Source organism: Oncorhynchus mykiss, chromosome 4, assembly GCF_013265735.2.
Source record: "Oncorhynchus mykiss isolate Arlee chromosome 4, USDA_OmykA_1.1, whole genome shotgun sequence".
Lineage (NCBI taxonomy): Eukaryota > Metazoa > Chordata > Actinopteri > Salmoniformes > Salmonidae > Oncorhynchus > Oncorhynchus mykiss.
In genome coordinates, this window is record NC_048568.1 from 12,297,764 (window position 1) to 12,422,500 (window position 124,737).

General features: G+C 41.6%; 4 protein-coding genes across 19 annotated transcripts in view; 2 read left to right on the top strand and 2 right to left on the bottom strand.

The window, feature by feature from the left end:
* The first annotated feature begins 50,873 nt into the window (after positions 1–50,873).
* Positions 50,874–70,743, top strand: LOC110522099 (5'-nucleotidase). The gene is made up of 9 exons (XM_021600219.2): positions 50,874–55,154; positions 62,969–63,191; positions 63,671–63,859; positions 64,966–65,163; positions 68,452–68,606; positions 68,695–68,803; positions 68,982–69,131; positions 69,344–69,544; positions 69,941–70,743. Exons 1-9 carry the CDS (start codon positions 54,711–54,713, stop codon positions 70,105–70,107), a joined length of 1,836 nt encoding a protein of 611 aa, XP_021455894.1. The 5' UTR covers positions 50,874–54,710; the 3' UTR covers positions 70,108–70,743.
* Positions 70,744–71,375: 632 nt separating this feature from the next.
* snx14 (sorting nexin 14) lies at positions 71,376–100,668 on the bottom strand. 5 transcript variants are annotated; one of them, XM_036975650.1, is made up of 29 exons: positions 100,438–100,603; positions 100,141–100,290; positions 99,783–99,903; positions 99,536–99,612; positions 91,032–91,110; positions 90,903–90,946; positions 90,714–90,801; positions 90,433–90,517; positions 90,144–90,300; positions 89,833–89,908; positions 89,639–89,683; positions 89,470–89,550; positions 89,100–89,214; positions 85,325–85,480; positions 85,023–85,147; positions 84,830–84,888; positions 84,395–84,421; positions 81,418–81,547; positions 80,949–81,123; positions 76,652–76,747; positions 76,390–76,490; positions 76,047–76,158; positions 75,716–75,756; positions 75,389–75,508; positions 73,890–74,013; positions 73,031–73,195; positions 72,678–72,773; positions 71,819–71,910; positions 71,376–71,726 (listed from the first exon to the last, which is right to left on the bottom strand). In XM_036975650.1, the coding sequence occupies exons 2-29, from the start codon at positions 100,275–100,277 to the stop codon at positions 71,658–71,660; spliced, it is 2,793 nt and encodes a 930-aa protein (XP_036831545.1). In that variant the 5' UTR covers positions 100,278–100,290; positions 100,438–100,603; the 3' UTR covers positions 71,376–71,657. The 5 variants fall into 5 exon arrangements, with proteins under 5 accessions (XP_036831545.1, XP_036831544.1, XP_021455877.2 ...); XM_036975649.1 differs by having other exon boundaries at positions 100,141–100,668; XM_021600202.2 differs by having other exon boundaries at positions 76,652–76,735; positions 100,141–100,439.
* LOC110522097 (heterogeneous nuclear ribonucleoprotein Q) lies at positions 99,557–120,129 on the bottom strand. Of its 12 annotated transcripts, none has more exons than XR_005051464.1 (15): positions 118,796–118,939; positions 112,766–112,943; positions 111,863–111,981; positions 111,672–111,779; positions 111,277–111,390; positions 110,825–111,001; positions 110,544–110,679; positions 110,203–110,408; positions 107,091–107,240; positions 106,867–106,988; positions 105,299–105,659; positions 100,438–103,682; positions 100,141–100,290; positions 99,783–99,903; positions 99,557–99,612 (listed from the first exon to the last, which is right to left on the bottom strand). XR_005051464.1 is itself a non-coding variant. In XM_021600212.2 (11 exons), exons 2-11 carry the CDS (start codon positions 112,941–112,943, stop codon positions 105,074–105,076), a joined length of 1,896 nt encoding a protein of 631 aa, XP_021455887.1. In that variant the 5' UTR covers positions 120,067–120,129; the 3' UTR covers positions 104,530–105,073. The 12 variants fall into 12 exon arrangements, 8 of the variants coding, with proteins under 8 accessions (XP_021455887.1, XP_021455890.1, XP_021455885.1 ...); XR_005051462.1 differs by having other exon boundaries at positions 100,438–103,685; XR_005051465.1 differs by lacking the exons at positions 99,557–99,612; positions 99,783–99,903 and having other exon boundaries at positions 100,165–100,290; positions 103,593–103,682.
* A 4,447-nt stretch (positions 120,130–124,576) lies between these two features.
* LOC110522100 (mitotic checkpoint serine/threonine-protein kinase BUB1) overlaps positions 124,577–124,737 on the top strand; it is an 11,441-nt gene continuing 11,280 nt past the window's right edge. Inside the window, exon 1 of the mRNA XM_021600220.2 lies at positions 124,577–124,737. This exon is cut by the window's right edge and continues 91 nt beyond it. The gene's annotated coding sequence lies outside the window, so the exon portion shown is untranslated.

The following is a 124,737-nucleotide window of genomic DNA, read 5'->3' on the forward strand; positions in this document are numbered from 1 at the left end:
ACATACTTGTTGTGCTGTTTCGTTGTTCATTTGTTCAGTTGTTTCATTCTTAACCAGGACTTCCTCACACATGTCAAGCAGTGAAGTTTCAGCTCTGTCTGTTCGTTTCCATCTTGTCCAGCTGGGTGTGTAGCATTTCACGTAAACTCTGTTTCTTGTCTGCATCGAAGTAGCGGTCCTTGTACCTACAGTAGCATCGAGCATGGTGGCGACACAGTAAAGAGACTCAGAGAGAATACCACCGAATCGCTTGTTCATAGCCTCGAGTCATTTGTAAGTTTTATCCCCACGGTCTGTGTCGGCAGTTTTGTTGAGCAGGCGTTTCAATGCCATGACAGAGGGTATCACATCTGCTGCAGATATAGTTGATTAGCTTATTTCTCGAGTCAGTAGTTCGAATGGCGCTAGGAGTGTGTTCATGTTTCCAAAATTTCAAACATATTTTCAAATGCCATTGAAATGGCAGCAACAGTATGAGAACCAGTACATTCTTGAGCATGCAAGATGGTTTTCCTGCATGCAATATGACCCACTGTGCTGTCAGACTCAGCATGCTCATGGGGCTGACATCTCTGGTCCAAATATCAGTCGTGACGCCCATAGCAAGTAGCATACTGAATTAATGGATTTCGGCCTTTGAGATGTCTCGCTGAAATGTTACTTTTTCAAATGACTGCTCAACTTGAACTTGTTTAGTTGTTGGAAGTGTGCGCTTAGTGTTTTTTTCTGCTTTTGTTCTGTGTAGCACTGTATTTTTCGTGGTATCAATACGTAATCTACCAACGTTATATACGTAAGCTTTGACATCGGTTTTGCACATTGGCGTTAAACTAGACATCGCATTTTTAGCTAATATCGTCCGATTCCGGCCTCCCGGGTGGCGCAGTGGTTAAGGGCGCTGTACTGCAGCGCCAGCTGTGCCATCAGAGTCCCTGGGTTCGCGCCCAGGCTCTGTCGTAACCGGCCGCGACCGGGAGGTCCGTGGGGCGACGCACAATTGGCCTAGCGTCGCCCGGGTTAGGGAGGGCTTGGTCGGTAGGGGTGTCCTTGTCTCATCGCGCACCAGCGACTCCTGTGGCGGGCTGGGCGCAGTGTGCGCTAACCAAGGTGGCCAGGTGCACGGTGTTTCCTCCGGCGCATTGGTGCGGCTGGCTTCCGGGTTGGATGCGTGCTGTGTTAAGAAGCAGTGCGGCTTGGTTGGGTTGTGTATCGGAGGACGAATGACTTTCAACCTTCGTCTCTCCCGAGCCCGTACGGGAGTTGTAGCGATGAGACAAGATAGTAGCTACTACAACAATTGGATACCACGAAATTGGGGAGAAAAAGGGGTAAAATTCAAAAAAATAAAAAATACAAAATAAATATCGTCCGATTCCGATATGCTCACCAATATATTGTGCTTCCTTATTTATATGTATAAACTCCAGTCATACTTTATCAAAGGCCTTTTCAAAGTCAGCTATGAATACCAGGCCTGGTTTCCCAGATTTATCATAGTGTTCTATTGTTTCCAGTACTTGTTTATATTATCTCCAATGTATCGTCCATTTAAAAAAAAACTGATTAGAATGAACAATATCCGGCAATACCTTTTTTAAATTCTATGCGCTAAGCATTTAGCTAGAATTTCTGCATTACAACACTGAAGTGTAAGAGGCCTCCAATTTTTTTAATGGACAGGATCTTTATAATCACCACTTGGATCCTGTTTCAGTAATAATGAAATCAGACCTTGTTGAGTGTCCGATAATCTACCATTTATATAGGAGTGCTTAAAACATGCTAATGCAAAAAGGTTTGGTATACCTCCACTGGTATGTCATCCAGCCCTGGAGTTTTCCCGGACTTAAAGGCTTTAATTTAATAGCATCAAGAAGTTCCTCCTCTGTAATGTGGCCTTCACATTAGTATCTGTACAGATGTTAATTTTACATTATTAATAGGAAATAAATCCATACAATTAGCTTCGGTTAGTGGAGATTGAGGTGACTGAAATGAAAACATATGCTTAAAGTACTTTACTTCCTCTTTAAAAATATTGTTTGGTGAATCATGGGTGTCTCCATCATTTGTAACAAGTTTCAGTAAATTATTTTTGGTAGCATTTCTATGTTGAAGATAATCATTTGGTGCATTTTCCCCAATATTCTATCCAGCTTTCTTTGTTTTTGTAACGGTTTTCTTTAGGTGAAGGAGAGTCGGACCAAAATGCAGCGTGGTGGTTATTCATGGTTTTTAATGAAGAAAAACTATACATGAATAAACTAACAAAACAATAAATGTGCGAAAACCTAAACAGCCTATCTGGTGACAACAAACACAAAGACAGAAACAATCACCCACGAAACACTCAAAGAATATGACTGCCTAAATATGGTTCCCAATCAGAGACGACAACGGCAAGCAATTATTATTTTAGCAAACAATGATTGTGATTCTTCTTACATTGTCCCTAACATCTTAACTCCCTAGCAACAGTTGTGGGCTACATACACACACACACACACAAACATTCATACACACTCAACCCCTTTCCCCCACAAACAACCATAAACTCAGATGTTCAACAGTTGTTTCCTCCGAGCCCAACTCAAGAAAGGCCTTGATTTAGTAATGCATATACAGTTGAAGCTGTATGAGAAGGCATGTCAAATCTAGTAAAAATGTGCAAAAATTGGGAGATTTGATAAACCATTGTCAAGTCCTAGGTGATGGAGATCAGATGTACCCCCATCCTCTGAAACACCCACACGCGGTCCCCCGTTGTGACCATATTCCCGAGCATCTCTGTGCAGTCAAACCTTTGATAATTTTGTGCCACCAGAGCCACAATAATATGCCCCCTCTCTGAATGTTCAAGTGTGACCCCCTCCCCATGGGTTACTGCAGCTAGTGTTGCCAGCACTGCCACTGCCTGGGTGGTGGCACCCCACCGAAATCCCCATCGGCTAGGTTCAAGGTCATCAAGGTTCTCATTAGGAGCTTTGACAATTTCCTGTAAGACCAACCCTGCCAAGCAGGCTCAGAATCTTGAGGGAATGCTTTAGTAGGTCTCTGACCACATACTGTACATCTTTCTGATTTTGGCTGCGTATAGGCTACTTAAGGTAGCTGTGGTGACCTGTGGTTAAAAAATAAAAAAAATCCACCCTGGTCATAGGCCTAAGCCGTGTCAAATTACGTATTATTGCAGAAAATTAGCTTTAAAACAGTCAAACGTTTCAGTCCCCCGTCTAGGGGTTGTGCCAGGGGGCAAGGAAATTCAAATAGCAAATCTCACTCCAAGCCTTGAAAAGTTGGCAGCCCTGTTCCTGTTCTATGCTCCAGTCTGGCTACAGTATGCCACCACATACCCGCGGTGGCTCCTCAGTCCACACTCAACTAATTGAGGACATAGTAGAGCGGGGTGATATGGACAAAAATCTATATTAAGATAAATTGACTGAATTATCACGATAATTATATATTTAATGAAAAGTTTATTAATGTTATTAATAACATTACCACTGTTCTTTTTTTATATTAACCTTAAAACTACTACTACTACTACTTTAAATGTTGTAGCTATCAATTGTCCCATCAACAATCACCCATATTAGCAAACTTTATTCATTTATACATCACATTTCTCTAGTAGGGCCCGATAGGTTATTTATCACAATGAACAATATCAGCTAAATGTCCACGATAAGTGGTAAGTTTGGTCGGTGTCAATTAATTTTGGTTCATCGTCCCAGCTCTAGGAGAGAGCACTAACAATGTACGCAGATATATAAATTAGACTGCTCATGAACACAACGGCAGGGGAACGGTGGAGACTAGTAAAGACAGAGGCCGCATTCCAAATAGCACCCTATTTTAGCGTCAAAGTAGTGCACTATATATGGAATAGGGTGCCATTTAGGACACAAACAGAGCACTCAAACTGAATGGGGATGTGCCTGTAGCCCTTTCCTGCAGTTAAATTACCTAGTGGCCTCATGGGTGGAATGTTATTCATATTTTTCATAATTAATTGTATTTATTTATTTATTTTTTTTTTTTATCTGTTATTTTACCAGGTAAGTTGACTGAGAACACATTCTCATTTGCAGCAACGACCTGAGGAATAGTTACAGGGGAGAGGAGGGGGATGAATGAGCCAATTGTAATCAACGTTCTTTTTTTTTACACAGGAAATCTGGTGTTTCTATGGCAAACAATTTTGTTATATTTCAGTCTTCTGTGATGTAAAATTGGGATGCAAACTAAAAATTCAATACATTTCAACTCTATCTATTTTTTAAACCCATATCCATATGTGTGTGTATTATTTTGTTTCAAAGTAGATTTGTTTAAGACTACCAAGAAACACTCTGTGTGACCCTGATTTAGCCCACTGCAGTATGGTTAAGGGTTAAGGGGTCAGAAGTGTACTAATTGAGGTTTATGGTTGGTGGGGGCATCCATGTCAACTTATGGATGTGTTTCACTTAGAGGTATTTACAGGTTGAAATGTTTATGAATCAAACGGATACCCTACTGTTTGATCTCTACAGTCAACCGCACAAACAAAAACATGGTATGGTTATTCAAAAAAAGATATTACATCATACATGATAAGTTCCTTATGAATAACTGTATTATAGGTTGTATGTTGTCAAACCTGTGCACAGCCGCGGGAAGATGTTTTGAGTGCTAACCCCCCTCAATTTCGATCCGACCTCTCCCGTACACACACGCGTGCTGATCACCCAACCTTCCATTAGACCTGCAGATATTACTGCCTATAAAAACGAATCTAACTGATGGGATACACAAACAAGACAAGCTACACTCCTTGCCAAATCACGACACTTTTATCAAACATTCTAAATGGACTGGATGATTAAAGTAGGGAAATATGTGTTCCAACCACGAGCTGCAGTTTTGGAGTAATAGCTGCATCTCGTCTCTTTTAGGCTTTTTGGCAAACACACGCCAAACACACGCCAAATGCGGGTATCTAATGGTTAAAAAGGGATGCATTTTTGCTTTTTAATGCTTTTAACTATGTCTCGACTACAAATATTAAGAAAATGACACCCTCTTAAATATCAAGTACATTTTCCCTCAACAAAGTTGACTTGATAGTTATTTAAGATACTCTTCAAAGAGCTAGGGTTTCGGAGGTTTTCGAAAGATAGGCATGGACTCCAATCTCCTGAGGACCAAGAGACTAGAGGTGGGGGGAACGGAACGGTCGGGTTGGGATGTAGGGTTTGAGCATAGCCTGAAGACGCAGGCTCTGCATGGTATAGAATGCCAAATCATTTAGCCACACGGGTCCTCAGGCTTTCATTGATTGACACATCATATCTCAGCTTGCTAGATATCATCTAATTGAGATAACTTGTACAACAATGCATCTTGGAAATGTGCCCTTTGCTTGGCCCCTGCCTGGCAGACTGAGGCAGTGCTTGAGGGGTGAACAGGCAGGCTCAGGATGGGTGGGGTTTTCTCTCACCTTCTCACCTCGCTCTTTCTCGCTCTCAATTCAATTCTAAGGGATTTATTGGCATGGGAAACATATGTTTACATTGCCAAAGCAAATGGAATAGACGATAAAGAAAATGGAAATAAACAAGGGAAATAAAAAAAATCAGTAAACATTAAAAGAATCTAGACATTTCAAATGTTATATTATTGGCTGTTGTAACCATGTGCAAATAGGTCAAGTATGAAAGGAAGAATAAATAAACAGATAAATATAGGTAGTATATACAATAATGTGTGTGCTTCACTAGTTGCCCTTTTCTCATGGCAACAGAACACAAATCTTGCTGCTGTGATGGCACACGTCGGTATTTCGCCTGACAGATATGGGAGTTTGTCAATGTTTGATTTGTTTTCAAATTCTTTGCGGGTCTGTGGGATCTGTGGGAAATATGTGTCTTTAATGTGGTCATACATCTCTCTCTCTCTCTCGATCACTGAGCTCCATATAAGATCCACAGCTCAGCAGCATCAGATCCACAGCTCAGCAGCATCAGATCCACAGCTCAGCAGCATCAGATCCACAGCTCAGCAGCATCAGATCCACAGCTCAGCAGCATCAGATCCACAGCTCAGCAGCATCAGATCCACAGCTCAGCAGCATCAGATCCACTCATCTCATAAAAATATTTGCTTCTCCAGCACCTAATAAATTCTTTGTCTCATTAGCCCCTCTTTTTATTTACAAGGGGCAGTCCTCTTTGTTCCCCCAGACACCTCCAGCACCACAAATGAGCCCAGGCTGCTGTTAAATTATCACAATCTTTCATGAGCCATTCTGAGCCAACAATGACAAGAACCACTTCAACTCATGTGTGTTCTTCTTTCATTCTGGCTGGCTGTCCTCTTAAAACCATGGTAATGTGGGGATATTTCTACAACAAAGTGCATTGTTATTGCGTTGGAGTGACACAAGAAGGAGTGAGCCACACCAGAGATCAGTCTCTTAAAGGCAGAAGCTTACAGGAAACAAACCCATCAAGCTTACTCCGTCATGACTTATATCCCAAATAGCGCCCTATTTGCTTTATAGTGTACTTCTTTTGAAGGGTCCGTAGGGAATTGGAGGCCATTTACTTGGGGTTCCACAACTCTTCTAATTAACTCTCTGGTGAGAGATAAAAGATGGAACGTAATTTACAACTACTCTGATGTTGGCACTATCCCTTCATAATGACTGGCTGTGGAAAATAACCAACTTCTTGGAATACATAAATGAATCATCAGTCTTTCTATCCAAGGCGTTCTCTGTGTGGGTGGAGTATCTGTCCACCTATACAGAGAAACAGAGATTTACAGTTAATTTCCCTCAATCAAAAGTAGCTGCAACTGCAAACTAGTCATTGTGGAGCTGCTTATGCATTTCTTTATGGAGGACAGATGATATATTATCCCAATTGTAACTGAGCTGATTCATAATTGCCATTTGAATCTGAGTTTGTGCTGGCTGAGGAGGACTTCTTCATGCATACAATGGGCCCATCCCAAATGGTACCCTATTCAGTTTATAGTACACTGCTTTTGACCAGGCTCATAGGGCTCTGGTCAAAACTAGTGCACCACATAGGGAATAGTGTGCCATTTAGGATGCATCCCATGTGTCTCTCTGTAAAGTGACTGATGAGGAAAATCTCACTCTGCCTGTGGATACAGTTCCTTCCACAGCACGACAAAATGTCATAAGGGCAGCATGTACCCCAGGCTGTTGGGGAGAGCCCATCACTCAAAAGAGTCTCATATGCACGTAAACACACTTCAAAACAACACGGGCTGTTGCCACTGCATGTGTCTGTCCTATAGTCAGACTTCAGTGTCTCTATCACATTCTGTCATGCAGCTCCCCAGAGTCCCTCCCTTTGGCCTACTCTCCTCACTGACAAGCAACATACTTCTTTGGCTCTAGGGAAGAGTGGGGTAAGTCGATCCATTTTTTACATTCAGTATCTCTCCGTCAAGGGAAATATATAACTATTATTTCTAATAAAGATATCTACATATAATTCAGAATATTGTGTATTCCTGTAAAAATCTGAATTCATGTAAACATTACAGTTTTGAAAACATAGCTTGTTTCTTTGCACAACTTATGTGTATGTGGTGTAGTTTGAGACATGGGGACAGGGTAAGTTAAGCCCCTTACACATTTCTATACCGAATGAAATATTAAAACGACTTTTCTTAAAAACCATGTCTATCTTTATTTCCCAAACACAATTCAACACAATCACAATCGCTTTTAATAATTTTAAGCATATTTTAACACCACACAAACACTTTGTACTTTGCCCTGTTATTACCTCATATTCCAGCGATAATGCCTAGCATTATACCTAGGGAAAAAAACACTTAAATTTGCTTACCTTGCCATTGGCTCAACCATTGGCCCGACTTGTGCACTGTCATAGTGGACCTCATGTTGACGCTTATAAAGACCAGAGTTGATGTACAGAACAATCTTAAAATATCTACTTTGGTGTAGATACCAACATCATGAAACCTCAACACAATCAATACATTTTGACTTGGTGAAAAGTGGTAACTTGCTTAGCACTTTTTCCATGTGGTTTCTTCCTTCACAGACTCATGATGACCTCTTCTAAATATTGGGTCAAACTATACATTTTGTGTGTGGTTTCCTAGAAACAAGGTTGACTCACCTTACCCCACTCTACCCTCCAACATAATCAAATCCTGTAGTTTGGTGTGTGTGCGTAGGTGTGTGTGTGTTTCGGATGTATCCATCTCTTGTCTTCTAAACTTCACAAATGAATCAATCTCCTTGTGAACTTTAGAAGTTGGCTTTTGTCCAAATAAAAGAGTCGCGTATGTCCCAGTGGAGGCCATTGTGATTGAAAGAGTAAAAGTCACATAAATAAGAGCTCCCTGCAGCTTTATCAAATGGTTTTAAGTCCATTTGAAATTGTGCTCATTTTCTATCTAGTGATTGGTCATGCTGTGGCGGCTCTAAGTAACAGCATCATGAAATTCTTTGAGAGTTAGCCTGAGGGGATATGCCCATATTTCCCCTCCTCCTCAAGCAGTGACTAAATTGAAACCATTTTTCTCAGGTTTTCCTAGAGGGCCACAAACATACTGACATCTCAAAAAGCTTTGCCTCCAAGTGATGGCTAAATCACAGAGCTGAAGACGCAGTGTTGTTGCTCTCCATTGAGAACATAAGGTGGGCGGTAGCTGTCTGCTGGTTTGCCGCCCATTTCCCTCGGGCAGTGGTCACCAACCTTTCTGAGTCGAGATCACTTTCACAGTCAAAAACAAGCAGAGATCTACCGCTCAGATTTGTTTCAAATATGACAGAATTGAAAAAAACATTAACCTAATAAAAACAGTTATGTAGGAAAGAGGTTTGGGCAGTAGGCCTAAAACATTATCACAGCATATTGGCTATATGCCTAGCCTGCCAATATTGTTATTCTCACATCATATTATAGGCTATTTCAAAGCTCAAGCTTTGATAACAAAATAGATCGGTTGGTGTGGGGCTTGAGAGGCTCTGCAGAGCATAATTTGAAATAATTAGCTTATTTATTTTACCGTACTGATGGTACCTGCATCTGATGGTCATGGTGCTTTCAAGACAACTGGGAACTCTGGGGGGGACGAGGTCAAATCATGACCAGTGATCTTCCGGTTGTAAAGTCGGTGCTCTAGAAAGATGCCTGAGTTTCCGACTTGGAATTCCAAATTTCCCAGTCGGATCTTTTTCTTTTTTTTTTTTTGAGTTCTCAGTTGTCTTGAACACACTGAAGTCGGAGATTTCCGAGCTCCCAGTTGTTTTGAACAAGCCATTAGTCTCAGTGGAGGGCGGGAAAGAGCAACAGAGGGTCCACCTGCTATCTGCTATCTCCTTCCTGTCCTCCGGTGAGAATGACCAGGTCTGACTATTGCTGCTTTCATGACAACTGTGAACTCGAAAAAATACAAGGTCCAATCACGCCAGCGTTTCCGACTTAGTTGGATGACCGTTCAAAACTATTTTTCCCAGTTGGAGCTCTTTTTTTCCCCTGAATTCCCAGTTGCCTTGAACGCACTGAAGTCGGAAGTCAGAGATTTCCGAGTTCAAAGTTGCTTTGAGCGCAGCAACTGTCTTCCACTTGATGGCGAAACTCGAGTCGCACCACATCTGCCTCATGCACAAATTCATGTTGTTCCTATGATCAGAAAAAGTGAAATATTCCTTTCATATTATTATAGACACGACAAGCTAACAATAATACAAATGCAGGGCTATCGATACACTTGGCTACTCAAGCAGGTTTTATATTTTGTAATAGTGTTGAATCAAAACTGTTGACAGTGTTGAATAAAAACTTAAACGTGAATTCACTCATGAAAACAGCAGCTCTTAGCTGATCAGTATCATGGTTTTAAAAGTTGTTAAATCATACGCTAGTCACTTTAGTTATGCCACTTTAAGATTTTTTGCATATCTCACATTACTCATCTCATATGTATATACTATATCCGTCACTATCTATTCTTTACTATGCATTGCATCTCAGCCGCTCTGTCACTGCTCATCCATATATTTTATACTTCTATATTCGTATCCCATTCATTACTAGATTGTGTGTATTATGTTTTGTTGTGGAATATGTTAGATATTATGTTTTGTTTTGGAATTTGTTAGATATTACCTGTTAGATACTGCTGCACTGCCGGATCTAGAAGCATAAGCATTTCGCTACACTCACCATAACATCTGCTAACCATGTGTATGTATGTGACCCAAATTTTTTTATTCGATTTTTACATAGGCTAGTAGTAATCTTTGCTTTGGCCTGGGTCGTGGAAGCTCGGTAGGCACGGTGATTTGAGCTATCTGATTGGCCAGCACAGTAGGGGCAATCAATTTATTCACAGATCTCCTGGTTCGCCGGGTAGGCAGAGTCATCAAATCTAATTTATTTATGAAGCCCTTTTTACATCAGCAGATGTCACACATTGCCTATACAGAAACCAAGCCTAAAACCCCAAACAGCAAGCAATGCAGATGTAGAAGCATGGTGGCTAGGAAAAACTCTTGAGAGCCACCAGTCTCTGAGGGGTGGCCAGGCCTCTTCTGGCTGTGCCGGGTGTAGATTACAAGAGTACATGGCCATGAAAGCCAGATCATTCTTCAAGATGTTCAACTGTTCATAGATGACCAGCAGGGTCAAATAGCAGGGTGCAACAGGTCAGCACCTCAGGAGCAAATGTCAGTTGGCTTTCCATAGCTGAGCATTCAGAGGTCGACACAGCTGGTGTGCGAGAGAGAATGAGAGGGTCAAAAACAGCAGGTCCGGGACAAGGTAGCATGTCCGGAGAACAGGTCAGGGTTCTATAGCCGGCAGGTGGAACAGTTGAAACTGGAGCAACAGCACGACAAGGTAGCACGTCTGGTGAACAGGTCACGGTTCCATAGCCACAGGCAAAACAGCAGAAACTGGATCGGCAGCATGACCAGGTGGACTGGGGGCAGGGACAGCCAGGAGACATCAGGCCAGGTAGTCCTGAGGCGTGGTCATAGGGCTCAGGTCCTCCGAGAGAGATATATGGAAGAAACAGAGGGAGCATACAAGACTCCAGATAAGACAGGATAATTTCCCCAGATAGGAAAAACTGACCCTTAGCCCCCTGACACAGACTATTGCAGCAAGATCTCCACCGGACGAGCCCTAGGGGTCGCAAGACCGGACAGGAAGATCACATCAGTGACTCAACCCACTCAAATTGAGTATAGTGAAAAAAGTATGTCACAACGTGAAGTAACCCCCTTTTTAAAATGTTCACCTAAAATGACATACCCAAATCTAACTGCCTGTAGCTCAGGACCTGATGCAAGGATATGCATATTCTTGATACCATTTGAAAGGAAACACTGAAGTTTGTGGAAATGTGAAATTAGTGTTGGAGAATATAACACATTAGATAAAACTAAAATTCCATCATCTTTGAAATGCAAGAGAAATGGCATAATATAATATTGCAATTTTAGGCACAATTTAGATTATGGCTTCAAGATGGCAGCAGTGTGTATGCAAATGTTCATATTGATCCAGTGAAGCGTTGCAATAATGCACAGTATTTTGTATCAAGTCTGCCCAAATGTGCCGAATTGGTCAATTAATACGTTAACTATACATAACTATAGAGAACATACAAAAATGATATGGTAATACAAAATGTAAGTTAACACATTCCCAGGAATGTCATACATGATGGATCATTATCACCTTATACACTAACTTTCACACATCTAGATGGCCGGACGGGGTGGGTGTAGAACCAAAGTCAGCAGGGGTTCAAACTGTTGAACCCAGTTCCTACATTTGAATATAAAAATGAATTATATCAAACAAAACCATGCTACATTTTATCTCTGGGACCCTCATGACAAATCAGAGCAAGATTACTGAATGTAAGTACATTATTTACCTTCAGAGTTGAATGTATCAAACCAGTTGCTGTCATAAAAGTTGTTGTGCACTCAAACAATAGCATGGTATTTTTTTACTGTAATGGTTACTGTAAATTGGACACTTCAGTTACATTCTTAATCTAAGCTTTCTGCCCATATAAGACATGTCTGTGTCCTGGAAAGTTTGTTATTTAAATCATTCTAGTCACATTAGTGCACGTTAGCATCAACCGTCCCGGTATAGGGACACCGATCCCGTTGAGGATAACAGGGTCAGAGAATCGCAGTGGAGAGAGGGGAACCAGGCAGAGACGGCAAGGACAGTTCGTCACCTTGCCGTTCACCGTTGCACCCCTGGGCCAGACTACACTCAATCATAGGACCAACTGAAGAGATGAGTATACAGTGAAGACTTAAAAGGTTGAGATCAAGTCTGCATCTCTCACATGGATAGACAGACCATTTCATAAAAATGGAGCTCTATAAGAAAAAGCCCTGCCTCCAGATGTTTGCTTAGAAATTCTAAGGACAATAAGGAAGCCTGCATCTGTGTATCCGTAACGCACGTGTAGGTATGTACGGAAGGACTAAATCGGAGATATACACTACATGGTGAAAAGTATGTGGACACCCCTTCAAATTAGTGGATGTGCTATTTCAGCCATACCTGTTGCTGAAAGATGTATCAAATTGACAAAAGTCACCTTGTCCGAGAGAGATCTACAAAGGTATCAAAACGTCACACCAGGGTAAGCCTACATGAAACACCGTCCTTATTTTAAACGTTTTTCTAAAATCCCCTATGGGGAAAAAGTAATGGTGGAAAAACCATTGGAACCATTTCCCTGTTTGACCACTAGGTTTTATGGGTATTATGACTCATACTGTGGTAGTTGATGCAACTGACTACACAACACCTTAGTAGAAATATACATGTTTTATTACAATTGTGACATCTACACGCTAGAAAGGTCCTGTCCTGGCCCATTAAAGGGAAGCCGTGGATACAGATAAAGAACAAGGAGAGTTGATTAAAGCTTAGAGTATTAGGTTTACTTCAAAATAACACATTAACAAGAGTACACCAAAACAACTTAGATCTTACTTCCACTAGATAGCTTTCTGAAACAGTGCTTTCAGAGATTCAGCTGACCAAGTTCACAAGATGACCAAAAATAGTGAGACAAACAATACTGTACCTTTGATAGTAGAAATGAAACAGTGAACTGCATTAACATTGAGAACATAATTCTCTTAACACAAGCAAGCTCCTGTTAAGAAATGAACTGTGAAAACTGTTACAGCTCTCTGAATTGATGATGAATTGAACAATTGTGGTTCAAAGAAAGTATGCAAAAGAGGTGGCAAACAAGTCAGGCTGCTCAGCTGATTGGTTGACATAGTGTAAATTGAGACATTTCATGACTAAACTTAACAAAAACAATAAGAAATCATAAACCCAATTAATCTACATTGTTCATTGAAGTTGATGGTTCATTTGTAACAAATTGTTTTGATATTACCAATCATTTCAATAACTATTTCACGAGTAAAGTGGAAAAGCTCGGAAGTGATATTGTAACATTGAACCATCATATTTGTGTATAAGATATCTAATGATGAAAGATATAGAAATTTGGTCAAGTTTGTGTGGGAGAGGTGGAAAAGCTATTGTTATACATAAATAATTCTAAGATGCTAGGTACTGTATAGACAACCATGATGGGAAACTATTGAGAATGGTAGCAGACTGTATTGCCACTAGTGCTGTTGCGGTGACCATATTACCACCACACCGGCAGTCATGAGTTGTGACCTCAGTAAAATTCCATGTGACCATTGAGTCATCATAATTTCTTCTTATGCCCTCTGGTCTTGCATTGGTAGTACCAGCCGCTAACGGCCTGGTACTCAGGGCTCTATTGTCCCTCCATCAGGTCCTAATGGCCTGGTACTCAGGGCTCCATTGTCCATCTAACCAGTCTGACATCAATGCAAATGAATGTAAAAAATCACCTAAAAAAATTCATCAAAACAGGGCCTCCCGGGTGGCGCAGTGGTCTAAGGCACTGCATCGCAGTACTAGCTGTGCCACAAGAGACTCTGTTTTCGAGCCCAGGCTCTGTCGCAGCCGGACGCTACTGGGAGGTCCATGGGGCAACGCACAATTGGCCTAGCGTTAGGGAGGGTTTGGCCGGTAGGGACATCCTTGTTTCAAAACCTGAATTAAAATAATGATTGTGTACAATAGCCTACAGCATAGCATGGCAGAAAAACATAAAACAAAACTGATATAAGATCTCATAATTCGTCTAGCCTATACTCCAAAAGCTACAAAAGTAAGTAAATAGCCATATTAGACTGAAATATGTAAAGGTAATTTCGTCAAATTTGTGAGGCTCTCAACGCTCATTAGTTGCTCATTCAACATATTTGCTGCTACTTCACTCAATCCTGTTTTAAATGTCTCTCATCCTAACTGTTTTATATTCCCTGAGACCAACCAGAAGTGTTTCCTTGGCCATATATTTCCAGATTTTCATAAAAACAGCCACACTTGTGGTCTCTCCTTTCGAGGTCACCAAATTACACTAGAGTAAAAATAATAGGCTAGGTGATGCTGGTGCGCTTAAATTAGCTTGTTCAATGCAGGGTTGCTAGAGCGCACCTGAGTGTCACTCCGCCACTTTTCACTCATCTAATAGCCCAAAGTTAGCTAAATCAATTCATTAGTATTCTATATAACATAAACAAATATAATAGCAAAGTATAGTGTTACTGTTACACCAAAAACACTACCTAATTTCTTATGAGATTTAGGATGGTTAAATGAATAGTCCAACAACAACAAAATCTCATGCGGCGAAAACTCAACCGCGCCCAAATGTAGGCTACTAGGCAGAATGTGCTTTGAATGAAACAAAATACAGAAAGGCTAAATAGTTTCTTAACACCATCTGCCCTAATTTGCTCACAAAACAGTTATTCAATTGCAAGAAGTTCTAAATGCATATTCTGTGTTTGCTGCCCCAGAAAAATTCATGTAGGCTGCACAGTCCCGCAAAATCATCCTGTTGTCCCACATTTTGGTATTTTAAATGTGGTCAACCTACCTGCGGGAAAGTGGCCAACATGATGACATGTCTTTTTTTCCCCCCTGCCCTGGTTCCTGCCCATTTGATAATGGGCCATTCTGAATGAAAACTATTTTTCAGACATTAGTAAAGACAAGCTTAAATTATGTGAAAATATGATCACTTCACGAGAGAGAGAAAAAAACTGTGTGTGCAGCCTGAGGTAAGGAACAGAGCGCAAGCTATTTTTGCGGCTTTCTCAAATCATCAATAGCCTAAAGTCGCATCATGAAGCCCATATATCTTTTGATTTCTAAGGCATTCTAAGGTTTGCATTATTCACAACTAAAGTTGCCAAACAACTCTAAATCTAGTTTAGGACTAGATTCAAATGACCACTTTTATGCTCAACATAGCCACTTCATACGCGTGACCTTGCACTGGAATGCAAAAAAATTATCCTTTCTATTTCATAAATCTCAGTTAAATTACATTCTCACTACCAAATCATGTAATATAAAATAACGGCACAAATATACACATATCTTGTCTGCTAAATTAACAAGCCTACAGCCTATGGCATGGCGCATAGCCAGAAAACATACAGTAGGCCAACTCATATTCTGTTCTTCTGAAATACATTTCCTTCATATCATATTGTTTCTTTAGACCTGCCTAAAATAAATAATGGATTTATTGTGATGGTGTACATTATTTGATTTATATGACTTTTTTTTTTAAATGTAGGATGTTCCAAAGGCGTGCATCAGCAGCTTGTATGCATGGAGGCCTGGAGATGCTAAACGTGTTTACGTGAATTACAATTACTGTGAGACTTTCAGCACGTACATAGAGAAGGGCACTCAACTTGTACTACACTGACTCCGATGACAGATGATTGGTTAAAATAAATGGATAACAAGATGATAGTTGGAGCTGTATTGCTGGATTTCAGTGCAGCCTTTGATGTTACTGATCATAAATTGTTATTGAAGAAACTCACTTGCTATGGCTTTACATGACCTGCCATCACATGGTTGGAGAGTTACTTGTCCAATAGAACCCAGAGAGTGTTCTTCAATGCAAGCTTCTTTAATATCAGATATGTACAGTGCGGTGTCGCTTAGGGCAGTTGCCTTGGGCCATTACTCTTCTCTATTTTTACAAGTGATTCGCCACTGGTCTTACACAAAGCTAGAATGACTATGTATGCGGATGATTCCACACTCTACATGTCAGCACCCAAAGCCAGTGAGCTCACCGCTATTCACAATCAGGAGTTACAGACAGTATCAGAAGGGGTGATTTAATAATAAACTGGTCTAAAATACATCCACAACTAAAACCATTGTATTTGGTTTAAAACGTTCTCTAAGACCTAATTCTCAACTGGAGTGTATAAAGGATGTGACCATTGAGCAAGTTGACGAAGCTAAACTCCTAGGTATAACATTGGATGGACAATTATAATGGTCAAGTCATATTAACAAAGTTGTTGTGAAGATGGGGGAGGGGTATGTTCTGCACACAAAAATCAACTGTACTAGTTGTTCAGGCTCTGGTCTTGTCCCATCTTGATTACTGTCTGGTAATATGGCCAAGTGCAGCAAAGAAATACCTAGCAAAACTGCAGCTGGCTCAGAACAGAGCAGGACACCTTGCCCTTAACTGCACATACAGAACTAACAACATGCATACCAGTCTTTCCTGGTTGAGGGTTGATGAGAGATGAACTGCTTATTTTCTAGTTTTATAAGAAGTACAGACACCCATACATACCCCACAAGACATGCCACCAGGGGTCTCTTCACAGTCCACAAGTCCAAAATAATTCACGGCAACGCACAGTATTATACAGAGCTCACTTCTACCTCCAATTACTCAAGCAAACAGCAAAATTACCTTTAAAAAAAGATTAAACAACATCTCACGGCAGGGACTGCGAGGGAACACATGTAAACACACGCACACAGAGACACACTCTAATACACATATTATATATATATATATATATACACACACACACACAGTTGAAGTCAGAAGTTTACATACACTTAGGTTGGAGTCATTAAAACTAATTTTTCAACCACTCCACAAATTCCTTGTTATTAACAAACTATAGTTTTGGCAAGTCGGTTAGGACATCAACTTTGTGCATGACACAAGTCATTTCTCCAACAATTGTTAAAAGACAGATTATTTCACTTATAATTCACTGTATCACAATTCCAGTGGGTCAGAAGTTTACATACACTAAATTGACTGTGCCTTTAATCAGCTTGGAAAATTCCAGAAAATTATGTCATGGCTTTAGGAAGTTCTGATAGGCTAATTTACATAATTTGAGTCAATTGGAGGTGTACCTGTGGATGTATTTCAAGGCCTACCTTCAAACTCAGTGCCTCTTTTCTTGACATCATGGGAAAATCTAAATAAATCAGCCAAAACCTGGACCTCCACAAGTCTGGTTCATCCTTGGGAGCAATTTCCAAACGCCTGAAGGTACCACGTTCATCTGTACAAACAATGGTACGCAAGTATAAACACCATGGGACCACGCAGCCGTCATACCGCTCAGGAAGGAGACGCGTTCTGTCTCCTAGAAAGGAACGTAATTTGGTGCAAAAAGTGCAAATCAATCGCAGAACAACAGCCAAGGACCCTGTGAAGATGCTGGAGGAAACAGGTACAAAAGTATCTATATCCACGGTAAAACAAATCCTATATCGACATAACCTGAAAGGCCGCTCAGCAAGGAAGAAGCCACTGCTCCAAAACCGCCATAAAAAAGCCAGACTACGATTTGCAACTGCACATGGGGACAAATATCTTGGAGAAATTCAAATTTTTTGAGAAATTAAACAAAAATAGAACTGTTTGGCCATAATGACCATTGTTTTGTTTGGAGGAAAAAGGGGGAGGCTTGCATGCCAAAGAACACCATCCCAACCGTGAAGCACGATGGTGGCAGCATCATTTTGTGGGGGTGCTTTGCTGCAGGAGGGACTGGTGCACTTCACAAAATAGATGACATCATGAGGTAGGAAAATTATGTGGATATATTGAAGCAACATCTCAAGACATCAGTTAAAGCATGGTCGCAAATGGGTCTTCCAAATGGACAATGACCCCAAGCATACATCCAAAGTTGTGGCAAAATGGCTTAAGGACAACAAAGTCAAGGTATTGGAGTGGACATCACAAAGCCCTGACCTCAATCCCATAGAAAATTTGTAGGCAGAACATAAAAAAGTGTGTGCGAGCAAGGAGGCCTACAAACCTGACTCAGTCACACCAGCTCTGTCAGGAGGAATGGGTCAAAATTCACCAGACTTATTGTGGGAAGCTTGTGGAAGGCTACCAGAAACGTTTGACCCAAGTTAAACAATTGAAAGGCCATGCCAACAAATACTAATTGAGTGTATGTAAACTTCTGACCCACTGGGAATGTGATGAAATAAATAAAAGCTGAAATAAATCACTCTCTACTATTATTCTGACATTTCACATTCTTAAAATAAAGTGGTGATCCTACCTGACCCAAGACAGGGAATTTTTTACTAGGATTAAATGTCAGGAATTGTGAAAAACTGAGTTTAAATGTATTTGACTAAGGTGTATGTTTTTTATTTATTTTATTTCACCTTTATTTAACCAGGTAAGCTGGTTGAGAACAAGTTCTCATTTGCAACTGCGACCTGGCCAAGATAAAGCATAGCAGCTCGACACATACAACAACACAGAGTTACACATGGAATGAACAAAACATACAGTCAATAATACAGTAGAAAAAAAAGTATATACACAGTGAGTGCAAATAAGGTCAAATAAGGGAGTTAAGGCAATAAATAGGCCATGGTGGCGAAGTAATTACAATATGGCAATTAAACACTGAAATGGTAGATGTACAAAAGATGGATGTGCAAGTAGAGATACTGTGGTGCAAAAGGAGCAAAATGAATAAATACAGTATGGGAATGAGGTAGATAGATGGGCTGTATACAGATGGGCTATGAACAGGTGCAGTGATCTGTGAGCTGCTTTGACAGCTGGTTCTTAAAGCTAGTGAGGGAGATGGGAATCTCCAGCTTCAGTGATTTTTGTAGTTCGTTCCAGTCAGTGACAGCAGAGAACTGGAAGGAAAGGCGACCAAAGGAGGAATTGGGTTTGGGGGTGACCAGTGAGATATACCTGCTGGAGCGTGTGCTAGCTGAGATAGGGCGGGGCTTTACCTAGCAGAGACTTGTAGATAACCTGTAGCCAGTGGGTTTGGCGACTAGTATGACGCGAGGGCCAGCCAACGAGAGCGTACAGGTCGCAGTGGTGGGTAGTATATGGGGCTTTGGTGACAAAACGGAGGGCACTGTGATAGACTACATCCAGTTTGCTGAGTAGAGTGTTGGAGGCTATTTTATAGATGACTTCGCCGAAGTCAAGGATCGGTAGGATGGTCAGTTTTACAAGGGTATGTTTGGCAGCATGAGTGAAGGAAGCTTTGTTGCAAAATAGGAAGCCGATTCTAGATTTAATTTTTGATTAGAGATGCTTAATGTGAGTCTGGAAGGAGAGTTTACAGTCTAGCCAGACACCTAGGTATTTGTAGTTATCCACGTATTCTAAGTCAGAGCCATCCAGAGTAGTGATGCTGGATGGGCGGGCAGGTACGGGCAACGATCGGTTGAATAGCATGCATTTAGTTTTACTTGCATTTAAGAGCAGTTGGAGGCCATGGAAGGAGAGTTGTATGGCATTGAAGCTCATCTGGAGGTTAGTTAACACAGTGTCCAAAGAAGGGCCAGAAGTATACAGAATGGTGTCGTCTGCGTAGAGGTGGATTAGAGAATCACCAGCAGCAAGAGCGACATCATTGATGTATACAGAGAAGAGAGTCGGCCCGAGAATTTAACCCTGTGGCACCTCCATAGAGACTGCCAGAGGTCCGAGCAACAGGCCCTCCGATTTGACACACTGAGCTCTATCAGAGAAGTAGTTGGTGAACCAGGCGAGGCAATCATTTGAGAAACCAAGTCTGTTGAGTCTGCCAATAAGAATGTGGTGATTGACAGAGTCAAAAGCCTTGGCCAGGTCGATGAATACATCTGCACAGTAATGTCTCTTATCGATGGCGGTTATGATATCGTTAAGGACCTTGAGCGTGGCTGAGGTGCACCCATGACCAGCTCGGAAACCAGATTGCATAGCGGAGAAGGTACAATGTGATTCAAAATGGTCAGTAATCTGTTTGTTAACTTGGCTTTCGAAGACCTTAGAGATGCAGGGTAGGATAGATATAGGTCTGTAGCAGTTTGGGTCTAGAGTGTCTCCCCCTTTGAAGAGGGGGATGACCGCGGCAGCTTTCCAATCTTTGGGAATCTCAGACGATACGAAAGAGAGGTTGAACAGGTTAGTAATAGGGGTTGCAACAATTTCGGCAGATAATTTAAGAAAGAGAGGGTCCAGATTGTCTTGCCCGGCTGATTTGTAGGGGTCCAGATTTTGCAGCTTTTTCAAAACATCAGCTATCTGGATATGGGTGAAGGAGAAACGGTGGGGGCTTGGGCGGGTTGCTGTGGAGGGTGCCGGGCAGTTGACCGGGGTGGCCAGGTGGAAAGCATGGCCAGCCATAGAGAAACTTCCGACTTCAACTGTATATATACAGTGCCTTGCGAAAGTATTCGGCCCCCTTGAACTTTGCGACCTTTTGCCACATTTCAGGCTTCAAACATAAAGATATAAAACTGTATTTTTTTGTGAAGAATCAACAACAAGTGGGACACAATCATGAAGTGGAACGACATTTATTGGATATTTCAAACTTTTTTTAACAAATCAAAAACTGAAAAATTGGGCGTGCAAAATTATTCAGCCCCCTTAAGTTAATACTTTGTAGCGCCACCTTTTGCTGCGATTACAGCTGTAAGTCGCTTGGGGTATGTCTCTATCAGTTTTGCACATCGAGAGACTGACATTTTTTCCCATTCCTCCTTGCAAAACAGCTCGAGCTCAGTGAGGTTGGATGGAGAGCATTTGTGAACAGCAGTTTTCAGTTCTTTCCACAGATTCTCGATTGGATTCAGGCCTGGACTTTGACTTGGCCATTCTAACACCTGGATATGTTTATTTTTGAACCATTCCATTGTAGATTTTGCTTTATGTTTTGGATCATTGTCTTGTTGGAAGACAAATCTCCGTCCCAGTCTCAGGTCTTTTGCAGACTCCATCAGGTTTTCTTCCAGAATGGTCCTGTTTTTGGCTCCATCCATCTTCCCATCAATTTTAACCATCTTCCCTGTCCCTGCTGAAGAAAAGCAGGCCCAAACCATGATGCTGCCACCACCATGTTTGACAGTGGGGATGGTGTGTTCAGGGTGATGAGCTGTGTTGCGTTTTGCATTGTTGCCAAAAAGTTCAATTTTGGTTTCATCTGACCAGAGCACCTTCTTCCACATGTTTGGTGTGTCTCCCAGGTGGCTTGTGGCAAACTTTAAACAACACTTTTTATGGATATCTTTATGAAATGGCTTTCTTCTTGCCACTCTTCCATAAAGGCCAGATTTGTGCAATATACGACTGATTGTTGTCCTATGGACAGAGTCTCCCACCTCAGCTGTAGATCTCTGCAGTTCATCCAGAGTGATCATGGGCCTCTTGGCTGCATCTCTGATCAGTCTTCTCCTTGTATGAGCTGAAAGTTTAGAGGGACGGCCAGGTCTTGGTAGATTTGCAGTGGTCTGATACTCCTTCCATTTCAATATTATCGCTTGCACAGTGCTCCTTGGGATGTTTAAAGCTTGGGAAATCTTTTTGTATCCAAATCCGGCTTTAAACTTCTTCACAACAGTATCTCGGACCTGCCTGGTGTGTTCCTTGTTCTTCATGATGCTCTCTGCGCTTTTAACGGACCTCTGAGACTATCACAGTGCAGGTGCATTTATACGGAGACTTGATTACACACAGGTGGATTGTATTTATCATCATTAGTCATTTAGGTCAACATTGGATCAATCAGAGATCCTCACTGAACTTCTGGAGAGAGTTTGCTGCGCTGAAAGTAAAGGAGCTGAATAATTTTGCACGCCCAATTTTTCAGTTTTTGATTTGTTAAAAAAGTTTGAAATATCCAATAAATGTCGTTCCACTTCATGATTGTGTCCCACTTGTTGTTGATTCTTCACGAAAAAATACAGTTTTATATCTTTATGTTTGAAGCCTGAAATGTGGCAAAAGGTCGCAAAGTTCAAGAGGGCCGAATACTTTCGCAAGGCACTGTATTTTGCATTGTTGTTTTTTAAGTTTGTGTTTGTGCTTGTCTATCTGTCACGCCCTGACCTTAGTTATCTTTGTTTTCTTTATTATTTTGGTTAGGTCAGAGTGTGACGAGGGTGATATGTGTTTTTGTCCTGTCTGTGGTTTTTGTGTGTTTATGGGGGTTTTCCAGTCTAGGTGTTTTTATGTCTATGGTTGCCTAGATTGGTTCTCAGAGGCAGCTGTTTATCGTTGTCTCTGATTGGGGACCATATTTAGGTAGCCATATGCCTTGGATAGTTTGTGGGTTATTGTCTATGTGTAGTTGCCTGTCAGTACTCGTGTCTCATAGCTTCACATTCGTTTTGTATAGTTTTGTTCAGTGTTTATTTTTCATTAAAAGAAGTATGTATTCTAATCACGCTGCGCTTTGGTCTCCTCTATACGACGAACGTGACACTATCAGTACATCAGTGTTTTGTTACTTAAAAACTTTTAGTTTTTTGTGGACCCCAGGGAGTATAGCTGCTGCCTCTGCAAAATCTAATGGGGATACAAATAAATTAACAAATAAATATGCTCTGGGTGAGGTGTTCCCTTCATTAAACAGTAACTAGCATAGTCTGGTAGTTGTGCCATTTTAGCTAACCCTAGTCGGCAGGTGTTACTACAATATACAGTCATGTACACGAAAACACTACAGTGAATACTACATTATACTACAGTAATGTCCACAAACACTACATTGAATACTATAGTATTCTACAGTCATGTCTGCAAAACACTACAGTGAAAATGACAGTAAAGTCAGAAAAAACACTACAATGAATACTATAGTATACTACAGTCATGTCCGCAAAAACACTACAATGAATACTATAGTATACTACAGTCATGTCCGCAAAAACACTACAATGAATACTATAGTATACTACAGTCATGTCCGCAAAAACACTACAATGAATACTATAGTATACTACAGTCATGTCCGCAAAAACACTACAATGAATATTACAGTCATACTGAATACTACAGTCGACTGTATACTACAGTCATGTCCGCAAAAACGCTACAGTAAAGTCCACAAAAACACTACAGTGAACACTATAGTACACTAAAGTAATGTCCGCAAAAACCCTACAGTGAATACTATAGTATATAAATATAGTAATACTACAGTATTTAGACCATAGTATGCCATAGTATTTTTTCATGTGTTGTTTGATGTGGTACTGTTTTCAATCAGATAAGGGCTAATATCATTTGGAAGTGGATGATTCCTTCAAAGTCTTCATTCCATTCCATTCTCTCTATGGAACCTCTCGATGTGTGCTTGGAGAAAGTAGTGCCAAAAGTAGTGAAGTAGTGCCAATACATCTTGGACTCCACACATACCAATGGCAAAATAACCGCAGAACAACAGTTAGAGCATGATACAGAGATGTAGTTTTATTGATTGTTTTTTCCCTTTGAAAATATGCATGCGGTCCTTTGGCCCAGGGAGATTTTTTTCAAAGCAGGTGTGACACAGAGTGGAAAGAATTTAGAGCGTTCCAAACTCTGTTGTCGTCATGCGGCAAACTTTTTTTTTTATGACAAGGCATTTTTTATCAACCATTTTCTCGCAAAAGCCTGCGGTCACATGGCTGGAGAAGTACATTTATGCTGACTGATATTCCGAGTCATGGAAGTAAACATGTTTCAATTTCATGACAGTTTGAGATCTGAGCAGCTCTTATATCAACGGTCCGCCATAAAAACCAAGGTCAAACCATTCTATTTATTTTGTTGCTGAACCATATATCTTTTGAAAGTTATTTTGACATCAGCAGATCTTTCATCTTACAGTTAAGTCGACATAAGTTTACTACCATACTATTCTATATGCATATTAAGAACGCAGTGTGTGTGAGGTGTTGTCACTCATCCACTCTAGCCAACATCCAACAGAAGAAGAATGACATCCTTGATTAATCAGTGCAATTGCTGCCGTGGGGAGATTGATGTGTCTTGTTTAGAATTTACCTTGGCTATAGCAGCACTTCAAAGATTCATGAGGGAAGAAGGGAGACGGGATCAGAGGGGCAATCAAGATGCTGGGGTCCGTCTCTATTGAAATAGACTCTTAGTATTCCAGCCACATCCAGACAGAGGAGAGAAGGCAGCGCCAGTGTCTGCACCCACCCATATGAGGGCAGCAAGCTCCTCTGATGAGCTCAGCCCTCGTCTGAACTCAAATCTGGGCTAAATCTCCTGGCCTCCACACAGGTCAGTCGATGACCAGGGGATGGGATGGTTGCAGTGACAACGAGTGTGAGGGAAACACTTTTTGAAGCCCACCGACCGTTTGCTCTGAAATAGAAACGATTAGGATGATGCTTTCAGCAGGTGAGAGTAAAAAATGTGATGGTTTGAGACAGGTCTTTGTGTTTCTCCAGAACTACAGTGCCTTTATGAAGTATTCATACCCCTTGATTTATTCCACAGTTTGTTGTGTTAAAGCCTGCTATCAAAATTGATTCAATATTTTAAAAACTCTCACCCATCTACACACAATACCCCATAACAACAAAGTGAAAATATATTTTTAGAAATAAAATACAGAAATATCTCATTTATGTAAATATTCACACCCCTGAGTCAAAACTTTGTGACCTTTGTAAGTGATTACAGCTGTGAGTCGTTATGGGTAAGTCTCTAAGAGCTTTCGACACCTGGATTGTGCGACAATTGTCCATAATTCTTTTCAGAATTCTTCAAGCTCTGTAAAATTGGTTTTTGATCATTGCTAGACAATCATTTTCAGGTCTTGCCATACATTTTCAAGTAGACTTAAGTCAAACTGTAACTCAGCCACTCAGGAACATTCACTGTCTTCTTGGTAAGCAACTCCAGTGTAGATTTGGCCTTGTGTTTTAGGTTATTGTCCTGCTGAAAGGGGAATTGATCTGCCAGTGTCTGGTGAGGAGCAGACTGAACCAGGTTATCCTCTAGGATTTTGTCTGTGGTTAGCTCTAATCCATTTCTTTTTTATCCTGAAAAACTCCCAGTAGTTAATGATTACATGCATCCCCAGAACATGATGCAGCCACCACTATGCTTGAAAATTTGGAGAGTGGTACTCAGTAATGTGTTGAATTAGATTTGCACCAAGCATAACACTGTATTCAGGACAAAAAGTGAATTGCTTTGCCACATTTTTTGCAGTATTACTTTAGTGCCTTGTTGCAAACAGGATGCATATTTTGGAATATTTGTATTATGTACAGGCTTCCTTCTTTTCATTCGGTCAACTAGGTTCGTACAATATTGTTGATCCATCCTCAGTTTTCTGCTATCACAGCCATTAAACTCTGTAACTGTTTAAAATCACCACTGGCCCCATGGTGAAATCCCTGAGTGGTTTCCTTTCTCTTTGGCAACTGAGTTAGGAAGGACGCCTGTATCTTTGTAGTGACTGGGTGTATTGATACACCACCCAAAGTGTAATTAATAACTTCACCATGCTCAAAGGGATATTCAATGTCTGCATTTTTTTTTACCCATCTACCTATTGGTGCCTTTCTTCCCTGGTCTTTGTGGTTGAATCTGTGTTTGAAATTCACTGCACAACTGAGGAACCTTATAATAATTGTATGTGTGGGGTACAGAGGTGAGGTAGTCATTCTAAAATCATGTTAAGCACTATTATTGCACACAGAGCTGGGCTGGCCACTCATCAGGCAGGATTGGCGGCAGATTGACGAGGGCTGCATTTTCTGAGCTAAACTGACCAAGACGCACCTCCGACAACACATAAAAGTTCACAGAATCCTGCCCAAAAACAACGACAATTTCTCTCAACCAGTGGCACATGGGCTTTTTATATGAGTTCTGATGCCGCCCTGGGATAAGCAGTGCCCACTTATTTATCTTGTGCATTCCCAGCGCGCCTCTCCAAGGCGCTGTTGGAGAGACGCATCGCTGCGGTGCTCCACCAACATTCCGTCAAAAAAATGATCTAACATGAAGCAGATATAGCATATGGTAGAAATAATATGTGGCCTTTTCTGTAGCCTACAGGCTGGAGATAAGATGTATGACAATATAATAAGGCGAAAACTTTTTTACATCCAATCAAATAGCCCAACCTAAATGGCATCCAATCAAATACAAAATGGACTGACATGGTCACAAACAACATATCCTAAAAACAGGACATGTCAAAGTAAAATGGACAGTATGAAATTGACAATCAGGCTACTCACAACTGAAGTCCAGGAGTTTCATGCCGTGGGCTAAGTTGTCACGATGAATGGTTTGAAAATGTTTCTGTACATTTTTTAAATGTTGATCATAGCGAAAAATAAAATACTTCTGCACTTCCCGCTGTGTAAACACATCGCTACTCCTGATAAAGTTGGATAGCTGATATTCAGAGCTTAAATAGCTAAATTGATTAGTCACAGGAATCAGGACTAATAAAGCCAATGCAATGGCTTATTTTACAGACGGTGGCCCTACTACATGGATGGGAATTCATAAAATTCCATTACGGCCGACATGGTAGTCTACACCCCTGTAAGCACGGACCAAATGTGAACCAGTGATAGACGTCTATGTTTAGTTCAGATTTTGTTCGGTCTGGACCAGCCTTGATTTGGCCCAAACATAGACGTCTATAAATGACGTCTTTTTAATTTACAGTCCTGAAAATAAGTATTTCCAATGTTCGGAAAATACGTATGTTCAACTTTCATTCAGAACCAAACATGTACCTGATTTCATCATCTGGAAAATACATATTTTCACCTTTCATTCAGTATCTAAATGAAACCTAACTTCATCATCATTTTGCTTACTGGGACTATTCTAGTAGTTGCTCAATTTTTGGGTCTCTCTAGAGTGGCAGAATGGGCAGGACCATGCAACTTATGGGTTTCACATTTTTACTCCTGAACTTATTTAGGCTTGACATAACAAAGGGGTTGAATACTTATTGACTCAAGGCATTTCATCTTATTGTTTTTTATTCGTTTGAAAAACATAATTCCACTTTGACATTATGTGGTATTGTGCGTTGGCCTGTTCCAAAAAAAAAATCGAAATGTAATTCATTTTAAATTCAGGCTGTAACATAACAAAATGTGGAAAAAGTCTAGAGGTGTGAATACTTTCTGTAAGTCTTCCTTCTGACCTCGACTTTGAGGAGTTCTGTAATGTTCCACTTTTCTTAGGATCCTTCTTTTGTTATGCACAGTGTCATCCTGGAAATCTTTAAAGGGACATTATGTTCCAACTGTGGTAATAGGCACATTTAAAAAAAATAATAATAATTTTTCCTTATAATCCCATGTACTGTTTGTTATTGTATTTATTTTCTGTTTATCAGTTGCAATTATGTACTCTTAATGCTTCCAGCCAAATAAATAACGTATTATACCTCAGGGGGATGATCGAAGCAGCAGTGTTTGAGAAACATTAAGAAACATTTGCACAAAGTCTCTTTGTTTGATGAAGTGTTGATGTACACCCACTTCTCCAGTGAGAAACAACAAACAATCCTTCTGCTGTGCATCCCTGTTTATAATTGAATGGGCGACCCATAGCCAACATTAGAGCAAATAATAGGCAGTGCCTTGGTGAATTATGCCGTGGTGGTCTGAGAGGAACGGCTATCTGGACAGCTCAGGCCTGGCTGGAACAGACGGGGAGTTGTTTGATTGCCATGCTCTGTCCACAACAGTTGTCTTAATAATAATCAGTAGGGGAGCAAGAGCAGCAGTCGGAGAAGAGGCTCTTCCATCACTCAGGACTGGGAGGGGAAGGGGGAGGGGTTGATAAGGACATCATGTTTGTGTGGCTTGTACGGGTTCTGAATACATACCAGGCACCCAAGGAGTTACAATCAAGTGTTGGTGTTTTTCCTCATACCGAGAGTATCTAGTCGCCGGTTCATGCTTTAAAGCTAAAATTGGGTTGCTAAATCGATTTTCGGACTTACACTGAGTGTACAAAACATTAGGAACACCTTCCTAATATTGAATTGCAACCCTTTTTGCCCTCAGAACAGCCTCAATTTGTTGGGGCATGGACTCTGCAAGGTGTTGAAAGTGTTCCACAGGAATTCTGGCCAATGTTGACTCCAATGCAAAGGTGTGTCAAATTGGCTGGATGTCCTTTGGGTGGTGGACCATTCTTGATACACACAGGAAACTATAGAAAAACCCAGCTGCGTTGCAGTTCTTGACACGGTCGAACCGGTGAGCCTGGCACCTACCATCATACCCCGTTCAAAGGCACTTAAATATTTGTATTGCCTATTCACTCTCTGAATGGCACACATACATAATCCATGTCTCAATTGTCTCAAGGCTTAAAAATCATTCTTTAACCTGTCTCCTCCTCTTCATCTACACTGATTGAAGTGGATTTAACAGGTGACATTAATATGAGATCATAGAATGACCAGGTGAATCCAGGTGAAAGCTATGTCATGGAAAGAGCAGATGTTCCTAATGTGTTGTACACTGAGTGTAGATTTGTGTTGACCATGATTAGGGCACAGGAATAGAATATGGTCTACTAAGCTAAATTAACAAACTAGGCATGCATAGCTCATCACGTGATCCTCAAACCAAAGACTGGCTAAACTCACGTTTCTAAAAGTAAATTCACTAACCTAAATTACTATATAAATCAAGTACATAATTGTCTTAAGCTAACAAGGGTTAGCCCTATGCTTTTAGCCATTTTCCTGAACAAAAGCCAAGACCCTCACATACCCCCTCAATTCGAGCCCTGGTTTTAACTTAACACATAAACCAAGCCCTTCACTCACACTGAGATATTAAAGGAGTGCATGGAGACTGAAGGAATAGTATAGATTATTGTGAGGTCAAAAGCTCTGATAAATGCAGTGCCTTCAGAAAGTATTCACACCGCTTGACTTTTTACACATTTTGTTGTGTTACGGTCTTAAATTAAAATGTATTAAAATGAGATTTTGTGTCACTGGCCAATGGACAGTACCCATATTGTCAAAGTGGAATTATGTTTTTAGATTATTTTTTAATTATTTTTTTACAAATGAATGAAAAATGAAAAGCTGAAATGTCTTGAGTCAATAAGTATTCAACCCCTTTGTTATGGCAAGCCTAAATAAGTTCAGGAGCAAAAATGTGCTTAATAAGTTATAAATTACATTTTTTAAGGTGTATCAATATGATGGGGGTCACCTTGGGGTCATGATAGGGGCTGCACCAAATTGTTGTATTAATAGAAGGGGAAGGGCTATAAGACCCTCCCCCACTACATTTATAGGATCCTGGACCACAGATTAGCAATATATGCATCATAAGGTTTAATACTGTTCCACAGTTCTTTTCTAGTCTCTGTGTCACGGCCGTTGAAAGAAGAGGACCATGGCGCAGCGTGGTGAGCATACATTCTCTTTTTATTAAAAAAAGACTCACAAAAAAAAAAGACTCACTCAGAACAAAACAAAACAATAAACACTACCAAACAAACCGTGAAGCTAAAGGCTATGTGCCATAAACAAAGTCAACTTCCCAAAAAGACAGGTGGGAAAAAGTATGGTTCTCAATCAGAGACAACGATAGACAGCTGTCCCTGATTGAGAGCCCTACCCGGCCAAACATACAAATAATAGAACATAGAATACCCACCCCAAATCACACCCTGACCAAATCAAATAGAGACATAAAAAGGATCTCTAAGGTCAGGGCGTGACAGTACCCCCCCCCCCCCCCCCCCCCCCCCCCCCCCCCCCACACACACACACACACACACCCCAAAAGGTGCGGACTCTGGCCGCAAAGCCTGAACCTATAGGGGAGGGTCTGGGTGGGCATCTATTGTTGGTGGCGGCTCAGGTGCGGGACGCAGACCCCGCTCCACCACTGGCTCACCCCACTTTGGTGGCACCTCTGGTGCGGGGACCCTTGTCGCCGACCCCGGACTGGGCACCCTTGTTGCAGGCCCTGGACTGGGAACCCTCATTGCGGGCCCCGGACTGGGAACCCTCATTGCGGGCCCCGGACTGGGAACCCTCGTTGCAGGCCCCGGACTGGAGACCGTCGCTGGAGGCTCCGGTCTAGAGGCCGTCGTTGTAGGCTTCTTGCCATGGATCATCACTGGAGTGGAGAGACACACAGGAGGCCTGGCTCTGGGAGCAGGCACAGGACTCACCAGGCTAGGGAGACATACAGGAGGCTTTGTCCTTGGCAGAGGCACCGGATGCACTGGCAGTCTCGAGCGCAGAGCTGGCACAACCCGTTCTGGCTGGATGCCCACTTCCAGTTGGCTCAAGTCTGAATCCTGACTCTGCCACACTCCCCGTGTTAGCCTCCTCATAGCACCGCCGCTCAGCTTTAGCTGCTTCCAGTTCCTCTTTCGGACGGTCGATATTCCCCAGCCTGCCTCCAGGGTCCTTTCCCGTCCAGGATTTCCTCCCAAGTCCATGAATCCTGAACACGCTGCTCCTCCTTACCACGCTGCTTGGTCCGTTTGTGGTGGGAAGTTCTGTCACGGCCGTTGAAAGAAGAAGACCAAGGCGCAGAGTGGTGAGCGTACATTCTCTTTTTATTTGAAAAAGACGCAGAACAAAACAATAAACAGTACCAACAAATACACCCAGTCACTACAAAGATACAGGCATCCTTACTATAACTCAGTTGCTGGGGAGAAAGGAAAATTCTCAGTGATTTCCCCATGAGGCCTGTAGTGACTTTAAAACAGTTACAGAATTTAATGGATGTGATAGGTGACCTACATTATAGTTACTCCACAACACTGACCTAAATGACAGATTGAAAAGAAGGAAGGCTGTAAAGAATAAAACATATTCTAAAAGATGCACTGAAGTAATATTGCAAAAGAAATGTGCAAAGAAATTAACTTTATGTCCTGAATACAAAGCGTTATGGTTGGGGCAAATCCAACACATCACTAAGTACACTCTTCATATTTTCAAGCATGGTGGTAGCTGCATCATGTTATCGGTAAGCTTGTCATTTGCAAGCGAGTTTTTTGGGATAAAAATAAACAAAATAGAGCTAAAGCACAAGCAAAATCCTAGAGGGAAACCTGGTTAAGTCTGCTTTCAAACAGACATAGGGAGACAAATTCACCTTTCAGCAGGTCAATAACCTAAAACACAAGGCCAAATATACACTGGAGAACACAGGAGGCTGCTGAGGGGAGAACGGCTCATAATAATGTCCGGAACGAGGCACATGGAGTGGCATCAAGCACCTGGACACCACGTTTGATGTATTTGATACCATTCCACTCCAGTCATTAACATGAGCCCATTCTCCTAAATTAAGGTGCCACCAAGCTCCTGTGCTGGATTTGCTTACCAAGACGACATTGAATGTTCCCAAGTGGCCTGGTTACAGTTTTGACTTAAATCGGCTTGAAAATCTATGGCAAGACTTGAAAATGGCTGTCTAGCAATGATCAACAACCAACTTGACAGAACTTGAAGGAAAGAAAAATATTGTATGTATGAGTGTGCAAAGCTCTTACATGCTGACCAGACCAGACACGTCGTGTGCGTGAGCATCGCAAAATACATTTAGAAATCCATGTTATTCAATTATTGCACCAACACTGCTCACGCGCGCCAAATTACAAGCTTGGCACACCTGTATTTGCAGAGTTTCTCCCATTCTTCTCTGCAAATCCCCTCAAGCTCTGTCAGGTTGGATGGGAAGTGTCGCTGCACAGCTATTTTCAGGTCTCTCCAGAGATGTTCGATCGGGTTCAAGTCCAGGCTCCGGCTGGGCCACTCAAGGACATTCAGAGACTTGTCCCAAAGCCACTCCTGCATTGTCTTGGCTGTGTGCTTAGGGTTGTTGTCCTGTTGGATGGTGAACCTTCGCCACAATCTGAGGTCCTGAGTGCTCTGGAGCAGGTTTTCATCAAGGATCTCTCTGTACTTTGCTCCGTTCATCTTTCCCTCGATCCAGACTAGTCTTCCAGTCCCAGGCTGCTGAAAAACATCCCCACGGTATGATGCTGCCACCACCATGCTTAACAGTCGGGATGGTGCCTGGTTTCCTCCAGACATGAAGCTTGGCTTTCAGATAAAATAGTTTAATCTTGGTCTGAGAGTCCTTTAGGTGTCTTTTGGCTAACTACAAGCAGACTGTCATGTGCCTTATACTGAGGAGTGGCTTCTGTCTGGTCACTCTACCATAAAGGCCTGATTGGTGGAGTTCTGCAGAGATGGTTATCCTTCTGGAAGATTCTCCCATCTCCACAGAGGAACTCTGGAGCTCTGTCAGAGTGATCATTGGGTTCTTGTTCACCTCCCTGCCGGGCAGCCAGATCTAGGAAGAGTCTTGGTGGTTCCAAATGTCTCCCATTTAAGAATGATGGAGGCCACTGTGTTATTGAGGACCTTCAACGCTGCCAACATTTTTTGGTAACTTTCCCCAGATCTGTGCCTCGACACAATCCTGTTTATTTTTTATAAATAAGCAAAAATGTCTAAAAATCAGTTTTCGCTTTGTCAAGCTTACCTCCGGTCCGCCTTCTCATCTTCGCACTCTCTCGCTCTCTCAAACTGAACAGGACATCAGTAGGCCTAGTCTGTGCGCACAGATATATATTTTTTTTCTACAAATAAAAACATATTTTGAGAAGAAGCCTTTGATTCGCCTCCTGAAGTGCCACCGTACACGGAACAGCCATTAGTTAGGTAGCACAAAAGGGTTTACATCAGCAAGAGTAGGGCAGGCCAGGGCTCATGTTTGGGATAGCCTATCCATTGCAGCGTGTAATTCTCTGTAGCCTAGTATTAAATACACCATCCCAAACTCGGGAAGGAAGTACATTTTATTAGAAATATAACTTTGCCCTGTGCTACTCTTCTCTGAGCATGCTATTTGATTGAGACCACTTGATATTGTGCACCCAGTAGAGAATCAGGAATGAGGAGCAGCATCGAGCACACATCAAGATATAATAAGCAACTAACTGTCAAACACTGAGCAATATGGCATTTAATTTATTTTAAATTACATGACCCTCCCCTGGACTAAAAAATATATATATACTAAACGCTAATTGAAATTGAATAAGAATGACCCCCATTTTCCTCCGGGAAACAATTGTTCACGTTTCGACCGCTCTCTTACTGTTCCCAATTAAAATATATAAGTATTCTGGCTTTCTGTAGTTTCACTAGCCACATTGTCTTCAGTGAAGAGGCACTGTCACAGTGCATTTCCACATAACACAATAATTTGGAAAGCCACGCTAATTTCGGCCCTCATGTGGGTGCTAGCAAGCAGGCTAGGTAGTGCTTAGTACTGTATCATCAGCCAATACAGTAGATGCTGGAAGCTATAGTAAGCTTTAGTGGGGTGCGGGTCAGCGGTTTGTCACCCGCGCCTGCCCGCAGTTTCTAATAACCCATGCACAACAGCCCAACTATATGCTCTAAAGTGAAAATCTGAGGCCCACACCCAACCCTAACCCGCAAATATAGAACATTTTATAAAGTTATAGAAAGTTTCTGACAGGGGGTGCAGGATTTTTTCTTTTTCCTGATTTAATTTCTGACATTTTAGTTGTCCATTTGTTAGTCAACTTGTCTATAATAGATACATGTAGCTTCTCTTTTGTCATTATACACTGCTCAAAAAAATAAAGGGAACACTTAAACAACACAATGTAACTCCAAGTCAATCACACTTCTGTGAAATCAAACTGTCCACTTAGGAAGCAACACTGACAATACATTTCACATGCTGTTGTGCAAATGGAATAGACAACAGGTGGAAATTATAGGCAATTAGCAAGACACCCCCAATAAAGGAGTGGTTCTGCAGGGGGTGACCACAGACCACTTCTCAGTTCCTATGCTTCCTGGCTGATGTTTTGGTCACTTTTGAATGCTGGCGGTGCTTTCACTCTAGTGGTAGCATGAGACGGAGTCTACAACCCACACAAGTGGCTCAGGTAGTGCAGCTCATCCAGGATGGCACATCAATGCGAGCTGTGGCAAGAAGGTTTGCTGTGTCTGTCAGCGTAGTGTCCAGAGCATGGAGGCGCTACCAGGAGACAGGCCAGTACATCAGGAGACGTGGAGGAGGCCGTAGGAGGGCAACAACCCAGCAGCAGGACCACTACCGCCACCTTTGTGCAAGGAGGAGCAGGAGGAGCACTGCCAGAGCCCTGCAAAATGACCTCCAGCAGGCCACAAATGTGCATGTGTCTGCTCAAATGGTCAGAAACCGTGCCTGTATGACCTCCCTACAACGCCTGGGCATGCTCCTGATGAGGTGACGGATGGTCTCCTGAGGGATCTCCTCCCAGTCCTGGACTAAAGCATCCACCAACTCCTGGACAGTCTATGGTGCAACGTGGCGTTGGTGGATGAAGCGAGACATGATGTCCCAGATGTGCTCAATTGGATTCAGGTCTGGGGAACGGACGGGCCAGTCCATAGCATCAATGAGGGTGGTATGAGGGCCCGACGTCCACAGGTGGGGGTTGTGCTTACAGCCCAACACCGTGCAGGACGTTTGGCATTCGCCAGAGAACACCAAGATTGGCAAATTCGCCACTGGTGCCCTGTGCTCTTCACAGATGAAAGCAGGTTCACACTGAGCACATGTGACAGATGTGACAGAGTCTGGAGTCGCCGTGGAGAACGTTCTGCTGCCTGCAACATCCTCCAGCATGACCGGTTTGGTGGTGGGTAAGTCATGGTGTGGGGTGGCATTTCTTTGGGGGGCCGCACAGCCCTCCATGTGCTCGCCAGAGGTAGCCTGACTGCCATTAGGTACCAAGATGAGATCCTCAGACCCCTTGTGAAACCATATGCTCGTGCGGTTGGCACTGGGTTCCTCCTAATGCAAGACAATGCTAGACCTCATGTGGCTGGAGTGTGTCAGCAGTTCCTGCAAGAGGAAGGCATTGATGCTATGGACTGGCCCGTCCGTTCCCCAGACCTGAATCCAATTGAGCACATCTGGGACATCATGTCTCGCTCCATCCACCAACGCCACGTTGCACCATAGACTGTCCAGGAGTTGGTGGATGCTTTAGTCCAGGACTGGGAGGAGATCCCTCAGGAGACCATCCGTCACCTCATCAGGAGCATGCCCAGGCGTTGTAGGGAGGTCATACAGGCACGTGGAGGCCACACACACTACTGAGCCTCATTTTGACTTGTTTTAAGGACATTGCATCAAAGTTGGATCAGCCTGTAGTGTGGTTTTCCACTTTATAATTTTGAGTGGGACTCCAAATCCAGACCTCCATGGGTTGATAAAAATTATCAATGGAATTTTGTTGTCAGCACATTCAACTATGTAAAGAAAAAAGTATTTAATAAGAATATTTTATTCATTCAGATCTAGGATGTGTTATTTTAGTGTTCCCTTTATTTTATAGAGCAGTGTATGTTGCCCTAGAAGACTAAATTAACCCATACTCAACGGGAATGTAATTGATCGATTGAATGAATGCTTCAATCTAGTTGACATCGGTGAAGTTTTCTCTGTCATCTTTCACGAAGCAAAGATGTTTAGGGACAGGGGAGAAAATACAATAAAGCAACAAAAAAAACAGGAAAGATTTTCTGTGCAAAATATCCAAATTACATCAGTTTTACAGGTTGTAAAGAAAAGGTAAGCTGTGAAAACGACCCAAAGTGTTTCTGATAAAATATTAATCGAAGCCAAACTGAAATCTTATGTGTTTGAAATACTATTAGCTTTTATGATGCTTTTATGATGAAGACAGCACCTCTACAGATGGTATCTAACTGAGCATTGCATTCTATCAAGATGCAGGGGAAATCCCATCTTGTGACTGTCAAATATTAATTGAGCCTCATAATCATCACACATAACATCGCTGGCACTGCTATCATCCTCTTTTACCACTTCACCAAATCTTTCCCAAACATTACTTTTCTGGTCCTCCCTTCTCTTTATTTTCAACTGTCCTTTCACAGCTTTTATCTTATTGAATTAAACTTCAACCATGTCCTTTTTGCCTCTGTGGATTGACGTGAACCTTTTCTGCTCTTCCCAAAAGCCTTATTTGGCCATTGGCTGTGTAGGCTACTTGGCAAGCTACAGTTAAACCCTAAAGTTTAGGCTTATGCAGTAATACCAGATAGCCTGAAATAATGACAATGTAGCCTATATAAATTGCACAATAATTATACATTTATGGATTTTTTTAGAGGTATTGTTTCTCTTTATTCAACCCACCTACCCTTCAGCCACACACTATTTAATGACCCTAAACACGTCCGCCCGCAGATATAACCGCGGGACTGTGGGTTATGAGTCAACCTGCGCATCACTAGTGAGCTTTAATTGGTCAATAGTGTCGCAATATCGCAGAGTATTTGCATAAAGTTGAGCTTTCTCCAACTTTGGTCCCACCTTGTTCACGCTCTCTCGCTCTCTTGTTATGTGGAAATGCACTGTCAGGAAAGATCTGCGTTCTACCCTAAATCAATTTTCTCATGTATTTCTAGTCAATCCACCATGCATACAGTCTTGATCCACAGTAAACGCAGCGGTACAGATTGAATCGAGCCCTTAAGCTCTCACGGTGAGCGACATAGAGGTCAGAAAAAAACAAAAGACACCACCATCACCATGGTAAATAGGTGGATAGAACCACATAACTGGAATTAATATACTGTAATTTACAACTCCCAACCCCAATGAAGAGATGCATAGAGCAAGAGAGAAATTCTCTTTCAGGATATAAAGGTACGGCTATTTATCAGATGCTATTTCAGTCAGCATGAAAATAAATAATACCCTCCTGCGTTCAAATTAACTTTTTGACTAGATGAGAAAAGATACCAATATCATACTCTATTTTACGTTTGCTTAGAAATGAATTTGAATCAACACATTCATATGACTTTGTCTCAATCCTCATGTGTAAGGATTTATGCTTAGAATTGTTTTAAGTTTTTATGACAATGTCTCGCATTTAATTCAGATTGCAATAAAAATATGAGAGGGAGTAACAGGATGCTGTTCCACTAGAGTTCTGAATCCTTTTCAATCACAGATCTTTAATTTTTAGGTTTCTGATAGCATTTTACTCTGGTTCCTTGAAAGTTATCCTGGGAGGTTTTATTAATGCTTTGAGAACAGAAATGATAGGTTATTTGGATAACTTCCTTAAAGTGTTCACTGAATGTCTCAATAAGACTTTTAATAACATTGCTAGCTTTATGGGTTAACTTGTTTGACCCCCAAGCACACATGGAAATGAATTTCCTTAGGCATTAATCATGCAAACACATTTATTTTTTATTGTGACACAGCATCAGTGAGGCTTGAACCTATAATCTTTGTTCACTAGTCATGGAATTAGTCCACTGCACCACCAGGATGGAGATAGCATTCTAGGTTTTCTTACGAATGGGCACAAACCCACCGTCGCTGGACAAGACAGGACTGGCAAAAAGTGCTCTTCACTGACGAGTTGCGGTTTTGTCTCACCAGGGGTGATGGTCGGATTCGCGTTTATTGTCGAAGGAATGAGCGTTACCTGTACTATGGAGCGGGATAGATCTCACAGCAAGAACGGGCAAATCTGGTGCAGTCCATAAGGAGGAGATGCACTGCAGTACTTAATGCAGTTGGTGGCAACACCAGATACTGACTGGTACTTGATTTTGACCCCCCCTTTGTTCAGGGACACATTATTCAATTTCTGTTAGACACATGTCTGTGGAACTTGTACAGTTTGTCTCAGTTGTTGAATCTGGTTATGTTCATACTGTCAAGTGTCAGTGTGCAGCAGTGAGGACGGAGTCAGGCGCAGGACACAGAACTGAGTTAAAGAATGAACTTTACTTAAAAAGAAACAACCATAAATTCCACGCAGGGAGAGCACACCAAACCACAGCAGTCTAACACTCAACATGGAACAAACACACACAAAACATATTGGGAACCAGAGGGTAAATAGGGAAAATAATATTAACGTAATGGGAACCAGGTGTGTACAATCAAGTCAAAACAACATAGAAAAAGAAACGTAGATCGGTGGCAGCTAGAAAGCCGGTGACAACGAAGTCGTGACAGCACCCACCTCCTGACGCACGGCTCCAGCAGCGTGCTGACGCCGGCCTCGGGGACGACCCGGAGGACGAGGCGCAGGGCGATTTGGGTGGAGACGGTGAAATTCCTGCAGTAAGGAAGGGTCCAGGATGTCCTCCACCGGCACCCAGCATCTCTCCTCTGGACCGTACCGCTCCCACTCCACGAGGTACTGAAGGCCCCTCGCCCGACGCCATGAGTCCATGATGGCTCGCACAGTATAGGTCGGGGCCCCCTCGATGTCCAAAGGGGGCGGAGGAACCTCCCGCACCTCAGACTGCTGGAGCGGACCAGCAACCACCGGCCTGAGGAGAGACATGGAACGAGGGGTTAATACGATAATCAGGGGGAAGCTGTAACCTATAACATACCTTGTTCAATATCCTCAGGACTTTAAACCGCAGACCCAGCTTCCGGCAGGGCAGGCGAAGGGGCAGGTTTCGGTTCGAGAGCCAGACCCGGTCTCCCGGTGCATACACCGGAGCCTCACTGAGGCGGCGGTCGGTGCTCGCCTTCTGTCGCCTGATGGCCCGTTGCAGGCGCACATGGGCAGTGTCCCAGGTCTCCTCCGAGCGCTGAAACCATTCATCCATCGCAGGTACCTCAATCTGGCTCTGATGCCACGGTGCCAGGACCGGCTGATAACCTAGTACACACTGAAACGGAGACAGGTTAGTGGAGTGGCGGAGGGAGTTTTGGGCCATCTCTGCCCGGGGGATGAAAGCTGTCCACTCCCCCGGCCGGTCCTGGCAATAAGACCGCAGAAACCTACACACATCCTGGTTAACTCTCTCCACCTGCCCATTACTTTCGGGGTGAAACCCTGAGGTCAGGCTGGCAGAGAAGCAGCTGAACTGGTTCCCCCTAACCCTCCTAGGCTGATCCTGGTGGTGGCTGCTGTACATACCAAGCTGGTGGTGCAGGTTGTAGAAATGCTATAGCCTGATCTGTTTATTATGTCTTGCTAACTCCTTATGTATGATAGTTGTCATGCCATGTTACCATAGCAGTTGGCTTGGCTATACATACAGTGCATTCAGAAAGTATTCAGACCCCTTCACCCTTTTCCATATGTTGTTACGTTACACAGCCTTATTCTAAAATTTATAAAATAAAAATCACTCAATCTACACACAATACCCCATAATGATAAAGCAACATTTATAAAAAATAAAAAACAGAAATACCTTATTTACATAAGTATTCAGACTCTTTGCCATGAGCTCAGGTGCATGCTGTTTCCATTGATCATCCTTGAGATGTTTCTACAACTTGATTGGAGTCCACCTGTGGTAAATTCAATTGATTGGACATAACTTGGAAAAGGCATTCATACACCTGTCTATATAAGGTCCCACAGTTGACAGTGCATGTCAGAGAAAAAACCAAGCCATGAGGTCGAAGGAATTGTCCGTATAGCTCCGAGACAGGACTGTGTCGAGGCACAGATCTGGGGAAGGGTACCAACATTTTTTTGCCAGCATTGAAGGTCCCCAAGAACACAATGTCCTCCATCATTCTTAAATGGAAGAAGTTCGGAACCACCAAGACTCTTCCTAGAGCTGGCTGCCCGGCCAAACTGAGCCACCGGGGGAGAAGGTTCTTGGTCAGGGAGGTGACTAAGAACCCGATGGTCACTCTGGCAGAGCTCCAGAGTTCCTCTGTGGAGATGGGAGAATCTTCCAGGAGGACAACCTGGCAGAGATTGAGAGGATCTGCAGAGAAGAATGGGAGAAACTCCCCAAATACAGCTAGCGTCATACCCAAGAAGACTCGAGGCTCTAATCGCTGTCTATGTAAATATCTAATTTCATATTCAATTTTGTTTCCTAATGCCCACACGATCAGACTGAGCATTTCAGTGGCCCAATGAGGCTCAGGGAAATAAATTATTAAACATATATTTAGAAGTTATATATAAAAAAAATAAACACACACAGTGATCTATTAGTTATCTCTGAACTATTTGAGAACATTTGCAATGTCAAACCAGTTGGAGAAGGTTCCTAGAACATAACCAAAATAAATGTAAATTAAATGTAATCCTGTTTGAGTTTAGGAAAACATTCTGTTAAAGTAATGAAATAACAAGAAAATAAAGTTTTGTTTTTTTTCCTTAAATGTGCTGAGAATGTTCCAAAGCCAAGCAACTATTCTGCACCATTCCCAGAAAGTTATGGTAAGGTTGTATGCAAAATAACCAGAGGACAACCATGCTCTCACCAAGCTCAAAGAAACATATCCCACTGGGCAGTGTGATTTCCACATAATTTCAACCCAAAATATCTTTGTGATGACGTTGAATCAACGTGGGAAGGGCATTTGTCTTTTTTTTTTACCCAACTTTTAACCTAAATCCAATGACATGGTGAAATTATTTGTTGATTTCACGTTAAATTCATATTAGTTGACCACACCAATGTAAATCAAAACGTAGACGTTGAACTGACATCTGTGCCCAGTGGGATGGTTTTCATAACATTATGTACAAGCTTAGATCTGTGTACCAGAGTCTCACTGATCCATGCTGCTACCCACAAGGGCGCTTGTGGCTATACACTTGGCAGGAGGATCGGGCAAGGCAAGATGATGATGCCAAAGTCACTGCTTACTTTCTCAACCTTCAGTCAAACACTAAAAACCTCAACTCAGTAATGATTTGAGCGGTCCAAAATCATGCAACGCTTATGGATTTGCTAATACTGTATACAATCACACCACCCATACGGTTGTGACCATTTCAAATTAAAACAGGAACTGTTATCACATAACTTCTCCACACTGCAAAAAAACAAGCCTACCTACTTGTTGTGTTCATTAACTCACAAGGAATCAAACAAAACTTAAGTTCGTCCAATGGAAAGCTGTAATGAAGTGTCATGAAGTCACAGTTGGCATGTTGAAAACATATTTTCAAATGCTTTCTTGAAGAATAGGCACTAAATTCCCTCCATTTCAATCCATCTCGAGAATAAAATCAGTATAGAAAAGGTTGCCATCTGGCATGTTTACACTTAATTGAGAGGTAAATATAATATTTTGATAAAGCTATTGTGCCAAAGGTTTGCAAAGAATTCTCAGTCTTTATGGGGAAAAAAAACACAAAAAGGCAACACAAATGACTTCTCTTTTGGAATTATGAATGTGCCCCTCAGAACAAATTGTATAATAATAGATTTGTGTTTTCCCTTTGACGGCATCATGTTCCTTTTCAACTCCTCCTGTCTCAATCTCACACCTCGGTCCCCTCCAGCTATCATTTCTGACAGTCTCAGAACCTCATCATTCTATCAATTCCTCCAACCCCCTTTACTTTTAGGTCTGGATGGAGGACAAGAACACGCAGTACTGGCACAGTAGGTAATTTTATCACTCTATTTCGACCCACAGTTCCCTAGAAGCCCAGGGAAAATGTAATTTCCCACCCAGAGCTCCTCATCCTTTGGCCTCATCAATCCCCATTCATTTCGAGCAGGTCCACTTCCTCACCTATTCAAAACAAGGTGTTATTCAGAGAGCATCTATGATTGAGCCTCTTCATGTCAATGGGTCCATGGGCTGCGTTCCAATTAACATCCTATTCCCTATATAGTGCACTTCTTCTAAATAGAGCCCTATGGGTCCTGGTCAAAAGTAGTACTCTATATAGGGAATAGAGTGTCATTTGAGATGTACCCCATGTCAACTACATGGGTCTCATCCGTGACTGAGGACATGCAACGGGCATGCGAGGATGAGAAGCCAGCTCTTGTCTGATAAGCCCAGTCATGAGTGGCTACAGGGTCCTTGCACAAAAGGCCATGACCAGACATGTCTCTCAGATTGGATCCTTCAGACCCTTATCACCAACACTATCATCATAGGTATCATCATATTAAGCCTGGTGTATGAGAAGGTTGGCCAATGGCCATCAGACATGAAATAGAAGAGAGTTGCTTCTAATGGAAGGCCTCCCTCTCCACATGTAGTGCCTCCACTCTCTCTTTCAGCCTAAAATGAAACTCACTCATGCAGGTCTACGGTATGTTGCGGACATTTGTCATTGGGTGTTGAACGTGAAGTGGAAAGGTGAGAGAGATTCAAGCCCACAAACACAGAGATCCGCATTCATTTTGTGAGCAGCTGTAATTTAAAAACAGAGGACTTCTCTTGAGAAGCTCTCAGACGTTCTGCGAAAAGTTACATCCATTTCATTTTTCATCCAACCTCAGGCGTGGCTTTTATTTCAAATAATCAATGAAGTAGTAGTTCCTATTATTTCAACTGTTACCATGTCTTATGGTTGGAGAGGTGCTGATACAACGCACGTATTGCTAGAACTGAGTATTATTTCACTACAAAATACTGCCACATGCAGCTTGCCTACCTCCTCTCTGGGTATGGCTACATGTCGCCATTATTTAATGTGTACTGCCACCTTGTGCATCTAAGGTGTCCCTGCAGCATGTCTAACTAATGAGAACTTTTCACTCCAATTTTTTTAAGCATTGAAACATACCAAATAAAGGCTTAGTAAATGTGTAATGAACAACCAAGGAAGAGGTAAAATACATGTATCACTGCACAGAGTTCATGGGAATTCAGTGGACTTTGTGGAAGGATAAAAATAATATTTAAAAACACAGGATTGTTATGGGAGCAATAATATCAATTGACAGTTAATTCATGGGAAATTCTCCTTCATATTACATGATTATGAGTACAATGTTTAATTTGTTCAGCATTTCATCACCACACACTTTAATGGACCCTAGGGGTCAGATCCTGGGACAGAGATTAGGCTTAGTTCTAGTCTAATAAGAATGTCCAATGGAGAATCTCCATTGAAATTGTGAAGGAAACTGGCCATAAATGTCTACCACATCGGGCCCTGAGGACAAATCTTCCCTGCAAAAATGAGCCTTTCCACGGAAACTTCTAAATGTCTTGCTGTTCTCAGTTGTTCTAGAAAACTTGCACGGTACCTAGAAAAGAATGGATGACGACACCCACTTACATCGAGCTTTTAATGTGACGCTACAAATACTCCCAAATGGTCACAGACATATACTGTGCAAGCATTCTGTAGACAGCTTTGCTGTTATCGCCTCTAGCCCATTACTGGGCGTTCTGGCCCCTGTATAGTGTACACACTGCCAGCAGACATGAGTGAAATTGTTTCATAACTGTAGTCTTTATCTCTTACGTTGTGGAACAGGCTAACGACAGAATATACAGTGCATTCGGAAAGTATTTAGACCCCTTCCCCTTTTTGTTACATTACAGCCTTGTTCTACAATTGATTAAATTCACTTTTTACTCAATCTACTCTACACATACACCCCATAATGACGAAGCGAAACAGGCTTTCGGAAATTTTTGCAAACGTATTAAAAATAAACAGAAACACATTTACATAAGTATTCAGACCCTTTGCTATGAGACTCGAAATTGAGCTCAGGTAAGTCCCGTTTCCATTGATCATCCTTGAAATTTTTCTACAACTTGATTGGAGTCCACCTGTGGTAAATTTAAATTTAAAATTGAAATTGATTGGACATGATTTGGAAAGGTGCACACACCTGTCTATATAAGACACCACAGTTGACAGTGCATGTCGGAGCAAAAACCATGCTATGAGGTCGAAGGGATTGTCCATAGAGCTCCGACACAGGATTGTGTCGAGGCACAGATCTGGGGAAGGGTACCAAAATATTCTGCAGCTTTGAAGGTCCCCAAGAACACAGTGGCCTTCATCATTCTTCAATGCAAGAAGTTTGGAACCACTAAGACACTTCCTAGAACTGGCCTCCTGGCCAAACTAAGCAAGCTGGGGAGAAGGGCCTTGGTCAGGGAGGTGAACAAGAACACTATGGTCATTCTGACAGATCTCCAGAGCTCTGTGGAGATTGGCGAGCCTTCCAGAAGGACAAAATCTCTGCAGCACTCCACCAATCTGGCCTTTATGGTAGAGTGGCCAGAGGGAAGGCATTCCTCAGTAAAAGGCACACGACAGGCCGCTTGGAGTTTGCCAAAAAGGCAGCTAGAGGAATCTCAGACCATGAGAAACATTCTCTGGTCTGATAAAAGCAATATTGAACTCTTTGGCCTGAATGCCAAGCATCACATCTGGAGGAAGCATGTTTTTCAGTGGCAGGGACTGTGAGACTAGTCAGGATCGAGGGAAAGATGAACAAGCTTGAGAGGATGAAAGAGCTTGAAAGGTTCTGCAGCGAGGAATGAGAGAAACTCCAAATACAGGTGTACCAAGCTTGTAGCGTCATACGCAAGTCTCGAGGCTGTAATCGCTGCCAAAGTTGCTTCAGAGTAAATGGTCAGAATATTTACATAAATGTGATATTTCAGTTGTAAAAATGTTATACATCTGCAAAAAAAAAAAAAAAAAAAAAACTGTTTTTGCTTTGTCATTATGGAGAGTATTGTGTGTAGATTGGGGGAACAATGTAACACATTTTAGAATAAGGCTGTAATGTAACACAATGTGGAAAAAGTCAAAATGGTCTGAATACTCTGTGAGCAGTGATTATAGCCTCCTCCCTTTGCGGTGATGATTTGGCAGACTTTGTAGTTGTTTTCTCACAGTGTAAGTCAGGGGAAAACCTCCCTTTACCTTCAAATTATTGTCAAACTATCTTTTGGTTCAAAACAGATGTCAAAATAGTCAGACCATTTTAACACAGCAGACACGGCACAGCGTATTTTGTGTTTGTGTGAAACAGAAATATTTATTGGGAGATGTAAATAAATATATAAAACAAAGTGAAAGCTCTCTTATTCTCCCTGTACAACATGTTCCAAACGGTCATCTATCATTCGAAATGAGGATACCAGTAGCAGCCCACACAGATACAGATGGGTTAGGGGAGGGAGAGAGTGGATTGACAAATTCCTCTCAGTGTACTTTGCTATCATCCAGTGGGTGTTGACTAAATTCAGCAATAGGGAGAAATGTTCTCGATCTTCATGAAGTATAATCATCTCTCTGTCTCTCAGCTAGCACATTATATGTTTCTTAGAGCTTGGTGAGAGCGTGGTTGTCCTGTGGTTATTTTGCAGACAATTTTCTGAAAATGGTGCAGGATAGTCTATATAAGGCACTGGATGAAAAGGCACACCTGTCTATATAAGGTCCCACAGTTGACAGTGTATTTCAGAGCAAAAACCAAGCCATGCGGTCGAAGGAATTGTCCATAGAGCTCCGAGACAGGAACCTTCCAGAAGGATAACCATCTCTGCAGCACTCCACCCATCAGGCCTTTATGGTAGAGTGGCCAGAAGCCACGCCTCAATGAAAGGCACATGACAGCCCACTTCGCCAAACATAAAGACTCTCAGACCATGAGAAACAAGATTCTCTGGTCTGATGAAACCAAGATTGAACTCTTTAGCCTGAATGCCAAGCTTCACGTCTGTGCCAAGCTTGTAGCATCATACCCAATAAGAATCGATGCTGTAATCGCTGCCAAAGATGCTTCAACAAAGTACTGAGTAAAGGGCCTGAATCCTAACGTAAATGTGATATTTCTGTATTTTTTTTACCAAACATTTCTAAAAACTTGTTTTTGATTTGTCATTATGGGGTATTGAGTGTAGATTGATGAGGGGAAAAAAAGATTGAATACATTTTAGAATAAGGCTGTAATGTAACAAAATGTGAGAGAAAAGAAGTCAAGGGGTCTGAATACTTTCCGAAGGCACTGTACACTTCTTGAAGGATGACAATTAATTTAAGTAGAGCAGGAGAAAGCGGGTAATAGCATCTGCATTTAGGCTAAGCAGGACCTGAAACTAAAGTAACCCCCATGGAGGCTAACTCTGGGCCAAGCTGGATGATTTGTGCGAGTCTTTTAAACTCATTAATCTTTGAATTTCAAATGTGGTGCTTACCTGCCTATATGGGTTAAAGGGGCTGAGGGGTATACCTCATATGGAGGAATATGAACGAGCCTATTCAAAGATCCACAAAAGTGTTTTCAAAAGAATCAAGCACAGTACTGACAGGAAGTCATCCAGCTTGGCCCAGGGCGAACCTCCATTTGGGGTGCTATAGTGTTGAGAGATGAGGGGTCTCAACACTATATCAGGGGTCTCAACACTACATTACCCACAAACACCTACCCAAAGGTCATTATGATCAAGCAGTGATGGAAAAAGTACTCAATTGTCATCTTGAGTAAAAGTATAGATAGCTTAATAGAAAGTTACAAGTAAAAGTGAAAGTATTTGGGTTTTAAATGTACTTAAGTATCAAAAGTAAATGTAATTGCTAAAATATACTTACAGTGGGGCAAAAACGTATTTAGTCAGCCACCAATTGTGCAAGTTCTCCCACATAAAAATATGAGAGGCCTGTAATTTTCATCATAGGTACACTTCAACTATGACAGACAAAATGAGAAGAAAAAAATCCAGAAAATCACATTGTAGGATTTTTAATGAATTTATTTGCAAAATATGGTGGAAAATAAGTATTTGGTCACCTACAAACAAGCAAGATTTCTGGCTCTCACAGACCTGTAACTTCTTCTTTAAGAGGCTCCTCTGTCCTCCACTCGTTACCTGTATTAATGGCACCTGTTTGAACTTGTTATCAGTATAAAAGACACCTGCCCACAACCTCAAACAGTCACACTCCAAACTCCACTATGGCCAAGACCAAAGAGCTGTCAAAGGACACCAGAAACAAAATTGTAGACCTGCACCAGGCTGGGAAGACTGAATCTGCAATAGGTAAGCAGCTTGGTTTGAAGAAATCAACTGTGGGAGCAATTATTAGGAAATGGAAGACATACAAGACCACTGATAATCTCCCTCGATCTGGGGCTCCACGCAAGATTTCACCCCGTGGGGTCAAAATGATCACAAGAACGGTGAGCAAAAATCCCAGAACCACACGGGGGGATCTAGTGAATGACCTGCAGAGAGCAGGGACCAAAGTAACAAAGCCTACCATCAGTAACACACTACGCCACCAGGGACTCAAATCCTGCAGTGCCAGACGTGTCCCCCTGCTTAAGCCAGTACATGTCCAGGCCCGTCTGAAGTTTGCTAGAGAGCATTTGGATGATCCAGAAGAAGATTGGGAGAATGTCATATGGTCAGATGAAACCAAAATATAACTTTTTGGTAAAAACTCAACTCGTCATGTTTGGAGGACAAAGAATGCTGAGTTGCATCCAAAGAACACCATACCTACTGTGAAGCATGGGGGTGGAAACATCATGCTTTGGGGCTGTTTTTCTGCAAAGGGACCAGGACGACTGATCCGTGTAAAGGAAAGAATGAATGGGGCCATGTATCGTGAGATTTTGAGTGAAAACCTCCTTCCATCAGCAAGGGCATTGAAGATGAAACGTGGCTGGGTCTTTCAGCATGACAATGATCCCAAACACACCGCCCGGGCAACGAAAGAGTGGCTTCGTAAGAAGCATTTCAAGGTCCTGGAGTGGCCTAGCCAGTCACCAGATCTCAACCCCATAGAAAATCTTTGAAGGGAGTTGAAAGTCCGTGTTGCCCAGCAACAGCCCCAAAACATCACTGCTCTAGAGGAGATCTGCATGGAGGAATGAGCCAAAATACCAGCAACAGTGTGTGAAAACCTTGTGAAGACTTACAGAAAACGTTTGACCTCTGTCATTGCCAACAAAGGGTATATAACAAAGTATTGAGATAAGCTTTTGTTATTGACCAAATACTTATTTTCCACCATAAGTTGCAAATAAATTAATTAAAAATCCTACAATGTGATTTTCTGGATTTTTTTTCTCATTTTGTCTGTCATAGTTGAAGTGTAACTATGATAAATTACAGGCCTCTCATCTTTTTAAGTGGGAGAACTTGCACAATTGGTGGCTGACTAAATACTTTTTTGCCCCACTGTAAGTATCAAAAGTAAATTCCTTATATTAAGCAAACCAGAGAGCACCATTTTCTTTTTTATGTATGGATAGCCAGGGGCACACTCCAACACTATTTACAAAATATGCATTTGTGTTTAGTGAGTCCACAAGGCCAGAGGCAGTAGGAATGAATTTGACAATTTTCCTGTCCTGCTAAGCATTTAAATATAACAAGTACTTTTGGTTGTCAAGGAAAATGTATGGAGTAAAAAGTACAATGTTTTCTTTAGGAATGTAGTGAAGTAAAAGTAGTCAAAAATATAAATAGTAAAGTACAGATACCTGTTAAGGGATTTTTATGAATAATGACTAAATTATGTATACATTTAAATTAGAACTATAACTTAACAGAATACTACTCTGTTACTGTATGGATGTATGAATCTTATTATAATCATAATACTGAATGTAATGTGTGTAGTTTTCGTCAAGAATTAGAACAAGGACTTTCTGTTCCTTGATAGAAACGAATTGAGCTATCGTCAGACCGGCTGGAATGATGTGTTCCTTACAGGACATTCTGTCTCTACCCAGGGAGGGGAGAGGCCTTGGGCTAGTAGTAGATTGTTTAACAGGTGGCAGACAATGTGGGAAGGCTTGTGAACTATACTGCCATTGTATCTGAGAGGAGGAGAGACATTTATGATGAAATATGGGGTATATAAACTAATGTTCATGTTATTATGGGTAGAGCTCTCGAAAATAAACGCTACTGACTAATTATGAGACTGGTCTCTGCCCATTTTATGCAAATAAGTACAGTGCCTTGCGAAAGTATTCGGCCCCCTTGAACTTTGCGACCTTTTGCCACATTTCAGGCTTCAAACATAAAGATATAAAACTGTATTTTTTTGTGAAGAATCAACAACAAGTGGGACACAATCATGAAGTGGAACGACATTTCTTGGATATTTCAAACTTTTTTAACAAATCAAAAACTGAAAAATTGGGCGTGCAAAATTGTTCAGCCCCTTTACTTTCAGTGCAGCAAACTCTCTTCAGAAGTTCAGTGAGGATCTCTGAATGATCCAATGTTGACCTAAATGACTAATGATGATAAATACAATCCACCTGTGTGTAATCAAGTCTCCGTATAAATGCACCTGCACTGTGATAGTCTCAGAGGTCCGTTAAAAGCGCAGAGAGCATCATGAAGAACAAGGAACACACCAGGCAGGTCCGAGATACTGTTGTGAAGAAGTTTAAAGCCGGATTTGGATACAAAAATATTTCCCAAGCTTTAAACATCACAAGGAGCACTGTGCAAGCGATAATATTGAAATGGAAGGAGTATCAGACCACTGCAAATCTACCAAGACCTGGCTGTCCCTCTAAACTTTCAGCTCATACAAGGAGAAGACTGATCAGAGATGCAGCCAAGAGGCCCATGATCACTCTGGATGAACTGCAGAGATCTACAGCTGAGGTGGGAGACTCTGTCCATAAGACAACAATCAGTCGTATATTGCACAAATCTGGCCTTTATGGAAGAGTGGCAAGAAGAAAGCCATTTCTTAAAGATATCCATAAAAAGTGTCGTTTAAAGTTTGCCACAAGCCACCTGGGAGACACACCTCTGCTCTGGTCAGATGAAACCAAAATTGAACTTTTTGGCAACAATGCAAAACGTTATGTTTGGCGTAAAAGCAACACAGCTCGTCACCCTGAACACACCATCCCCACTGTCAAACATGGTGGTGGCAGCATCATGGTTTGGAAAGTTTGAAATATCCAATAAATGTCGTTCCACTTCATGATTGTGTCCCACTTGTTGATTCTTCACAAAAAAATAGTTTTATATCTTTATGTTTGAAGCCTGAAATGTGGCAAAAGGTCGCAAAGTTCAAGGGGGCCGAATACTTTCGCAAGGCACTGTATCTTACAAATTCTTAGAAATGGACAGAGTGTTTTAATTGAACATAGAGGAAAGAAATTCCTCTAACAATACCCCCCAAAAATACTTAAGTTATACTTCAAAGTATTTTTACTTAAGTACTTTACACCACTGCAAGCAAACTACAAGTTTAGCATGTGATACTATCAGTGCACAGAGCTACAGGCATATGAATTCAAGTGGGAAATTGAATTTTGGATAAAACCTGTATCAAACTCATGAATACTGTCATTTTCAGTTAAATTGTCAATGCAGTTCTGATGAGGCAATTAGTGTTACAACAAATTACTGGGGGCTATAACAGCCACTCTAGACCAGGTGGGTGGAATTCAATATCTGTTTTCATTTTCTAACTTGAAAAATGTAATATATAACTTGAAGCATGCAATATATAACTTGAAACATGTAATAGGGCCATGTACGCACTTTGTATTCCAAGGACAGGGTAATAAACCTAGTGTTAAACAGAAACTACTTTTACCTGTTCTCTACTCTGGCGACCCTTCTTTGCATGGTTCTCCAAGATTGTGTCCCGTGTTCTCTTGTAAACCTGTTAGTTACGCCCACCTCACGTTCTCACAATAGGTGGCACAATAACCTGCATATAAGCATAAGGTTAATATTATAGTGTTTTGGTGGCCAGGCCACCGGTGCAGAGCCTTGCTATCATATGTAAAAAAAAAAATAAAAAAAAAGAGCATTAAGCATACCTTGAGAGAATCACTCTTTTTCTAGTGTTTGAATGAGAAAATTGAGTACAACATTAACATCCGGTGACGTGTTCGTGCTCTTTGACAATGCACAGACACATTGTGCTGGCATGTAAATGGGTGTCGGAGAGAACGCAAAAGTGTTACATTTGTGTAAATGTTATAACTCAATTCAACAATCGCTAGAATAATCTACTTGTCGAGCTAATTGCCTTTACTGAATGTATGTCTTACTAGGTGTGTATGTATGACGCAACAGGGTTTGAACCGATGTCGATGCCAGATCTGACTGCTAACGTCTGACTGACGTCTCAAAACAAATGTGGATGTTGATTTGCTGCTTCTGTACCACAACTCTGCCGCATAGTTACGATTGTTGAATTGCGTGTGGGCATTCCTTGTCAAGTTACATCTTTTTGGCGACGAGAATAAAACTGGATCAGCATGTACAGGGCGATGTGCTAGCTAGCTAAGAAACAATGGAGGTAGTCAGTTAGCTAGCTAGCTTAATGAGCGACGGTGAGCAGCCGCCACTGGAGGGCAACGCCGACAACCAGCAGCACATGGAAATCGCTAATGATGATCATAGACAAGTTGGCGTAATAATGGCAACATTGGGACTATCACTGAGTTTGTGAACGACAACGAGGACTTGACGGAATATGTGGAAAGGTTGGGACACTTTCTTGGCACTTTTTCTTTGGGGCTATGTTAGAGGACATGCTCCGTGACAGATTAGTCTGTGGCATTATTGAGGACAGCATATAGTGCCGCTTGCTGGGGGAAGTCACACTGACTTTCAAGAGAGCATTGGAACTATCTCAAGGGATGGAGATGGCCACTAGTCATGTAAAAAATATTCAAAAGGCCAACAGTGTAAGTTGTGCAGTGCATCAGGTGACAAAAGAGATGGCAGGAAAAAGAGGAAAAGCAGTGGAATGTTTCAGATGTGGGGGAACACATTATGCAAACAAATTTAAGTTCAAGCATACTGTCTGTCACAATTGCAACAAAAAGGGACATTAAGCAAAAAAAAAATGCAGGGGTCCTAGGAGCAAGCCAGAAGGTGGGCAGGCTGGGCAAGGCAAGTTCACAGCAATGAAGCCACAGTCAACACGCACAAAGGCTTGTTCAGGTACAACCGCGTGGTTTTCGGATTGGCATCCAGACCAGCCATTTTCCAGAGGACAATGGACAATCTGCTGCAGGGGATCCCTCATGTACCAGTGTACCTGGACAACATCCTGGTTACAGAGGAGGAGCACCTCCACCATCTGTGTTAGAGAGATTCTCCAGTCAGGGCTGCACCTGAAGCGTAGCAAGTGCACATTCCAAGCACAGAGTGTGACATACCTAGGTCACACTATCACAGTGCAGGGTCTGTGTCCTGTGGAGGACAAAGTCAGGGCAATCAAGGATGCTCCAAATCCCAAGAACGTGTCTGAGCTCAGGTCGTTCCTGGGCATGTTGAACTACTATGGTAAGTTCCTCCCGGAGCTGTCAGTGTTGACTCCACTTTATCAGCTGCTCCACAAAGACTGTAAATGGAAGTGGGGGCCAGCTCAAGAGAAAGCTTGCAAGGAAGTGAAAGCACTACTACAATCAGCACAACTGAGAAACCCATTTGATTCGCCACGCACGCTGACGAGTGCTGAGAAGGGTTATTCACAGTTAGACAAGGAAGGTCTGGCCATAGTTTGCTGTGAAACGCTTCCATCAGTACCTCTGCCGTCGTCATTTCACCATATGCACTGACCACCAACCACTGATGAGCCTTTTCAGTGAATCAAGATGCATTCCTCCCATGGCTTCAGCAAGGATACAGCGCTGGGCCATCACACTGTCAGCTTACCAGTACACTGTCGTGTACAGAGTGAGGAAGGACAATGCAAACGCAGATGCGTTCAGACACCCGCTACCAGAGATGCCCACCACAACTGTGGTGCCTTCCGAGACAATTTTCCTAATGGAGAGATTGTCAAACTCACCTGTAAATTCCAAACAGATCAAACAATGGACAGACCGGGATCCTATCCTGGCACAAGTGCAAAGATTCCTTATGCAAGGCTGGCCTCCTGTAATATAGGATGATGGACTGAGACCTTATGCCAAGTGCAAAACTGAGCTGAGTGTGCAGGATGACTGCATACACTGGGGGTACAGAGTGGTTGTTCCACCCCCTGGCCGTTCACAAGTCATGGATGAGGTCCATGAGGCTCACCCGGGTGCCTCCCGGATGAAAGGTTTAGCCAGATCTTACATTTGGTGGCCTAACATGGATTAGGAAATAGAAAAAAAAGTAAAATCATGTTCTGAGTGCCAGATCAACCCTTTAGATGGCGCCACTACATCTGTGTGAGTGGCCTGATTGCCCATGGTCCAGGCTGAAAATAGACTTTGCAGGCACTTTTGTGGGCCACATGTTCCTTGTCATGGTAGACGCGCATTCCAAGTGGCTGGAGGCTCACATCATGAGCAACATCACAGCGACCACAACCATCGAAAAGCTTCGGCAGGCGTTTGTAACCTATGGTCTGCTTGACTCTCGTGTCCGACAACGCCACCTTTACCTGTGATTTGTTCCAAGAATTCATGCGGAAAAACAGGAGTCGCCATGTCCGAGTGCGCCGTTTCATCCGGCCTCAAGCAGCTTAGAGGAGAGGAGCAGGCTGTGCAGACACTGAAAGAGGGGCTCAAAAAGATGACTGGGGGAACCATTACAACTAAGCTCTCTCCGTTCCAGTACCACATCATACCACAAACAACAACAGGACAGGCTCCAGCTGAGATATTGATGGGCAGAAAGCCAAAAGCTCACCTGGATGTACTATGTCCGGAGATCAAAGCACGAGTGGAATGGAAGCAGGAGAAACAAAAAGAAAGACATGACCACCTCGTGAGGGAGAGACAGTTAAAACCCAATGACACAGTCTACATCCACAACTTCACAAGCAGCCAACATTGGTTGCCAAGTACCATTCTGAGTCAGAGTGGCCCAGTCTCCTTTGTGGTCAAACTGACTGATGGTCGATTCATGCGCAGACACCAGGATCACGTTCACCTGCGCTATGACAAAGAAAATGCCATGTTTTCAGACGGAACAGCTACAGGTGGTAGTATACAAGTGGAAACCCCACAGGAAACAGTTCATGAGGAACAGGGGCATTCAGTGGTTCTTGCAGAGGGTAATGGACTTCCTCTTACAAACACCTAACCAGCTCCCGTGGCCTCAGACCCAGCTCCACTGGGACACGGCTTACCCGTGTGTTGTTGCACACCAGGAGTACAGCGCAGATCACAGCGTAGTCACGAGCCTCATGAAAGACTAACTCTGTAGTTGAGACGAAGAGGCTTGTGGTGTTAGTGTTTGTTTGGAACAGCAGACTTAGTGGAAAATAAATAAGGACTGTCATTTTTTGTTTGTTTACATTTACAGTAACACTAGCAGACGTTCTAAAATGTTGAAAAGAAAACACTGATGTGGTTTACTTGTTAATCATATGTTATTTTCTCACAGGGGGATTGAAATTAAGGTGGGAGAAGTGTTATAGTGTGGACATTATATAAATAATTACATTGAATATGTTATTGTACTTACCTGCAATATAGTATGATTACTATTCATGTGTTCATGGTTATTATTGGCATTGGCCTTGACATCATCAAATGGGAAACGTCATCACCCAGAGTTGTACCTGTTCAATGCGATGGTTGAGTGGGCTGTATCACTTTGCTGTGTTTGTGCATGGCTGTACACCTTTAATTAGGTTGAAAGTAATATTGAATTGCGTGTGGGCATTCCTTATCAAGTTACTGCACACTGTAAACACATAAACCAACTCAAGCTATGTAAATGGTATGCTACGATTGGAGAAGAACACCCCTTCTTGTGTCCACGCCTTCTGGTGCAGTCAATGTACGGGTGAACTTCTGTGTTCTAATACAGTGCGCTGTCAACGACAAGATGGCAGTGAGTGAGTCTATGAAGGGTCTTCTACTCTACCTCTGCATCTGTAGTCATGTTTCTACTGTGGAAGCGTGGGAACTCACCTTGCTTCACACCAACGACGTCCACGCAAGGGTTGAGGAGACGAGCAACAGTTACGGCAAATGCACCAAGCCTCCGTGTTTTGCCGGTGTGGCAAGGAGGTTTACGAAAATACAGGAGATCCGGAGCCGGGAGAAGAACGTGATGCTGCTGGACGCAGGCGACCAATTTCAGGGAACCGTTTGGTTTAATGTATATAAGGGAGCCGAGGCTGCCTATTTTATGAATAAACTTGGCTACGATGCGATGGTAAGCAGTTCACATCATTCCAGTAGAATATTAATGTGGGCGACTGTATAATTTCATAATGGAGGATGCTCTCTGGGTGACCACATTTAAAATACCCATATGCGGGACAACAGAATGATTTGGCACGACATTCTCCGGACACTATCACTATTTCAAAATAGGCCATTATCACTGTCAATCGTGAATGATAATTCTTCACGTTTAACGGTGAAAGGTCCAAACTGCATCTGCATGCCAGTTTCATGGGAATATCTGCATTTAGAATTTGTGAGCAAATTAGAGCAGATGGTTTTAACCTTCCAGTATTTTGTTTCAATAAAAGCACATTGTTATTATATATATATATATATATATATATATTTACTATTCAGCTATCTAGCTAACCATCCTAAAATCTCATAACAACTGAGGTGGTGTTTTTGGTGTAACAGTAACGTTATACTATGCTGTTAAGTTTGTATCCGATATGTTGAATACTAATGAATCATTATGATCTTCCAAGACATTGATTCAGCTTTGATCAAACTTTACTAAAGGACCACAATTGTGAGAAGTGGCGGTGCGACGCAACCCCTGCTCAGCTGTATTGAACGAGCTAATTGAAGCGCACCAAGACTAGCCTACTCATTTATTTGCCTCGGGCAAAACTTAGTGACGCAGAATCTTGACCCCATGTGTGGCTGTTTTATGAAAATCTGGAAACATGTGTCCAAGGAAACATTTTCTGGTTAGTGTTAGGAAATGATCCTTTTTTAAAACGGGATTGAGTGAAGTAGCGGAAAATGATGATTGATCAACTAATTAGCTACCCTCACAAATTTGAAGAAATTACCTTATATACACCATCTTTCAGTTACTTACTTAGGTAGCTCTTCGTCACAAGCACGCGTTTTGTAAGTATTATTGTTAGGCCGAACTGTCCTCTCCATGCGTAGCTGGAATTTACCCCGAAAGGATTTAAGAAATGTGATTGGTTGATATTGTCTGGCCTACCTCTCCTCTTGCACTTTGCAGGATATCAGATCTCAACAATGATTGGAAAAGTCTCTAACACAGCCTTTCTTAAAGTATGGGTCGCGACGTGTCATAGTACATGTATAATTAGTTAGTGAATTGATTTGGCCAAGTGCAACTGCGGTCTCTGTTCAGTGCGCTCACTGCTTAGTAGCGGTCTCTGCTCAGTATGGCAGCTGCCGGTGTGCTTCGCGGTTTACCAGATCTTTCTTTTCTTGAGTGTTCTTGACGTTCACTCGGTGACAAGCTGCAGCGCTGTCGTTTAACAGCAGATGCGCTGTCAGCCACTGACTTGTCATTGCCACTCCCCAAATTGACTCATGCTAGCAACAAGTTCTGACTGAGCTCAATCGTCACGAAAAGGCAATAAATACACCGATGAGTTTCTCTTTCATACAAACTTTGAGAATTAACGAGGAGATCCCTCAATGTGATTTGTGGGGGGGAAGTGCTTAGTAACTTAATGAGACAATGAAAACGAAAAAAAATCCTATAACTATAACGACACGTCCTGACTAAATATCCACAGCATGGCTGTATACCTAGGGAATTCTTTCAGAACAGGGCAGAATGCGTCAGGAAACAGTGTTTCGACAGTGGAAAGTAGGTAAACTAGCAAGGCATTGTCATTTTAGAAAAAGGTGATAAGCAGAACTAAGGGAGTACTGTCTCAGTAGTTTATGCGAGTTTCTCTTTCAAACAGTCCCCTGGCCTTGTACACAGCTAATAGCTAACGTTAGGCAACGCGAGTTAGGGTTGAGCTATCAGTAGCTAGCTAAGTAACTACAACTGAAGATGAAAAATGATCAAGCCTACTGTACATCTTACTGTAGAAATAGTTGGAAACAAGTCTAGGTTGGAACCGTTGCTGTCAAAATACAAGTCATTTTTATTCTGAACTGGAATAAACTGATTGAAGCAAGATACTTTGAAGCAAACACACAGTTCTGGGTTGTTCATCTACAGCAGGAAGCTGTCTCCTGCCTAACTGAGAAAGCACAAGATGTTCTGGTCCTGTTTGGCTCCACATACCTATGTCAGTCAGGGTTCTCAACATTACCAGTACCACATTCTTATGATACACTGCTCAAAAAAATAAAGGGAACACTAAAATAACACATCCTAGATCTGAATGAATGAAATATTCTTATTAAATACTTTTTTCTTTACATAGTTGAATGTGCTGACAAAAATCACACAAATTATCAATGGAAATCAAATTTATCAACCCATGGAGGTCTGGATTTGGAGTCACACAAAATTAAAGTTTGATGTAATGTCCTTAAAACAAGTCAAAATGAGGCTCAGTAGTGTGTGTGGCCTCCACGTGCCTGTATGACCTCCCTACAACGCCTGGGCATGCTCCTGATGATGGTCTCCTGAAGGATCTCCTCCCAGACCTGGACTAAAGCATCCGCCAACTCCTGGACAGTCTGTGGTGCAACGTGGCGTTGGTGGATGGAGCAAGACATGTCCCAGATGTGCTCAATTGGATTCAGGTCTGGGGAACGGGCGGGCCAGTCCATAGAATCAATGCCTTCCTGCCACAGCTCGCATTGATGTGCCATCCTGGATGAGCTGCACTACCTGAACCGCTTGTGTGGGTTGTAGACTCCGTCTCATGCTACCAATAGAGTGAAAGCACCGCCAGCATTCAAAAGTGACCAAAACATCAGCCAGGAAGCATAGGAACTGAGAAGTGGTCTGTGGTCCCCACCTGCAGAACCACTCCTTTATTGGGGGTGTCTTGCTAATTGCCTATAATTTCCACCTGTTGTCTATTCCATTTGCACAACAGCATGTGAAATTTGTCAATCAGTGTTGCTTCCTAAGTGGACAGTTTGATTTCACAGAAGTGTGATTGACTTGGAGTTACATTGTGTTGTTTAAGTGTTCCCTTTATTTTTTTGAGCAGTGTATATTTAAGCAATATATGGCCAATATGTGGTATATGGCCAATATACCATGGATAAGGGCTGTTCTCAAACACAACAGTGCCTGGATACAGCCCATAGCCATATGCCACAAACCCCTGAGGTGCCTTATTGCTATTATAAACTGGTTACCGATGTAATTAGAGCAGTAAAAATACATGTTTTGTCATACCCGTGGTATATGGTCTGTTATACCACAGCTGTCAGCCAATCAGCATTCAGCGCTCGAACCACCCAATTTATAAATATTTTTAAATTAAGTGGACACTTCTGATGACGTTTACACTGCTCGCAAGTATACACTGCTTGCAAGGGGCGAGGTAGGAAGGAAGGAAGGATTTATTTTTAAATGAACCACCCTTGGCCGGAAATTCACCACTCGTTCATCCCTCTGATTGCGGTTTCAGTCACTGGTAACTTGCGCTACAGTCAATTATGAGTGCATGTCTACTTATATTAAATATATAATTATTAATATACGTATAACTAGAAAATAAATTAGCTAACTGACGTTAGCCTGCCCAGCTGGAACTTCTGAAGGAAAATGTTTTATTTCTACACTTTCCAAAAGATAACCAAACAAAAACAAACTTTTTACATAGTAGCAACATTTCTAACTTATTGGCATTCGTTTTTACTTACTTGCATGTTGACTTCTCCATTGATGTTTAAGTTTTCGCAGACTTTTCTTAGCGGAGGTACCATTGTCGCCGATTGAATTATGGGGCGTTTCAGGCCCGGAGTGAACATAATTGTACACTCAAAGCCGACTGAAAACGAGGACTGAGGGGCTTACTTTGCAAACTTCCCTTGCTTGGCTAATCATTTGGACCACCCTCCAAGATGGCGATGGAGATTCCCCCAAGGGCATAAGGCGAGGGTAAGTGGGTGTGTCTTAAGTGTTTGGACCACAGCCCTATAGAACGTTAGTTTTCCAGGAACAGGGTTGGAGAGCCCTCATTTTGAACTTCTAACGCAGATGGGTGTTGCTTTGACTTTAATGCAGGCAAACTTAAATCAGTTTTACCAGCATGTCACATGTGCAACCAGAGGGGGAAAAAAAAAAACTAGACCTTTACTCCACACAGATGCATACAAAGCTCTCCCCCGCCCTCCATTTGGAAAATCTGACCATGATTCTATCCTGATTCCTGTTTACAAGCAGAAACTAAGGCAGGAAGTACCAGTGACTCACTCAATACGGAAGTGGTCAAATGATGGATGCTACACGACAGGACTGTTTTGCATAAATTTTACGCATGGTTGTCCCGGGAAGCAACAATTGCGTCGTCCCCACAGTGACTAAGTAACATATCCCAACCAGAAGCCATGGATTACAGGAAACATCCGCATAGAGCTAAAGGCTATAGCTGCCACTTTCAAGGAGCGGGACACTAATCCGGACGCTTATAAGAAATCCCACTACGCCCTCAGATGAACCATCAAACAGGCAAAGTGTCAACACAGGATTAAGATTGAATTTTACTACACCGGCTCTGACGCTTGTCGGATGTGGCAGGGCTTGAAAACTATTAAGGACTACAAAGGGAAATCCAGATATGTTCGCGTCACTGGGCAGCTTCAATCAGACCAGCTAAATGACTTTTATGCTCGCTTCGAGGCAAGCAACACTGAAGCATGCATGAGAGTACCAGCTGTTCCGGACGACTGTGTGATAAGACTCTCGGTAGCCGATGTGAGCAAGACCTTCTGTTACGCACGCCTCTGAGGGAACGCAACACCCTGCTACAACGCAACTCTCCGTGAAGTGAAAGAGGTATGGACTGTAGGTGTGAGTAAGGATGACAAAAGGCAGAGAATTTACCGTTTACTAGGAATTTATTCCTTCACACGGTAATATGGGGAAAAAGGGCTGGACGGAACCAAAGCAAAGAAAGTAAATCTCAAAGCCCCCTCTCCTACCTTACCTGCCTACCCACCTAATTTGGCACCACCTGTTGCCCTACCAAAATATAGGGGGTGGTCCACCCAGGTCTTACCTAGTGTGCCAAGACGGTGAATATACTACGAGTATATGTATGCCCGCGGGCCTCTTGCCTAAGCACTCCCTAGGTGCCTTCCCCTTCCCCCTGGGAACAAATGAAACAGAATATTAAACAATCCACTTCACAACAAAACTGAGAAGAAAAAAATAACTCAGGCCATTAAAGAAGCTCTGACAAAGCAAAAACACACCAAAGCTGCTACCACCACCAACAACAACTAACATAGTACATACCAACGACCAACATGCTATAACCCGCAGTCATCAACCTTCTCTCTCAGCAATGATCTATATCACAATCAATCGCTCCCCTGAACTACAGAACACTGGCTTTTATAGCTTCAGAAGGCATTGGAAATTGGAGACAGCTGCATCCTGACGAGGGGGCGGGGTCAGCTCTCCAAATAATCGTGGACTCGACCAATCAGCTGCTGGGGGATTGCAGGAAGCCGTCTCCTGAAACACACTCAAATACACAAACTACAACACAGAAACTGGGGAACGTAACACCTTCAAACAGGTCAACATTCACAAAGCTGCAGGGCCAGAAGCATTAACAGGACGTGTACTCAAAGTATGCGCCGACCAACTGGCAAGTGTCTTTATTGACATTTTCAACCTCTCCCTGACCAAGTCTGTAATACCTACATGTTTCAAGCAGACAACCATAGTCCCTGTACCCAAGGAAGTGAAGGTAACCTTCCTAAATTATTACCACCCCGTAGCACTCATGTCGGTAGCCTTGAAGTACTTTGAAAGGTTGGTCATGGCTCACATCAACAGCATCCTCCCGGATACCCTAGATCCACTCCAATTCGCATACCGCCCCAACAGATCCACAGATGACACAATCTCAATCGCACTCCACACTTTCCCACCTGGACAATAGGAACACCTATGTGAGAATGCTGTTCATTGACTACAGCTCAGCGGTCAACACCATAGTGGCCACAAAGCTCATCACTAAGCAAGGACCCTGGGACTAAGCACCTCCCTCTTCAACTGGATCCCAGACTTTCTGACGGGCCGCCCACAGGTGATAAGGTTAGGCAACAACACGTCTGCCACGCTGCTCCTCAGTACTGGGGCCCCTTCTGTACTCCCTGTTCACCCGCGACTGCATGGCCAAGCACGACTCCAACACCATCATTAAGTTTGCTGACGACACAACAGTGGTAGGCCTGATCAATGATAACAATGAGACAGCCTATAGGGAGGAGATCAGAGACCTGGCAGTGTGGTGCCAGGACAACAACCTCTTCCTCAATGTGAGCAAGACAAAGGAGCTGATCGTGGGTTACAGGAAAAAGCGGGCCGAACAGCCCCCATTCTCATTGACGGGGCTGTAGTGGAGCAGGTTGAAAGCTTCCTTGGTGTCCACATCACCAACTAACTATCATGGTCCAAACATAACAAGACAGTTGTGAGGAGGGCCCACCAAAACCTTTTCCACCTCAGGAGACTGAAAAGACTTGGCATGGGACCCAGATCCTCAAAACGTTCTACAGCTGCACCATCGAGAGCATCCTGACCGGTTGCATCACCGCCTGGAATGACAACTGTTCGGCATCTGACCGTGAAGCGCTACAGAGGGTAGTGCGTACGGCCCAGTACATCACTGGGGCCAAGCTTCCTGCCACCCAGGACCTATATAATAGGCAGTGTCAGAGGAAAGCCCATAAAATTATCAGAGACTCCAGTCACCCACATAGACTGTTTTCTCTGATACCGCACGTCAAGTGGTATCGGAGCGGCAAGTCTAGGACCAAAAGGCTCCTTAACAGCTTCACTGGGGCCAAGCTTCCTGCCACCCAGGACCTATATAATAGGCAGTGTCAGAGGAAAGCCCATAAAATTATCAGAGACTCCAGTCACCCACGTCATAGACTGTTTTCTCTGATACCGCACGTCAAGTGTTACCGGAGCGCCAAGTCTAGGACCAAAAGGCTCCTTAACAGCTTCTAACCCCAAGCCATAAGACTGCTGAACAATTTATCAAATGGCCACCAGACTATTTACATTGACCCCCCATTTGTTTTGTACACTGCTGCTACTCAAAGTTTATTATCTATGCACAGTCACTTCACCCCTACCTAAATGTACAAATTACTTTATCAACTAACCTGTAACCCCGCACACTGACTTGGTTACAGCACCCCCTATATATAGCCTCGTTATTGTTATTTTATTGTTACTTATTTTATTTTTTACTTTAGTTTATTTGGTCAATATTTTCTTGTTGTATTCGGCGCATGTGACAGTTTGATTAGATTTAATTATCAGGTAGAACAGAAAACCAGCAGGCTCCAGACCTCCATAGGGTAAGAGATGAGTACCCTGCCCTATACAGTGCACTACGTTTGACCAGGGGCCTTTTTGTTAAAAGTAGTACACTATAAAAGGGTGCCATTTGGGATGCACACTGGTGTGTAGAGATATATTTTCCGTAGGGTCTTTAGGGATCGGGTACTCCGCGGTGTATTCATCTGTGACGTACAAGGGACAAGTAGCCTGGAGCAAGGTGTCAATGTGGTGGACAAGACAAGTCCAGACAAAGGTCTTCAATTCTCAGTGTGACATTGTCTGGGAAAAATTGAAGCCATATTCATAATATGGTCAGGAAGCCTACCCCAGGAGGATGCTAATTAGTTATGTATAAAACAAATAATATATATTTTTTCTTTCCATCAGTTGTTAGGGGACATGCACTTACGTAGCAATTAGATGAAGAAAAACATTAGATAAACTCATCTAAAATGGACTTGGCAGCACAATAACACCAGAACAGTATGGTTGGTTGAACATTGTTGTTAATCGGGAAATATTGTGGTTGACCTTTGCCTTTGTTTGTAACTTTATAGGCTCTGGGGAATCATGAGTTTGACAATAACGTGGAGGGACTTATCAAGCCATTTCTCCAGGAGGTGAAGTGCACAGTCCTCAGTGCTAACATCAAAGCAGATGACACACTTGCCCCACACATCAGCGGGCTTTATTTCCCATATAAGATATTTGATGTTGGCTCTCAGAAAGTGGGCGTGGTTGGATACACTTCAAAGGAAACACCTGCCCTGTCACAAACGGGTACAATTATGTTTTGACTTGATTAAGGTTTTGATTGAAGTTTTAGCTCCCCCTCTTAATGTATCTTCCTTCCTTCTCTCCTCAATCCTTTTATTCTCCCTCTATTCAGTTTCATATACATGCATTCGCTCCTCTCCTACTCTCGTCACAATAATCCATATTGATTGCTCTGTCCAGGTTGCTTCATGTTTGCTTCCATTATTTACACTATGATTTTAATAATGTCTTCCTCTAGATCAGGGTTTCTCAAACTCGGCCGTCGGGACCGCAAGGGGTGCACGTTTTGTTTTTCGCCGTCGCACTACACAGCTGATTCAAATAATGAACTAATCACCAAGCTTTGATCATTTGAATCAGCTGTGTAGTGTTAGGGCAAAAAACAAAATGTGCACCACTTGGGGTCATAAGGACTAAGTTTGGGAAACATTTAAATAATTTCCCTGATATAAAATGTATTTTTGTTCCTCATTCTGTTGCAGGACCTAACTTAGTGTTTGAGGATGAGATTGATGCCCTTCAGCCCCAGGTTGACAAACTCATCACCCTGGGGGTCAACAAGATCATCGCCCTTGGTCACTCTGGCTTCGTTACGGACAAAGAAATAGCCAGAAGGGTGAAGGGCGTGGATGTGGTCATTGGAGGACACAGCAACACATTTCTGTACAACGGTACGGTATGCATTGTTTACCACAGACTACTTTTGTTTAATATTTACAATCATAGTAGTTTCATCTGCCAGCCAGGGCTCTCTCTCTGAGCTTGGGGACGAGGTTACAATCTCTATGATTTGTATTTCATCCGAACACCATCATTTTTAACTGTCATAAGTTTTTGTAATGAATTGTGGAACCTACAGTTGATTCCCGAACTGAACATGCATGTGTCCCTGGCTGTCTTCAGTTTTCCTTCCTTACAAGCGATCCAACCATGACATCATGTAATGGAAAAACAGACTGGAAATATAATTGGAAGCATCAGTGGTCTCACTCACAGCACCATAGAAACTCCAAAACAACAAGCACATAAATTCTGCCTTCAGTCCTGAAGGAAGAAGGCTTACTAAAAACTCAACCAACAACCACACCTTGCTGTTTTTACCACACAGGCAGTATATTACTTTATGCCTCAGCAGCTCTTGGTCTGTGATTTGAGGGATCCACATCCTTAATGAGTGCAATATCAAAAAGCTGGAACAATGAGTATCTGCCACCTGTCTTACCTGATGCCGATCCTTGCCTTTTGTTTTTGCGTGCGTCCCAAATGGCACTCCCTACAAAGAGATTAGGGTGCCATTTGGGATGTAGCCACAGTTAGCTTGTGCCGTGCTGAGCTTTTTCCACAACAGCAGCCATGCTTCATATTGGTTAGAATCAGTGCACTGGCTGGTTCCCATGCTTGCAAGTTCAGTACCTATGCTATGCTGCTTTTTCTTTTTTTAAAGAGCGAGGACTCTGTGATGGCTATAAGGATTCCCTTTGATGTGAGGCCTACACTTTAGAACAGTTCACTAAACCACAAACAGTAAGCCCTTTGTTCAGTAATTCTGCCTGGAAAGTCAGTGTAGTTCAGGCTGATGTGGTGGGAAAGTATGGCCTGGATCCATTCTGTTATACAGCAGCTAATTGAAACCCAGTTTATATCTTAATGCATTCATAGTTATTTAGGTGTTGTTTAATTGCTAGGCTGTTTTCTTAAGCATGATTACAATGCAACTGATGCTTGATATGTAAAAACATTCAATTCATTCCATTGTTTACATTCACTGTTTCGATAGGAGAGAAACCTTCCTCTGAGGTTCCGGCAGGTCCTTACCCCGTCATGGTGAAATCAGAGGATGGGCGGGACGTCCCTGTGGTGCAGGCCTTTGCTTTTGGGAAATATCTGGGTTACCTCAAGGTGACATTTGATGAGGCTGGCAATGTGGTCCAGTCCACAGGCAACCCCATCCTGCTGGACAGCTCTGTACCAGAGGGTGAGTACAGTACTACTGAGTAAAATGAGATGAAGTTGCCAGTAAGTGTGTCTTAAATGGCACCCTATTCTCTACAGTATATAGTCCACTACTTTTGAACAGAGCCCTATTGGCCCTTATCAAAAGTAGTATAGGAAATAGGGTGCCATTTCGGACCTACACTGTGAAATGGACATCTGTTTGCATCAGCAGTGCTACTGTTTATTTTATCACTTGTGAAGTAAGTGTGAAAATAGCACGTTTTGGTTTTCTTGACTCTGTGTAGCATGGTGATACTGTCCTATGTTTTGTAATCATTTGAATGTCTGGTGGAGAACACTACTGAACATTACTGTGGACACATACCATTGACCTTCTACTTCAAGCTTTTATTTCATATTTACTAATTCAATGAGAATGTGTTTCGCTTAAGCATGAGTTCACTGTTACAATCTGCTATTTATTAGAATTTTAACGTGAAGACTACGTCAGTTTCAGTACCACTATCAGTATAATTTTTATTAATATATAAAAGTATTCAACTTTATATAGTAGGGTTGTTCCACAAATGTAGTGCCTTTTTGCGTCCCTTTAATATTATGTCTATCTCTGATAAGTTACCCAGGAAACGGCTGAAAATAGCCCGTATTGATATGTAGCCATATAAGGTCCATGAAATCAACTTGGTATCATCAGATAACAGTCATGTATTAGCCATCGCTTAGATAATTAATTTGATGCATCAGTAGCAATACAAGGATATAACATTTATAGAAGAGACAGAAATGCTTATGGGGGAGGAGTTGCTGTATATATTCAGAGCCATATCCCTGTAATGCTTAGAGAAGATCTTATCTTATCTTACACTTGACGTGTTATTGAAGTGTTGTGGTTGCAGGTTCACTTGGCACATCTAAAGCCTTTTCTTTTGGGGTGTTGCTATAGGCTATCTAAATAATATGTGAAATGCTTGATAATGTATGTAAACCGAGAAGTCTACTTTCCTGGGGACCTGACTATTGACTGGTTTTCATCAAGCTGTCCGCTCAAGAGGAAGCTTCTCACTGTAACCAGTGTCTAATCTGGTTCAGGTTATTAATCAACCACTACAGGAACAAGATCATCCACATGTATCGATCACATTTTTACTAATACTGTAGAACTTTGTTCTAAAGCTGTATCCGTACCCATTGGATGCATTGATCACAATATAGTGGCTATATCCAGGAAAGAAACATTCATGTTGAAATTCCCAAATTGTTTGCCTAGTCAACTTACACACAACTCTGACGCACACTTATCCCACCAGACATGCCACAAGGGGTCTTTTCTTAGTCCCCAAATCCAGAACAAATTCAAGAAAACGTACAGTATTATTATTGCATGGAACTTCCTTCCATCTCATATTGCTCAAATAAACAGCAAACCTGTTTTTTTTTTTTTTTTTAAGATAAAGCAACACTTCGTGGCCCAATGCCTCTCCCCTATTTGACCTAGATAGTTTGTGTGTATGCATTGATATTTAGGCTACATGTGCCTGTAAAAAAAATAATTTGTTCTGTCCATGAGCTGTTCTTGTATAATGATCTGTATTATGTTTTGTGTGGAACCCCAGGAAGAGTAGCTGCTGCTTTTGCAACAGCTAATGTGGATCCTAATAAAATACCTTTGATATTGAATTTTAAAAGCCTGTTCTGCTAAATGAAGTGCACTTTAATATAGTCACATGGAGAATTCAATAAATACTTTTAATATGAATAAAGGCTTGCTAAAGTGCCAAAATTCAGCATCAGTCAAACCTGTCACTTCCAAGTTTCACCACCATTGTAAAGCCCTAGTTGTTTGTTTTCTTCGACAGTCACTTCTGAAGACTACTATTTCATGTGAGTAGTGATTCATTTACATCTGACCCTTATTTTAAGGTGAACTGAACTCTCGTTTTAAAAAGGTGAAACTATTCCATTGAACATCTAATAGTCAAATCACAGAGTAAAAGCAGGTGAGCAAGTTCTACTCTTTCTTTTTTTGGCCATTTTCTTGTGGAAAACTGAGCGGGCCAAGCATAACATGTCAACCTAGTTACCCAGTTAGCACAGTGGATCTGGGCCAATTCCGGCTGATAGTCAGACTCTGCCGACGTCATGTGGCCTAAGTCTGGGCCGCCTTCGGCAGTATTGCTTATGGTTAGGATGCAGGGATTTGAACTCCGGCCGATTCCGGTGTGAGTTATCTGGCCCAAATGTATTACTTGGGGCTCGGGCCTACTCTCTGGCAGATGATTACACGGGCTGCTTTATATAAATAATATTTCAATAGAAAAATACATTCTCAATGTTTGATCAAAAAATACAATTCATTTTAAAAATGAATTTCTTTAAGAGTCCTGTTTAAGTAGTATTTTGATGCTTTGTGCAAGGCAATTGATACGCATTAACTTTGTGGCTGGAGCCTCCCGAGTGGGGGAGCGGTCTAAGACCATGCATCGCAGTGCAAACTGCTTGCCAAAGATGCTAGTTCTATACTCGTGCCGGCCACGACCAGGAGACCCATGAGGCAACGCACAATTGGCCCGGAGTCGTCCGAGTTCGGGGAGGGTTTGGCCGGCCGGGATGTCCTTGTGCTGTAGCGACTCCTGTGGCGGGCCAGGCGCATGCACGCTGACATGGTCACCAGGTGTACGGTGTTTCCTCCGACATACTTTTGTGTGGATGGGTATAATTTGTATGCATAAAATGTATAATAGTAATTTAAATTACTTATTTGGGTAATTTTGTATACATTTAAATTTGCATCGGGACGCTTCTGGGGCAATCCTGGTAAAATGCCGGCTAAGTTGACAATTTCCAGTAGATGGAAATGGGCCGATTCTGGGGAGTCATTCATTTTGATTCTGGGCCGACTGAAGGGAATTTTTATCAATGATGACTAATTATGTATACATTAATCAGGACTGACTAATCCAAATAATATTATGTTGCTGTAAATGTATGAGTTTTCTTTCTTGATCCCAGTACTGAATGTGTGTGTGAATGTGGTCAAGAGTTAGAACAATGACTGTCTGTTCCTTGGTACAAATGAATCAGACTGGCTAGAATGCTTATCTACACGAGAAAACCTTGACTCGTAAATTATATTAAATTGGTAGGGAGACGGATGTGGGAAGGCTTGAGATACAGCCTTTGTACTGGAACGGAGATGGCACGGGTTGGTGTTGGAACTAATGACGTCATTTTTGGTTTATAACCTGTGGTAACCTGTATCGTGTGGAGTACTCTCGTGAATAAACTGCATATGATTTCTTCTTGTCAGACCCCAGTATTCTTGCTGATGTAAACAAGTGGAAAAAGGCCCTGGCAAATTACTCCTCCCAGTATGTGGGGGAGACCCTGGTGTATCTCAATGGAACGTTTGAAGAGTGCAGGTTCCGAGAGTGCAACCTGGGAAACCTAATCTGCGACGCTATGGTGAGTTAGTATCCAGGACAGCTACCCAAACCTGGTACCTTTCGGTCAGTCTGTAGCCTACTGATGAAATCCTGTTATTTTGCTGTAGGTACACCACAACATTAAATATGCAGATGAGCTTCAGTGGAACCATGTCAGCTCCTGCATCGTCCAAGGGGGATCAATACGGTCATCCATAGATGAACGCAGCCGAAATGGTGCGTTTGCCTTTTATGGGGCTGTTTCCTGGACAACAGCAGAAAATTGGAGATTCTGCATTGAGCTTGTTTTTTGTTGTTGTCCAGGACTTAATCTGTGTCCAGGAAACCAGCCTTGTTTGCCATTTCTGGGGTTTTCTCCCTCAATGTGGAAACTGATTTAAATGTATTTTGTTAGGTTCCATCACGATGGAAGACCTGATTGCTGTGTTGCCGTTTGGAGGCACCTATGATCTGGTGCAGCTGAAGGGCTCCACTCTGAGGAAAGCTTTTGAGCACTCTGTCAGGAGATATGGAGGGAACACAGGGGAATTCCTTCAAGTATCAGGTATCAGTCTCCATTTCATTGGTAAAGAGGGTCATAATGTCAACTGGTTTAGGTTACATCAGGCACTTGTCTCCAGCTATCTATCCCCAAGAACCTGTGCACCTAAATTGAATTTACTATCGTTTAGCTTTTCCCTCTTAGTCAAACTACATGGAGAGGAATGAGGACAAGTGTTTTGGACTGACTTTATTTCACTCCTATAATCTCAATAGGATTCCATGTAGAGTATGATATGTCAAGGCCCCCAGGGGAGCGTGCCAGGAGTATCAGTGTGCTCTGTACAAACTGCCGGGTGCCCGTCTATGAGCCACTGGACAACAGCAGACTATACAAGGTGGTCCTGCCCTCCTACTTGGTGGAAGGAGGAGACGGATTCTCCATGATCAAAGAGGAGAAGCTGAAACACGACAGTGGTGAGCTCACAGAATTGAATAGATTAGAACACTAAGGGTGCCATTGGAGACTACCAATTCCCTGTATAGTGCACCAGGATTGGGGTCAATTCAGAAAGTAAACCAAATTCTACATTTTCCTCAAAGCATTAAGAGAATTGAAGTTGGAATTTCAGTGTACTTCCTGAATTGTCCGCAATGTAATTGACCCCAACCCCGTAGTCCACTAAATAAGGAATAGGCCAGGGTGCCTTTTGGGACACTGATAATATCTCTAGGGATGAGCTCCTTTCTGCAGACTCATAACTTATTTTATGAACAGGAACCCCTTGAGCATTTTCTGTTGCACAACTATTATTTACCAGATAAGGTGTTGGTTAACTGGTTCATGGGGGTTGAAAATAGTTTATCTTACAGGTGACATGGACATTTCGGTGGTGGCCAGCTACATTACTGAGAGGAAGAAGGTGCACCCAGCTGTAGAAGGACGTATCAAGATTTCCAACTCAAATTCAGGAGGATCTGGACACACAATTCTGTTAATCCTCATAGGGCTGGTGATGGCTCTGTCTAGGAGCCTATGAGATCCCTGCCTGCAACGCTAGCTCGCCATTGGACGTGTTCTGCTCAGCATCCAAGGGAAGAGCTCAACTCTAGTTAGTCTAGTGAGAGTACAAATTAAGGACATTGGTGAAATATCCATTAACAAGGCGCTTAGATATTTCTATATAAATACTGCAGCTTGATATGCACTGTCAATGACACACTGGACTTCTCTAGACAGGTTTTGCTTTGTCAAGTCTCATGTACAGTAACTGCTGTCAAGCTCTTGCTCAGAAATTCTGTTTATATAATAGTACCAACATAAGAAAACTTCAACAGAGCTGGAAACAGATGCCCACTGGCTGTTTTAATGTGTGCAAAGTATGCTTGCTTAACCAGCATTAGTTTATGGGAGAAGATATACAATGAGCTCTGTTTTTTAAGCTCTTTGGGACCAGAGAGGTATCTAGAAAGGAGATAAATTAGTTGGTCAACCATTTGTAAATATTTATAGAATTCTTTATTATGGTCATGAACGCTATACTGTTTTTTTTATAGGATGGTATAAATTCTGATTAGGACTTTCCTAAAGTTGGTTAGCTTGTTTCAAATCCCTGTTAATTCTAAAGAAATACATTGAACCAGAGGTCATAAATTGAGTTTCTCAGTTTTAATTTGTAAATAGCCAATGTGAAATGTTTTATGTGGCTTAGTTGTGATATTGAAATAAGCTTGGTAGTAGTACATTTAGATGTCAATGTTGGTCTAGCTGATATTGAACTGGCTCTCATGCAACAACAAAAAAATGAAAGTACAATGCCTCATTCCATCTAATGTAGGGTTTCAAAAAGGAAACAATGGTGTGAGTGGCGTGGCTTTGCTGCTCTCACCATTGATCAGGAGTATTCTGAGGAAAAGGAACACTCAACCTCCCAAAGGCTTTATTCTTTACAGGGGCCAGCCATTCATCTCCACCCACCGCTGGCAACAGTGGACTGGGAATGCACGTGGTATTACCAATGAAAGTATCTCCTTTCCACAGTGGGAGAAACAAGATTCCAAGGGAGGGCAGATGGAAATCGTATTAGGTCATATGCAGGACACAACAATTTAGAAAACTGAGAAGCTGACTTTAAACATGCGCCTAACCACAGGTCTCAGCTCATTGCTTCAGCCTGCATCTCTATTTTTACAGCACACAAATTAAACCATAATTACCACGACAAACACATACGGTCGGGGAAGACCTCTTACATTGACACATCAAGAAGGACCTCGGTGCAGCAGCCAGCTATGACATTTGACCAAGTAAAATCATTAAATATTTTATTGTACATTGGAATGTTGATTTGATCCCAGAGACATTGGAATTTTCACTGCACTTTCGCTCCAGGGAAGGGAAGCGTGCTGTTATCTACATCCACTGGCTACTATCGGCCGATGGCTCTCTGTCCCTGCTGAATAGACATTATCACGGTATCCGCAGGAAGGTACACAAACTACATCCTGGTACCTTCCTACTTTATAAATAAGCGTGTCTTAAACATCTAAATAGTTTGGAAAAGACATGGTTGGCCTGTGTATCCGATTCTTAGGAATTGACCTTGCCAAGCTCTGGAAACAGTTCTTCGACAGCAATATCCATCAGAACGTAAGTCATCTGAGGGGCAGAGGACAGAAACAAGAGAGAAAACAGATAATGCACCATGAGACCTTGGCTGCAGAGAGAATTGTCTCCTTGTTTAGCTTTACCTGCTTGTTAAGAAGAGGCTGCTGAAAACCGTCAAAGAGAAGCCTGATGCCCTCGTATTTGGCCTCCTGTCCGATGCACTTTTCCACAAAGTCTATGAGGTGAAAAGACAAAGACATCAATACAGTACAACGGAGGCCCACTTAATCCATAAAAACTCAAACTATACCTTTGGCAGGTGATTCCATCAAATTATTATGACTATTTCCATGGATGATGCCATTGCACTTGTTCAACATGCAGCGTTTCTGCCAGGACATGCTTTCAAAAGTAGGACCAGGCTTCCAGAGATTAGAATGAAACCGATAAATCAGGGAGTGTTCACCAGACACAGGTTGTGTCCCAAAATGGCATCCAATTCCCTTTATAGTGCACTACTTTTGACCAGGGCCCATAGGGGCATATGCACAGGCAATGGGACTTATTGATATGATGAAATGGAAAATATCTGGGCTTGGTGAAAATGATTCTCTGCGTCTGGATGTCATTTGTTAATACAATGTAACAAAACGGAACTTGCTCGGTGGCTAATGAACTGTGATTAAGACATGAATCCATCATGCTGATAGCTAGATATCTTGTGTACAGAGTGCATACTGGATCTGTGCAGCACATGAATACAGCAAAAGAATACTAGAGAACATGTCAGGCAATGCTTGGTAGCCTGAGTTCCAGTCTGTTTGTATAATAACAATTTGGTGGGTGCTTATATTTTCTTATTTCACGCATGTGTGTTTAGAAATGTTTTTTTGCATTTCCCAACTCACCGTCGGCGAGTGCCAGTCTGTTTCTGCTATCATAGCAACTCCTTGTCATATCATGTTTGTCATGCCATGATCAGGCTAAAAGCTTGGGTCTAACCTGGCAAATAATTCATCATCTCTTCAAATGCCTTCTTGGCTCTTCTCTGCTTGTCTCCTGTAGTGAGTTCCTCACTGGTCTCACAGAACACAGCATCTAAGATAGGGCAGAAAACATCATCATGAGTCTGGGAGAAGTGGATCAAGGCAAGGCAATTCCAGAACTTAATGGACAGTAATTCACAACAGTGAGATTGGATAAGCACTGAAGTGGAACAGCAACATCTACAGTGATTGTGTGTATTGCCCTAAAACCCTTTGGTGGAGCCTTAGGAAGGAAATAGGAGGGGTCGGGGAAGAAAAACAGTCAAAGGTTTATAAAGGGGGAAACATTACTGAAGCAATTCACTGTACCTCTGAGCATGGTGACGAGAGAGACGACGTGATGCTCCTGCAGGATCACGTCCAGTTTGTGCTGGATGTAGTTATCCATGTAGGCCTCCAGCGTGTTCTTGAACAAGATCCGTCCCCCTGACAGGATGTGGTGCAACCAGTCTGGCATGTGGAACACCACTCGACCTGTCGGGTCAAACAATCATTTCATCAAATTTATTTTGTTACATGAGCAGTTGTCACAAACACAGTCTCGCAACACAGCACCAAACACAATGAGAATAATCATGGCTGGGTAATAGGTGTGGGTCTGACAGTCCTGACCTTCCTACAACTAGCACTGTGACGGTCACAATTCCGTTTGTACACTTGCTTGCATGAATATTGTTCTTAATAAAAGCTATTTTAAAAAGCCATTACACTTTGTTATTATCATCATGCCATTTCATTTTAATTATTATTTCAGGTTACTTATAAATATGAATCAACAAATTAAGAAATGCCAGGTTGGCGAGTGTCATATTTTCGTATTGACATCGCTAATGGAGTCAAAATAAATATGCCTACTTTGTCCTTGTTTTACTTTCATGTTGGACTTCATTCATTACCATCAGTTACTAGGTTATTCAATTACAGTCACAGGCCTACCTACAACCTTCATATACAACTACACACACACACACACACACACACACACACACACACGTACTGTAGTGGCCATCACTGGCAATACTAAAACCCTCCATATTCTTTCACTAGATTCACTTCTAATGACAGCCATATTATGCTCAAGATGTTTGTGTTATTTGTGTGACTACCATATTTCAAATCATGGTTCAGTCACAGGGGACTACTTCTTCCCTGGTGCCTGGTCACTTACCCATGAACATCATGTAGTCATACATCCCTTCCACTGAGATCACCTCCATAAAGCAGTTCCGGTTGTGTTTCTTCTCCAGGCCCTCGGGCAGGTTAGCGTTGTTTTTGTACAGGTCAGTGAATAGCTAGGGAGATAGAAATCTTTTATATTGACGAGAAATGGACTACAAAACGCACAACTCAGCCTTTCAAGGAAGTTCAGAGTGAGTCAAACCACACAGTTAACACAGTCTGCCACACTTACTTAATCGTTTAAATCTGAGATTATACATGCAACATTTCCATGGAATATGTTTTTTCAAAAGTGCTAAACTCTGGAATGACCGGAACATTCTCTCATTACGGTTAGTTGAAGGAACATGCAAATATTTATCATTGTGACTGAAATGAGCACATCCTGTCAAAGAGCAGGGCTAAGGAGTATTTGACACTGACAAAAACACTTTTTTTTTTTTTAAACGGAAGATAGTCAAATATTTGGTTCCAGCATTCATCGTGGGGTCATTTGTAAAAACACCTGAGAGTTACGAGGAATGGTTTTAATTTATTAGTCAAGGCCAATGCTCCTTCAAATGTTTTGTGTCACTGAACAAGTTTCAGGTCTGCTGAGCGCAAGCTTCTACGTTGTGAAAATGCAGTGCAACTTCCAGCGGTCGTTTACTGTGAACACAGGCTGTACCCACTTTAGGTTAGTTTCAGACAGAGGTCAAGTAGGCTACTGTGGCTATTTGATCATAATGTAGACCTACCAGAAGGGCCTACCATCAAAAACAACAGAAAATGCATCCCATAACATTTTAACACAGAAATAGCTGTTCTATCATTCAGCCTACAGTAGCAGGCAATGTTTGGTGTTCAATGTAGGCCCACATTCCAGGAGCCTCTTGGGGAAAAAAAACCTGTAGGGCTTGATATAAACCTGTTTATGCAGTTGTCCTTTAGACAAGGAAGGTGACTGAAAATTAAACCACTTTACAAAATAAAATGTATTCTTGTTCCCATAATTATAGAGAATCAGAAATATTATGCTACCCTCTGCCTATTGGCTACTTAGCCTGTCTCAAAATACAACACTGCCCCTTTAAAACAAGAAAAAGCTCTTTACCCTACTCACTTTTCAAAGATGCTCTTGTAGGAAGCAATCACTCCCCCATTGCTGACTACAAATTATCTAGGCTAATAACTCCCTAACTAGCAAAGGATATGAACAAATGGGCACGTGGCTACATACAGAGCTCGCTTCGTTCTCAAAACCAGACTTAGAGGGAACATTGGTCAAGGTTGTCCACTGAAGCAGGACACATGCCTAGATATATCTGAGATTGATGGGAGGGATGTATACAACCAGTGTTCACTGTGAAGTGTGTACGTGGTCCCAGGGCAAATGGGGAGCTTTGCACAGTAAGTGTAAAGGTAAAACTAGGGAATTTGGGGAAAATGTGACTCTATTATAGGCTTTTTTTAAGGTTACTTTGGGGAATTGTGCAACCCTAGCCTCACCTTCTTGTTCTTCTCAGCAGTAGGGCTGAGCATGGTCATCTCTGGTCTGCTAGGTTTGGCTTTGGGAGATTCACAGGAGTTGAAGAAGGACTGGATGAAGGGCTCCAGGTTCTGTCCTTTCTGGCAGGCAGAGATGCAGAGGAAAACAAAGACAGAACATTGTGAATAATATCAGTCGACTGAGCCGGAATATTGTCTGATCATATCTACTTCCTTTTCCAGTTAAATTGAGTCTCAGAGATGAACTATGACATTGATATATTGGTATTGGCCAGAACCCCAAGAGATATGCTACTATTAAAAGCACATTGGAAAATTGCCTCTTACCTCTTTAATAATTTTTCCAGGGACAGACCTGAATATTTTACCTGAGAAGGAATAAAATCAATCAACACAGATCCACATGGCGCTACATAGCTAATCAATTATGAACTTCTCATGTATTTTACCATGGCATTTTTAGTCCTATAAATTCTGTATGAACGCATGGTCAAAAGTAGTGCACTATATAGAGGATAGGGTGGCATTTGGGACACAGAACATGTACTTCTCCAGGGTATCTTTAGCCCTCCTCGTGTTATAATATATATGAATGTTAGAAAATGTTCCATAGATGTTAATGATGTACTGTATGAATGTGTTAGAAAATGCTCCATACCGAGGTTGACATCAGGCAACATCTTGTCCATGAACTGAGACTCCATGCTGTGAGGCGATAGGAAGTCTGCCAACAACTGACTGTTACTTAGCTCTGGGTGCTGCATCAGTCTCTGTTCCCAACACACGCACATAAAGGCATGGATGCAGGCACGGATGCACGCATAGATGCACACACACACACACACACAATACAAATATGCATATGCACACACGCACAGGACTCACCAAAAGCGAGAGATGACGATATATTAGAGTAATTTGATTGTTTGTTGTTTTTTTAAGCCTTGAATGCACTACAGTTACTTCACACTATGCAGAGGAACAGGCCTATGAATCATTACCTGCAAATATTCCTCAAATTCTTCCCTTTTGGATGACAAGAACTCATAGTTCTTTGGTCCAATAATTCTTTTGGAGGGAAGCTGTGCATCTGCAAATGAGCCTGTGCAAAAGTGAACAAGGTCAATTTACTAGTGAGATTTACAGTGTCAAAGAAGGAAACAAAAGTTCTGTCTGAATCCACCAGCCACAGGACTGAAATAAAGCCAAAAGGGTATAACTTCCTCTGTTAAAATGTGTGAGAAAGTATAAATGACATCTTACCATGGAACTCTGTGAGTTTATTTTCTAGAACGTAGAATTCCATGTATCTTCTGAAGATGGACCAGTTCTCCGTTTCTTGCCCCACTGAGAAAACCGCTCAAGAATCAACAGAATTGAAAACCAACATCAATATTGCAGTTTTATATTTCCCAATCCCCACTGTCATAATTCATCAAATGTATGGCTGCTTCCCAAATGGCACTTCATTCCCTACATAGTAGGTAGGCCGATATATAGAATTCATTAGATTGATTTGAATTTGTGTTTTAGCGCGATGTTCCAAATGCTTGTATCACAACAATCAAAAGTACATTTTTCCCCTGTTTTTATGAGCGTTTATGTATTTTTGGTCTCATCTCTTTCGCTCCTTCTGTGCACCTTCTCACTCGCACACAGACAAAGTCCCTCCCCATGCCACACACAACAATGACAAACGATAACTTCTTGCTCTCTAACAAGCAGTCTAAACTTACTATTTGCATTTGAGGTTTGGGTGAACAGAATCGGTCATATGGACACCGAAATACTTAAGACATTTTTCTGTAATAGAGGAGAACGATACTCTTTTTTATGTCTCAACTCCCAACATTCATAACAAAGCAGATCCTACTAAAACGGGAGTATCAATAAACATGACCGTGGAAAATTCATGCTCAGTTTCTGACACGCTACTGCTAGCAGCATTTTAGCCACAGACTTACATACTAGCTGTCTTGTCTGTTTTTTTTAATAAATGTGCAATGAGCATAAAAATATTCATTTAGATAAGGAATTGGCAACTCATTGTCATTCTGAGAAATAAGCACCTTCTTATCCAGGTAAGCCACTTGATTTCAACAACGAAACAAAGTGAACAGGCTATGCTGTTCAAACAGTTGAGATGGACAGGAGGGTGTATTCATAATAGTTCAACTGTTCTACCTTATTAGCAAGCAAATAGAAAGCTTATTATGGTAGAAGGCTTATATTTTAGCCTAGGTATAATTTTATACGCCCTGAATTAATTTGATTATTGCTGACTGTTTGAAATGCAGTGTATTTGACCTTTAATTGTGCAACAAAACTTATTTAAATGTAAAAAAAGAATCAAGATATTTATCGTAGGTGTGGACGATATGAACAAAAATTCATATCACAATATTTTCCACTGTCCGGACGATAACGATATACTTTAAACAAAAAACATTTCATGAGCCCTTCAAAGTTAATAAATTACAAAATATTGCTTTTGAACCTTATAAAAACATAAAGGGGGCATTGCACATTTTTGTATGTATGTACAGTGCCTTGCGAAAGTAGTCGGCCCCCTTGAACTTTGCGACCTTTTGCCACATTTCAGACTTCAAACATAAAGATATAAAACTGTATTTTTTTGTGAAGAATCAACAACAAGTGGGACACAATCATGAAGTGGAACGACATTTATTGGATATTTCAAACTTTTTTAACAGTTCTTTCCACAGATTCTCGATTGGATTCAGGTCTGGACTTTGACTTGGCCATTCTAATACCTGGATATGTTTATTTTTGAACCATTCCATTGTAGATTTTGCGTTATGTTTTGGATCATTGTCTTGTTGGAAGACAAATCTCCGTCCCAGTCTCAGGTCTTTTGCAGACTCCATCAGGTTTTCTTCCAGAATGGTCCTGTATTTGGCTCCATCCATCTTCCCATCAATTTTAACCATCTTCCTTGTCCCTGCTGAAGAAAAGCAGGCCCAAACCATGATGCTGCCACCACCATGTTTGACAGTGGGGATGGTGTGTTCAGGGTGATGAGCTGTGTTGCTTTTACGCCAAACATAACGTTTTGCATTGTTGCCAAAAAGTTCAATTTTGGTTTCATCTGACCAGAGCACCTTCTTCCACATGTTTGGTGTGTCTCCCAGGTGGCTTGTGGCAAACTTTAAATGACACTTTTTATGGATATCTTTAAGAAATTACTTTCTTCTTGCCACTCTTCCATAAAGGCCAGATTTGTGCAATATACGACTGATTGTTGTCCTATGGACAGAGTCTCCCACCTCAGCTGTAGATCTCTGCAGTTCATCCAGAGTGATCATGGGCCTCTTGGCTGCATCTCTGATCAGTCTTCTCCTTGTATGAGCTGAAAGTTGAGGGACGGCCAGGTCTTGGTAGATTTGCAGTGGTCTGATACTCCTTCCATTTCAATATTATCGCTTGCACAGTGCTCCTTGGGATGTTTAAAGCTTGGGAAATCTTTTTGTATCCAAATCCGGCTTTAAACTTCTTCACAACAGTATCTCGGACCTGCCTGTTGTGTTCCTTGTTCTTCATGATGCTCTCTGCGCTTTTGACGGACCTCTGAGACTATCACAGTGCAGGTGCATTTATACGGAGACTTGATTACACACAGGTGGATTGTATTTATCATCATTAGTCATTTAGGTCAACATTGGATCATTCAGAGATCCTCACTGAACTTCTGGAGAGAGTTTGCTGCACTGAAAGTAAAGGGGCTGAATAATTTTGCACGCCCAATTTTTCAGTTTTTGATTTGTTAAAAAAGTTTGAAATATCCAATAAATGTCGTTCCACTTCATGATTGTGTCCCACTTGTTGTTGATTCTTCACAAAAAAATACAGTTTTATATCTTTATGTTTGAAGCCTGAAATGTGGCAAAAGGTCGCAAAGTTCAAGGGGGCCGAATACTTTCGCAAGGCACTGTATGTGTATATATATATATTTTTTATTTTTTTACTTCTGTGGTAAACCTGTGCAAACATGAAACAAAAAGGTATGAGTTAAATAAAATACAAATATTTAATGCACTCAGGATGTAAAGAAAATGTCAACTTTTTTTTGTTTTGTTTTACTTGTTCCTGCCAAATACAAGTAGTACAGTCTTTTTCCCGCAAAACACCGGTTACATTGCCATCAATTGATTTCAGAACCTCCGTCTTGAACAAATGGAGGACCAGCTTCAGATTCGACACACTCACGTATGTCTCTCCTGACGGCATTTGCTCCCGAGTGGCACAGCAGTCTAAGGCACTGCATCTCAGGGCTAGAGGCGTCACTACAGACCTTGGTTCGATCCCGTGCGGGATCGGGAGTCCCATGGCGGCACAAAATTGGCCCAGCGTTGTCCGGGTTATGGGGGGGTTTGGCCGGGTAGGCCGTCATTGTAAGATAAGAATTTGTTCTTAACTGACTTACCTAGTTAAATAAAGGTTAAATAAATTAAACATTTTAAAAATACAGTGAAATCCTGGAGGTGCTACCGTGATGGATTCAAAGACCTCACTGTCTTGCCAGGAGGGTGCAGGGTGTTCTAGAGTTCTGGTAGACATGTTTTGCTGAAGTATTTACGGCTCAGGATCTCGTATCTTGGGTATAGAGTTCGAATCAATTTTCTGAAACAATCTTTCTCCACAGTTTGATTTGTTTCCATGTCTTTCGCTATGTGATACGTAATTGCATTCGTTATTTCATTCCACTTCTTGTCATACGGATTACCACTAATGATTGGTGCGTTGAGTGATAGCTGAGTGCGGGTCTGGCTTGAAGATGTCTTGAGACTTGTTCTGCTGCTCCGGGGGTTTGTTGCACGCATTCTGGTAGATTCTTCATATTCGCGCACATTTCAGATGGTGAAAAAGATTGCTGGTATTTCCACCTTTGGCAAGCACAATGAGTCTACACAACTTACACAATACTATTTGTTGGTTGAGGTCCGATATCTGAAAGCCAAACCAGTTCCAGTCGTCCTGCAAATCAACCTCAATAGTGTTATTTTCCTCGTCTTCAGTCATCCTCAATTCTTGCTTATACTTTTGCGCTTGTGTTTCAGACACTGTTGCTAACGAAAGGAGTTTACTTCACTAAATGTTTGTTTGCATGTGTCTTTTGTTGACTTTGATTGATAGGCAGATTGCGTGTAACGTCCATGCTCCTACTTTTTTTCTTTGCTAAAACAAAATAAAAAGCTATGTAAAAGATAAAACAATTTGAACTAGCCCACTAAGCTGTATCACTCGACTGAAATTTTGAACAAAACAAAAACACCTTATTTCATACATTTATTAATTTACCATGATATGGCAAAATCCACATCATGGCACAACATCATACCAGTATTCACATTCATACCAGCACACCACGCAACCCCAATATATCTTGAATCACTCATAAGTATCTTTAGGCCATATCCCCCAGCCCTACTACATAGTGCCCTACTTTTGACCAGGACTCTCTGATCAAAAGTAGTGCATTATGTTGGTAATAGGGTGCCATTTGGGACTAACTCATAAACACCTCTGGTTGTGCCCTCACCTTCCTTCCTGTCGTTGCGTTCCACTTGGATACAGAACACAGGGACTCTCTCCCTATTGACCTCATCAACGTAGGGGATGGTGATGCTCCAGGCTGACAGGTTCCTCAGGACTCCTGGAGTACTGCAAGCCTCCACTGGGGTGTTATCCTCCACCACCACTGTGGCCTCCTCAATCTGCAACACATGGGAGGTGTGGAACGACAGTTGAGGCACTTATAAGTTATATTCTTTTAGAATCAAATAATTTACATAAAAGTTACAAAATATATATGCACCAATAGCAGAACGTCCCTTTAAATTGTACTAAGCCTAAAAAATAAAACCTTTGGTGATAATAAACATGAAAACCACCTATTCATATACAGATAGTGGAGGATGGGGAAGTGATATTGGTATCTCTTTGGGTGTCCGTTTTAAATTATTGCACTATATCGGGAATAGAGTGCCATTTGGAGGGGAAGCGCTCACCGCTTCATCTTCAGCATTGACCATGGCGTACGGCAGCATAGTCCCCTCCATGGTAGTGCTTTTGAAGACACCTTTGATTTTGCTGCCGATCCTGCTTATCCCGAAGGACTCCCCTCGTTTTGAGATATTCCTTCACAGGCACAAACAAAAACAGAGTTGGAAAGGGAGCTGTGAGCGACTGCACGTGTTCCTGTCAAGAGTTGAGGCCACTTATGCAAACGTCTGATGTTAATGCAGCCTTGCCTCATGTCAAAATGCCATGCTGATTTCCAAATCCGAACAACACACAACGAGAGCACACATTATGAAACGCTGCACATTCAACTAACGAACAGACGAAAACAGATGAGGTACTTTGAAGTTGTGTATTACACAAAGTACATGCTTACAGACTAAGGCTCAAAGCTAGCCACACACAAAGCATCCTCCATTCAAGCACTCGCATCTTTGTATTAGAGGTCGAGCGATTAATCGGAATGACCGATTAATTAGGGCCAATTTCAAGTTTTCATAACAATCGGAAATCGGTATTGTTGGACAAAGATTTTGCCGAATTTACACCTTAATTTAATCTTTATTTAACTAGGCAAGTCAGTTAAGAACACATTCTTATTTTCAATGACGGCCTAGGAACGGTAGGTTAACTGCCTCATTCAGGGGAAGAACGACAGATTTTCACCTTGTCAACTTGGGGGATTCAATCTTGCAACCTTACAGTTAACTAGTCCAATGCTCTAACCACCTGCCTCTCATTGCACTCCACAGGAATATTTAGACTAATGGATGCAACCCCTTAGATAAAATACGGAACGGTTCCGTATTTCACTGAAAGAATAAACGTCTTGTTTTCGAGATGATAGTTTCCAGATTCGACCATATTAATGACCTAATGCTCGTATTTCTTTGTGTTATCATGTTATAACTAAGTCTATGATTTGATAGAGCAGTCTGACTGAGCGGTGATAGGCAGCAGCAGGCTCGTAAGCATTCATTCAAACAGCACTTTCGTGCTTTTGCCAGCAGCTCTTCGTTGTGCTTCAAGCATTGCGCTGTTTATGACTTCAAGCCTATCAACTCCTGAGATTAGGCTGGTGTAGCCGATGTGAAATGGCTAGCTAGTTAGAGGGGTGCGCGCTAATAGCGTTTCAAACGTCACTCGCTCTGAGACTTGAAGTGGTTGTTCCCCTTGCTCTGCATGGGTAACGCTGCTTCGAGTGTGGCTGTTGTCGATGTGTTCCTGGTTCGAGCCCAGGTAGGGGCGAGGAGAGGGACGGAAGCTATAACGTTACTGTTACACTGGCAATACTAAAGTGCCTATAAGAACATCCAATAGTCAAAGGCTAATGAAATACAAATGGTATAGAGAGAAATAGTCCTATAATTTCTATAATAACTACAACCTAAAACTTCTTACCTGGGAATATTGAAGAGTCATGGTAAAAGGAACCACCAGCTTTCAAATGTTCTCATGTTCTGAGCAAGGAACTTAAACGTTAGCTTTCTTACATGGCACATATTGCACTTTTACTTTCTTCTCCAAAACTATGTTTTTGCATTATTTAAACCAAATTGAACATGTTTCATTATTTATTTGAGGCTAAATGGATTTTATTGATGTATTATGTTAAGTTAAAATAAGTGTTCATTCAGTATTGTTGTAATTGTCATTATTACAAATACATTAAAAAAAAAATATATATATATATATATATATATATATATATATATATATATATATATGCAGTCTATCACAGTGCAATCCGTTTTGTCACCAAAGCCCCATATACTACCCACCATTGCGACCTGTACGCTCTCGTTGGCTGGCCCTCGCTTCATACTCGTCGCCAAACCCACTGGCTCCATGTCATCTACAAGACCCTGCTAGGTAAAGTCCCCCCTTATCTCAGCTCGCTGGTCACCATAGCATCTCCCACCTGTAGCACACGCTCCAGCAGGTATATCTCTCTAGTCACCCCCAAAACCAATTCTTTCTTTGGCCGCCTCTCTTTCCAGTTATTACTGGAATTATTACTATTACTTATATTATAATTATTAATTATAATTATAATTATATAATTATAATTATAATTATTACTATTACTTATATTATTATTACTTATCTCCCTCACTAGCTTTAAGCACCAACTGTCAGAGCAGCTCACAGATTACTGCACCTGTACATAGCCCACCTATAATTTAGCCCAAACTACCTCTTTCCCAACTGTATTTAATTTATTTATTTATTTTGCTCCTTTGCACCCCATTATTTTTATTTCTACTTTGCACATTCTTCCATTGCAAAACTACCATTCCAGTGTTTTACTTGCTATATTGTATTTACCTTGCCACCATGGCCTTTTTTGCCTTTACCTCCCTTCTCACCTCATTTGCTCACATTGTATATAGACTTGTTTATACTGTATTATTGACTGTATGTTTGTTTTACGCCATGTGTAACTCTGTGTCGTTGTATCTGTCGAACTGCTTTGCTTTATCTTGGCCAGGTCGCAATTGTAAATGAGAACTTGTTCTCAACTTGCCTACCTGGTTAAATAAAGGTAAAATAAATAAAAAAATCGGCTTTTTTTGGGGGTCCTCCAATAATCGGTATCGTATCGGCGTTGAAAAATGATAATCGGTCGACCTATACTTTGTTTATTCAAAAGGTGCACCTAAAATAAAGACCAATACATCTATCCAAAATGTAACATAGGCCAATAACCCCAGACCTTTTTCACTTAGCACAATTCAACACGGTAAAGCTAAGTCAATACAAAAACACATACAAACACTAGATTGCAAAAGCCTACTGAAGACAAGTGCTTATTGCCCCACAATGCTTTTGTTCTCAGGCAAATTTTGGTTCCATTCACTTCATTCTGGGCATATTAAGTAGCATATCTTGCAAGCAGCTAAATCAACGGCAGCCAGCCGAGGGACATTAGCTTGGCCTGCATCATTCAAAACACATACTCACCTCATATCATCCAAACTCAGACTATTCCTGGAATAATAGGCACAATGAATCACAGGCTGCCAGGATAAACAGGAGCAGCCCACAAATAGTACAAATTAACCACAGTGCCCTTTGTGGGGATGTGGTGGGCGTCAACAGGTCTGTTACTGGGGCCAAAAATAATACACCACCCTAATGTAGTGTTGATGTGAACTTGATTTAGACTTGGAGGCATTCTGTGTATTACATGAATGACATAATGAAACTAGTCTTAACACTTCTGTTTGGAAGAATATTAAAGCTCTCCAATTAAGTCTCTATTTAGATGTAAAGGGAACATTTGTGGACTATATTATGACAACAAAAAACCTATAAAACGAACTACACTAAACCACTTAAGCTTAGAGTAATATTAGACATCTTTCCAATGTAGTCATTGCCATCAGGAGCACAAACCTGTTCATTCTGGAGTCCATTTTTGGAGACTCCACCCCCCTCAGAAGGTGTCTGAAATACTGCAGAGAGAAAGAGAGCTAATTTGTCAACTTGCTTTTGTATTTCTTTTGACTCTGTCATAGTATGTTTGGCCTATGTGCAATTTAGAACACAGACGATAGTATAGTAGTGTAGGTGCTGTACTTGGGCTCACCTCATCGCTGTGGCAGAACATTGGGGTGAAGACGCTCTCAAGCAGGGACAGCACATGCTCATAGGCCTCAAACAGGCAGTGCATGGTCTGCAGCTTCACCACACCCTCGTACGGCCCCTGTGCAACTAGTGCCAATTATGACAGAGTACAGTAAAATAAATAAAATATATTAAAAAGAGCAAGTCATATATTTTCAAGGTTTGTGGACTTTGAGAAAATAGCACATATCTGAACAAAAAAAGGCTGCGTACGTCACACTATGTTGAACAATGATTGTGTACCGAGAATCTAGCAGAGCTTACTGTTTCGTATTTCCTCGATGATGAAGGGGTCAAAGCTGATCTTGTCGATGCTTTCTTCCAGGCAGTAGGTCTCATAGAGGTGCTGCACCTCTCCATGCAGGCGCTGCAGCTCAGAGTCACTCAGCTCCGGACACAGGATCTTATCATTGAACTCCTCTGGAATGACATGAAGGAGAACTAGATGAATGCTGTTACAGTGTTACTTGATTGATCAATGTTTTATAAAACTTCCAAATTCACAGTAGAGGTGTGCGGGTAAAATCACTGGGGAAGCCAAGCCAGGGGGGGAAAAAAAGCCATATTACGACCTACGTGTTGTGATACTTGCGTTGTTTCTTCTATACCCTGTTAGTTCATATGCCTTGCGACCCTGATATAAAGGTTGGGACAATAAGGCACAGTGGCAGAACAAATTCAACCACACCTTTGTTTCAACACAAAACCAGAGAGTGAAGTCCACAAAACATATTGCATGTAACAAACAGTCACGACCTACAGCATGGTTAAGCAAGTTAATGTTTCCGACATTTTCAGACTACTAAACAACTATTGATTTAGAAAACCGTAGGGTTAACACAAGTCGCAAAGAAAACAGGGAGCTGCCTCCACTATTCCAGCACCATTTCAACATCATCAAATCACCTATGCTCAGTCTAATATAGTGACAACTAAAAGATTTCAAAAACAATTTAGTCCAATCAACATAAGCTAGATATGTGGCTGTCCATGGTACTGATTGATGCGTGTGTGTAAGTAAGTTTAAAAAAAACATGTTGACTCACCCTACGTGTAGAAAAATGCCAATGCACTCTTTCATGTTGCAGAAACGGTCTATGATTTTCATACAGTACACACTTAGTTTTTGTTGTCCTCGGCTACCTGGCTAAAATGCTGGCTGGCTAGTCTGACTTCACGGGCAACGATTAGCCTGCTAGTTAACATTAGCCTACTACATCTAGCTATATATTGAACTTCCATCCTCTCAGGCCTGAGGCACAATGTATGAATTTATGGTTAGATCAGAATCACCGTTATAATCACTGGCCAGTACAGAGAAGTAAGTAAAGCCACAAGTTGAAATTCCTACCTCCGTCCATGGCTAATTTAGGAAAGGGCCCATTTCAGCTAGCTAGCCACCGGAGGACAACAACACAACGAGATGCAACAATTCAAGTTGTTTTCTGTCAATTAAGTTTGGCTTGATGTGCTTGGTGTGAAGCCAAATCCAAACTGGCTTCCCTTGATAGGTCTATTCACAGCTGAGCTCACTCAGTTTAGCTCAAAGCGGATTGCGCCCATTATTGTAAAATTGTTTATCAAGGGAGGACAAATGCTACGGGCAGCAACAGAGCGGTAACGAAATTTAGTCAGCCTGCGATTGTCAAGCAAATAACTGTCGGGCTCACATTTAGCATCTCCTGGCTTCCACACATGGATTTATTAGACTTTATAAGGCTACGTAATATAGGTCAAAAGAAGCATTATATGAAGAAGAATCTATTTCAGAAGAACAGAATAGCATACTCTTGAGTTGTCCTTATGTTTGGTCCTGAACTGGCTATGCCAAATGGCTGTGGGCTACACTAGTTCATTTAGTAAACAAAACTTACTTAGAATTCCATGGCATTATTTTATAGTATGAAGAATAAAATTGAACAAAGCTAAACAAAATCCCAATATTTTTTTTCCAAACGATTTGAAGGTGTGCGCACATGCGGCTATTCTGTGTTGAGCGGTTAACATAAATGAGGTACTCCTATACGTTTCATTTGGAGTAATTAATGTAACTTAAGTTGTTCTACAAACGTTGGGCTATATTTTTTGATTTTTAATACATTGTAAGGCTGCATGATGCAACTAATGATTTGAAAAAAGTTGCTTGAAAGGCATGAGCTCTGCTTTGTTTTTTTGCGCAAGCTGCACACTTCATTTGTCTCTCATTCTCTCACAATTAGACAAGCACTTGATAATGCCTCGAATTTAATCCGGCATCCCCTTTGTGTTCGTAATGCCCCCTAAAAAAAATACATGCCTTTTGCGGCCAGTGACCATTGTGCTACATTGTACCCTTCACCCTGAGTGCTGTACGCTCCAAAGCACCGCTCACTCACACGGCTCTCCATCACGTGATTGAGTCTCTCACAGGCTACAAGTGAAGACCGACACATCCGGGACGCAACTGCGCAGGTCCTTATCCAATTTCGAGGCGCATATTGAAGATATTGGAAGAAATGTCCACATTTACTTTTTGTCAGCCAACAAGATGAATAGGCCTAACGAACAGCAAAAGCACTAACCTGTGTCAATCTACTATCCCACATAGTACAAAAGTCAACATATTCTATAAATAAATATTCCAAACATAGTCTGGGACAGTTCTGGTATGCAATAGAAGTGATAATATATAGGTTCATATTGCCACTCATCAGACTATTCTTGACTTAATCTTGTCTTTACGTATACTAAATAATATATGTGTAAAATGTGTTTTGATTTAGAATGGCCCATTATCATGCACCTGTCTCGAAACAGGGGAAGTGGTAAAAATTACATGTCATCTATGAACTTCAGTAGCGAATGGAGGGCGCTTTTCCCATGGTTCATTTTAAATGCCAGCCAGGTAGGCTATACTCCTGTTGTAAAGATAAACAATGTGCTTAATATTAGGAAAGTTGAGAAATAAATATAGCAGGCCTAGCCTATAGAAAGATGGGATCCTCTTTTTAAAATAGAGGCCATCACTCTGTTCTCTCATGCAATTGCATAGCCAATAGAAATGTTGTGTAACAGGAGCTCATTGGCTCTCATGAAGTGTTTGATTAGATTTTCAAACACATTTGCATTGATGTTAGAGTGATTAGAGGGACAATAGAGTGCTGAGTACCAGGCAGTTAGCAAGTTTGGTAGGCTACTAATGACCATCAGCAGCATTAGAATTTGGAGAAGCCTAATTACCGTGACTAAACGGTCACGTGGAATTTGACTGCCTTTTGACTTGTGACCGCTGGTGTGGCGGCAATACAGTCATCGCAACAGCCCGAGGTGGCAACAATATCAAACTATTTTTGACCAGACATCATCAGATAGATGGGCTACACATACAGAGGGGCGCATTTTGAATTGCTACCTCTGTATTCCTATGGGTCTCATTCAAACTCATGATTATTTATACACATTTGAAACGGTTATAGTTCAAAGGTTTTTGACAAGCAATCTAAGTAGGGTCAGTCTGAACATCTCAATGTTGGTTTGGAGTTGATAGCTTAAACAGTAAAATGGTTGATAGGTCTAGATTATTATTTTAAAAATTACAATTTTAGTCTATGGGAGCTCATTTAAATATTGCAGTAATAAAAAAAAAAGTAGAAATGCTATCAAAAATATTTTCTCAAACAATCTAAACTGGGGCAATCTGGTTTCGTGTTAATAGCTAACATATTTTAAGCTCTAGAGTGGGCCTGAAGAAGTCGAATAAGAAATAGTGTCTTGCCTTCAGCAAGCACACTAATAAAGAAAGAGAAGTGGGGTTGAGTGTTGTGACTCTAGACATCACTGACTATGGTTACTCTGTGTCATCATGGACTTATGGTCTTCAATATGACATGCCTCTCAATATGGGAGTAGCAAGCAGGAAAGATGGCAATGCAAATGTATTTCTGTCATGACAAACAACTCCATTCAAAAAATATTTTATGGGGTGAGAATGTGGTAGGAGGCAAACAAAAGGCCTTTTATAGCCTTGTATGAGGATCTCTGAAAGTAGTGCTGTCCTTACCCACAGTGAGGCAGAACTGAAGAACCTGCACGGCCCCCTCCTGCTTCAGGAAGTTCATGAAGCGGAAGAGCAGGTCCTGTTGCTCCCGGATCTCCTTCAGCTCCAGCTTCAGCACCTGGGAAACCACAGGCGGGAGGGCAGCCAGTTCAGAAACTGTGCTTGTCCATGCAAAACTCTAAACCAATACTTTAACTATTGCCTTCATTTTTATTATTTTGTCATGTCTTCTGTTTTAGTTCACTGACTACCTTTCTATTTGTGCTTGTTAGAACTAGGAGGGTACAGTAGTACAGCTATTAATTGTCAGTGGAATGGATACATAACTAACAAGGGCTTTCTGTTCCAAATGCTGAAGGGACTAAGTACTTACAGATGTCTTCTTGGTACGAGGGTCAGCGTATTTCTGCAGGAATGGAACCAGGGCAGATGGTGGATCCATGGCCAGCTCAGGCTGGGCAAACAATTTGAGGAATAAATCACAAATGCATTACAGCATGATGCTTCCACATGAGGTTTGGTAAAACGCCCAAATTACTTACTGGAGAGTCATCAACAAATATTAGAACCATGTGGTTCACAGTATCCTGAAAAGCAACAGGAGGAATGCATCAATAAGATGGAATGTCAACCACCGCTCAGTTAAATTGCTACCATTCCAGAAGTACATGTTCTGCTCATTTATATCCATTTGTATTCATATCCTATATCACTAAGCACACAACATTCTACTTACAGGATCAGCCATGAAGTCCAAGGTGGGGAGGAACACAGACCCTACCATGACCTCTCGCATCAGCAGAGCTAAAGATCTGACAATCAGGAAGACATAGGATTCAGATAAAGTGCCTGATTTCAAATGTATTTAACAGTAGTGTTCTCAGTTTTTCCTTGAGGAAGATCTGACAGAAAAAATGTTCACTCAGTATATTTAGTGGTTAAGATCAATAATAAAGAGTTAAATGTCAATCATTTTGATAACAAGATAGTGATAAGAATAATAAAATATATACAATTGTGACTGACTGCCTGGTTGGGTGGGCCTACCTGCAGTCAGTAGCTTTGGGTGGCATGAGATAGGAAAAGAGCATCTCCGTCACCTTCCTGAGATAAAGCAGCTCCTCTCTGCGACTGCGCAGGGCAACATGCAGGTCAGGGCCATACTCATCTAGAGCAGCCTGCTGCAAACCTTCAGTGTTCTTCACTAGAACACACACAGAGTATTAACCCTTGCACAGCCAGTACACATTTTGTTTTCTTTATTGACCAACATCTTGCAGTGCAGAATACTACTGTGAGAATGAAAATGTGCAAATACACAAAACAAATTGTAAACCTTTTTGTTTGGCCTTTGCAATGATTTCAACGTGCTTCATGGCAGCTTTCATCATTTTGCCAGAAATAAGTGAGGGGACATCAACCTGTGTGAAGCAATTACACAGTTAGCGTAGAGTCTGAAAAATAGCCACAGCACATTAACACGGTATTAACCATTAGCAATATGTGGATTCAAATGACATACAAAATTCTAATATATGCTAAGGTGTCTTGACAAAGGTTACTATTCGGAGAACAGAATATGGGTGAAAGAGATTAATAGACAGAACTATATATCACCTTCTGAGCGCGTCGAACTAACACAGATGCAAAGAAACGAAAAGTCATTCTCAGTTCATCTACGCATGCCTCATCATCGGTGATGTCCCTATAAAGTAAAGTAATAAAAAGCATAATGAAATACGCATTCCAAAATCCAGACAGAAAACCCAAGTCAAATTGTTCAAAACTGTGGTAGAAACTACTCACCTGTACCAGGGATATACAAAATTCTCCAGAACCAACTCGAGCAACTAAGGGCCAAATATCAATAATTATTAATTGCATTTGTGATTTTCAAAATGTAAATTATATCTTTGAAATGACCCATTACTGTACCTCTGACATAGAAGCATCCACTTTTGAGTAGACTTTCAAGTCCAACCATGGCTGATAGTTTTCTAGGAGTAATGTTGGTCTGTGAAGGACACCATATTTCAAGTTTAATTTAAATTTTTACATTTCAAATCACAATTCAGTCATATTTATCACAATAATTTGCATAGTGATGTGTGAATGTGTCAGTCGGTCCTGTGCAGCACATACTCAGAGTAAGTTTACACGCAAAGTAATAATTCAATAATAAACTGATTATGGCAGTAGGCAGATGACGCAAGTCAAGTAAACGCCTTACTCTGCTAATCTTAAAATCGGCGTACAGTCAAAATCAAAGTAAGCATACGACAATTAAATCACCTGGTTTTCTGAGCAATCTTTCAAATTATTAGGACATGTAAACACCTTAGAAATCGGCGTTCCAGCAGTGTATTTGATCTGCGCATGTGCTAACACAAACTTCCTCTAGCGTGAGTGAAGTGAGTTCGGAACAACTGAATGTATGCGTCTTAGAAGTAGTTTTCACAAACAAACTTTATATGTCCGAACTCAATATGAAACGCGTCCCAAAAATAACATGGTCATAGTGGGAGAACTTTTATTTTGATTGCCGATTTTCTGCCATCAGGTAGCCTGATTTCAGATGTGTCCATGTAAACAGGATTATTTATGAAATCGTTCTTGCAAAGCACGTAAAGGTTATATTCAAACTATTACGTTATATTCATCTGACAATTCACAATCGCATAGTGTTAATGTAACCGTAATCTTGTGTCCACTAGATGGCAGATTAACTCCAGATGCACCTCCAACCAATGGGGCCAAAATCCTTCTTGGCATGTTACTCATCAATGCCACTGCTGTTCATTACTCAACACAATATTTATTCTTAAGCATTCACAATGTAAACGTGAGTGGTGAGCTGTAGTGATGCGCGTGTCAGCCATTTGCTCACCCCACCTGCACACAATTGCTAATAACCCATCTGCAACTGCCAGACTGACTGACTATGTGATGAAGTGAAAAGTGACAGGGTTGTGGGATTATCTTTTTTTTTTAACCAATTTAGATGTACTGTAAGTCTAAGTCAAAAGTTTGGACACACCTACTCATTCAAGGGTTTTTCTTTATTTTTTACCTTATAGAAAACTAGTGAAAATATCAAAACTATGAAATAACACATACAGAATCATGTAGTAACCAAACAAGTGTTAAAACAAATCAAAATATATTTTATATCTGAGAGTCTTCAAAGTAGCTACCCTTTGCCTGGATGACAGCTTTGCACACCCTTGGCATTCTCTCAACCAGCTTCACAGGGAATGCTTTTCCAACAGTCTTGAAGGAGTTCCCACATATGCTGAGCACTTATTGGCTGCTTTTCCTTCACTCTGTGGTCCAACTCATCCCAAACCATCCCAATTGGGTTGAGGTCGGGGGATTGTGGAGGCCAGGTCATCTGATACAGCACTCCATCACTCTCCGTCTTGGTCAAATAGCCCTTACACAGCCTGGAGGTGTGTTGGGTCATTGTCCTGTTGAAAAACAAATGATAAGCCTCCCGGGTGGCGCAGTGGTTAAGGGCGCTGTACTGCAGCGCCAGCTGTGCCATCAGAGTCCCTGGGTTCGTGCCCAGGCTCTGTCGTAACCGGCCGCGACCGGGAGGTCCGTGGGGCGACGCACAATTGGCCTAGCGTCGTCCGAGCCCGTACGGGAGTTGTAGCGATGAGACAAGATAGTAGCTACTACAACAATTGGATACCACGAAATTGGGGAGAAAAAGGGGTAAAATTAAAAAATTAAATTAAAAAAAAATGATAGTCCCACTAAGTTCAAACCAGATGGGATGACGTATCGCTGCAGAATGCTGTAGTAGCCACGCTGGTTAAGTGTGCCTTGAATTCTAAATAAATCACCAACAATGTCATCAGCAAAGCACCCCCACACCACGCCCTCCGTGCTTCATTGTGGGAACCACACATGCGGAGATCATCCGTTCACCTACTCCGCGTCTCGCAAAGACACGGCGGTTGGAACTATAAATCTCAAAATTTGGACTCAGACCAAAGGACAGATTTCCACCAGTCGAATGTCCGTTGCTTTTATTTCTTGGCCCTAGCAGTGTCTTTAGTAGTGGTTTCTTTGCAGCATTTCGACCTTGAAGGCCTGATTCACGCAGGCTCCTCTGGACAGTTGATTTTGAGATGCGTCTGTTACTTGAACTCTTGTGAAGCATTTATTTGGGCTGCACTTTCTGAGGCTGGCAACTCTAATGAACTTATCCTCTGCAGCAGAGGTAACTCTGGGTCTTCCTTTCCTGTGGCGGTCTTCATGAGAGCCAGATTCATCATTAGCGCTTGGTTTTTACAACTGCAATTGAAGTTCTTGAAATGTTTCCGCATTGACTGACCTTCATGTCTTAAACTAATGATGGACTGTCGTTTCTCTTTGCTTATTTTAGCTGTTCTTGCCATTATATGGACTTGGTCTTTTACCAAATAGGGCTATCTTCTGTATACCACCCCTACCTTGTCACAACACAACTGATTGGCTCAACTGCATTGAAGAAATTCCACAAATTAACTTTTAACAAGGCACAACTTTTAATTGAAATGCATTCCAGGTGACTACATCATGAAGCTGGTTGAGAGAATGCCAAGAGTATGCCAAGTTTGCAAAGCTGTCATCAAGTCAAAGGGTGGCTACTTTGATGAATCTCAAATTTAAAATACACTTTTTTGGTTACTACATGATTCCATATGTGTTATTTAATAGTTTTGATGTCTTCACTATTATTCTACAATGTAGAAAATAATACAAATAAAGAAAAACCCTGGAATGAGTAGGTGTCCAAACTTTTGACTGGTACTGTATATGTGCGCATGATCACGCAGCATCCAGCCAGAGTTGTTCAAATTTACTTGGTGGGTTTGCAGTTGTTCTGAAGTTTACACAGTGTTGTGAATGTATTTGCAGATCCAAAGAGTTCAAATTTGATGGAGAATAAACCGAGAAAGAGAAGAGCACTGTGCCCTTTGTCAATGACCCATACAAGAGCCGTTACACTGGTGCCGTGACCCGGATGATCCTCATGATCAGCCTGACGCAGATCACCGGCGGAAGTGAAGATCAAGTGTGCTCTTCTGGTCAGATGTTTGGTTTCATGCCATCGGGCTGCTGTTTTGTCATTTCAGTGTTGTGATTTTCCAGTTTTTAGTTTCTGTCAATTTTTCTTTAACTTTTTCTTTGACATTTAATTTGTTTTATCTAAGGGCGGTGTCAGGGATCACAAATCTTCAACTGATAGTGAAATAGTTGACTATTTTATTACTCCTACTATTGCCAAGGGGAGGGGTGTTTGGTTTGGCAAATGCAATGCAATGCAATGCAATGTCCAGATTCATGGTGGGATTCATGGTCGGGGAGTGGGGATATATCAGTCATTAGCTGATCATGTTAGGAGTGCGGGTACACAGTTCAGGAGTGGGTTGATATGACAGACTATTTGAAAAAGCAAAGATGTGAGGTGCCTGATCAAGCAGCAGAGATCATGAGCAGGTTAATGGGAAAAGCCAGGAATGTTGTGAAGAGTCGTTGGACGTCAAACAGAACCTGGATCTAATCTACCCCATCCTCCTGCAATACTTCCATAACTCCTGCCTTGGTTCAATGCACAGCAGCAGCCAGATGAGATGGACATGTTGGAACTAATGATGGAGAAAGTGCAGTGACAACACAGTGGTTCCCGTGAACACAACCCCCCTGCACGCAACCCAAGGTCTCAACAATCGTACCAGTGACCAGGCCTGCAGGGTCTGTAATGATACTAGGCACTCAACAGTCTCATTGCATGGGAGAGCGTATGTGCTTCCTCCATTTCACTCCTGGTCACACGAGAGATGCATTCCCCAGGCTTTTGTCACAGTCCAGTCCGGCTGAGGAAAACTAGCCAGTCTGTGTTGAGGGAGGCAGTACAGGTAAAGATACTCCCAATGCCGAAGCTCTATACATGTCAGCCAAAGACTAATGACATGACTGGATATGTTGTGTACCAGAACACACATATAGTAGGAAGAAGCAACAGCCTGTTTTACACACCTGTTGGTAACAAAGTGACTCTCGGCACTAAGCTTGACAGTGGGTCAATGGCGTGTACAATTAGTGAGATGGCTGAGCTGAAGTTAATAGATGCTGGGGTAGTTGGTGTGAAAAGCCAGTTTAACTCAGATGTCGTACTTGTTGGCTGTGGAGGACGCCTTGTGAGGCCAAAGTCTGCATTCAACATAAACATTGAAGTCTATGGATGCAAGATGGTTGTTCCAACCTCGGGAGTAGAAGGTCAACATGATGAACTAATACTGGAAACCAAAGTGATCAAGCACATCCTCCGTGTATCAAAACAATGTGACAATTATTGGAAAGCAGTCTCGGCTCCCTGCATTACAGATGACACGGAATCTGAGCAGTTTCTCAACATGTTAGCTGGAATCAACCACTGGAGAGGCGACAACATTTCTAACAAGATAGGAAGAGTGAGATGTAACTCAGCCATTTGCCTTGACCGTGGTCACGAGTATCTAGTTCGGGGAAAGCTAAACAAAAACTAGTGTTGAATCTCCTGGCAGCTCAGTGATGACAGAACCCACTACGTCTCGCTCAGCACTATGGGGGATCATGTTGGCAAGGATTGTTATGCCTGTGTGGGGAGACAGATGGGTCCCACTGAAGCTGATCAACACGTCTGGCCGTCCAGTGTGGCTGAAGTACAATGTAAAGCTTGCAGACGTCTTCCCATGTGTAGCAATGGAGGACATACAAGACACCGAACCAGAACAGTGTAGTCCACCTGGTCAGCTGTCCTCAAGCCACGTCTGAGGCCGATCTGACGGGCCACAAGAGACACGTTCTACGGAAGAGAAGCTAAGATTGCTGGAGTTGAGTGCTTTGGACCTCAGCCCCTGTGATGTGAATGAGAAGTGCAAGAGTCAGCGGGCTGACCTAGTAGTGCGCTATGAGGATATCTTTTCACGTCACCATCTTGATTGTAGAGAAGATAAAGGATTTGTTCACAGAATCCGCATGACTGACAATAGACACTTCCGTTCCAAAGAGTGCCTCCAAGTCAGCGCCAGGTCTTGAGTGAGAAGGGGGGGCAAGCAAGTAAGCATCTCCCCTGGTGCTAGTCTAGAAGAAAAATTGAGACCTTTGTATCTGTACAGACCTCCGCTGGTTGAACAAGAGGACCCTGAAAGATGCACATCCTCTCCCGCACTAGATGGACTGCTTGGCTGCGCTCAGCGGCAACGCTCTCTCTCTTCAGCACACTGGTTCTCACCTCTGGGTTCTATAACATGCCACTGCACGAAGATGACAGGAAGTATTCAGCCTTCACAGCACCTATGGGGCTCTTTGAATATAACCGTCTACGTCAGGGTCTCTAACATCCCTGGAAGCTTCATGCGCATGATGGACAGTATCTTCGGAGATCAGAACTTCATGTATTTGCTGTGTTATTTGGATGATCTGTTGGTCTTTGGCCCAGACGAGAAGACGGCCTTGGAACCCTTGGAGATGGTCACAACATGAAGTTGGCCACATAGAAGTGCTTTTTCTCTGGAAGTCTGTCAAGTTCCTTGGTCATATAATTTATGAAACTGGTGTGTCTACAGATCCTAATAAAGTTGACAGCATCCCTAAGATAAGCCTGGGTGATCTGATGGAATTTTATGGTGACTCCTTCACAGAAACGGGTAAGGTCATTCCTTGGCATGGTAAATTACTACCAACACTTTGTGCCTGGTTTCTCTACAATAGCCAAACCTCTACTCGTTGACTGGATCAAAGAGAAAACCCAAGGGTCGTCAGAAAGTAAAGCACTCCTCAGCGTCGAAAGTTGAGCGTCGCAGACTGGACACCAGAACATGAGAAGGCCTTCAAAAAATGTAAGACCTCTCTGGTAGACACGGTGGTGTTGGCACATCCTGACTTCTCCCGCCTGTTCATGTTATCGACAGATGCAGCATTGGTGCTGTCCTGTCAGTTGCAAGACGGAGAAACTTGTGCCAGACCCATTGCATTTGCTAGCAAGTCCTTGTCTGCCTCAGAAGAACTACCCAGCTCTTCGGTTGGAGTTCTGGCAATGAAGTAGTCGATCTGTGACAAGTTCAGTCACTGGTTGAAAGGTCATGTCTTCACTGTTTGGACTGACAACAATCCATTTACTGACATTATGACCGAGCTGAGGCTGGACTGTTGCGAGCAACGCAGGGTGGCCAAGTTAGCCAGTTATGATTTTGACATCAAGGACGTGCCAGGTCCTCAGAATATGGTTGCTCCAAGTCGAGTGCCCTTTATCAAAGCTGTTGGCAACAGACTGCTTTGTGAGCCCAATGGAAAAACTCCTTAGTGACGTTCAGGCAGTGTCAAACACTTCAGTCCAAGATGCCTTCAGGAGGTCAAGCGATCTCAAAGGTAGCCCCAAATGTGTAAGCTCACAGAACTTCCATGTCTGTTTACATGTGTTCTCAGTCCTTGGCAGCGAATACATCAGCCATACTCCAGTCACATGACAACTAGGAAACAGGAGCTAGAACACGTGAATCATTTACCTCAACTGATATCTCCTGGTCAAGACACCTTACCTGCCTACTCTGAGAAGGAGCTTTGTGATGAGCAACTCAACAACAGGACCATTTCTCGTGTGCTATTCTATGTGGAGAGACAACGCAGGCCTTCAAAAAGTGAAAGAGCAAGAGAAACAGTTACAGCCATCAGACACTTGAAGAGCTGGGAGAAGCTTGTTGTCAGTAATGACATACTGTACAGAGTCTCGCGAGATCAGATATCAAAGACAAAGTGGTTCCAGTACGTAGTTCCTGAGTCTCTCAAAGCAAAAGTCCTGAAGGATGTTCATGATCATGCAGGTCATCAGGGTCAGTTCAATTGCCTTAGTTAGACAGAGATTATTCTGGCTGCACCTTGACAGAGATGTTAGGGATTATGTCCGTGGTTGCCACTGTTGCATCGTCAGCAAGACAGTTGAGCCCGAGGGCAGGGCTCCACTGGAAAGTATCACCTTGACAGGGCCGCTACAACTGGTTTGTATCAATTTCTGGTCTGCTGAATGATCAAACAACAAGTTCATTGACATACTAGTGACAACAGATCACTTTACAAGAATGGCTCAAGCGTTTCCCCTGCAGAGTTACCAGCCCAAATAAATGCTTCAGAGTTCACGTAACAGACACATCAACATCAACTAATCAGAGGAGACTGTGTGAATCAGGCCTTCATGGTCAAATTGCTGCAAAGAAACCACTACTAAAGGACACCAAGAAACACGAGTAATGGACATTAGACCGGTGGAAATCTGTCCTTTGGTCTGATGAGTCCACAGTAGAGATTTTTGGTTCCAATCGCCGTGTCTTTGTGAGACACAGAGTAGGTGAATGGATGATCTCCAGATGTGTGGTTCCCACCGTGAAGCATGGAGGAGGTGTAATGGTGTGAGGGTGCTTTGCTGGAGACACTGATTTATTTAGAATTCAAATCACACTTAACCAGCATGGTAAAAGCATTCTGCAACAATACGCCATCCAATCTGGTTTGCGCTTAGTGGGACTATAATTTGTTTTTCAACAGGACAATGACCCAACACACCTCCAGGCTTTATACGGGCTATTTGACCAAGAAGGAGAGGGATGAGTGCTGCATCAGATGACATGGCCTCCACAATCACCCGACCTAAACCCATTTGAGATGGTTTGGGATGAGTTGGACCGCAGAGTGAAGGAAAAGCAGCCAAGAATTACTCAGCATATGTGGGAACTCCTTTAAGACTGTTTGAAAAGCATTACAGGTGAAGCTGGTTGAGAGAATACCAAGAGTGTGCAAAGCTGTCATCAAGGCAAAGGGTGGCTACTTTGAAGAATCTCAAATATATTTGAAGTTGTTTTAACACTTTTTGGGTTACTACATGATTCCAACTTTGATGGAGATTGCTAGGTGGGTTTGCAGTTGTTCTGAAGTTTGCACAGTGTTGTGTATGTATTTGCAACCAATCTGAACAGTACAGTTCCTTTCATGTGCCATATTTGATGACCCTGTCTTGTGACTGTCCAAAACATTAGGCTATTGTTCTGACGCACCCTTCTCTTTATTTTCAACTCTCCATTTCGCAGCTTTCATTATTGAATTAAACTGTGACAAAGTCCTCTTTGCCTCAGTGGATCAACATTAACTTTTCTGCCCAAGTTCCCAAAAGCATTTGGAGTGTATTTGGCTTTTGGGCCTAACACCAAATAAAAATAAATCAAGAAAAACATCAATGTAGCAAACCTCAATGTAGCCGAGAGATGAATTGTACAATAATTATACATTCAGAGTTTTTTTCTCTTTATAAAACCTGGCCGCGACCCACCCTTTACTTACACAATATTTAATGACCCTTAACATGCAGGGACTGCGGGTTATGAGTCAACCTTAATATCACTAGTGTGCTGACATACCTGTGACGTTTGCACTTTACTTTTCCACACACTGCACAGCTGTGTCCCAATGGAAACAGCTCCTGTTGCTCCTGCTGCTGTAGAAAATAGAGGGAGATCCTAAAGCTACAAAACTTACTTTTGGATATCCGGCTGACAAATGGGAACTGACCCATTAGAAAAGTTAAGCAACTGAGTCACTTCACCACTGGAGTGACACTGCATTTCCCCCAACTACTGGTATTTGTATATTTAACATTCAACTTACTTTGTTCTTGGGCTTCATGGTGAAGAGGATGTTGGGCAGGAGGGATTCTGTGCCGAGGGAGCAATAGAATGTAATCACTCCAGCCAGGAAGGACCAAAACACCATCAGAATGTGGAGATACCTGGAAGGAAAACCTGGTCAGACACATATAGCTAGATGTCTGGTTATTAATACCGGAAATAAAAAAGAAACATTCTGAAATTATGAGTTTAGACAGTGTGCTGATCTAACTTTTCCTGACACTCCAGAATGAGCAAGATAACTTTAACTACAGGTACTTCAAATGACATTATGACCGAGTCAAAAACATTTAACATCCCACATGAACAAATATCCATTGTATGTCCACAAAACCTACCTATTAAGAAGTATAGTTGATGAAAGCATGAAAACCAGAAGAAAGCAAAAGACAGGGTATTGACGTCCAACTTCCCTCAGGACATCAATTTGCAGTCCTTGCTTCAGATTCTCCAAATAAACTCGAATACGTTCCATTTTACAATGGGGTCTGTTGAAGTAAACATTAAAAAGCTAGATGGACACCCTAAACAAGTGACCCATAACACCAGCTACAAATGTACTAGCTAGCTCTAAAGTTATATAACGTTTGATGCGTCTGCTAAAGTTAACAAGGCTCGCGACTTTAGCTACTTACTAATACACAATATAATCCCATCAATTAGTACTTCAAACAGCGAACCATGTCATAAATTTGTTCAGGTTTCACATTGTTTTCTAATTTATTCAACGATAGATCTTCCTTTTAATTATGGTTAGCACTTTTGTTATTTCCCATTTCAGAAAGTATTGTGATTTCCTTGACAGATCGAGTTTCCTTAATCCGATGGTCGTCACTTCCGGTTCTAATCCTCACCACAGGAAGTGCCAGTAGCCCAGAGAGGGAGGGATAGGCGAAGCTACTGGAAAATCTTTAGTACTGTAGTCTCAACTGGTAATTGCTTGTCATTCATAAACTATTTCATTTCCTAAACGAAATAGTACGTTTGAAAGTAACACTTTAGTGAAATTAAATTCATACCATTGCCGTAAATTCCATACGAAGGTGTGGTGCACAAAGCACAATGTTGAATTGTTTGCGTTATTCCATAACATCTACATTTAAATGTATACAACTATGTTGGACGAATAGTCATAAATTGATCAAATATATTTTTATATTTTAAGACAGTGATGAAAATCAAGACCTTTATTTTAAAAATAAATTACACGCGCCTCACTTAACAGTATAAAACAATTTATTTGCAAGAATGCAAAAACAATTGTTAGCCACCAACAACTGTTTAAACTGGTAACAGCTTCAGAGTCAACGGTGTACAAAACCTGATTAAGTTGTCTCCTTTATGCGATCCAGGAAATACATATTTTTATTTTATTTAAACTTCAGTATCCCATTTGAACTGGATTTACCAAGTCATATCCAGCTAACTCCGATACTAAATTACATGCTCAACCTGATGCAGATTCAAGACTTGTCACGTGACAAAAAGGCAGCTCATAGATGTCACGATCGACATTCATGTTGTACATCATGATTAGGCAAATTTCTGTACACAAAGTAGACCGATGTCTCTCAAACTTAAATGTGTATGCAACCTTCCAAATGGGTTGCCTGAAAACCCAATGTTGAGTGGCATATAATGCTACATTGGGTTTCCAGGCAACCAAAAGGAATGGATCATATACAAAATACTTACTATCCTATCCCAGAAAGAAAAAGGGACACTGCAATGCTTCTGAAAAAAGCATGTCTTTCCTTCAAGCTTTTACAAGAAGTACCATTTTCCTAAACTATTATACAACCTGTAACTACATTATATGAATAAGCACATAGCCAATGCAGTTCAAACCATATGAAAGCCAGGTTTGTTCATTCGCTCATTATATGAGATTATTTAACATGCTCAGTTTGACTGTTGGCAGTGTTAGAATAACAGCATGCAGCACCTATAATAAACAAACTACATGGAACAAGCCCTGCTTTCATCAATTACGTTTCCATACTTACAGTAGACAGGGCAGTTTTATCCTCTGTACTGAGGTATTTAACCGACCCTTTAAAGACAAGTTCTGAAAATAACCACTTTCCTGGAATGCCTGACCGTTATGCCAGTTGGTTAAACCTAAAACCCTCCTAAACATTATATTAAAACCAACCAAAACAGAATTAAATAGGTATATTCCATTGTAAAGCTGCATTATGCATCAAAATATACATTGGTGTCAAGCTCCTCTGAGCCACTTCAAACTTAGACAAAGTGCAAAAGGCATAACTACATTTTGGGATGAACATTCCACTGGGAACTCAACATCTTCAATAGTCATTTTAAAATGGCATATTCCTTGGAGACATGGGGGAGGTGGCAAGCTTATAATAACAATGGCATGGCTGTGGTTTTGGATTTGGATTTTCTGGAACCACACTTGCCGTGGATAATGAGCTTTCTGCACATGTGCAGTATTTATTTTTTTACGTAACTTGCTGCCCACAGTAGTGTCTGCTCAGTGTTCCACTGCTGCTTCCACTTAATGTTGTAGCCTACACTATATACATATGTTTTTTTTGTCTATGCTTAAGACATGGTCAACATGTTCAAACTATGCTTTCCATGCCTCAAGCGTGACTTCATGTAATTATTTTCAGGAGGGGTGTTACATGCAGCCATCATGCTTTGTACAAACTGTGTCGGTTGGAACAGTTGTCTGTTGCAAACATAAGCAGTCTAGCAAGTCCATGTTCTTTTTAGCTGCTGAGTTAACATGCAGCTACTTAGGCAAGAATATCAAACACGAGCAAGACACACAGGCAGTCAAAATAGTGATTTAATATTATTTTCTCATCGCAAACATTGGCTATAGTTATTTTTTCCAGCAATCATCGATATGGCAGCATATGACACAAGCAATAATAGCACGCCGGGCGATGCAAAACACTCGCCCATTGTCAGACACTGGTTACGGGTCAAAATACATGCTCACCTGTCCAGAGTTGGAACAGCTAGGACGCTTACTCATGCAGTACTTGCATTATCATTGAAAAGCAAAATAGTAGTTAGTAGGGTCTGGGTGTGGTTGAAACGCAGATCATTTTTTGCCCCAAAGCAAAACTCAAGTGGGGAGTTCTAGTTCTATGCAGCTATTTAGGCAGCATATGAAACACAAGCAAGACACAGAGACGCAGTCTAATTAGCGATTTAATGTTATTTTCTCATCACAAGCATTGGCTAAGCAGGAGGCAGACAGGCAGTCAAAGTAGTAGTGTTCCCCCCCCCCCCGCCGCCGCCAGGAACTCTGGCTAGTGGCTACGATATGACTATAAAGCATTAGCCTACTTCACACAAAAACTTGACTGTTTTTTCTCCAATGGAATGAATGTGTAAGGACTGCATCCTGCTTGTGCAACTGCAATATCCATTACAACAGACAATGGTTGTAATAGCCTTAATATATTTTGGGGGAATGTTAGATCAAATACTTTGGGGTTATTTCAGCTGTTCAGAAATATGAGAAAGCCATAGACTACATCAGCATGGTCCAGAAGAGGGTGAGTAAAAAGAAAAATGGGAGGGGAGTGTGAGCAGCAGCTACAAAGTGTGCATAAAATAACATGCGCAGAATATGACCTGGATCGTTAGCTTTGAGAGGTTCAGAGGTGTGAAAACTCTATTTGCAGCAACGGTCTAAAAAGTCCAAGCAACAAGTGTCTTGAGTTTGCCCTTTTGATTATCTTCTAATCTGGCAGATATGCTCCTGTAAAGTTGGAATATCATTGGACCATTGAGTTCACCTTACCATCACTTCAATTGGCAGCTTCCAGTATAACCCCACATAGCAGGTCAGTCTTCATAGTGACAGGTCAGGACCGGCCTCGACCACTTTTCCCTGCTAGTCAGGTAACAAAAGGACGCAATTAGAAGATAGATCACAACAGATGACCACATAACATCCAGCTAGCTACCCACAAGTAACTACAGAACACAGTCCAATGCACATTAAAGACAAGCAAATTAACTTGAGTAAGGAAAAAGCAAAGGGGTTTCTAGACATTCACCAAGACCTCTACACCCTTCAACTTCACATGCAACAAGGCTATGCCGTCAGGAAAAGGTAGAGCAGAACAGTGGCCTTGCTGTGTTATTTTAAAAGGTGACCAGAGTCAAGTGGTTGGGATATGGAAAGATTGGTGGTTATGTCCAAACTACAAACACCACGTACAGACAGTTGATGCACGCCAATTATTCCCATCGTTGCTCAATTTGATTGAGAAACACGTAAGACCAGTGTTAAGGCTACCAATGACTATGTAGAGCCTTCGGGGACAAGAACATTTTCACAGACTAATTTCTTAATAGCCAAAGGGATACATTTGAACTGGCCATCGGAGAAAGACTCCACTTTTCATGACATTTCTTTAAAACGGGAATCCATTTAATTTGGGCTACGAAATTGTGAAATCTAAATTGAGAATGTTTGAGATACGGTCTCGAATTAAAAAAAAAAACTCAAATGGAGTATGTCTCTACACATACGTAACACTTGAATTGTGGAATATGCCGACTACTGAAATAAGTGATCACTTTTGCATGCCATAAAAAATGTTAAGTTGCTGCATGTGGCAAACATAGGCAAACCTTTAGTTATTTTCTTCCACAAGGAGCCTTAAATTTGAAGGCAATTTGAAGAGAGAATTTTCCGAAACATGAATTTGAAACATGAATTTGAAACACAATTTGAGGTTTTGTACACTTCTGCGTGTATGTTTATTAAAGCAGACAAATAGCAAAAAAAAATACAAGCCAAAATGTAAAGCCCAATAAATAGGACTAGTCTTTTTTTTCTTCTTTTTTACAAGACACGCCATTTCCTAGCATTATCTTCTGTAACATACAAATTGTGGTTTCATTTGTTTTAAGTAGGTACATGTTTAGGAGAAATAAGTTTAGTTGCTGTTAGCTACTTAAAACATGGAATCACTAAAAACATACATAAAACTACAGCCAAATAAAATAGCTGGATCACATGATTGCACATTTTTAAATCTTTAAACCTGATTATGGAAATCACATTAATCAACTTTGAAAAAATAAAAACCAGTTAGTCAAAAACAGTTGGAAGTGTGACTACTGTTCAAATCCAAGCAAATTATTAAAATATATACAAGATACATCTTGCCAGATGTCACCAAATTGGAAAAAAAAGTGAGGCAACCATATGGATTTAGGGCCAATCAGATCAAGTCTAAAAAAAGGATTTGGAATTAAAGCCCTAATGTTCTACTTCCACTGTTGCCCAAAATAATCCTGATAAAACTCCTGGTTGTCAGATTTGTAACCATAGTTACCAGAATGATCACCACCTTGGAGCGGTTGCTGAGCAATGGGTTGAGAGCCCCAGTTCTGATTATTGGTTTGGCACCGCTTGGAATCTGGCTGGTTGTACCCATCAGCTTTGCGCTTTCCTCCTACATTTCCACTGTGGTCACCCCTCACACCACGTACCCCACCACGGCCTCTCTGTTGCACACCTCCTCTGCTTGATCCTGGACCACCACGCGGGGAAAAGCCACCTCTTCCCCTGGGAGTGCCTGGCCTACCTCTGGCTGGGGATGCCCCCCGTGCACCTCTGCCACCTCTTCCTCTAGCGGGAGCCTGAAAGTCATCATAGCCGTAGTAGTCGTAGTAGTCGTAGTCATAGTCGTATCCCCCGCGGTAGTTGGGATAATCAGAACCATAATAATCATCGTAATCATCGTAGCCATAATAGTCGGGTGGGTAAGAATAACCTCCCCTACCCCGGCCGCCTCTTGTGGGAGGGGGCAACTGAGGGGGGCCGTAGTTGTAATAATAATCATCATCATACCTATGGGAGAAACAAGCAGAACCTGGCAAAAATGTTCAAGGCACTGAACACAAATGGACTCATTGTTCTGATTTGATCACTAAAGCCTTGTTCACACTGGCAGCTTAAAGTGACTCAATTAGAATCGGTTACTTTTCCTGCAGTCTGAACAGCCAAAAATCACATGAAATCAGATAATTCAAACACACATTTCAAACCTTCATGTACATACTACCTCAATTGGCCCGACCAACGTGCCCCTGTACATTGGCTAACCGGGCTATCTGCATTGTGTCCTGCCACCCACCACGCCAACCCCTCTTTTACACTACTCTCTGTTTATCATATATGCATTGTCACTTTAATCATATCTACATGTACATACTACCTCAATCAGCCCGACTAACCGGTGCCTGTATGTAGCCGCGCTACTGTTACTTTACACTATTTCTTTACTTAACTATTGTTCACCTAATACCTTTTTTGCACTGTTGGTTAGAGCCTGTAAGTAAGTATTTCACTGTAAGGCCTACATCCGTTGTATTCGGCGCACGTGACAAACTGATTTGAAACCACCTTCGTAGGTGGTTTGAAAATCAGATACAAATCTGATTCCTGGCCATGCGACTTTTCTGAATGGTAAAATATAAATATTTATTTTTTAGACTGTTACTAGGCATATATTGTTGCTTGCTAGCTGCTCTGTTGACAGTTACTGTAGGTAACTAGCTTGTTAATTGTTTACAAACAAATGAGTGAATGTGCTAGAAAGACAAACAGCTACCTAGCTAGATAGTTGACTGCTGTGGCTAGCCAAAAATGACTCATTTTAAAAGGCTTTAAGTGTTATTACACTACGACACTATTTGAACTTTCAAAGCAACTGGGAAACATCCATGGCAGGCATTGTTGTTACCTTAGCTTGCTACATAACTTCTGATTGATAGGAAGCACAAGCACAGCCAAATCAGCCTACACCACTGCACACACACCCATCATTACTATGACAACTAGCATAGCCATGTCAGCAAATAACTGCCATCTGAACACCCACAAATTTGATTTGGTCACTTGTACCTTGCCATTTTGACAGTCAGTACTCCAAAACGGATTTGAACATTAGGGCCTGCAGTGTAAACAAGGCTTTAGAATCAGTCATGCACCAATTTAAAATTGGGCCATGAAAAGTGGAGCGCAAAAAAATATATTTTGTAAAGCCTCGTCTTACATGTTTGTTTTGGCTGCTTGTCTCTGAGCTTTGCGTTCCTTCCTCTTCTGATCAGGGGGCTTTGCAAAGACTATGTCAATGCGCTCTCCTTCCAGAACTTTGCCATTCATTTGAGCCAACGCCTGTGGAGATGGCAAACTAGTCATCATACAATTACACTGTACACAATGTAATTTACTTACCACAGTGTTTTCTCATTATAATTATCACTCAATATAAAGTACCTTGACTGCAGCGTCCCTCTCATCAAAATGAACGAAGGCGTAATCTTTCAGCTTTTTCACTCGCTCCAGTTTACCAAACTGGCCGAAGGATTTTTCAAGTATTTCTTCCGTAACACTGTTCGCAAGGTTTCGGACAAACAAAACTTTGACCTGTGGGTTGAAATGCACAATAGGAAACGTGTTAAGAACTTCAACTACATGGGTTACACACAGGCATCAGTGTGATCTGCACCCACAAAGACTAGTGGTTGTATTTTGTTAAATTAAAGACATCAAAGGTTGATCAAGCATCAACTGCAAGCCTATAAAGCGAGACTTCAGGTTGGAAATATATCAAATGAAAATCTCCAGTGTTGCTTACAGTTGACTTAAAACCAGCTTGAAAATCTATGACAAGACTTGAAAATGGCTGTCCAGCAATGATCAACCAACTTGACAGAGCTTGAAGAATATTAAAAAGAATAATGTGCAAATATTGTACAATCCATGTGTTCAAGCCAGTGTCTCCTGACCCCTCCTGTTTCAGCCTCCAGTATTTACGCTGCAGTAATTTATATGTCGGGGGGCTGGGGTCAGTTTGTTATATATGGAGTACTTATCCTGTCCTATGCGGTGTCCTGTGTGAATTTAAGTGTGCTCTCTCTAATTCTCTCTTTATTTCTCTCTCTCGGAGGACCTGAGCCCTAGGACCATGCCTCAGGACAACCTGACATGATGACTCCTTGCTGTCCCCAGTCCACCTGGCCATGCTGCTGCTCCAGTTTCAACTGTTCTGCCTTATTATTATTGGATCATGCTGGTCATTTATGAACATTTGAACATCTTGGCCATGTTCTGTTATAATCTCCACCCGGCACAGCCAGAAGAGGACTGGCCACCCCACATAGCCTGGTTCCTCTCTAGGTTTCTTCCTAGGTTTTGGCCTTTCTAGGGAGTTTTTCCTAGCCACCGTGCTTCTACACCTGCATTGCTTGCTGTCTGGGGCTTTAGGCTGGGTTTCTGTACAGCACTTTGAGATATCAGCTGATGTACGAAGGGCTATATACAGTGCCTTGCGAAAGTATTCGGCCCCTTGAACTTTGCGACCTTTTGCCACATTTCAGGCTTCAAACATAAAGATATAAAACTGTATTTTTTTGTGAAGAATCAACAACAAGTGGGACACAATCATGAAGTGGAACGACATTTATTGGATATTTCAAACTTTTTTAACAAATCAAAAACTGAAAAATTGGGCGTGCAAAATTATTCAGCCCCCTTAAGTTAATACTTTGTAGCGCCACCTTTTGCTGCGATTACAGCTGTAAGTCGCTTGGGGTATGTCTCTATCAGTTTTGCACATCGAGAGACTGACATTTTTTCCCATTCCTCCTTGCAAAACAGCTCGAGCTCAGTGAGGTTGGATGGAGAGCATTTGTGAACAGCAGTTTTCAGTTCTTTTCACAGATTCTCGATTGGATTCAGGTCTGGATTTTGACTTGGCCATTCTAACATTTGAACCATTCCATTGTAGATTTTGCTTTATGTTTTGGATCATTGTCTTGTTGGAAGACAAATCTCCGTCCCAGTCTCAGGTCTTTTGCAGACTCCATCAGGTGTTCTTCCAGAATGGTCCTGTATTTGGCTCCATCCATCTTCCCATCAATTTTAACCATCTTCCCTGTCCCTGCTGAAGAAAAGCAGGCCCAAACCATGATGCTGCCACCACCATGTTTGACAGTGGGGATGGTGTGTTCAGCTGTGTTGCTTTTACGCCAAACATAACGTTTTGCATTGTTGCCAAAAAGTTCAATTTTGGTTTCATCTGACCAGAGCACCTTCTTCCACATGTTTGGTGTGTCTCCCAGGTGGCTTGTGGCAAACTTTAAACAACACTTTTTATGGATATCTTTAAGAAATGGCTTTCTTTTTGCCACTCTTCCATAAAGGCCAGATTTGTGCAATATACGACTGATTGTCGTCCTATGGACAGAGTCTCCCACCTCAGCTGTAGATCTCTGCAGTTCATCCAGAGTGATCATGGATCATGGATCATGGATCCTCTTGGCTGCATCTCTGATCAGTCTTCTCCTTGTATGAGCTGAAAGTTTAGAGGGACGGCCAGGTCTTGGTAGATTTGCAGTGGTCTGATACTCCTTCCATTTCAATATTATCGCTTGCACAGTGCTCCTTGGGATATTTAAAGCTTGGGAAATCTTTTTGTATCCAAATCCGGCTTTAAACTTCTTCACAACAGTATCTCGGACCTGCCTGGTATGTTCCTTGTTCTTCATGATGCTCTCTGCGCTTTTAACGGACCTCTGAGACTATCACAGTGCAGGTGCATTTATACGGAGACTTGATTACACACAGGTGGATTGTATTTATCATCATTAGTCATTTAGGTCAACATTGGATCATTCAGAGATCCTCACTGAACTTCTGGAAAGAGTTTGCTGCACTGAAAGTAAAGGGGCTGAATAATTTTGCACGCCCAATTTTTCAGTTTTTGATTTGTTAAAAAAGTTTGAAATATCCAATAAATGTCGTTCCACTTCATGATTGTGTCCCACTTGTTGTTGATTCTTCACCAAAAAATACAGTTTTATATCTTTATGTTTGAAGCCTGAAATGTGGCAAAAGGTCGCAAAGTTCAAGGGGGCCGAATACTTTCGCAAGGCACTGTAAATACATTTGATTTGATTTTGATTTGCAAAGCTCTTACGAGACTTACCCAGAAAAACTCTCAGCTGTAAATCTGTGCCAAAGGTGATTCTAACATGTGATTCTAACATGGGTGCGACTACATATGTAAATGTTATAACGGCTTTCATTTTCAATACATTTGCAAACATTTCTAAAAATGTGTTTTCACTTTGTCATTATGGGTTATTGTGTGCAGATGGGTGAGAAATATATTTAATCCATTTTGAATTCAGGCTGTAACAAAATGTGGAATAAGTCGAGGGGTATGAATACTTTCTGAAGGCACTGTATATAGTGCACTACTTTTGAGCAGGTCCAATGGGCCCTGGTCAAAAGCAGTGCACTATATAGGGAATAGTGTGCCCTTTGGGACATAACACCTTGTTTCTCCAGTGTTTCATCACTTTGTAGTCAGCAGATCACTTACCTTGGCCATAACCTCTGGATCTGGGTCCTCGATGGGGTCTGCCCATTCCACAGTAACCACGTTCCCCCACACTTTCACCTTGCCACTCATTAGCCTGCGTCTGGCCTGAGCAGCAGTTTTATGGTCCTCGTATTCCAAAAAGCAAAAACCTCTGTTCTTCTTTTTGTCATCTGGCTGATGGTACAGTATGACATCATTAAGACCCTCTGTTAGAAATAGAAAAAGTTAAGCGAGGTTTGAGCAAAATGTGATCATGTATTTAGTTACAACTACAAGACATGTCGTTGACAAAGGTACTTTTCATTTGATTTATCTCACCCATCAACAAAGATCTTTCTTACCTGTGACTTTAGCAAACTCCTCCACAATCTGTTCTTTCGTTTTACTCTTGGGGATGGAGCCGACGAACAGCCGGTTATTGGCAACAGATATACACACTCCAATGTGTTTGCCGGGGCGTATTTCATGATTATTACACTGGGGAAGGAGGAACTCATCAACCAGTGTGACAAGGATAAATATGAAACAGCCATGGCACAGACTATGCCAAAGTTCATACTTCCAAACTGACTGATAAGGCTGAAGAGACAGACCATAACTGGAAGCATGGGGAGACACTGACCAGGTTTACAGCCTCCGAGGCAGCCTCTTTAGTGCAGAAGGTGACAAAGGCGTAGCCCCTGTTCAAGCCACTCAGGGGGTCCATCATTAGACGTAGATCCCAGATAGGTCCCGCCTTCTCAAAGAGGGGCACCAGCTCATCCTCAAACAAGTCTCGAGGAATTTTCCCAACAAATATCTGCAAAGGGAGGTCATGAAACAAGTCATTAAAAAACATTTGTGAGCAGCTAAGAAAGTGGTCAGTTCTGGAAATGTAAAATATTTATGGGAATCAAAGAGACGAGAGCGGGGAAAAAATGTTTGATTTGGCCCAGTCAGATCTTAGCGGTAAGCTCTCAGTGCAACAAGAGTCACTCCAGAATTACAAACGTCATCATAAGGCCAAACAGAGATTTGTCGACATTTGATGGTCTTATTCTAAAGTGTTTGTTCACTGAAAGATAAAGACCGTACCTCTGTTCCAATAGTGGGTTGAGCACCTGAATACACAGACTCTGGGGGGGGGCCTCCATACTTCCGCTGACCCGTTGTCACATCAAGTGTATAGATGGTTCTATCAAGCAGAGCCTGTCATTATCAAAATCAAAATATTTAATGTTACTGTAACCACACACAGACACCGCTTGATTTTCACACAACCACAATAAATCAGCTATGCAAAAAATGTGACCGCGTAGCCTAAACTGACAGACTTTTGTAACAGTGGTATAATACTCAGACGAGCTAAGTCAAGATCAAGTATGCCAACAAATGAGCAAGACTCTTACAATTGGCTATGCCAAGATATTGGAAAAGAGGCATGCCTTCATCTCTACAAAGAGTAAGCTTCATTCCTGGTGTTGACATACTTTTATTTTCGCCTCATCTGGTCCTTTCGTGGAATCTGAAACTTTGGTTCCTTGCTTCTCCCTCTGTCTATAAGTCTTCATTACTCCACAGAGGAAGGCACTTTTGTTCTGAAAAGGAAAGTTGAAGCTTTTAGTACTCCCTGCGTTTCATTAAATCATCCTCAACTAAGTGTAACGCAGTGGCCACTTACTTGCACGTGCGACAGATCACTTTCCTTAAATTCAAGCAGGACTTGTAGAGCCCCTTCTTCGTTAAATTCTTTCAATGCTTCAATAGCCCTTTCATCTAGGTCACTGTGCGATACCAAGCCTGTAGAAGGGTGACATTTCAAATATAACCACTGTTTGCCAATGAAATCACAAAGAACTCATGGGATTATGTCCAATCAGATCTTAGCGGTAAACCATCACAGCAATGTTGAGTTGCTCCAGTATTTGAGTATAGAGATCATCATGTGGACAACCAAAACCCCCCAAAATTGTCAACATTGCTAGAAATAGTAACCAGACAGGCTAGATGTACATTATAAAATATGAAGAATAATGATTTATGCTTACAGAAACCAAGGAAATGCACATGAACAAGCTAATCAGAGGAGGGGAAAAGTATCTTGCTAACAGCACCCACACCCAAAGCATTAATCCTACTGCATGAACCAGGTCAGCTGTACATGCACAAGTCAATTCAGACATCTGAACACCCCCACTTCGCTTTTCTTTTGCTCCCCCCGGAGACCATATCAAGACAACACAACACCCCCATCCTTAAATAAAGACATGCTCCGGAACTTTGGTTGGCAACTACAAAGCATATTTTAAAGCTCCCGCTTTGGGCTGGATGTGTCAATGTGTAGTTTATACATGCATAACCTATTAGCAGAATTAGTGTTAGCGAGCTTTGCTATGGCTAACTCTACCCAAACACAATGGAATCAAATTCACAGTTCTTTGTTATGGTGGGGATAGCTTAGTTTGTAAATATATCACACAAAGTTGCTAAGGTAAATAAATAGAAGTTTCTAATAGAAATACAAACTAAAAAGGAAGAACATGACAACAAAAAAACAGTTAGGTTATGCTTAATATGCACTCACCTGCTATGTAAATTGCATCTAGTTTTTCTGCAACTTTCTGTGGTAAACCAGCATCTAATAAAGTCTGGAAATTGTCTGAATGGATAACTTCAGCTGTAGTTGTGTCCACTTCAGTTATGTCTATTGGTTCCTCTGTACTATTCCCATTTACATGATCAGTCGTCTGATCGGTCGCCATCTGTTTAATGCAATGATGAGTAAAATTATTTGAATGACTGTTCCAATAACAGTTAAGCACCTACTGCACTTAGCCAATTCAAATAAGCAAAACATAACTTTCAGGCATAACATCATTGCTTGCCTGGAAATCCGAAGTTGAATTGCATTGAATATTATGTCGGGCAGAAATTTGTGTTTGACTCTGGAAAGTTTCCTCCCTCTACAAGCCAGAGTGTTTAATAAAAATTATATTTTAACGTACTTTACCGTTTGTCTGTGCAGTTGATCCTTTTGGCGGCAGCAATGTAAGACAATATATTCACAGGAATGTACAATTACATCAACTCTGTAAAGTGCTGGTAGTGTTCAGATCTCTGAAGCATGCACAGAACCATGTAAACGAGCTCGACAAGTATGCATGCATCTCCTGCATATATCTTTTATATTGTGCGCAAGCTTTCAGGTGAATGATACTGCTATGGGATCCCCCATGGCTCCTAACTATGCTAATTTGTATGTGGGTTACATGGCGAAAGTCTATTTTCAATCCTCTCAAAAATGTTTTCTTGCCTAACATCAGTATTTGGAAACGGTATATTGATGATATTATTGTCCTGTGGAGTGGTGATGCAAAACAGCTCCAGGCGTTCCATGCTTTTCTTAACTCCTGTTCTGAGCATCTGAGATTTACTATGCAATCTGATACATGTCAAATTCGTTTTCTTGATCTTCTGATCTTGTGTGAAGATAATGTTCTATACACTGATCTTTACAGGAAACCTACCGATCGTAAGTTTGTTGAGGGCTGATAGTTGTCACCCACTTCCCTTGAAAAACAGTTTGCCCTACAGCCAATTTTGTCGAATCAAAAGAATTTGTAAAAAACAATCAGATTGACAGAAATATGGCTGAGACCAAAGAAAATTCAAGGGGGGGTACAAAAATGATGCCACTGAGAAAATTCAAAACAAAACATGACCTTTTTCAAGGTCAGTCTTGCAAAAATAAGCATTCTTGCGTTCTAACTACCCGCTGTTCAAAGTAGAGGTTGACCGATTATGATTTTTCAACGCCAATACCGATTATTGGAGGACCAAAAAAAGCCAATACCGATTAATCGGCCGATTTGTTAAAATGTATTTGTAATAATGACAGTTACAACAACTGAATGAACACTTAATATAATACATCAATAAAATACATTTAGCCTCAAATAAATAATGAAACGTTCAATTTGGTTTAAATAATGCAAAAACAAAGTGTTGGAGAAGAAAGTAAAAGTGTGATATGTGCCATGTAAGAAAGCTAACGTTTAAGTTCCTTGCTCAGAACATGAGAACATTTGAAAGCTGGTGGTTCCTTTTACCATGAGTCTTCAATATTCCCAGGTAAAAGGTTTTAGGTTGTAGTTAATATAGTATTTATAGGACTATTTCTCTCTATACCATTTGTATTTCATTAGCCTTTGACTATTGGATGTTCTTATAGGCACTTTAGTATTGCCAGTGTAACAGTAACGTTATAGCTTCCGTCCCTCTCCTCGCCCCTACCTGGGCTCGAACCAGGAACACATCGACAACAGCCACACTCGAAGCAGCGTTACCCATGCAGAGCAAGGGGAACAACTACTCCAAGTCTCAGAGCGAGTGACGTTTGAAATGCTATTAGCGCGCACCCCACTAAATAGCTAGCCATTTCACATTGGTTACACCAGCCTAATCTCGGGAGTTGATGGGCTTGAAGTCATAAACAGTGCAATGCTTGAAGCACAGTGACGAGCTGCTGGTAAAACACACAAAAGTGCTGTTAGAATAAATGCTTACGAGCCTGCTGGTGCCTACCATTGCTCAGTCAGACTGCTCTATCAAATCATAGACTTAGTTATAACATAATAACACAAAGAAATACGAGCCTTAGGTCATTAATATGGCCGAATCCGGAAACTATCATCTCGAAAACAAGACGTTATTTCTTTCAGTGAAATACGGAACCGTCCCGTATTTTATCTAAGGGGTGGCATCCATTAGTCTAAATATTCCTGTTACATTGCACAACCTTCAATGTCATGTCATAATTACGTAAAATTCTGGCAAATTAGGCAGCCCAAACTGTTGCATATACCCTGACTGTGCGTGCAATGAACGCAAGAGAAGGGACACAATTTCACCTGGTTAATATTGCCTGCTAACCTGGATTTCTTTTAGCTAAATATGCAGGTTTCAAAATATATACTTCTGTGTATTGATTTTAACTTCTTGGTGACAGGGGGGCAGTATTGAGTAGCTTGGATGAATAAAGTGCCCAGAGTAAACTGCCTGCTACTCTGTCCCAGATGCTAAAATTATTAGTAGTATTGGATAGAAAAACACTCTGAAAACTGTCTGTGAGTATAACAGAACTCATATGGCAGGCAAAAACCTGAGACAAATCCAACCCGGAAGTGGGAAATCTGAGGTTTGTAGTTCCATTTAAGTGATTGGCCCCATAGACACAGCATATTGGATAGGCAGATTGCACTTCCCAAGGCTTCCAGCAGATGTCAACAGTCTTTAGAAAGTTGTTTGAGGCTTCTATTGTGGAAGGGTGTCAAATAAGAGCTGTTTCAACAAGTGGACTAGGCTGAGGCCAATCAGTTGTTTACTGCACGGTCACGCCGTTCCTTCTTTTTCCTCTGTAATGAATACGCTATTGTCCGGTTGGAATATTATGGAAGATTTATTATAAAAAGACCCTAAGGATTGATTGTAAACATTGTTTGACATGTTTCTACAAACTGTAATGGAACTCTTGACTTTTTGTCTGGATTTTGCCCTTGCACATTGTGCCTTTGGAATAGTGAACTAAACACGCGAACAAATGGAGGTATTTGGACATAAATATGGACGTAATCGAACAAAACAAACATTTCTTGTGGAAGTGGGAGTTCTGGGAGTGCATTCCGACGAAGATCAGCAAAGGTAAGTGAAGATTTATAATGCTATTTATGACTTTTGTTGACTTCACAATTTGGCGGGTAACTGTATGGCTTACTTTTGTGGCAGAACGCTGTTCTCAGATTATTGAATATTGTGCTTTGCCGTAAAGCTTTTTTGAAATCTGACACCGCGGTTGCATTAAGAACAAGTTTATCTTTAATTCTATGTAAAAACATGTATCTTTCATCAAAGTTTATGATGAGTATTTAGGTTATTTGATATGGCTCTCTGCAGTTTCTCCGGATGTTTTGGAGGCAGTTCTGAACATGGCGCCAATGTAAACTGAGGTTTTTGGATAAAAATATGAACTTGATAGAACAAAACATACACGTATTGTGTAACATTGAGTCCTGGGAGTTTCATCTGATGAAGATCAAAGGTTAGTGATTAATTGTATCTATATTTCTGCTTTTTGTGACCTCTCTTTGGTTGGAAAATGGCTGAATGCTTTCTGTGACTAATTGCTGACCTAACATAATGAATGATATGTTCTGCTTTCGCCGAAAAGCCTTTTTGAAATCGGGCACTGTGGTTGGATTAATGAGAAGTGTATCTTTAAAATGGTGTAAAATACTTGTAATTATGAGATTTCTGCTTTGAATTTGGCACCCTGCAATTTCACTGGCTGTTGGCGAGGTGGGACGCTAGCGTGCCGAACGATCCCAAAGAGGTTAAGAAAGGCATTGGTGTTTATGGTTAGGTACACATTGGAGCAAGGACAGTCCTTTTTCGCGAATACACACCACATCGATTATATGCAACGCAGGACACGCTAGATAAACTAGTAATATCATCAACCATGTGTAGTTAACTAGTGATTATAATTGATTGTTTTTTATAAGATAAGTTTAATGCTAGCTAGCAACTTACCTTGGCTTACTGCATTCGCGTAACAGGCAGGCTCCTCGTGGAGTGCAATGAGAGGCAGGTGGTTAGTGCGTTGGACTGTTAACTGTAAGGTTGCAAGATTGAATCCCAGAGCTGACAAGGTAAAAATCTGTCGTTCTGCCCCTGAACAAGACAGTTAACCCACCGTTCCTTGGCCATCATTGAAAATAAGAATGTGTTCTTAACTGACTTGCCTAGTTAAATAAAGATTAAATAAAAGGTGTAAAAAAAAAAACCACACACACATGATTGTATCAGTAATGTGGTTTCTGCCCCCGTATTCTCGCGGGGCAGAAACCTCAGAGATCAACTGGTAAACCCTGATTTACCACCCCAAGATATCCCTGCACAACGTGTATTTGCTCCCTTACTGGATGGAAACTACAAGTGTAATGGCTGTGCTCAATGTAATGGCACTTATAAATGTAGATCCTTCAAACACCCCCAAACAGAGAAACAGATCCCAACCAAAGGTGTTATCACATGCTCCACTGAGGCAGTTATTTATCTTATAACTTGTCCTTGTAGTAAAAAATGATGTGGGTAAAACAAAGCGCAAATTAAAAGTATGTATCTTGGAGCATCGTAGCACCATTAGGCGCAAAAGCTCGACTTACCCAGTTGCGGCCCACTTTTTTGGAAGAAAACCACTCGATTTAGTCTCTACTTTATATTGGCATCGAACATGTCACCCTCCCTAGGAAAGGGGGTGATCTCGACAATTTATTGTTAAAACGAAAGGCTGCTTGGATCTTTAATTTAAAAACCCTTGCTCCCGTCGGTCTCAACGTAGACTTTTATCTGAAGCCATTCTTGTGATTATGCTATTGTAAATGTTTGTAGGCTTATGTAGACAAATTTTATCTATGATCGTACACTAGCCATTTGTTTTTTGTATGCTATTTTAATATGAAAATTAACCAATGATATCAGGCCACACCCGGCCATTATTACAGACCCGTGTGTCTTTTGACACTATATGAGTCATCCCGCAGTGTTGTCATTATACCCTGATGAAGACAGCTTGTCTGTCGAAACGTTAGCCATAAATATTTTTGCATCTGAGCTCCTAGATTGTGAGGCTCTCCTTAATTAAAAAAAAGTGTTCCACTCCCCTAGCCAGCACCTCGCCTAAATAGGTGTGCGTTTCTTTAGCCTCTAGAATCTGAATGCACTACCAGCGCTCTGAAAAGTTGATGTAATTATACATTCGTAATGGCACAAATACCAACCGGTAAAGTATGTTAAAATATAATTTTATTCAACATTCGAAACTGATTCAAAAGCTAATTTCTGTCCAACATAGAATTCAATGTAATTCAACGTTAGGTTTCCAGGCAACATTGCATACAAATAAGCATTTAATTAATTGTCCTGGCAAGTTTAGTGCACAGGTGACAAATCAACCCGCCTATCCTCATGCTAATCACGAAACTACTACAATGAAGACAAATGGCTAACGTTATGATAAAAGCCATCAGTTATGTTGCGTCGATGGTCTTGTTTTAGCTAGCTACTAAAGGGCCTGAACAATTTGTCAGGACACCAGGCATTATACTGAACATATTAATACTTAACTGAATTGGGAGTCATTTGTTTACCATTAACTACATTCAGTTAGCTAACTAACATTTGGTTTGAGTTGTTGGACTACCAATTCGAGCAGAACCAGCTAGTTACTTAGTGGTTAACGTTACACGTGCTTTTGTGCACAAGCTACTTAATTAGCTTCCTATGCATTGTTAAACAAGCCAACCAGTGCAGTTTAACTACGTTAGAAAACGTTACTGTACCTGGAAACAATTAACGCTAGTTAAATAGTTGCCAAGAAATGCTTGAATGTCAGTTAAATGTTAACGACTTAGCTAACTATGTTAAGACTTCAGTGTTTGCAATCCCGTTAACCAGCCCATGCGAGACATCCACGCCGCGTAGCCATAGTTCTACGTAACCGGTTACTAGCTAAAGCGAATAACAAGTTAACGTTAGCTAGCAAACGTTAATTAACCTTTGTCATGCGTTTCACGTCTGCAATGTCTCACCGCTTCCGCAACGCTAGTGGATCTACTCCATTGGCGCCTGCCTGGTCTCCAGGCGCAAAATAACTAGCCAACTCTGGAATTAATTTTCAAAATGTCGAGTAGGACTCTTAGGAGTAACGTTTAACGTTACTTAGCTAGCTAACCACTTTCCACATTGTTTTAAAAATACAGCTAGATCAAAAGTCACCTATCCGCGTGAATTCACCAGTTAACACCATGTAAATACTTACCATTCGATAGTTCACCAAGTTGCACGTTGCTGATTTTGTCTGGTTTCAGGGTGTTTTTAAAAATAAAAAAAACTACGATTCCCGGCATAAGGTTAGGTCAGGCTCCTGTCCGGATAATGAAAAATGGCGGCTACTTGACTGTAGATGCGAGTGTGTTGTCACTAGTTACCCCAGCCACAAAGTCAAACTGACTAAATAATGAAAAAAATTAGTTTTTGATCTTCATTTCAGATTTAAGTTAGGCATATGGTTAGATTTAAAGTCAGGTTTGACAAAATGAATTATGGACCCGAATGAAAGTGTATTTAGAACGTATTCACACCTTGACTTTTTCCACGTTTTGTTTTAGACTGAATTTTGAATTGATTAAATTTAGATTTTTTTGTCACTGACCTATACACAATACCCCAAAATGTTAGTGGAATTTGTTTTGACATATTGCTTAAATGAAAAGCTGGAATGTCTGAAATCAATTTAACCCATTTTTGTTATGGCAAGCCTAAATAAATGTAGGCGTAACCCCACCACAGGCAAAATCCTAAAGGTTAACCTAGTACAGTCTGCTTTCCACCAAACACTGGGAGATGAATTCACCTTTCAACAGGACAATAACCTAAAACAGAAGGCCAAATCTAAACGGGAGTTGCTTACCAAGTTAGCTTTGACTTAAAACGTGGCAATACCTGAAAATGTTTGTCTAGCAATGATCAACAACCAATTTGACCGAGCTTGATTATAGAATGGCCAAATGTTGTACAATCCAGGTTTGGAATGCTCTTACACCGAACCTAAACCGGCTGCGCGCGCGTTTATCGTGCATACATGTATTTTGTCCCCCTACACCAAACGCGATCACGACACGCAGGTTAAAATATCAAAACAAACTCTGAACCAATTACATTAATTTGGGGACAGGTCGAAAACCATTAAACATGTATGGCAATTTAGCTAGCTTGCTGTTGCTAGCTAATTTGTCCTGGGATATAAACATTGAGTTGTTATTTTACCTGAAATGCACAAGGACCTCTATTCCGACAATTAATCCACACATAAAACGGTCAACCGAATCGTTTCTAGTCTTCTCTCCTCCTTCCAGGCTTTTTCATCTTTGAACTTATATGGTGATCCATCTATACTTTCATTAGTATTACCACGACAACCGGCAACAAAGTTCGTCTTTCAATCACCCACGTGGGTATAACCAATGAGGAGATGGCAAGCGGGTACCAGCTTCTATAAACCAATGAGGAGATGGGAGAGGCAGGATTTTCAGCCCAAGATCTGCGTCAGAAATAGAAAGGAGTTATATTTTAGCCCTTGGCATCGCAGAGCTTGCACAATAATTAAATAACATGGATTTCTAAATGTATTTTGCGACGCACAGGACCGATGCCGTGTCCGGCATGTTATACCCAGAAAGGCACATAGCTGTAATCACTGCCAAAGGTGATACTAACATGTATTGACTCAGGGGGCTGAATACTTTTCTAATCAATATACTGTATAAAAGTGGAATTTTTCTTCCACTTTGACAGAGTATTTTGTGTAGATCGTTAACAAAAATGACAATTAAATCCATGTTAATCCCACTTTGTAACACAACAAAATGTGGGATAATTTAAGGGGTGTGAATACTTTCTGAAGGCACCGTAGGTGGACCCAAGTTATGTAATCTTCAGAACAGCCAGACAAATAAGCATTTCAAAAGCATTATTTTTCAAGGCTTCACATAATTTCATAAAGAAATATAAATTATTCTGGACAAGACAACCATCATTTCATATTACATTATGCAGTGCTAGTACTGATCCTTAGAGCTAATTTAATCTCATTCAGGTTTATGCCTCTGTCTCAGGGTCAGATGAATTGGATTCAGATTAAGTCAGACAAAGAGTCAAATGAATCAGACATTTCAGATGATGAGTCAGACGAGGCCAACAATGCATCCAATTTAATATCTGAATCGCTTTCAGACTCTGTCTCAGATAAAGAGATCCTGATCCTTGATGGGGACTGTCTTCTGCTTGACTGGTTGGCTTATGGTGCTCGATGCTTCCAACTCAGTCAGTGCAGTTCTGGAAGCACGTTCAGATGCATCCTCCTATACAATTTGGTCTGTACTGTTCAGCTCATTAACTGGTACCTGTCTTTCAAGAGAAATACCTGGTAAATTACCAGTACCCTACTTTCACTCCTTCAGGTCTTCTATTGCATTTTACTAGCACCTAAGGTACACAATTTAAGAAACATTTTTATGGGTGGTTTCCCAGACACATATTCTTCATTGAAAGTGCATTATAGTCCAGGAAACTGTCCCTTTACATAAAATAAAGCTAAAATGTATTTACTTTTTTGTAGCTGTGGTTAAAAACAGAGAATTACGTCAACAGGAGGATGTTCCTGGATAGGTTCGGCCTGATGTAGGACTTGCAACCTCTGGGGGACTATAGTCCCATGCTCTCCACCTGCCACTGTTCAGTTTTTGGGCCTGACCACAGCTACCTGGGGAGGGAGGGAACACAATTAACATTGCTTCAGTTGTGCTGCTACAGTAAAATGAAAAACATTGCTACATAATTGCAAAGTGATGGAGGCCCTCCCCTATAACCTTTTCTTTTGGCTTTTGAGAAGGATGGGGAGAATTGAGGAAATGTGAATTGACGAAGGGTCAAAGGTATTACCTTTCTTCTTACATCTTTCCTCCGACTCCATGGCTCAGCGCGACTCTTCGAACCCAACAACACATGTGGTTCATGCATGTCATTACGACTTGCTCCAAGTGCAGCACCATCTCTAAAGTCTATGGTAAGGTCCATGGTGGAGGGGAGGGGACAGGACAAATGTACCAATTACAACTGGAACTATTAGTCTAATATCTTGTAGATCTCCACGTCGTGGATACATTTGTAATTTTTTTTAAACTTTATTTAACTAGTCAAGTCAGTTAAGAACAAATTCTTATTTTCAATGACGGCCTAGGAACAGTGGGTTAACTGACTGTTCAGGGGCAGAACCCTCCGGTTACTAGTCCAACGCGCTAACCACTAGGCTAACCTTCACCCTTCAAACATGTTTTGATTGATAAGGTCCATGTTGAGAAAGCCATGTGCAAAGCATTTTAAATATCAGTTGTCAAACCTTACCTCTACAGAATAGTCTTTCTCCATTCTCTCAAATGACAATTGCTCCCTCACCTTGAGCCAATTATGCCAAATTCATTAGAGCTGTGTGATAATATAATTTAAATGTTGAAAGATAATGATTAAATAATTCCACTCTGAAACCTTATAATTGTATGAAATTGATTAGAATCATAAAATTATAATCTGATGATGTGTGTAGTTTTAGTCAGAATTAGGTTAAACAATGTATCTGTCTAGTGGAAAAACACAGACTGTCTGAGCAAGGCTTAGCCCAGGGTTTGAACTTGTATGTGGGGGCCGAAGAAAGATACCGAGAACAGTAAAACTGTGTTTGGACCGACCTGGCTAGGCCTCTGAGGAACTTATGAGGGCATAAGGAGTACTTCTCAAGGTTTCCCTAATCTCGGGGGAATGGAACTGTCGGCTGGGTAGTGATACAGTGGTGAGAAGTATGTGCGTAGGATACCTACTGTTTGTGTGGAAGTATGTGCGCAGCTATAAAATGGATGTCTTCGTATAATAGACTTCAGAATGTTCTCGTGAATAAACACTTTGATTTTTGTAAACTGGGACTCTTGTCTGCTTCATTCAACCAGAATCTTACAAACTCTGGGTTGCAGACTGAGTAGATCAATTGAAGTTTATGAACATTGATAACAAAATTCTCATAACACTGTCATACCACTATGAAATTGAACATGGTGTGTTCCTTATTACATATCCCCAATATGATTATTTAGAGAACTTAGCTCTACAGAATAGAATTGAAACAATGACACATTTTGAGCATGAAAACCCAGCAGCGCTGCAATTCTTGACACAAACTGGTGCGCCTGGTGTAACAGTATAACTTTAGATCGTCCCCTCGCCCATACCTGAAGCGTACCAGGGACCCTCTGCACACATCAACAACTGACACCCACGAAGCATCTTTACCCATCGCTCCACAAAAGCCACAGCCCTTGCAAAGCAAGGGGAACCACTACTTCAAGGTCTCAGAGCAAGTGACGTCACTAATTGAAACACTATTTACTACTCCAGAGGAGGACTGGCCATCCCACATATGCTCTCGCTAATTCTCTCTTTCTTTCTCTCTCTCGGAGGACCTGAGCCCTAGGACCATGCCCCAGGAATACCTGACATGATGACTCCTTGCTGTCCCCAGTCCACCTGACTGTGCTGCTGCTCCAGTTTCAACTGCTCTGCCTTATTATTATTCGACCATGCTGGTCATTTCTGAACATTTGAACATCTTGACCATGTTCTGTTATAATCTCCACCCGGCACAGCCAGAAGAGGACTGGCCACCCCACATAGCCTGGTTCCTCTCTAGGTTTCTTCCTAGGTTTTGGCCTTTCTAGGGAGTTTTTCCTAGCCACCGTGCTTCTACACCTGCATTGCTTGCTGTTTGGGGTTTTAGGCTGGGTTTCTGTACAGCACTTTGAGATATCAGCTGATGTACAAAGGGCTATATAAATAAATTTGATTTGATTTATTTAGCGCGCACCACCGCTAACTAAGCTAGCCGTTTCACATCCGTTACACTCACCTCCCTTTTGACCTCCTCCTTTTCCGCAGCAACCAGTGATCCGGGTCACGGCACCAATGTAACAGTATAACTTCAGACCGTCCCCTCGCCCATACCCGGGCGCGAACCAGGGACCCTCTGCACACATCAATAACTGACACCCACGAAGCATCTTTACCCATCGCTCCACAAAAGCCACAGCCCTTGCAAAGCAAGCCACTACTTCAAGGTCTCAGAGCAAGTGAAGTCACCGATTGAAATGCTATTTAGCGCGCACCACCGCTAACTAAGCTAGCCGTTTCACATCCGTTACACTGGCACCTACTACCATTACCTGTTCAAAGGCACTTAAATATTTTGTCTTTCCCATTCACCCTCTGAATGGCACACACACATACACAATCCATGTCTCAATTGTCTCAAGGCTTAAAAATCCTTCTTTAACCCGCTTCCTCCCATTCATCTACACTGATTGAAGTGGATTTAAATTAGTAGTGGAACTACATGTAGTTCACTACTCACCAACACTGACCACAATGCTAACCTTATCCCTGACTTTAAATTAAGACCAAAAAGCATATTTTTGTTGTCATTCATTTTTAAGATACAGCACTTTTTCATGTGCACGTTTTGTAACATATTTATATAGTCGAATTCATCAAACGATTCAAAATGGCAGATTCAGGCATTAGCGAAAGTATCACTTAGGTGAATAGCTTTTTTTTTCACCCAGCCAATGAAATTGCGTTTACTCGCCCCAAAGGCGCTGATTGGATGCATTCATTTATGATGCTTTTTTTTGACGTATCAGCTAGGCGCGGAATTTGAAATACCCTACCAGCAAAGTCCGTTCTTATTTTAGCTCAATGGCAAAGGCAGTTTCACAGTACTCTGTGACACCAGCCATGCTAACGACACAGATAGAATAAGCCACCAGTGTCTTTGCTGGCGACGTGAGTGCAATACTTGGTATTTAGTTATTGAATTAATCTAACTTAGATTTGCGC

What these genes read in the sequence shown, in the direction of transcription:
- LOC110522099 (XM_021600219.2), top strand. Translation starts at nt 54,711, where the DNA reads ATGGTATGCTACGATTGGAGAAGAACACCCCTTCTTGTGTCCACGCCT. An exon ending in ACCTGCCCTGTCACAAACGG is followed by an intron (nt 63,192 to 63,670) that starts GTACAATTATGT and finishes ATTCTGTTGCAG; the next exon opens with GACCTAACTTAGTGTTTGAG. An exon ending in GAAGCTGAAACACGACAGTG is followed by an intron (nt 69,545 to 69,940) that starts GTGAGCTCACAG and finishes TTTATCTTACAG; the next exon opens with GTGACATGGACATTTCGGTG.
- snx14 (XM_036975649.1), bottom strand. Translation starts at nt 100,277, where the DNA reads ATGGAACGTATTCGAGTTTATTTGGAGAATCTGAAGCAAGGACTGCAA. An exon ending in GTAAAGTGCAAACGTCACAG is followed by an intron (nt 91,111 to 99,535) that starts GTATGTCAGCAC and finishes TGTCCTTCACAG; the next exon opens with ACCAACATTACTCCTAGAAA. An exon ending in TCAATGCTGAAGATGAAGCG is followed by an intron (nt 81,124 to 81,417) that starts GTGAGCGCTTCC and finishes CATGTGTTGCAG; the next exon opens with ATTGAGGAGGCCACAGTGGT.
- LOC110522097 (XM_021600209.2), bottom strand. An exon ending in GTGATCTGTCGCACGTGCAA is followed by an intron (nt 111,780 to 111,862) that starts GTAAGTGGCCAC and finishes TTTCCTTTTCAG; the next exon opens with AACAAAAGTGCCTTCCTCTG. An exon ending in CAGATGAGGCGAAAATAAAA is followed by an intron (nt 111,391 to 111,671) that starts GTATGTCAACAC and finishes TGATAATGACAG; the next exon opens with GCTCTGCTTGATAGAACCAT.